The 144,179-nt window shown below is 41.9% G+C and overlaps 1 protein-coding gene across 1 annotated transcript; it reads right to left on the reverse strand.

Moving 5' to 3' along the window:
* Window positions 1–50,600: 50,600 nt before the first annotated feature.
* Window positions 50,601–91,510, reverse strand: LOC118842156 (sentrin-specific protease 5-like). The gene is made up of 3 exons (XM_036749777.1): window positions 91,357–91,510; window positions 91,208–91,268; window positions 50,601–52,365 (listed from the first exon to the last, which is right to left on the reverse strand). Exons 1-3 carry the CDS (start codon window positions 91,508–91,510, stop codon window positions 50,601–50,603), a joined length of 1,980 nt encoding a protein of 659 aa, XP_036605672.1.
* Window positions 91,511–144,179: the final 52,669 nt, after the last annotated feature.

Genomic DNA, 144,179 nt, shown 5'->3' on the forward strand with positions numbered 1-144,179 from the left:
CACTTCACTCTGTTTGCCTCAGTTTCCTCATCTGTAAAATGAGCTGGAGAAGGAAATGGCAAGCCACTCCAGTATCTTTGCCAAGAAAACCCCACAAAAGGTCACAGAATCAGACATGACTGAAAAATGACTAAAAACAACGAAAATGATAGATATTTATATAGCACTTACTATGGGCTAAGCACTTTATGATCATTATCTCACTTGACCCTCATAACCACCCTGGGAGGTAGATACTATTATTATCTTCATTTTATAAATAAGGAAACTGAGGCAAACAGAAGTTAAGTGATTTGCCCATAGTGTATGTCTGAATTTGTACTCCAAGCTTCCTGACCCTAGGCCTGGTGCTCTATCCACCGTACTGCCTCACTATCCCCAAAACAGATCTACTAGACAAAAGATATTGAAGATGCTGATGCATATATCCCCATGATCTCACAGTCACCTAGGCCTCACTGTGGTTTCTGGTTCTGAAAGCTCAAACAAGAAACACAATAGACCCAAACAACCACCCCTGTAGGACTATGCCGGTCTATGTCGAGTGGCCTTTGGCAGTTAGGGTCTACGAGGGTTTCACTGAGACAGACAAGGCAACCAAGGGCCTTTTATAAATGTAGCAATCCCGGATCAAGTGATCCCAACTGCCTTTGAAGACGTGAGTCATGAGTAGGTTCATTAAGGATAAGCACAAAAGTTGGTATGATTCCTTAGATGTGAGGGCCTGCATTCAGTAGGCTCATCAGTATTTCTAGCTATTTCTGCCTACGTCTTCCTCCGTCATCTCTCCAAGGAGAAAAGTCTTGGTTAAATCAGACTGAATCATTGTCTATCTCCCTACAAAGACGTAAGCTCCGTGTGGACGGAGGCTGTCCTCATGTAAACCTTGTTTCTCCCTCTGCCTATCCCAGCCACCCCCTCTTTTCAGCTCCCTTTTATTTTCTGTCTTTCCCTTTTCCCCTAACTCCCTGAGAGCAAGAACTAGGGGTGTACGGGAGCCAGCTCAACCTCTGCTCTAGAGAACTGAATGTTATGTTTTCAGTATGATCATTTATGCCTCTGAAATTGGCAAACAGGGGTTGATTTATTGTGTTGCTGTTGTTGTCTAGATTTAAGAAGTGATGGAGAAAATGTTAATGATGCAGTTTACACTTAAAATATAGATTGATGTGCCTTTTCTTTTTCTTTTGGAGAGTCAGTTGTTAAACATTTACCAGCCTTCAACTCTTAGGAACTGTCTTTCTGCTTATATTTGTGTCCCGGGAGCTTAGCACAGCATCAGGCACATGTTGTTCAGTCATGCCCAACTCTTCATGACCCTGTGGATCACACTTATCCATGGAGATCTTTTGGCAAAGATACTGGAATGGTTTGCCATTTCTTTCTCCAGTAGGTGAAGGTAAACAGAAGTTAAGTGACTTGCTCAGGGTCACACAGCTAATATCTGAGGCCAGATTTTCATTCGGGTCTTCCTTACTCAAGGCCCAATACTCTATCTACTGAGCCATCTAGCTGCCCCATCAGGCATATAGTAAGTGTTTAGAAAATACATCTTGAGTTTTTTAAACAAATTCCCTCCCTCCTTCTCTTCCTTCCTTTCTTTCTTCTTTGCTCTTTCTTTCCCTTCTTTCCTTAGTTTTTTTTAAATGCAAAGCTGTTTAATAAAACTTTGTTCAACAAATAAATTCATGTCTTCTCTACATACACTTCTCTGAATATGTTAGAGCTCACTGAGAAACCACTAAAGTAAAAAGAAAAAATTTTTAAATCAGTTTCCAAAGCCAAAAACCCTCGAATCCCTTGCCCAAAGAATGAGGGAAAAGAAGAAATATTCTCAAAGAAACATCCCCGTGTTGGGGGAAGGGAAAGGAGTTAGCTTTCTTTGGACGTCCACTGACATTCTGGATGCTAACACATCAAGGGATCAGAGGATCACATCTTCATTATTCAAAGTCATGCAAATAATAAGAGGCAGGGCAGGGAACTCCAAGCTCCAACAGAGAAAGTATTCATCACTGCCAGCATTTCCTCTTTGTCAGAGGCTCTGGAGCCAGTCCCAGAATCACAGCATTTCAGAGTTGGAAGGGACCTCAGCCGCCATCTAGTCCAACCAATACCCAATTAGGAATCCCCATTGTAACATATGTGACAAGTGGTCATCCTGTGTCTTCTTGGACATGTCCAGTGAAAGCAGATCTGCCACCTCCTGAGGAAGCCCATTCCATTTATGAATGGCACCAAAATTACAGAATTTAAAGCCAGGGAGGAGAGGGGGAACCCAGAAATAATTTAGTCCAATACTTTCATTTTATATGTCATCCCAGAGAATCAAGTAATAATAGTAGCTAACTTATATATGGTGCCCACTATTTGCCAGGCACAGTGCCAAGCATTTTACAAATATTATCTCACCTTGATCTTCATAATGACTTTGAAAAGTAGGTGGTATTATTACACCCATGTTACAGTTGAGGAAATTGAGACAGACAGAAGTTAAGTGACTTGCCCAGGGTCACAGAGTTACTAAGTAAGGGCAGACTTTAACTTAGGTCTTCCTGATTCCAGACCCAGCACTCTAACCACTGTAGCACCTAGCTACCTGTAGGCAATGACTTACTCAAGGTCACACAGCTAATAAGTAATAGGGAAAAATTTTGACCCAAGGTCATCTGGTTCCAAAACCAGTGCTCTTTCCCCTGTACCCTGTCTCTTAATTCTCTTGGGTTTCAAGGGGCTTTATAGGCCAGTCACAGGTGCCTGGGAAGGCAAATCTGGGAAAAGTCAAGCAATACTGGGTAACTTGAAGGAATTGTGGGAAGATGGCAGAATAAGGCAGAAAACTACCTGGCTCTCCCAAATCCCCCCACAAATAATTTAATAATGCCTCAAGATAAATTTTAGAAGGGGAGAAATAATTATAAGTCAGATGAAGCATTCATCTAGCCTAAGACAACTTGGGAGGATGTTAAGAAAGATCTGACCTCCCAGAGTGGTGGTCTGGCCTGATTGAAGTGTAGATACCTCCAGGCATATATGGCAGAGTCAACAAAGAGCAAGCCCTGGGGATGCAGCCTTTGTTTTTACCTCACAGACAATGTTGGGGTTGGGTGGCTGATCAAGGGAAGATCGTGGGGGCCCTCCACTGGTGCTGGACTTGGGTCCCAGGTGATGACCAGACAGTGTCCCATGCTGTGGCTGCTGGCAAGGAGGAACAAGTACATGCTGGTGAGTGTGGTCAAGGACAGGGGTACTGCTGGTTGTGATCACTCACAGGAGAGCAAAGAACCTGGTTTCAATTCCAGGACAGGGGTGAACTGATGATTGCAGCCACCTGAGGGAGCACAGGAAAGAAGAGTGTTTGCAGTGGCAATGGAGCTAGGGGCCCTGTTCATAGATCAGGGGCAGAGAGGAGTATTGAGGCCACTTACAGACCAAAGTGTGAGCCAGAGGAGTAGTGACCACACCTGGCCTTGGATTATTGAACATTGGAAGAACTAAGAGGTCAAAGGCTCTCAGAGCTCAGAAAACAGCAGCATGAAAAACCTGAAGTCTGAAACATCATCACCCACACCCTGGAAGCCGAGCCCAACTCTAACATAAAGTTAATAGCCAAGAGATAGGCTGTTAAAAATCAGTTTAAGAAAAACAGAGAAAGAACCTGACCATAGATAGCTACTATGGTGATAGAGAAGATCAGGGTTCTAACTTAGAAAAAGGCAAAATTGCTTCTTGGAAAGCTTCAAAATGTAGAAGGGTCACAAGCCCAAAGAGTTTTTGGAAGAGCTTAAAAGGGACTTTAAAAATAAGATAAGAGCTGTCAAGGGGGAAAAAATAGGAGTAACACAAGAAAAACCAGAAGAATTATGAAAAGAAAGTCAACCAATTAGAAAAAAAGTGATCCAGAAACTTACCAAAGAAAACAACTTCTTAAAATTGGAATTGGGCAAGGGGAAGTTAATGACTTCATAAGACACTAAGAAATCATAAAACAAAATCAAAAGAATGAAAAAATAGAAGAGAATGAGAAGCATCTCATTAGAAAAACAACTGGCCTGGAAAACAAATAGAGGAGAGATAATATAAGAATCATCCAACTACTTGAAAATTATGATCATTAAAAGTCTAGACACTGTACTTCAAGAAATTATTAAGGAAAATTGCCCTGAAGTTCTAGAACTAGAAAACAAAATAGAAATTGAAAAAATCCACCAATCATTGCCCGAATGAGACACCAAAATGAAAATTCAAAGGAACATATATCTAAGTCTCAAAGCTCCTAGGTCAAGGAGAAAATATTACAAGCAACTCAGAAAAAAATATTAAATACTGTGGAGCTACAGTCAGGATAACACAAGATTTACCAGCTTCTTCTTTAAAAGACCAAAAAGCATGGTGAAGAGCTGAGGAATTGGGCTGGCAACCAAAAATAACCTACCCCACAAAGCTGAATGTAATCCTGCAAGGGAAAAATAAATATTTAATGAAATAAAGGACTTTCAGGTTTTCTTAAGGAAAAAACCAAGACTAAACAGAACATTTTACTTATACGAATCAAGAGAAACATAAGAAGGTAAACATGAAAGACTAATTATAAGGGATTCAATAAGGTTAAACTGTTTACTTCTTATATGAAAAAATGATATTTGTAATTCTTAAGACTGTTATCATTACTAAAGAAGTTCAAATGAGTATACGTGAATAGAAGGTTTGGAGTTGAATTGATTATGATGGAATGATCTTAAAAAATAAAATTGGATAGGGAAAGGTAAAATGGAGCAAATTATTTAATATAAAGAGACATGAATATAGGAACTTTTACAGTAGAAGGGAGGATGGAGTGTATGATGGGCAGCCTGGCAACATCATTCTCATTGGGACTAGGTTAAAGAAAGAATGACATATACATTCAGAAGTATATAAAAGTCTTCTTAACTTAAAGAGAAATAGAAGAGCAAGGGGATAGGATAAGGGAGGACATTTAGAAGGGTGTGCAGATTAAGAGGCAGTGGGCAAAAGCAAATAGATTTCTGAGGTAGGATAGGGTAAAAAGAGAAAAAGAGAAGGATAAACATTGAGGAAAAATAGGAAGGAGGGAAATACATATCTAATAATTATAACTTTGAATGTGAATAGGATGAATTCACCCACAGAACAGAAAAGGATAACAGAATGGATCAAAAACCAGAATCCAACAATATATTGTTTACAAGAAACACATCTAAAAATGAGAGACACATATAGAGTAAAAATAAAGGGCTGGAGTAGAATTTATTATGCTTCAGCTGATGTAAAAAAAGCAGGGATAGCAATCACGATCTCAGACAAAATTAAAGCTAAAATAGATTTAATTAAAAGAGATAAGCATGGAAACTATATCATGTTCAAAGGTACCATAGAAAAAGAAATAATATCAATACTACACATATATACACCAAATGCCAAAGCATTCAAAGTTTTTAAGGAAAAGGTAAATGAATTACAGATGGAAATATATAGTAAAACTATAATAGTGGGGTTTTCAACCTTCCACCCTTGGAATTAAGTAAATCTAAACAAAAAAATAAGAATGAAGTCAAGGAGAACAATAGAATGTTAGGTAAACTAGTGATAGACATCTGGAGAGAATTGAATGGAAATAGAAAGGAATATACATTTCCTCAGAGGTATATGGTACCTTTACAAAAATGTACCATGTATTAGGCCATAAAAAAGTTTATATGCATCCTTTTCAAATCATAATGCAGCAAAAATCATATTTTATAAAGAACAATGCAAACACAGATTAAAAATTAATTGGAGACTAAATAAATTAATCTCAATGAGTGGGTTAAAAAAACAAGTCATAGATACAATAAATAATTTTGTTAGAGAATAATAATAATGAGACAACATATCAAAACTTATAAGATAGAGCAAAAGTGGCAATCAAAGGTAAATGTATATCTCTAAATGCTTGCATCAATAAAATAGAGAAAGAGCAGATCAATGAATTGGGTATACAATTTAAAAAATTAGAAAAAAAGCAAATTAAAAATCCCCAATTAAACACCAAATTAGAAATCCTGAAAATTAGAAGTGAGATCAATAAAATTGAATGTAAAGAAATTATGGAATTAATAAATAAAACTAGGAGTTGGTTTTATGAAAAAATTAATAAAATAGATAAACCATTGATTAATATGATTTTTAAAAGAGATAAAAAACCAAATCACTAGTATCAAAAATGAAAAGTATTACTATACCATGAATGAACATGAAATTATAGCAATTATTAGAAGTTATTTTGCCCAATTATATAACAATAAATTTAACAATTTAAGGGAAATGGAAGAATATTTACAAAAGCATAAACTGTCTAAATAAACAGAAGAGGAAATAGAATGTCTAAATGAAGTTATTTTAGGAAAGGACATTGAATAGGCCATAAATGAACTTCCTAAGAAAAAAGCATCAGAACCATATGGATTTAAAACTGAATTCTACCCAACATTTAAAGATCCACTTATTTCCGATATTAAATAAATTATTTTGAATAATAGGCAAAGAATGAGTCATACCAAACTACTTTTATGAAACAAATATGGTACTAATACCTAAACCAGGAAAGGCAATAGAAAAAGAAAATTATAGACCAATTTCGCTAATGAATATGGATGCAAAAATCCCAAATGAAATACTAATTAGGTGACTACCACAATATATCACAAAGATTATACATTTTAGCCAAGTGAGATTTATACCAGCAATGCAGAACTGGTTCAATATAAGGAAAACTAATAATATAATTGATTATATCATCAACAAAAGTAACAAAAAAGTGTGATCATATGAACAGATGCAGAAAGAACTTCTGACAAAATATAATACTCATTCCTATTCAAAAATACTTGAAAGTATAGGTATAAATGATGTTTCCTTAAAATGATAGGAAGTTTCTATATAAAAGCATCAACAAGCATTATCTGTAATAGGCATAAGCTAGTAGCCTTCCCAATAAGATTAGGAGTGAAAGAAGGATGCCCATTAACACCAATATTATTCAATGCTGTACTAGAAATGCTAGCAATAGCAATGAGAAGAAAAATAAATTGAAGGAATCTGAATGGGCAACGAGGTAATAAAACTATCTCTTTTTGCAGACAAAATGATGCAGACAATTGGGAAATCCTAGAGATTCAACTAAAAACTAGTTGAAACAATAATTTTAGCAAAGTAACAGGTTACAAAATAAGCCCAAATAAATCGTCAGCATTTCTATATATCACCAACAAAGCCTGCAAAAAGAAATAACAAAGAGATAGTTCATTTAAAATAACCATAGATAGTATAAAATATCTGGGAGCATTTCTGCCAAGACAATCCCAGGAACTGTGTGAACACAATTATGAAACACTTTTTATATAAATAAAGTCAGATTTAAATAGTTGGAGAAATATCAGTTGTCCATGGGTGGACAGAGTCAATATAATAAAGATGACAATTCTACCTAAATTAATCTAATTATTCAGTGCCATCCCAATTAAATTACCAAAAAAATCATTTTAAGGCACTAGAAAAAATAACAAAATTCATTTGGAAGAACAAAAAGTCAAGAATATCAAAGGAATTAATTTAAAAATATATAAAGGATGGAAGTCTAGCAGTGCCAGATCTTAAACTGTATTATAAAGTGATAATCAACAAAACTATCTGATGCTGGCTGAGAAATAGAATAATGAATCTGTGGGATGTAATAGAGATATAATACACCACAGTAAATTATTATAGTAACCTTATGTCTGAGAAATGTAAAGATTTAAGCTTTCAGGATAAGAATTCTGTGGTTTAAAAAAATGTTGGGAAAACTGGAAAGCAGTCTGGCAGAAACTAGGTACAGACAAATATCTTACATCACTTACCAGGATAAGGTCAAAATGCATACATGATCTAAACTTAAAGGGAGATATCATAAGTAACTTAAAAGGACATGGAACATATTCTCTACCAGATTTATGGATAGGAGAAAAATTTATGAAGAAACAAGAGATAGAGATAAATGGAAAATGAATAATTTTGATTACATTAAATTTAAAAGGGTATGCACAAATAAAACCAATGTAGAAAATTGGAAGGGGGCAGAATTTACAGAGAGTTTCTCAGATAAAAGCCTCATATCTCAAATATTTAGAAAACTGTCAAATTTATAAGAATATGAGTCGTTCCCCAATTGATAAATGGTCAAAGGATATGAACGCGCAGTTTTTGGAGGAAGAAATCAAAACTATGTATAGTCATATGAAAAAATGCTCAAAAACATCATCAGTATTATTATATAAATTGGAGAAATGCAAATTAAAACAACTTTGAGATACCATCTCATACCTATCAGATTGGCTAAAATGATAAAAGAGGAAAACAACAAATGTTGGAGATGCAGAAAAATTGGGGCACCAATACGCTGTTGGTGAAACTGTGAACTGATCCAACCATTTTGGAGAGTAATCTAGAATTGTGTCCAAAGAGTTATAAATGTGTGCACTCTTTGAAACAGCAATGCTATGGTTAGGTCTGTTTCCCAAGGTGATTAGGGAAAATGGAAAAGAACCTATAGGTTCTAAAATATTAACAGCAGCTCTCTCTATGGTGGCAAAGAATTGCAAATTGAAAGGGTGCTCATTAATTGGGGAATGGCTGAATCAGTTGTGGTATACGATTTTGATGGAATACTACTATGCTATAAGAAATGATAAGCAGGTTGGTTTTACAAAAACATGGAAAGACTTAGGTGATACAGGAGGACATGAGTTCAAAACCAGTCTCAGACCTTTGACACTTAGTAGCTGTGTAACCCTGGGCAAGTCACTTAACTCTGATTGCCTCAGGGGAAAAAACACAGAAATAATGAAGTGAAATGAGCAGAACCAAGAAAATATTGTATACAGTAACAGTAATATTATTCAAAGAGTAAATGTGAATCACTAAGATATTTTGAGTTATATGAATACTCAAATTGACTACAAAAGACCTATGATGGAAGATGCTATCACTGCCAGAGAAAAAACTGATATGTGGAACTATGTATTGTGTAGTTTTGTGTGTGTGTGTGTGTGTGTGTGTGTGTGTGTGTGTGTGTGTGTGTGAAATGTTGGCCTTCTCTAGTGCAGAGTTGGGAAGGAGGAAACAGCAAGAACCTTTTTCTTTTTTAAAATACTGAGTAACTTGAGCAGAACCAGGAGAACATTGTACACAGTAACAGCCACATTGTCCGATGATTGACTTTAATGGACTTATCTCATCTCAGCAATGCAAGGACCTAAAACAATTCCAAAAGACTCATGATGGAAAATGCTATCCACATCCAGACAAAGAATGATGGAGCCTGAATGTAGATGGAAGCATACTATTTGCTCTCTTTTTTTGTTCTGTTCTGTTTTGTTTTGTTTTGTTTTTTCTTTCTCATGTTTCCTCACATTCATTCTAATTCTTCTATACAACATGACTAATGTGAAAATATGTTTAATAGGAATGTATATGTAGAGCCTATAGATCAGATTGCACACCATCTTGGGGAGGGGGGAAGGAAGGGAGAGGGAGAAAATTTAAAACTTGTGGAAGTGAATGTTGAAAACTAAAAAGGGATTAATTTATGAAAAAAAATTACTGAGTAACTTGTGGCTTCCTCTATTTGAGGAGGCAACAAACGAGGCAAGTATCTGAAGGAAGGAGACATTCTTTGTCCTTTGTTACAAGTCAGAGTACATTGCCTGCTGCATCTGAATGAATGAATGGGCATTTTGTAAGTACTTATGGGATATGTGTCAGGCACAGTACTAAGCACTAGGGATCCAAATGCTAAATTGAGGCAGTTTCTGACCTCTAGAAACTTATTTTAGAAATGTACTCCAGAAACTCTTCTAACATTGGGAAACACTGAATATTGAGGAGTTAGCAATGGCCAGGGAAGGAGTTTTGATTTGGGAAGTCACCAGATTGGTAGGTAGAGGGATGGAGCAATTGATTGTCACACTCCTTCCAGATGATAGTAGCACTGATACTTTGAGGAGACTCTTGGAGGGACTGTAATATGCTACTACAATGGAGTAAGGTTAGTAAGAGGAGAAAGGGTGCCATCTTACTAACCAGGTGCTAAGCTCCATTGTTACTGCCTGCTGATAGAGTTCAAAGGACACCACTATCCTCTACATTTCTGTGCCCTGAGTAAAACAAATTATAGCTTTGAAGAAGAGGAATAAAAGGTAGGAGGAGAGACTAGAATGCCCTTCATTCTGGTCTCATCTCAATGGGCCAGCCACTCAATTTGGACAGCCCAAGGAAAGGAGAATGGAATAAGCATTTATAGTGCCTACTATGTGGCAGGCCCTGTGCTAAGCACTTAACAAATTGTATTGCATATAATCTTTATGACAACCCTATGAGGTAGGTACTGCTATGATCGCCATTTTACTGTTGAGGAAACTGAGGCAGACAGATATTAAGTGACTTGCCCAGGGTTACATGGTAAGTGTCTAAGGCTGGATTTGAACTCAGCTCTTCCTGACTCCAAGCTCAGCATTTTCTCTACTGTACCACCAGCTGTCTCTAGGAGGGGAAGGAAAGGCTTGTCACCTCCAAATTAGTAATAACAGTTACACGAGCACTGGTACTTCTTTAAAGGACTCTTACTGCCACACTATAGAGGAGGCAGAAATGGGTTACAGAGGGATGAGGGGCCTCAGCTTATTCATCTGCACTGTAGAATGGGAGTATGGCAGGCTAGATGATCTGTAGTTGCCCTTCCAGCTCTAATAGTCTATAGGAATATCACTATTTCAATTTATCTTCACAACACCTTGGTGCATTATCCTAATTTGGAAGGTGAATAAACTGAAACCAAGAGCAAGGAACAGGACTGGATTTGTTTTCGTTTACTTGTACCCTATCTCCCAGTAGATAAAATAGCTCACTTTTAGAAAGTCCTCTAAGCTTTCTCCCCACAACTCTACTCTATGGCAGTCAGTGAAACTTATCCCTATTTTACAGATGGGGAAACTGAGAAATTACATGACTTGCCCATGATCACTTAAATAAGCATCTGAGGCAAGATTTCATCCCAGGTTTCCTGACTCAAAGTCCAGCCCACTCTTTCAACTACCCATTCTGACTCAGCCTGGAAAGGCTCAGGCACCCAAACTTTGCAGAAGCTATGCTAGTCCTACTGTGTGACTGGAGATCTTGTTGATAGATTTAAAGGAGACTCAACCTAGAGGTTCTTCTAAATTTCAAGCCCCAAAGAAGGATTGAGGGTTTAAGGTCTATTTAGGTCAAACAAAATACAGACTCATGGTTCTAAGAAAAATACATTCAAAAAAGATTCCTTTGCCTCCTTTGGTATCAAGTATCTTTGTTTAAAATAGCATCTGGAAAAGTCACATTTGCAAAATGTCCATATTGAATTTCCCTTAGGAGGCCCAGCTTCTTCTCCAGGTTGACTCACATTTTCAGTTTTCCTCTGGGGAGCAAACGCCCTGCAGATGAAAGCCAATGGGAATAGTTTTCTTTATGTGCACCATGGTATTCCTCTGTGCCTACATGGAGAGCAGAGACCTAATTCAGGCCTTTGGAAAATGCCTTCACTCTTTCATATCCAGTTTGGCTTAAGTCATTACTGCAATACCTCCAATACATTGTTTCTGAGTACTTGTCATTTTAAAATAATGTTTTATATATAAACATAAATATATATGTATACAAATATATATATTTATTTGTATATTTATGTAAATACATATATAAATGTGTGTGTATATGTGTGTATACATACATATATACATACAGGCATACATGTGTGCATATATATACACACTAACATGTATATGCATATATATACACACACATACATATAAAACTTCTTCACTTATAAGCCTGAGCAATGTGCAAGAGGTCATACTACTACCCCAAATCAGATTCTGGTTAGATGGAAACATTTGTAGTGAACTTCATTGGAAGTTGAGTACAGACTTGTAGAAGAAATAAGAGGTGATAAGGTTCGAGGCAGGAGTTCCCAGAGCTAGGAAAAAGACAAAAATGTAGAGATAAGGGCTATCCTGAAGGTTTATCCTTTACCAGGGCTGGCAGACTTTGAAGCATCGTTGTACTCAGTCCTCATACTGTTGGTCATTGATGTGGTAGCGCTCTGGTGGCCTCCTGTGGCTTCCCCCACCCACCTATCCATCCATTCCTGGTAGCAGAGATATAGAATCCCCCTGTGCCAAGGGAAGACACGTTCCTGGACATGGAAGTGTAGAGCCATTATGCTCATCCACTGGCCAGGTCTTTAATTCTCCTTTCACTGCTCCCTCAGGTTGGGCACTGTACTGATTTAGATACACAGGATGAGCCAGAGTCTCAACCTTGTATCCTTAGAGGTTGAGAGAAGGTTTTTTTGGAAATAAGATGGTAAGAATGTCTGCCATTTGTCATAATCTTCTTCTTTTTTATCTTATTTTTCCATTTTAGGTAAATGTCCTTTGTATTACTCTAATCCCTATATGCATATGTATGCGTGAGCCTAAGTGTATGTAACTCTGGTTGATTGAAATTCAGAGGGAAAATAGGAACTCATCAATAATAGAATATGGAGCCAGACATATTTTAAATACCTGCAGGTAGTATTTAGGTGTACTGCCCACAATAAAGTGTCCCTTTGAGCACTACCTCCTTGTGGAGGGAAGGAGGGACTTCCAAAAGTGTCATTGACTGAGGGAAGCTTCCTGATAGTACTGGAGGTAAATGCTACTGCTCTTTCTCAGGAAAAAAAAAAGAAAGAAAAAGTCAGATGGAATGTAAATGATACCAAGAGCTCTCTGGAGTAGAAGGCTCTATTTGAATTACTGTGTCATCTCAGACTCACCTTTTGGGGAAAGAGATCTGATCCTCTGAAGCATGTACTGATCCTATGTGTTGGTAAGCAAAATGGGCTCTTAGCACTTAGTTGGCTTTTGTTTCCTTTGAGTAATTCAGTGTATTTTATTGAGCCTTACTAGGTGCTAAGCCCCAGGCCCAAATCCCTATTAGGTGTAAAACCTACGTGGGTGTGGATTGGTAATGAAGGTGGGGCCCAAGCTGGGGCTAACTCAGGGCTTAGTTTACACATGAGTTTGAGTGACAGGTTTGGGACATCAGAGGCTCTTAGACCACGTGAATTTAAGTCACCTCTTTGTGACGATTTTAGGTCACTTGGGTGAGTCGCATGTGTAACTCACCCCTGATGCTGAAAAAGATATAAAACCAGGGGTTGGCTTTCTCTTCTTTGGAACTCTTACCCACAGCAGTGGTGCCACGAGTGACTCTGGGCCAGCCCTTGTTCTGAGCTCCCGGGCTGAACCTAGATGTTGGTAACTATGAATTGTATCGGGTCTGTCTGTTGATGTTTGTACTTTGTATTTTGCTCTGAAGCTCAAGATGCTGGCTTTTTCCCCTGAACTAATTGAATGATATTTGTATGCTGAAATAAAGTAAGCTTGTCAACCCCTTAACATAGCTTTCCTTAGTTAAGCAGATCAAAAGAACCTGGGCTTTTGTAGCGTGCTGGTAGCGTTCTTGTTGTTGGGCTTGGGTTGGTCTTACACCCCCACAACAGCTGCTAGCGGGATTCTCAAAACATCCAATTATACACGATGATTTGGAGATTAAAGAAATGCACAGCACAGGCCAGTGGTCCCCTGCCTCTCCCCGTCTTCCAGGTGCCTCCCCAGTGAGTCAGCACCCACTGGGAGAGCACACAGAAAGGCCCACATAAGGGAACACCCTGTAGATCCCCAAGGTATGGCTGCTCCTGACTCTCTTTATCCTCAAAACCCTTATTTTAAAGTCTATTTTTTCTAAGTAGGTTTTGGCCAACATGGTGTCCACCAGCACCAGCTAAACTCCACCTCCCCAAAGGCACAGGATCATTACTTGTCTACTGAGACCCTACTTTTCTTCCCTAAATACAAGGTGGCAGTGAGGGACCAGAATGCTCCAAGGAGTAATGAAACCTCCTCCATTGGGAAGGGGCTGAGAGGAAATGAAAGGGCCGCCAATGGCATAACTACCTGATGGTCCCTTTTCATTGCTAGCAGCCATTCTCCCCCTCTGACTCCAGTGAATGGTTTCTTTTCAATGACTGCAGCTGCTCTCTGAGTATGTATATCTCTCCATCTAACATAAATCTCCATGGTCAGAGACCTTGAAATTCCTGTTCCCGCCAGCGTGGATCCATTTCCCTGGATGCATTATGCCATTGTTAGTTTTGGCTCCATGGGCAGCAGGGACATGGAGATTCTTAAATTAATAAATGCTCCAGCAGGTCAGAGTTGTTTTGCCTTTTTAGGTGGTACCCAGTACATCCCCCACACACACACACACTTGGACCTGTTTCCAGCCCCTCCACCTGGACACTTGTGGAAAGGGCAAATAGAAGGAGGCTGTCAGTTCCATCTCAGAAGACACAAAACAGCTCAGAAAACCTCATTCTTTAACCTGACTTTTCTTAATGGCTATGAAGATAAGAGATAACAAATATAGAGCTGAAAGGAAATTCAGAGGTCACTTCTAACCCCCTCATTTTACAGATGAGGAAATTGAGATCCAAGGAACTTAAGTGACTTGCCTCTAGACACACGGGTAGTGTCAGAAGCAGGACTTGAACCCATATCCTTTGTCTCAAGAACCCTTCCACTGTACGATTTTAGACAAGCTTATTCTAATTTCCTAAAAGGGAGGAATTATGAAAATAATCTGTTGAGCTCAGGAAAATCTTTCTGAGAGTTGTACAGAAGGGAAAAAACCATTTTGAGAATGAGAAGGCTTTATTTCCAAAGATCAACAAGTATTCATTAAGTATCTATTGTATGCAGGGTCTTTTGGTCAATACTAAGGATTCAAAGATGTTCTTTCCTTCAAGGAGTTTAACAATCTAGTGGTGGGAGAAGGAGAGAGAAATCATATTCTAATACAGATCAGATAATGATTACCCACAGGATTGATGAAAGGAAGTGACATGAGAAACTCATGGAAGGAGGGATCTTTTTAGTAGCATGGATCAGAAAATGTTTCATAGAGAGAACCACTTTACGTCTGTGAGATGCTGGTCATTATTTACCATCCTAGATTCCCCTAAGAATCATGGAGAAAGTAGCGCTTGAACTGGGTCTTGAACGGAGAAAAGGATTTCAACCTTAAAATTTATTTTTTTTATTTTTTATTTTATTTTCAAACTAAATTCAAACTAAAATTGTTTCCCTCCCATTTCCCTCACCCACCCCACCCCACAGCGAGAAAGCAAGAAAAACAAAACCCCTGTTGCAAATATATACGGTTAAACAAAACAAAATTTTTCATTGGCCATGTCCTAAAACACTCTGGGTCCATCACCTCTCTGTTAGGAAGTAAGCAGCATGTTACATCATGAGTCTTCAGAAATTATGGTTCATCATTCATTTCTAAGATTTCATATATAATATATATGTATACACACACATATGTACGTATATATGTATATATACACTGAGAGCACAAGAAAAACAATGTATTACAAAGAAGTTTTTGTTAGTTCAGTAGTTTTTCATTTCTGACTCTTCATGACCCTTTTTGGGGTTTTCTTGGCAAAGATTTTTGGCAGTTTGCCATTTCCTTCTCCAGCTCATTTTAGAGATGAAGAAACTGAGGCAAAGAGGGTTAGGTGACTTGCCCAGGGTCACACAGCTAGTAAGTGTCTGAGGCCAGATTTTAACTCAGGAAGAAGAGTTTTCTTAACTCCAGGCTTGGCAATCTCTCCACAGCACTACCTAGCTGCCCAAACAAACAAGCATAGTCATTTAAAACAAACTTCCACATTGACCATGTCTAAAAAAATTGTCTCATTCTACATTCCAAGTCATTTCAATTAGGAGGTGGGTAGCATTTTTTATTAGTTCTCTGGAATCTTGGCTGGTTGTACTGATAACAGTTTGGCACAATAGTATTCCATCACATTTATATACCGTAACTTATTCATCCATTTCCCAAGTTGACAAACACCCTCCTCAAATTTTCATTCTTTGCCCTTTCAAAAAGAGCTATAAATATTTTTTACATCCTTATATTTTGTTTTGCTTAGGACTAATCCCTCCTTTAGCATACCTTCCTTCTAATTCTCCCTCTCCTCTTTTTCCTCCTTAATTCTCTGTTGAGTGAAACGTATTTCTGTATTCAGCTTTATGTATGTGCAATTCTTCCTTATTTTGACTAGTTCAGATGACAGTTTTAAATGTCCACTACTCTCTCTACCATTCCATCCTCTTTGTTTGTAACACTATGTACTTGAACACCCTGATTATGTGAGATAATTTTCCCTAACTTTCCATTTCCTTCCCTCCCTCCCCCCATATTCCTGTTCCTCTCTCTTTCCATTCTTTTCCTAAGATTATCAAGACATAACGAACCATTCCCAGGCCTTGTCTAATTGGACTCTCTCTATGAACCCTGATAATATATATTCATGTATCATCTCCTCATATTAGAATGTAAGCAGTTGTATTGGGAATCAAGATGGGCTCTTAGCACCTATCCAACCAAGTGCCCTTGAAGAGTTTGGCCTTTATCTCCTTGATTAAATTAGGTAATTAAGGTGGGGCTCCAGGTGGGGCCCATGAAGGGAGGTCTGATTATATCTTCACTCCCAAGTAGACCCAAAACTCCTAGCTATTAAGTGCTAAGCCAATGTGGGCATGAAGCCCTCAGGGTCCTAGGGGGAGGTGCTAAGACCAAGGCCAATAGTAAGAGCTTAAGTTCTGGTGGCTCAGATGATGTTTGATGATGGCTAAAGAGTGCATAAAAAGGAAGACAGAGCTATTTGCTTAGGGCTTTCACTCTTGGTGGTGTGCCAATGTGGAGACTCTGGGCAGCTGTAGTTAAGAGCCCTCCAGCTTGTAAACCTGGATGTTCGTACTTTGTTAAACTCTGGTAACTATGAATTGAGATTTGAATCAGACAAGGTCTGTCTGTTGATGTTTGTAATTTGTTTGTATTTGCTCTGAAGCTCATGGTGCTGGTTTTTTCCCCTGAACTGAGTGAATGATATTTGTATGCTGGATTAAAGTAAGATTGTTAACCCCTTAATGTTGCTTTCCTTAGTAAAACAGATCCAAAGAACCTGGGCTTGGTGCATTCTGTGAGCTGGTTGTTGTTGGTTTTACACCCCCACAGCAGCTTCTAGCCGAATTGTTGAAACAGCAGTTTATCTTTATTTAGTCCTTTATCGTGGTTCATTCATTTTTATCATTTTGTATTTCTCTTCATTCTTGTTTTGGAACTCCACAGTTTCTCTGCAGCTCTGGTCTTTTCATCAGGAATTCTTGGAAGTTTTCTATTTCATTAAAGATCTACTTTTCCCTTATAGCGTTATACTCAGTTTTCCTGAGTAACTTAATCTTGGCTATTAACCCCTTTTTCTTTGCCTTCTGGAATATCATATTCCAAGTTCTCTGTTCCTTCAGAGTTGTAGCTGCTAAATCATGTGTGATACTGACTGTGGTTCCTTAGTACTTGAATTGTTTCTTTCTGGTGGCTTAAAGCATGTGACTTCATCACAATGGCCCCGTATCAATCTGGGAGTGCCCTGGTTATGGTCTGGGACTTCCTCTTGCCCTGGTGCACAACTTCTCCCTGGGTGTTGGAATGTGCAGGTGTATATTCCACAACCCAATCTCCCCCCAGCTAGGTGGTAGTGGGTAGAGTATTGCATCTGGAATCAGGAAGACCTGAGTTCAAATCTGGACTCAGACACTAACTGGGTGACCCTGGGTAAACTACTTAACTTCCATTTGACTCGGTTTCTTCAACTATAACAAGGGATTAATAGCAGGACCTAATGCCTAGGTGTGTTGGTAGAGATAGTGTTTGCAAAGCACTTAGCACAGTGACTAACACATAGTAGGTACTATATAAATACTTATTGTCATATATTATATTATTATATTACATATATTATATTATTCCCTATATAAATGCTTATTCCCTTCCCCTCGTTGTCTGCAGACCTCTCTATCTGTCTTCCTATGCTGAACTAGGCTGGACAAATTATTCACTGTAACATTTTCTGGATTTCCCCATCAGGATTCCATTTGGTACATTTTCTAGATCTATTTGGAGAAGTTCATAGAGAAGAGCTCATATGCACAGCTTCCTTTCACTCTGCCATCTTGAACCTCCCCCCACACACATACACATGCACATACACATACATACACCCATTTTAATATTTAAAAAGCAAAGGAATAAATCTTCTCCAAGCAAATGACATTTCCACCTGTCTCTCATGTTTCTTGCATTGTCATGTACAATTCAAGAACTAAATTGTAATTTCTTGGAGGAGAAGGACTAAGACTCATTTCATCTTACTACCTCCAATCCCAAGCACAGCACCTTGTATAGTGGGATTTTATAAGTCTGATTAAATGAATGGACGGATGGATGGATCGATGGATCAATGCATCGATGGATCAATAGTTGGATAGATGAATGAAGTTCCTCTGACTAGGGAAAAGCTTAGCGCCATCAAAGTCTAGAAACCCTGTCGGACTCAGAAACAGGGGAATGGGAGAGGCCAAGTGAGGACCAAGAAGTTCTGGGTTGGAGTTCTTTTCTGCATCTGCCTCTAAATTATCTGACTTCCTCCATTCATACCACCATTGACTTACACTTGTCTAAAAGAAAATTTATTTTCCCTCCTTGGAGGGCTTGTTGTGAAGATTAAAAGGCCTGTGATTTATTTTGAAGTCTTGAGTTAGGAAATGCCATTCATATGCATCACAACAGGAAGACTTATTACCTGTCTATACTGCTAGAGTCCCTTTAAGGATGAGCCTCTACTTGAATTTTCCTAAGAATTATTCAGCATGGAAAGCAGAGGGGAAAATAAGATCATAGGACTTAGAGCTAGAAAGACCCTTAGAACATAGAATTAATAGTATGTCAAAGCTAAGTGAATGTTTAGAACAGAGAACATCAGATACTGGGCAAGACAAAGACCAGGTATTGACTTTAGAACTTAGAATACTGGAGCTAAAAACTACCTTAGAACAGAGAATGTCAGAACTGAAAAAACTCTAGAATATAGAACAAAGGATGTTAGATTCAGAGAGAAACAAAGCATAGGAATTGACCTTACAACACAGAATGTCAGGGCTGAAAGAGACCTTGGAACAAAGGATAGACTGTTATGTAATACGAGAAGAGACCTAAAAGATCATCCAGTCTGGTGCTCTGATTTTACAGATTAAGAAACAGATCCAGAGAAGGTAAGTATGTAAGATCATATCTTTGGTGAAGTGACTAAGGAGCCAATATGAGTCATTCCCTAACTAGTTAAAAGCCTCAAAAGCAATAATCTGGGAAAATATGAAAAATTGAGGCAATTCTTGTATTTTGTAAATCATGCATCCATCCAGAGCCAGTGGGTGGGAAAGCCTTCCTTTGGCTCTGCACTGGGCAGCAAGAATATGAGCTGGGAAAGCACGCCTAGACCCAGCAGCCGGGAGCATTCTTTCCACTAACACTGCATTTTTTTTTTTGCCCTGAACAGCCATAAAGCAGGCTCATCTATAGAAATGGGATATTTCTGAATATAAAAGAAACACAAACTGCATTGAGTAGGTGTCCTCTGATTCTGGTTTAATTTCCTTTGTCTAATGTAAACTCACTGGGCTATGACTAACAGCTAACATATCATTTCTAATTGTATGGCATTATGTGGTGTTAGTACAAACACATCTCTGCAGCCAAGACCCAGAGAGCAGACTAAATTTCTTCTGTCTTGCTGGGAATTAGGGAGGGGAAAACACCATCAGCATCAAGCACATTGTCGAAGAAGGAGATTAGGAGCTCTCTTTAATGGGGAAATGTCTCCCCATCTTTCACCTTCTTCCTTGTTAGATATTAGATTCACATTATAAACCAAACAGAAAGCTTCTCATCTGTACATAGTCCTGACAGGAGAAGCTGAAGATTACAGATGACTGTCCCCTGAGTGTCTGTGGATTGTGAGGTCTTCCTCAGCCTGGGGGCCCTGAAGAGAAGCCCTCAACCACCTTGCCAAGTATTTGCTTTCGCCTTTTCCCTGATGTTATGAAAAGCTCACTGGATCTGAAGTAACAGGATCCTTACTATCAACAGTATTACCTCAGGCAAGCCCCTTCCCCTCCTTAGGCAAACTGAGGTCCACTTCGTAGAAACCAAGACCCAAATGTAAAATGAGGGTGATAGACTAGATGGTCTCTAAGGAAGCTTGTGATTCAGACCTATCAATCAATCAATCCATTGACAAGCATTTATTCTCTAACTCCTATTATCTTCTCTAAATCCTATGATCTCTGACTCTCTCTCTCTTTTCTAGGGAACAAACTCACTCCAGGATTCAGGGGCAGGAGGGAAGCCCAGTGGCAGAAAGACTCTTGGCAGCTACAGGAATCAAACCCGAGCTGATCATTTTCTTTCCTTTCCCCCAGCCTGGGTGGAAAGGAACACACATTTCCAACCCAGAGATTGCCATAATCAAAGCTGTCATATTCCATTCCACTTGGTTTCGTTGTGGAATGCCTCTCCATGATCCTTGGTCTGAAAACATAAAGGGAGAAAAGACTCAATTCAATTCCACAAACATTCGTTAAGCCATTCTTACGAGCAAGGCACCATGAGAGGTGCTAAGACTAAAAAGACAAAAAATGAAAACAGGTCATACCCTCAAGGAGTTTACCTTCTACTTCTACCTTTTACCTGTTATTAACGGATAAGTAGATAAGTCAAGACAAGGTAAGTTGAGAAGGGAGGGACCCCTAACAATGCAGGGCACTAGAAAAACTTCACTTAGAAGTTTGTACTTTGGAGTCTAAGAGGCAGAGATGAGGAAGGAGGGCATCCCAGGTATAGGGAATAATAGAGAGTTCTTGCATCACCAGCCTAGTACAACTGGACCCTGGTTGTTAATGACATGAAGAGCGTAGTGAAAAGAACGTTGAATTTAAAGTCAGGAGATCTGGCTTCAAAATTCAGCTCTGTGTGACTTTAGAGGAGTCATTCTTTCCTCATTCAGGGCCTCAGTTTCTACAAAGTAAAGGGGGTGGAGATCATCTCAAAGTCCCCCCTCCCTGTTCTAAATCTGATTATCCTCTTTCATATTCCTTTCCTTGGCTTCCTTTGGGCAAGAAAGATTTTCCCCTCTACTTAGAAAAGGTCTCAAATATGACCAGGACAAAGAGATAGGGAAGAATATGTTGAATCTTCCTAGTAAAATGTAAGCTCTTTGAGGGCCAGGATTTGTTTTTGTCTTTGTATTCCCAGCACTTAGTATGGTGCTATATGCATCAGGTGCTTTCTATATGTTGAATTGAACATGTACCCACAGTAAAAGGAGAGAATTAGAGTTACTGTGGCAAATGCCTTAGAAAATCAAATATCCATAGCTTTCTTATATTCTTTTATGAATTCAATCAGTCAACGAGGATTGACCTGGTTTGGTCAAACCAGGCCATCCTGAGACATAGATCCAAGAAGGCCAGGACCCAGAGTGCCCATAGAATGGCAACATTATGACCTCAAGTTCTTCATGGCTATAGATGCCCAAATTAAAAGTTAACAATGTCACAGGCAGGTCACTCAGAGCTGCCAAAGGCCATCCTCAATCAGCATGAGAAGCCAATGGAGAAAAAAGACTCTATGATTGGTCACTTGACCATTAACATTGACCATTTCAACCAGTGGGGGGCTTGCAATACACCTTCTACTGGCGAAACCAAATTTGTCCTGGTTATAACTTTGGTGCTATTGACAAGTCTTATTCTGATTTAAATTTCAAAGAGAGTGTGATTTTGAGACTTTCCCACCCCCTTCCCACCTCCTACCCCCAGCCCTGAAAGCAAACCATTATGGATTTTATAGGGCAAGGAGCCCTCAACTCACCCGCTCAATTTGCACAATCTTTGCATAAGCAAAAAGGCAGTCAATAGAAACCGAATTAATTTTAATTGACCATAATACGCTCACAGAAATGTCAAGGAGTTTTTGTTAGCAGATAAGCCACAAAATATCTGTTCAGTTATTTACATCTGTATGGGGAGAATAACAGGGTCACAGTTAATTACAGGGCTTTTGGGGACTGAGACATTCTGGAAGTTAGTTCATAAGAGAGAGCCAGCCTCCTTTATTCCTGAGATTCTGTTGGGTAGCAGAAAGAGCTGGAGATTTAGAATTAGAAGACCTGGGTTCAAGTCCTGACTCTGCTATTGACCAGTAGTGTGACTTTGGGCAGTTGATTTTTCCCTCTTAGATCCTCTGTTTCCTCATTTCTATAATTCTAATCTTCTGTGAGTTCCCTCGTACTAGGACCCAGCACAACAACATTGTGTGAAAAAAGTGAAAAAACACAGGTTTGGGAGTGACGGCACCTGGATTTAAAACCCTTCTCTGCATTTACTGGAGGTGTGACCTTAGACAATTTATTTAACCTCTCTATGCTTCCATTTCCTACCTATAAAATGAAGGAGATAGCTAGGGCAGGGGTGCTTAACTTTTGTGTGTTTATCATGGATACACAGACCTTTGGCAGGCTCATGAAACCTATGAACGTCTTCTCACTATAATGTTTTTAAATGCATAAAAATAAAATACATAGCGTTACAAAAGAAATCAATTACATTATGATAATTATCAAAATATATATTTTTAACTTCCTAGACACCTTCCCTTGAACTTTATTCAAGGATCCCCAAGTTTAAAAAACCTCTAGACTAGAGGATTTATAGGGTCTGTTGAAGCACTAATCCTATGATAACCCACTTACTCTGAGGTCCTCCCAGATACTAGAAGGTTAGGGAATGGGTTATTATTGAGAGTATCATTGCTAGTAACTGAGTGACCCTACCTGCCTGCTGGAAGGAAGGGGAATCTGAGCAAGGGTTAGGGGACAGGGATGGTAGGACCTGTTCAGAAAACTGGATAGAAGGGCACTCAGGTTGGTAGCACTGCCTGGAAACAAGTCATCTCAGTTCACTGGACCCAGAGACAAATTGATTTAATTGACTCAATGCTCTATGTCCCCAGAACCTATATTTGTCTGGCACTTCTTCTGTTCTACATGGTTTGTCAAAAGCTACAAGTATATTTGACTTCCCTTGGCCCCAGCTAGAAGATAAGATGGAATGGGGAGAAAGCTGTGACTGTTGAGATAATCCATGCTGGAGTGATTTGCCGATGTTTGGGGTCATAAAGACATGGCCTTAGGCAGCAAACGAAAAACAGCCTCATTCCCCGGTTAGGACAAATTGGCTTCGGAAAAAGAAGATAATCCCGGTCTTCTTTCTCACTTTTCCCTCCACATAATCTGTACTCCAGTCAAATCTATTGAACTATTTGTTCCTCACTCCTCATATATACCTTTCATTTCCAACTTTCATGCATTTCATCCGATTTCACGACATCATGCTGTTTTGGAGAGACTCTCCTACTTCCATCTCATACCATAATCTCTACCTGTCAAAGGTCTAGCTGTTTTCAAAATTCAGATCCAATGCCATTAGATGCTCTCAATGTATTATAAGATCCGAGTCATAGGATGTAGAACCGGAGGGGACCCCAAGAGCTCATTTTATAATGGGGGAACCTGAGTCTCAGTGCAGTCATGATTTGCCCAAAGACACAAAAGCAGCAAGTAACGGAGCTATGATTTACACCCAGATCTTTCCATCACACAACTCTGTCTCACTATGGAGCTTTGCCAGATCTCCCAACCAGAAACCCTTCCAAACTCCCACAGCCCTTTGCTTTGACCTCTTTTCACTTCAACAAATACATTTTAAAGTGGCTTATCCTTGAAGGGAATACAAAGTTTAACTATGCCACAGCCCCTGTCTTCAATAAACTTAAAGTCTAGTGTATACATTGCTGGTCTTGGAGAGACCACAAATAACCATTCTGCAAGGGAAAAGGTGACTTAGTGCAAGGGAGAGTGAACAAGTGAAATGAGCTCAGAGACGTGGGGTGGGAGGAAGGGATCTCTTCTAGCCACTAGAATATCTAACTGGTTATTTGTATACAAACCTAATTCCCCACGCTGGACTGTGAAGCCTGGGACCATATCCTTTATCTATGTATCTCCCCCAGCATTTGATGCAGGACCCTGTGCCTTATAGGTCATAGATTTAGAAGAATTATTGAGGAAGAACTCTATAAAATCATAAACTCAAAGTCAGAAGGAAATTGAGGTCAAATTACCTAGGAATTCTGAACCTACAGAGAAAGATAAATAAAGACATAAAGATATAGATTAACCTACACATATACATATTATTTTAAGATTATATAGTTATAGTGACTATATTTTAATACAATAGTTATATGGAATATATTTCAATATGATTGGTTTCTTTTATAATCTTATGTATTTTATTTTATGCATTTAAAAATATTCTAAGTAGGGATCCATAGGCTTTACCAGACTGCCAAAGGCACCCATGGCACAGAAAGGGTATAGAAGCCCTGACCTAAGTCAACTGCTTTATTTTAAAGATGAGAAAACTGAGACCAAGAGAGGTTAGATCATTTGTCAAAGGCACACAGGTGGCCTAGATTCAAATCCAAGTGTTCCTTGTCTGCAGATCCAGGACGCTTTTCCCTATCCCACACTGCCTCCTACTGTCTATTGAATGAATGAATGCTACACTTACTGCCGTCCCTCCCAGGTGGGTGAGCTGGAAGGGGTCAAGGTCCTTGAGGAAAGTAAGAGCTACTGCTTCATTTATTAAAAGTGAGTTTTCTGATGCCTGAGAGAAGATGGGGTACGAACCAAATCTCCGTATCAGAAGACCTGGCTGAGGACTGGAGGGTGAGAACCTCAAACAAACTTCACCCTTCTAACTATTCAGGCCTAGGAAGTCTATCTACTCTTGCCTTGATCATCAGGCTGAACTAGAGACTAGTCCTCTGTTTTTGTGCTACCTTGTAGCAACAGTACCCACCTGTCACTTCGCCTTTCCCCCTCACTCAGAGATTGATAATCAAACCAGTATTACCATTGCAACTGTGAAGGCCATGACAACCTTATGAGTCTTTATGGCTTGACTCAAAATTCTTAAGATTCTGAGTCATACACTGTCTAAATAAAAGCTTCCTTCTGTAACTACCACCATCACCTCCTATCTATCCATGTCACCCCCATCTGTCTTAATCCTAACCTACCCTCCCATCGTGCCCTCTGGAACACCTGTTCTATTGTTAACAAATTGCCTTTCATATTAAACCTATGCTCTCTCTCTGGAAATTACTTTTTATTTGCTTATAGGTATAAATGTTGTTTCCTTCAGTAGAATGTCAGGTCCTTTAAATCAGACTTTGTTTCAATGTTGTCACTGTATGTCCAGTTCCTAATTCAATGACTGGCTCATAGTAAGTTCTTAATAATTGTTTGCTGAATTACATCAAATGCCAACCGTATCCTGATGTTTTTTTTCATGACATAAAAACATAGAAACTCCACTAATTCCCATTACAGATGTAACTCACCTTCACCACAGTTGGTATTGACAGGGAGTAGATGATCAATACAGAACGTATTGGAAGCTCATTTACACAAGCTGATAAAAGTTCTGAACCAGGAGAGGCTAGTGGTTTTATAGAAAAGGTTAAATATTTACAATCTGTTGCTAATTTCTTTGGCTTTTTTTTCTTTCTGTTACCCAGATGTTGCCACCCACTCCAATGAACCTTTTTTCAAGACTTTAACAGAGTTAATTAAGTAGAATGTTGCCCAAAATTGCCATGTTACTTCTTAAGACTGGGCATCATATTGAGAAGTAAACCTGGGGGAGAAGTTGATGTCAGGAAAACTTCCTGGTCCCATTTGTCCCGATGCTGTCCTTTGTCCATAGACATTAAGACCCCAACGGTGGAAGTCCCTAGAGACAATATTCATGGGGTCCTTAAAACACAATGTTTTTCATAACCCCATTCTCCCATATATGTGCATGCATGGCTGTAATGGGAAGAGCACTAGATTTGGAATCAAGAGACAAGAGCTTGAATCCTAACTTTGGTACTTGTGAGTTATACAAATCTGGGCAAACTGCATTATCTCTCTGAATCCCAGTTTCTTCAATTGAAAAAAATTAGTTTATTCATATTTTTACTAACTACCTTTTAGATTGCTGATTTAGAAATGGACAGTAACCTAGAGACCATCTAATTCAACCTCTTATAGTACAGATGAAGAAATTTGGGCCCCTAGAGGTTAGCGACTTACCCCAGGTCATACAGGCAGTAAGTACTAGTGTCTGGATTTGAACTTAAGTCTCATAACTCCAAATTCATTGTTTTTTTCCACTATACCAATCTTTTCACACAGGGTTATTATGAAGAAAAGTACTTTGTATACTTTAAAGCAGTGCTGTCAAACTCAAATAGAAATGGATCCCTATAGGTAGCGTATTGACTTAGAAAACCGCAAATTAATATTATCTATGTTTATTGCATTTTTATTTATTTTCTTAAACATTTCCCAATTACATTTTAATCTAGTACAGTCCCTACTGGCCACTTGCAGCCAGCTGAGTTTGACATCTCTGCCTTAAAGCATTATATAAATTCGAGGACTTGTATGTGAATGTTTTTTTTTTTGTCTAGACTTCTGATTTCATTGATATAAGAATATTTCTGTGAAGAAACTCCCTCTACCAATGTATATCCAGCAACTATACTGAGACTTATAGTCTTAGAAAGTTGCCTGGAGGTTAAGTGACTTGCTCAGGATCAAACTATAACTATGTATTGTAGGCAGAGATTTATGTGTAGCAAGACTCCATGTGTGGAAAGGGCCTGTAGCATACAGGGTACCATGCGGCTCAGAAAGAGGCAGAATGGGCATCTCTAGTCTCTTCTTCCTCCACCTTCTCCAAAGAAGACTTTAATTCCTGCCAGGAGGGGAAGAAGGAGGTCAGGACTGCAGGCCAGAAGGCCACTCCATTCTCCTCAGAGAGAGGGGCTACCACACTAGAATTATATCTCTCTGCTCCTTTAAATGTTATTAGTCTGGGGGATTTGATCAAGTTCAATCTTACTTCTGATCACTGTTTCTCATTATTGGAGGAAAGGTGAATCCCAAACTCTATATCCAAGGCTTGACCCCTTTCCCACCAAATACCAGTTCCATAATGAACAAATGTGGCAAATAGCAAAGAAACCTATTTATCCAAATTGTAGCAATTCAGAGAATGTATAAGTAGGAGAGTATATGCCAGACATTATAGAGTGAAAGTAGCAAAGTAACTCAGCTCAACCAAGAAAGAGAATTCTAGATCTCACCCAAGAGAAAATTCTCCGACATCTCTAGGGTAGCAAGATGGGAATAGGGACATGATGGAGACTGCCAGGTTCTCTTGTGTCTTCCCAGAATCTTTTCCTTCAACAACCTGAAATGGACTTGGCTGTTTCCATCCTCCTTCTTAAAGCTAGAAGCCAGAAGTGCCCAATGTGACTTGAAGCTTGAATAGTTCTGAAGAAGACTGGATGAGAAATGACCTCTCTCATTCTCGCCAGCTCCACTCCACCCCTTATACAGGGAGGCACATTCATCACCACCAATAAAGACAGTCCCATACCAATAGGCTTAGGGACAAAAATTATAGTATAAGGAGCAGAAGGTGAACCCCGGTCTTCCTGATTCTAAGATCCACTCTCTCTACACTCACCCGGTTCTGTTTCTCAAATGTAAGTCCCTTGTATTACTATGCACGATATCATACAAATGTGAATGTCTATATGCTCCAGTGGCCCTCCCTTATGTCCCTTGTCCATATGAAGGACCCTGAAAGGCCTGGAACTTTGACAAACCCAGGTTCAAAAAAGTCTCCTTCAATCAAGCCAATCATTTGGGACTCGGTTTCCTCATCCATACAATGATCCTTTCTAGCTTATGATCTATGTTTTTGTTTTTCTTTGGGGGGAGATTTTTGAGGATGTCCTATTACACCATGAATTCATCTTGAGGATGCAGCCCACCAAAACCCTAGATATCTTTCACATGAACTTTTGTTGAACCATGCTTTCTCCATCCTGAACTTATGTCAACTCATTTTATTTATCCCAGATAGAGAACATCATACTTATTTCTGTCTGATTCCATATTTTTATTTTAAATAAACCCATTTGGGTATGAAAAAGGTCTCTGTCAAACTTAGGGTCCTCCTGCCTGAATTAAGCAGACCAACAAGAGTACTCACTCATGCCTACTCTCCTGGGAGCACAGTAAGACAGGATATGCATTTTTTTGTTCCTTATTTGGCAGAAAAGGACCTATTGAATTCACCTCCAGTCAGGCAGAAGTGTAGGTAAGTGGGGTTCAACTGGGTTTCCCAGAAAGGAGAGAGCAGGATGAGACCAGAATGAACAAATTAATGGGGAAAAAACAAATGTATTCAGCATCTGTGCCATGCATTGTCTATACAAGTGTAAAGAGTGGGTTACTAGTGACTCTGGAATCAGAAGACTTGGGTTCGAATTTTTCCTCTGATGCTATTTGTGTGACCCTGGGCAAGTCATTTGACTTTCTGAGGACTCAGTTTCCTCATCTGTAAAATGAGGGAATTGTATCCCTCTGGGGCCGTTTCTAGCTCTTGATCTATGATCCTACGAGAGCATCTTTTCATACCATCCATGAAAAATGTATGTTCAGTAGTCCTCTTTCCTCAAGGCCAAGTTCTGGTGTCACTTTCTCAATGAAGCCACAATGGTTTAAGCCAAAAGGACATACTTATTGGGGCCTAACTATCCCAAAATACAGTGGGGCTACTTTTTCCCTAGTCATAGGATGAAGTTTCAATCTGGAACAATTATTAGGTCATCAGATCATAGATCTGCAGCTGGAAGGGACCTCAGAACCCATCTAGTCCTACCCATGAACATATTTTGTACATGAAGAAACTAGGCCCAGAGAGCTTACATGACCAAGGTCATGGAGATAATATCTGAGGCAGGATTTGAACACAGGTCCTCTAACTTGAGAGTCAGAGCTCTTTCCACCATGCCATGCTGTTCTAGATGGAATCACTAGTCTGATCCCTTCATTTTGGAAATAAAGAAACTAAGACCCAGGTTTAAAAGGTAGTCACTGGCATAGCCAGGATTCCAACCCGGACCCTCTGACTCCAAATCCCTTGTTCTCTCTTCTAGACCACACTGCATCAAAGTTAAAATAGTAGCAAAATTCAAGGATTTCACCTTTGCCTTTCTAACGCTCCATACTCATTTACACATGTTTGAACCAAAGCAAATACTTAATAAATGCTTTTTCTCACTAATTAGTGCAGCTTCTTATCCTCTCTCTCTCTCTCTCTCTCTCTCTCTCTCTCTCTCTCTCTCTCTTTCTCAGCAATCAGGGTTAAGTGACTTCAGGGTCACACAGCTAGTGTCTGAGGTTGGATTTGAACTCAGGTCCTCTTGACTCTAGGGCCACTAGCCGCCCCCATCCCTTCTCTTAGAATGTAAACATGTTGAATTCGTTCACTAAAACATTCTTCTTTAAAACATTCCATAATTCAGATTCTTCACTCCTTAAGAAGACTATCACCCCTCACTGAGTCAGATATTCTTAGGTTACAGCTGCTAATCTATTCTCCCCTCTAGGTAAGATTGTACCTGGATTGGCAAAATGCTGAGGTGGAAGAGAAGGAGGAATGGAACACCTATGGCAGGAGAAATCACTACTACTTTACTGTTCACAGAGGGGAGAGTAGAGGAGTCATTCACTCACACTGTCTCACTATCACAGATGTGTCCTCTCTACAACATGGGAATTGGAAAGAAAAAGAATCTAAGAAGCAATTTTGTCTAGGGATAATTCCTGGCCTGAATACTTCACTTGGGGCAACTGCACATCTCTGTAACTTAGACCCATTGCACCAAATTGCGTTGAAATCCATTAAAGATGCCAAAAATCTTTGTGGCTACCATTTTGTTTCACAATGGTAGACTGAACCTCTAATCATAGAACCATTATGGATGGGACTATGGGAACCCTCAGGCCTCTTCCAATTCTGGGAGTCTGTCAATTTGAATGGCAGAGCTAGAAGAGACCTTAGAGATCATTTAGGCCTCTCCACACCTCCACTTTAAAGATTGGGAAGGTGAGATCCAGAGAATGGAGGTGATGTGATATTGAGCGTAAGGATGAGTATTGACACAGTTTCATCAAAATAGACAATTTTTTAAAAAATCAGAGCAGAGTGAGTACAATGTCTGGGACATACTTCCTCGTCCTCGTCGCCTTTTCAAATCCCCAGCTTCCTCCAAGGCTCAGTTCAAGTTTTGTTTCCTACATGAAACCTTTCCTGATTGTTAGTATACTCTCCCTATCTAATTTATTTTTAATTTAAAAAATAAGAAGCTTAATATTTATTTTCATTACTTCTCTGGATAAATGTCTTCTATAATAGAGTATGTCTCTTTGACATCAGAGTCTATTCTAGTGCTTGTGGTGTAGTAAAGGCTTCATGAATAGTTTTTTAATTTAATTGAAATGACATATACAAAGTGTTAAGCAAAAGTATTAAAAAGGTTGCCTAATTTCATTCAGACAACAGGAAGCTGATCCCCCCATCTTCCCTTCATATATGGTTGGTTGGTTATTGTCCTTCATTCTTGAAAAGGACCAAAATGACGTCACTATGTTAGAGTCAAGGTACATTGTGTCCCACTGTGGCTGATCAGACCAATACAAGCTCCGAAGACTTGACCACAGTTCAGGCACAAATAGTCCATATTCACATACACATACACATTCAGGGGATCATTCCTCCAGGGCCCAAGTTCCACAGAAAACAGACAATAGCTACAAAACTTTCTAAATATATGGATGGAAAAAAATACAGGACAAATAAAGTTACTATAAACTTGGGCAAAGAATTTTAAAATCCAAATAGTTTAGAATGTAAAGTTTTCTTTAGGATTTTATTCTTCCTTTAGATGGTATTTGAAATTTCTTATGTGATTTTTTTTTAATTAAGAGGCTTAGAAAACCAACACGATAAATAATTCAGGAATAATGAAAATGTTACACAAACTCAACACAATGACAGATCCTGCTGTAAAACAGAGGCACCTTTTTTAAACCATGCAAGAGTCTGATTATAGATCAAGGAAGAACTTTCGCACAGACAGCATTGCCAAATAACTGTTATTAACTTGTTTCCGTGTTCTCTGGCTCTTATCTAAAATTAAAGCAGTAGTAATAACAATATTTAGCATTTAGTAAGGCCTTTGTATTTTTTAGTTCCTTATGATCATTAATTAATATGCCCAACATCCCCGCATCTCAAAGAATTGGGTTGTTCCCCAACCATGAGGGAGCCCCGAATTCCCTATCTCAAGCCGTTGAGGCTCTATTGACACCCTGATGATCTCTGATCAATCGAAGGGGATGACTCGCTTTAGCTTCACCTCAGCTAGGTAAGATCTTCCCCACCTCCCTGAACCAGGACTTACCAAGATCACTAGAGGCCCCACACACTAGAGGTCTTCAAGTAAAGGCTGGGTATACTTAATAAATACTTGTTGACTGATCACCTGTCCGGCATGTTGCAGAGGGAACTCTTGTTTGAAAAGAATTAGGCTAAATAGCCTCTGAAATACCTTAAGGCATTCCATGGTCAGGCAATTGGAGCAACTGTCAAGCCCAGAACTGAAGGGTGGCCTCCTCCCCTTCCTGCATTGATTAGTTTTTACTTAATGACCCTAGCCCACAGTGATAACCCATTGCATAAGCCCTTTGCCATTCATTGTGTGCCTCCCCAGGGTTAGTGCCCATTGATTGGGTTTTACCTAATGACCCTAACCTACGGCGATCAACCTGTTCCATACTTTTTTTTCCCCATTTATTGTTTGCCCCACAGGGATAGCGCCTCACTATGCATCTATCCACTCTCAGCACTCAGACAGCTTTGAATATTTGTCTCTGAGTTCAGAGAACCTATTGTAGACCCCCAAAGTCTCTCTGGAAATACGGTCTCAATGGGCACGTTGACACATACCTATAATCCTTACTACTGTGAAGGCCGAGGCTGCCAGATCTCTTGAGCTCAGGAATTTTGAGCTGCAGAGGACTAAGTTGATTGGATGTCTACACTAAATTTGGCATTAATATGGTGAGCCTCTTGGAGTGAGGAGGCTGCCAGGTTGCCTGAGAGGGACCAACTAGCCTAGAGAACAGAGCAGGTCAAAGTTTGCCTGCCAATCAGTGGAGGGCCAGACCCATGAATAACAATAATATTAATATAATGAGGCTGGCCTTTGGAGCATAACCAGATGGTCTAACATGGAGGCAACCCTAGGAGATGTTGCCTGGGCAAGACCATTCCTAGACAGAATCTCAAATCACAGCTCTCTGGGACTCTCTATTACAATGAAAACAAAATTAAACCTTCCCATCAGTGATGCCTAATGATCCTAGTAAGATCTGGCATGTCCCCTCCCCTACCCAGACTTGGCCCGAAAGCAGTCACCAGGTACACTCCTTCATGGGCTCTTCAGCATCCTTCCAGCAGGCAGCTGACCTTCGACAGGGAACAAGAGGTCATGTTATGATGGCCCGGGGTGTGGGCTCTGTTCATCATGGGGCAGGCATGTCAAGGAAAGGGTTAATTTCTTTGGCTAAGGGAGAATGTAGAAGGAATTGAATGTCAGCACCTACATGCCTGCCCCAATCCAGAGTGCATGAAAAAGGGAAAAGAATGAATGGTAAGGGAAAGAGCTTCATTCCTTTCCACGTTCGGTTCCAATCAGATTTATTCACGAGCAAATTGAAATTTCACCCACGTTAACTACACATTCAATTAATCACAACTCCCAGATAACTGGCCTGGTCCACTATACCTCTGACAAGGCCTTCCTCTTAACCACATGCCTTCCACCCTGTAAGAAACCACAAGCATAGCTCAAATATGGAAAGAATTCAGAGTATGAAATCTAAAAGAGAGGAAATATGGCTCAAATATTAATAAAAATACCTTGAGAAAGGATACAGGTTTAAAATAGCTTAAGGGAGAAAATGAGGTTAGGCAGCTGTGTTTCCAGAAAAAAAAATCTCAATGCTTCTCAAATTTGTAACATCCCTATTTGCACCTCTCTACTGGCTTGATCCCCATGCCCCCTGCCTTGGTCATAAATGGTATAGTCAGTATATTAGGCTTGAAGAAGGTGCCATGTGCCACCCCTCCAAATCATCCTCACACTGGCATGCTTTGGTGCCCAAAATGCCACCAATAGAAATTCCTCCGTGTGGATTATGGTACTATATGGGGTGGGGGGGAAGCTGTATTATGTGGTCTGAATCTTTTATCTTAAATATATTGAAGTACAGGCCTAGAGAAGGGACAGAGGGAAAGAAAGAAAGAGAGAGAGAGAGGATGGTGCACTGGATAGAGCACCAGACCTGGAGTCAGAAAGACTCATCTTCCTAAGTTCAAATCTAGACTCAGACACTTACTAGCCATGTGACCCTGGTCCAATGGCCAGATATAGATCAGGACCATGACCGGACCTGTGATGTCTTCGGTATTAGAGAACTCCCAGATGAGGAAACAACACCTATCAATACATGTGGGCACCCTCCTTGTAATTCAGAATCTTAGGGAGCTGCTTTGGGAACTGAGAGGTTCAAGGGTTTGTCTAGAGTCATACATTCAGTGTGTATCAAAGGTAAGACTTAAATCCGGGTCTTCCTGGCTTTTTGTTACTTAACCCTGTTTGTCTAGTTTCCTCTGTAAAATGGGCTGGAGGAGGAAATGGAAAACCCCTCTAGTATTTTTTCAAAGAAAACTCTAAAGGGGGACATGAAGAGTCTGACATCACTGAAACAAATGAATAAAAATAGGACCGAAAAGCACAGTGACAGCAGAATGTCAAGTTTTACTTTAGGTCACAGCTCTTTCTTCAATCCAATCCATGGAGGTGTTTGTAATCAAAGCAAGCGATTTAAAAAAAAAAAAACATGATTTCCCTAAAGTCTTCCTGATGCCCCAATGAAACCTAGAGGTGACTTTGTCCTCTCAAAGACTATACCAAGGTACATCTGAGTTCTGATGGGAGTCCTACCAAGCTGGAAAGGTTTCTTGTACTATCCCATAAAGGACTATAGGTCTGCTGTCCAAAGACTAGCCTAGATAAAGTTTTGAGAAATTCATCATTCAGGTTGCCTGGGAAAGGACCAAGGCTTCTGCCCTGGCAATCCTCAGAGATGGCGTACTGAGTTTCTGAGAGACTAGACTGGGTGGAGTAAGGACCCACACCAACAAAAATCATAGCTCTTCAAGTTACTGAAATGTGAGCAGGTAAATCCAATGCCCAGTTCAGAGAAAAGATCTACTTTGGGCTCAATTATCTAGATTGCCTCTGCAAAGAAAATATCCTACCCGTGTGGGACAACTGCTGAAACATACAATTTGGCATTTGGGATACCATCTTACTGCAACCCTATCATTTCAAATACAGATTCTTCAGTCTGACAGTTGAAGGCCCACGCAAGCTGACTTCGGTCCCCTTTCCAGGCCAATATCACTTTACTCCCCCTCATACCCTCAGTGTTTCATCTGCTTGATGTTTTCTGTGCACAGGACTTAATTTCCTATTGTCATATCTTCACCCAGACTGTATCCTTGATCCAGAATGGTCTCCTTCCTCATTTTGGGGGCCTTACTTGCCCCCAATTTTTAGTGCTCCCCATTTTTTGAAATTACTTTGTATTTATTTGTCATATCAATGCCTTTCTATGACTTAGGGTGCAAGTCCTAACAGTTACCTGAGAATCATTGAGGTTATGTGATGCCAGTGAAACTCACAGGAGTCTCAGAGGTGGGCTTTGAACTCAGGTGTTTATCACCCCAAGTCCCTCCCTGAAACCCCTAGACCATCATGCCTTTCTATTAAATATAAATACATAAAGGAACCACTCTCTGTTACACAGCTATACTTGGCTAGCCTATATTTACAAGTCTCTATAGGATTGTCCTCATCTCCCTCATCAAATGCTTGCTGAAGACCTAATGCGTTCCGGGCTTTATGCTTGGCATCGAAGAAGATGAAGAAGTATAAGGCCTTGTCCAGTGACATCAAGGGTTTCACAGGTTGGTTTCTGATAAATAAATCACATCCAAAGACTATTATTGCTGTTGTTTCTAATTTATAAAATAATTTATTCACAACCTCCCTTAGTCAGTCAATAAGTATTTTTAAGCACCTACTATGTGCCAGGCATTGTGCCAGGCAGTGGGGATACAAAGAAAAAAAAACAGTCCCTGCCCTCGAGGAGATCACAATCTAATGGGAGAGACAACATGCAAACAGATACAAACAAGCTATATGGAGAATAAATAATTAACAGAGGGAAGGCATTAGAATTCAAAAGGTTTGGGAAAGGCTTATTTTACAGATGAGGAAACTGAGGCTTAAAGAAATGAAGAGACTTTCCTAAAGCTAGATAGTTAGAATAAGGAGATTGTACTCAGACCCAGGCTCCTGACTCCAAGTCCACTGCCTCTCCAGAAATCCAGTCTCCATACATGTACAGATAGTTAACAAACCAAGGTAGTCTGGACTCACTGCCAAACAAATGATACCGGCAGCAAGTGCCCTGATGAATTAGAACCACATGAAACATTATCTAAGCATCTATAATAATTACCAGAAAGATAGAAACCAGTTTCCACTCAGAGCTGCCAGACAAATAAGCTATTATCTCTGGGCTAACTCTCAAAATGTCCACAGGGTGATAGGACTAAATCTTGAAACCGAAACACAACCTGGACTGTTTCCGAATGGTCTTATCACACCTGTACTGGAAACCAGACCTCCAAACCCCACCCCCATCAGAGAAGGTACCAAGTATAACCATAACACACAAGCTGCCTGGACAAGGGCAAAAATTTATTCCTGTCCCCTCCCTTCCCAGGTTCCAACAGTCAGCACACCCAGGGAGGAAAGCACACCTTTGACTCACATTGGAGGAAACACAAAAAAAGCAACTTGTCCTTTCTGAATCTAGAGGCTCATTTGTGTCTAATTTGCCTTAAGGTGACAGGGTATTGGGAAGCCTAGTTGTCTGCCAGCAATAGCCACCATTTTTATAGATCTCCCTCTTGGCGTGTTGTCCCTCTGCTTGTATCACAGTGGTACACATGCAATGCCCCTGCTGGCATCTCCAATGGTTCCCCTACCAGGAGGGAGGAACCTGGAGCCTCAAGGCCACATGTGGCCCTGTAGGTCCTCAAGTGTGGCCCTTTGACCGAATCCAAACTGTTCTGTGAGGTTTGGATTCAATCAAAGGGCCACAGTTGAGGACCTAGTGGACTACGTGCGGCCTCGAGGCCACAGGTTCCCTACCTGTGTGGCCCAGGCATTGTCCTAGCAAAGAATACTCCAAGATAAACATCTTTCTGCAAACATCCCAGGTAAGTGAGCAAAAGGCAGAAGTGAAAAGAGATAACCCTCTAAGGGTATTGAGGGATAGGTTTGAGCCAGAAAAGAAATCAAAGGTTTATAGAACTGAATGACCAGCAAGAGAGTTAATAGGAATAGAAATGTGCCCTCTACACAACACTCCATCGCTTAGATGGCTCTTGACTGGAGAGGTCTTCATCCTCAACTCCACCTATTAGAATCCTTTGATCCACTTAAGCTTGGACTCAAAGACCACACCCTTCAAGAAACATTTTCTGATTTCCCCCCTCCCCAATTATTAACACGCCCATCAACCACAAATTATTTTGCTTTTATTTTTTCATGCTTTGTGTTGATTTTTCTAGGTGGATACCATTTCCCCTGGGCGGAATGTTAACTTCTTGAAAGGAGGGAGGTTTTAGTTTTCATCTTTGTATGCTTAGACCCTCATGCCATGCCTGGCACCTAGAATACACTTCATAAATATTTGAATTAAGCGATATGGCTTGAGAAATCACATCAAGCTGCTCAGGCCCAAAGCTTATCTTTCTACCTCGCAGATCAAGCATTTGCCATGTTTCCTCCTTCAACTCACAGTCAGGATTCACAGAAGTCTCATCTCTAAACTAGCCTACTCATTTCTTCCCTTCCTTTCTCCTCTTTCTTTCAGGTGGCCTCCCCAAAGTAGCCCTTCCCATAGTGACAAATGAAGCAGTAAGAGTGGCTGTAATTTAACTCCTTGCATCTACTTAAAAAACCACCCTAATTACTGGGTAATGGGTCCACTGAGGCAAGAGGCACTGGGTGAAATCTACCCTCAGGGCACTGCTATAGTTCATCTGTCCGCTCCCTAATAGCACTCTAAAGTTCACCCTTATAAACATGTCACCCAGTCTATAATTAAGTGACTGGTCATTAGGTAACATGTGTGGTACCTGTGGGTCACATATCAGTCAGCGGGTGATGGATCTTTAGCCGATATCTGGGCCAGCTCCATAGCTCTCTGTCGCCGAGAGCCTGACATTCCTCACAGACACTGCTGAATGGAGGGCGATCAGGCTTTCCGGTCAGGTAGGCTTTCTGAGCTATGACAAAACAGGCTAGCAAAAGAAGATGAGGACAGAGGCAGGTGGGGGGAGAGACACCCCAGCCCTCGTGTCGTGAGTGTGCTTCCCAAGGAGGCCTCCAGGATGTCTCTCCCACTGATGCCACCAACTAGACCAGCTCCCGGGGGCTCCAGATGAACCATCAACCAGCAGCAAGCAGGATAATCATCATTCATCCTTGTGTGGTGCTCGTGGGTTTATAGTTCTTTTCTCACAAGCTCCTCAGAGGTAGGGACTGCTTAATTATTGTGTTAATGTCCCCATAGTCTTGGTACTGGACCTGTGCTGACTGGCCTTGGAATCAGAAAGATCTGGGTTTGAGACTTGCCCCAGACACCTATGAGGTATTTGACAAACTAAGATTTAGTCACAAATCCATGGCTTGTCTGCATTGAGAGAGGAAGTTCCCACAAATAACTGAGGCCCACATTGATGAGAAATCACAAGCCTTGCACATAATAGGTCCCTAATAAATGTTTGTTGAGTTTGAGATAGATGCTATTACTCCATTCTATCAATGAGTAAACTGAGGCTCACCCAGCATCACACCAAAAGTATTGGAACCGGAATTTGAACCCTGTTCCCCTGACTCCAGATTTATCTCTCTGAGCTATACACAACAGATGAAGATGCCTCCCTCCCCCATTTCTTGGAGAGTTCGGTGCCTAGTCCATGATCATCCTCTCCTTCCCAATCCTTACCCTCATTCTGAGGGGCCTCAGTATACATGTGGATGTCCCCTCCCAGTTCATCAATGTCCTCAACTCCCACATCCTGCACCTTCACTTCCCCTGCACCATGCTGCCCTCAGAGGGCAAGGGAGAGACGTGGAGGGACATGGAATGGGGATCACTTCCTCCAGAAATCTGGTGAACAAAAGAAGGTGAGAAGACAATAGCTGGCAGGGGGCATGGGGAAAGGGGGACCGGTGGGAAAAGTGTTGGCTTTTTTTATTTAAAGAATTAGGGAGATGTGGGCATGTCTGTAGGTAATTGGAAGGAACCAGTGCCAAGGGGGAGACTTAAGACACATAAGGAAGAAGGCGCGAGTGAAGGATCGCTGCGGTACAGGAGAAAGTGCACTGCCTCTGGAGTCAGAGGACCTGGGTTCAAATCCTACCTTGGACACAACTAATGTAATCTTGAGCAAGTGACTTAACCTCCCAGATCTGTCTGTTTCCAGGATACAAAATGAAGTGGGTGTTTGGTGGTTTAAAGCTCTAAGAAACGATTAGCATAAGCATCATAAGGAACACTCACCGTTGTGCTGGGCTATCACATGGTGGATAGAAGGAGTGAGTGATGAGAGGCAGTGAGATGTAGCAAATAAGACAGCTGCCTCCAAGTCAGGAAAACCTAGATTCAAGTCCTGTCTCTGACACATAGCGGTTGTGTGATCCTGGACAAGTCACTTAACTTCTCAATGCTCTAGGACATTCTCCAAGACTCTTTCAGATTCAGATCTAACTTGGTTCAGAGAGTCCCTCAAGTGGGAAGTCCCCATGGTAATGAAATCACAGGGCTAGGGGCAGCTAGGTGGCACAGTGAATAGATCACCAGCCCCAGAGTCAGGAGGACCTGAGTTCAAATTTGGCCTCAGACACTTGACACACTTACTAGCTGTGTGACCTTGGGCAAGTCACTTAACCCTAACTGCCTTGCCTTGCCTTCCCCTCTCCAAAAAAAAAAAATCAGAGGGCTAGTCCCTCATTCTATATGAGTGAGGCAGACTCACCAGCTACCTCGATGAAAGCCCCTTCCCTCCCCCTTTGTCTTGGTGTTCTTTCATCTCCATCCAGCTCAGTGCAGCCCCTCCCAAGTTCCTCTCCAGTTTAGCTCTCCCTTCCTCCATCTGGAATCTCCACTCTGTCTTTAACAGACTCCCCCTCATCTTAGGCATCATCCTCTCACTCTCCTATCTTCTGGCATCCATGGAAACTAGACTTCTCTCAGAAGACACTGACTTTCATACCGCAGATATACCTTTATCTTATCTTCCTCCACCCCCATCCTAGACAGACTGAGTCAAGAGGAAGAATAAGCACACTCCATGCTTCCCGTCACCATTTTCAGACCCTTCCTCTGAACATTTTCTCCTAGACATTTTCTCTTTCTTTGAACTTTACTGCATCCAGATCCGATACTCTATCCAGATCCTGGCAGCAGGATTGCACATTTAGAGCAAGACTTAGAGACCACTGGGCCCATTACTCACATTTTACAGATGAGGAAACTTGCCCAGAGTCATATGCATATTGTCTGAGACAGGATTTTAGCCTCTATCTTCCTGACTCCCAAACCCAGTGTTCTATATAATACATCTCAATGCCTCCCTGCCTTCATTTCTTAAGGAGTAAAGTGCCTCGTCCACAACCTTCCTCTCCCTTACCAATACTTGTCCTTATTCTTAAGGATCTCTCTCTCTCTCTCTCTCTCTCCCCGCCCCCACCCACCCCGTGTGTCTGTGTGTCTGTGTCTGTGTGTCTGTGTCTGTGTCTCTCTATGTCTGTCTCTCTCTGTGCCTATCTCTCTCCGTGTCTCTGCCTCTCTCTCTGTCTCTCTCTCTCCATATACATATATATGTATATATATATATATATATATGTGTGTGTGTGTGTGTGTGTGTGTGTGTGTGTGTGTGTGTCCTCTCAAACACCTTAGCCTCCCAGTTCATCAATCTCCTTGATTCCCACGATCTATTCTTCACCTCACCTCAGCCAAATCTCCAGATGGACATCCTGTAGCCACCTCAAATCACAATGTCCAAAACAGAACTCATCATTTCCCCCCAAACCCTGCCCCTTTTCTGTTGAAGATTCCACCGTCCTCCCAGTCTCTCAGGCTGGCAAGCTCAGAGTCGTCTCTGACTCTTCCCTCTCCCTTAACCCCCATATCCAATCAGTTGCCAAGCCTTATCATTCTACTCCCATCATACTTCTCCCAACAGCCCCCTTCTCCCCACTCACACAGCCATTAGCCTGGCTCCAGGTCCTCATCACCCCTTACCTGAACTAGTTTAATAGCTTCCTAATAGATCTCCAAGCTCCCGATCTCTCTCCTGACCAGTGCATACACACAGCTACAAAGTGGATTGTTTTTAACACAGGCCTGACCATGCAGTTGCCTGCCCAAGAAGCTTCAGTAGCATCCTATTACTTCTGGGATAAAATAGGAACTCCTGTTTGGCATTTAAACTCCCTCCCGGTCTGGCTCCAAATGAACCTTCTAGACCAATTTCATATAATCCTGCATGCTATTGTCCTGATTTCTGCTGCTCTTGCACACCAGCCACCTCTGTAACTGGACCCAGGCTGTCTTTCATTCCTAGAATGCACCCACTTCTCTCTGTTGTCAATATTCCTCTCTCTAGCAGTCCTTCTTTCCTTTTCTAATCTGCTGCTTCAAATCTGTCATGGACTGAGAAACAAGGTCATCAAGCTTATTAGAATTGTGTGTAAAACAAAAGTAAATGAACTCTGAGTAAGAACCTGAGGAGCCTCTCCCCTGCCCATGATTCAAGTATATTAGCTGTACTGTGTAGCTTTTGTGATTCTATTTTGGCTGCTCAGAGCCTTTTCCCCTCTATTCCTTGTTCTTTCTTATTTTCTAAATAAGATAAAGAAATATATATATATATATACATATATATACATACATATATTATATATATACACATACATATATACCATATACATATATTGTGTGTATACATATATAGTGTGTGTAGATAGATAGATAGATATAGATATAGATATAGATATAGATATAGATATAGATATAGATATAGATATAGATATAGATATAGATATAGATATAGATAGATGGAGAATACTAGACTGGGATTTAGAAGATCTAATACCTCATCCCAACTGCACTATAAATAGCCATGTGACCTTGAACAGATCAATTGAAATTCCTTGGACTTTGGTTTCTTCATCTGTGAAGTGGGGATGATAATACCTGCTTTTGCCTTCCCAGGATGGTTTAGCTCAATAAACACTTATAGAGTTTCTTCTACATGCAAAAATCTTGTGCTAGGGGCTGAGGGAGATGCAAATACAATAGGGATGATTCCTTTAGGAATTTTCAAGTTAGCAACAGATATGACATGGACAGAGAGATAATAGAAAATAAAATATCAGAGAAATACAACCTAAGTGTTTTGAGAGATCACTTCTAATTGCAGCATGGAGGAGAGGGAGGAGAACTGCAGTGTGGCCCACTGCAAAGAGTCGTGGGTTTTGAACCTACAGACCCTGGTTCAAATCCTCTCTCTGTCACTTGCTACCTGTGTGATCTTAAACAAGTCATTTGGCCACTCTGGGCCCCAGTTTCCTCGTCTTAGCTCAAAATCTTCATTCCCACACTGGTGAAGGCTTCATAGGAAAAGGTGGCATCTGAACTGGGTGTTAAGGGACAGTTTGAACTACATTAAATAAGATAATATCTAGGAGAGCATTTTGGAAATGATAAAACATACAGATGTGACATAATATTATCAGAGAAGTACAACTCAAGACATTTCAGAAAAGTATGTAGATGTGCTATCATGGGAAAAATGATGGACTTAGAGTGGAAGGTCTTGGGTTCAAATTGCTGCCTTTTTACTAAAGTCCGACCCGGATAATATTGGGCGAGCCTCTTCCTTTTCATAGACCCCAGTGTTCCCCCTGTACAATCAGAAAGTTGACCAAAAAGGTCAAAGACAGAAGGAAAGCTCCTGTGAATGTCAAAATATTTATAGAAACACTTTTTATAGCATAAGATAACTGGAAATAAAACAGATAGCCATCACATAGGGCATGGTTAAAGAAATCACAGTGGTGGTTGTTCAGTCGTGACCCCATTTGGGGTTTTCTTGGCAGAGATACAGAAGCGGTTTGCCATTTCCTCCTCCAGCTCATTTTACAGAGGAGGAAACTGAGGCAAATAAGGTGAAGTGACTTGCTCGAGGTCATACAGCTAATAAGTGTCTGAAGCTGGATCTGGACTCGTGAAGATGAATCTTCCTGATCCTAAGTCCGGTACTCTACCCACCATGCCACCTAGCTGCCCCTTAACAAATTGTGGTACATGAATGTAATGAAAAATGACTGTGTTGTGAGAAATGTTGAATGTGAAGAAGACAGAGAAGCGTGAAAAGATTTCTCTGAACCCATGCAAAGCAGAACCAGGAGAACTCATACACAGTTACTACAGCAACATATATGGAAAGAATTAGCAAACACAACAAGGACAAAAAAAAAGCCTAAACATTTCATAATTATAATAGTCAAGCACAGCCCCAAAGAAAAGATGGAAAAATGCACTTCTTCATTCTTTGAAGAGGTGGGGGAGTGAAATGCAATATAGTACAGTATAAAGAGTATTGACTTTTGAGTCAGAGGATCTGGATTTGAATCCTGGTCCTATACTTCTTACTCGTGTGATCTTCAGCAAATCACTTAATCTTTATGGGCCTCAGAGAGCAAAGGGGAAAAGCATTTATTAGGTGCCTGTGTACTTTACAAATATTATTACATCTAAAGTAGCTGTTGTTATGGTCCCCATTTTACAGTTGAGGAAACTGAGGCAGACTGAGTTCAAATGACTTAACCAGGGTCATACCCCTAGTAAGTATCTGAGGGCAGATTTGAACTTACCTCTTCCTGACTCCAGGCCCAGCACTCTATTCATTGTTTCAACTAGCTCCTATTTTTATATAAGGGGGTTAGAGTAGATGTTTTCTGATGTCCTTTCCACCTCTAAATCTGTCATCTTGTCATCCTAAATCTGTCAATTTTCATTTATATGTTTGTTAGTTTTGCAGGGGGGAAAAAGAGCAATTGAACGAGACCATCCCCCCAAAGTCCCTTCTAGGACCAAGTCCTATGATCCAGTTCCATGAGATGTCACAGTAATAGGACAAGGAACCATTGGGTGAATTGACAATGGAGGGTGTCCAAGATGTGACTGTCCTCCAGCCACGCTCTAGCCAGGGGACAGGATAGTAGGGACTCATCTCCTACCTATTCCCTGCCTTTGCTTCTCCACCTTGGAAATGAGACACGGACACTTGCCAATTATGTCCCTCAGGGACAAGGCACAGAGAAGCAGGATCGTATCAGCTACGTGCTTTGAATGCTTGGCTGACAGCTGTATTAATGGTATAATGGAATTATCTTTTATATAAAAAACTCCACCGTTACCATGATAAATCAAGCTGCGGGTGACACACAATAAGACCTCTTTCTTTCCTTTCCTCCTCTCACTCACACACAAAATTACTGTAGGATGCGACTGTTAAGACAGGAGTATGATGTTCATCACAGAGCTGGGGTACAGACCATATAATTCTGTAAAGTGTGCTCTTTAAATTGGCCCGGCACTAATCATGCTGTGTTTGACAGCTCAAAGAGATGGGCTGTGATGGAGCTGACTTTCTGCCATTACCTTCATCCTTCAACCCCCTTCCCTCCAGAAAACTCAGGCTGCTCCAGAGAAGTTAGCAGAGCCCAGGGCCCACTCGGGGTGGGATATCAATCACCTATGATGGATGGGTATCCTATAACGGGGTCACTCGTACCTTGGCGGCATATCGAGCTGCACCGCTGGTCCTCATTGAAGGCTGACGGCTGATCCATATGGTTCAAGTCCAATCAGAGTGGTGATTTCTCAGTATTAAGGACCCTTTCAGTCTGGCGCGTCACACATACCCCTGGCTAGAGTCTGGGTGAAACCTTCTGGTCTCCAGTCTTCCTGTGAGATGTCCAACATCCTGAGCAGAGGATGGGGTCTGTCAGGGAATTTTCAAAAGCTTTTCATGTAGGGTAGTAAAAGGCTGTATATTTAAAACAGTCTCCAGCTTAGAAAAGACACCAATTGCCTGGTTCTACCAGCAATGGAAGTTTTTCTTGGGCTTACAGATAAAGCTGCCTCTCAAGGAGGCTTCAGGTCCCGTTCTCAATCATCATGCCCCCTCCATTCACTCTTGGCTAAAGCCAGGACTCTGGCCAGATGGGACCAGGAACTAAATGTATAGCAATACCAATGTCTAGCTGGAAGCATGCCCAAGCTCATGACGAAAGAGGCAAAACTAAGAATTCAATTCAACAAGCATTTATTAAGTGACTGCTGTGTGCCAGAGAACTCTAACAAATTATAATTCTATGCCTCTCCTCAACTCTCCTACCACAACCACTGTTTTTTCTGAAGTCTAGTGGAAATTCACCTTGGTGAAATTATACCAAGTTATAATATAATCATTAAAACATAGCATAATCACATAATTAAAATTTTCCTTTCCAGGACACAGACAAGCAGAGCAATTTGTTAATAATGTGTTAAATTTTATTTACATATATACACACACATATACATATCTATATTTGTATGTAAATGTATTCATATATAAGGAAATATATTCTCAAATTGTACATAACCAAAGTTCACAATTTCATATACAAGGCTCTTTTCTGTTCTCTGTATCCTAAATCATTCATGTTTGTTGATATTTGTTAAGTTCATAATCAAATGAAAATTTAGATTATAAATGATACCTTCTCTTACATCTTTTAGAGGATAACCAGGATTGTGAAATTAAATTATACTTTTGAGTCATAATTTCCTGAACCATGACCATAATTTTTAAGGTTTGTATATAGACATATCTATATATTCTATCTCTCTGTCTCTGTCTCTCTGTCTGCCCCCCTTACACACACACACACACACACACACACACACACAAAACACATTTTCTTATGCAGTTAAAAACACACAGGCATAGGCCTCACTACTTCCCTCTAGTAGAAGGATTGTTTGAAAGTTTTCTAGGCAAAAAAAAGTAAGAAAGAGAAAAGGAGAGAGACAGAGAGAGAAAAACTGAGGAGAGAGAGACAAGAGGAGGAGGGATAGAAAGACAGAAGAAAGAGAAAAGAGAAGAGAAAGAGACAGAGACAGAGAGACAAAGACAGAAAGACAGAAAGAGACAGAGAGAGAAAGAGAGAGAGAGAGAGAGAGAGAGAGAGAACATCACCCTCTAGAGGATGCAGTCTAAATGAGATGTGATCTCAAAGACAATCAAGAAAGAACTAAAGAAGGAAAAAAAGGGAGTGGGGATAAAAAGGAGAGAGGAAGAAGCAAGGAAAAGGGAAATACTGCAGAGTGAGACTTATAGTCAGACTCTATCCCTTTCCCCACTCCCCATGGGCCCAGCTGTGGGATCCTAGCTAAGGACCCCAGCCCAGACTAACAAACCGTGGCCTGCATACAGCTGCAGGACTCAATCAGAGCACCCAAGGCCCAACTACAGATGCCTTGGAGCTGAGCTTTAACTGGTGTTGGCAGAAAAGTGATTTGAACCCTGAGTTCTATGTTAGGGGTTTATTTATTTTTTTTTTGTTTTTTCCTGTTGGATACTGAGTGGCCATTCTAGTCTCTCCTCAGAATTAATCAGATAACTCCTTCCCATGCTTACCTAGCCATAATAGTAACCTCATTGTGTAAAGGTAGGGAAAGGGCAGGATAGGCCTTTTCTGAACTAAGACCATGCATGGTAGGACAGCTTAGAGCAGCAGGACTCAGGGCTAAACCTGACCCAACAGGGACATGGAGCTTCTGTTTCTGATGAGGTAAGTAAGGCATGGGCTGGGCCAGCCCAGCTGGACCTTGCTAGCCTGCAAATCCTTGGCCCTGCTCTCTGCCAACTTTGTGTCTTCCAGAAAGCAGCATAGCAAAAAAAAATCCTACAAAAGGAAAAAGATTCAGAGCATGAACGTGATGTGGACAAAAACATGCTGGATTCAAAACCAGAGACACTGAATTCAAATTGCAGCCCTGATGCTTTCTATCAACCTCAGGAAAGTCACTCTCTGGGCTTCAGTTTCCTCACCTGTAAAATAAGTAGGTGGAACTACATGACCTTCAAGATTCTTTACTGACTCTAAATCCCATGGTCCAAAAGTGTCCTGGTGTTTATGATGATTTTTAGACCCATTCCTGAGATTCTTGGCTTCTCAGTGAGGAAATCCCCTCGACCGATGCTGATCAGCAAATGCTCAGTAAACTCTTAAAGAGTTCCCCGGGGCCCTGAGAGGTTAAATAATTTATATAGAGTCATGCAGCCAGTATGGACCAGAGGCAGGATTTGAACCCAGATCTTCCTGAGTCTGAGGCCAACTCTCTATCCACTGTACCATGTTGCTTCTTATTTATATTATTAATATCTTAATATTAATTAATAATGTATAATAAAATATAATGTATTATATAATGATAACAATAATAATTGATATTTCTATAGTAAGCTCTGTACATTTCATTTGAAATACTCATCATAGCCCTGTTGAAGAGGTAGAGCAAAGTCACAAAAATTGACAAAGTTTGTCTTTTCGGGTGCTCAGCCGCCACTATCAATGACCTCTCCCTGTCCTACCCCCCCAACACCTAGAGGCCTCCACCCATGTCTAATCTCTTCCCCCTGCCCCACCGTTCCCCACCAAAAACTCAGGGCCTTTCTTTTCTTCCCCCATCAAAATGTCCCCTTCTATGTCTCCTAGTAGATGATAGAAGGTAATCTGACCAACTCTTAGGATCATCTCTTCTTATGTGTTCGTGGTTGATCAGAGCTTGGTAAGCCCTGGTGACATTAGTGCATCTTACTGGACGTCTTTGATGCCGTGCCGCAGCAGAGTGGGAACAGGGCATTCTGCACACAATAAGTACTTTTAAAAGGCTTGTTAAGTGAAAGGCCATATAGGATAGCAGAAAGGAGGCTTCGATCTGGAGTCAAAGGACTAGGTTTCAATCCTTGCTCGGCTTCTGTCTCTCTTTGTGATCTTAGGTCAATCATTTCATTTCTCTGAACCTCACTGGATACTAAGATCCATGGAGGCTCTAAAACCTAGAATCTTCAGAAGTGAAGTGAATATGGAAATTCAGTGAATATGGCAGTATAGAAGAGGGGATATTTGGAAGAAAGAGCTTAGTTTCCATAAAAGCAATCCATCCTATACAATAATTTGGGAAAGCAATTGGGAATTATGCAAATAGTGACTAAAATGTTTGTCCTTTGAACCAGAGACTATTATTTGTTTTGTACCCCAGGAGAACCATTAATAAGAAAAAAGTCCCAATATACTCCAAAATATTTATAGCAGTACTTTTGTGATAGCTAAGAATTGAAAATGAAGTAGATGTCCATCAGTTGAGGAATGGATAAACATATTGTGATACATGAACGTAGTAGAATATTTATGTGCTGTAAGGAATGATATGTGTGATGAATACAGAGAAATGTGGAAAGATCTACATGAACTGATGCAAAATGAAGCAGAGCCAAGAAAAAAATTCAGAGTAACTATAATGATGAATGGAAAGAGCAACCACACACCAAAAAATTCAAAAGTAAATATAACAAAACTATAAAGGTCAGGTATGACTCAAATGAAGAGAGATGAAAAGAGATCGACAATCTGCCTCTTCGTGGAGGTGGGAAGTCCACACATTGCACATGTTTGGGGACTTTTTCAGTGAATGGATCAGTTTTGCTGACTTTTTTCCTCTTTAAAAAATATTATTTGTAATATGGCATGGCTCTCTGGGAAAGCAGAAGGAGGAACACTTGGAATAACCATGGTGACGTAAGAAAAAGAAAATAACAATAAAAACTTTTTTAAATGATCCATTCCCCAGATTCACAAGAAGACTGCTCCATTCAGGTTTGCCATTCCCCCAAAATGTCTGGCCAGAATGGTTTGAACTCATTAGAACAAGGACCCTTGTTCTAAGCCTTTTCACACAAGCAAGCTCTTCTCTAAACAGAGAGACGCTCTAACACCTTATGGAATAAATGTTGCTGCAAAGCAAATTTCTGTAGCTGGAAGCCTATTGTATGAGTGACTTTCATTATGAAGCTGCGTTGCTCTGAAAAAAAGATTTTGACCTAAAGAAATAATGAAGTCATAACTATGACTGTAGCAAATATTTTAATAATCATTCATTCATTCATTGAATGAACATTTGAGTCTTGGTTCTATGAATAAAAAGAAGGAAGCAAGGGAGTGAGAAATGGAGGGAGGGAAGGAAGGAAGGAAGGAAGGAAGGAAGGAAGGAAGGAAGGAAGGAAGGAAGGAAAAAAAGGAAGGAAGGAAAGTATTTATCTAATGTTCCAGGCATTGTGCTAGGTGTAAGGATACATATATAAAGATGAGGTAGTACCTTCATTCAAAGCACTGAAATTTTGGTGGAGGAGACAATATACACAAGAGAGTGGTAGCCAGGGAAAAGAGCTCTGGTCTAGAACAAGGCTGTCCAAAATATGACAGTGCGATTTCATGCAGCCCGCCTGTGGGTTTTAATTTTCAAGAGAGAAAAAATAAAATAATTTGCACGGAATGTGTATTAGATTTTTTAGTTCTATCACATCATTGATGTTAATTTCTTTGGCGTTTATAAGTAGTATTGTGGATGGAACATATCTCATGGAATTTTCAATTGATCTGTGGGATGTGTTCTATCTATACGATGCAGACTAGTCAGTATGTATCTATCTTTATACTGTGGTGTTGTTGCTTTGTTGTTTTGTGTTTGCTTTTGTGCTTCACACCTTTGCCTGTCGTATTGATGATGCATGATGCGTGTCTCCCCACTTTCTATTAGTGTACTTTATTTTTTATTCTGGGTGCAGCCCTCGAATAATTATTTTATTTTAATGCGTCCCTAAGATAGCCTAAGGTTGGACAGCCCTGATCTAGGAAGTTACAGATATTATGAGTGGAGCCATAGGGCAATTCAGTACCATGCACTTTACCTTGTGCTAGGAGTCATCAGGATATATCCAACACAATCCAACAAGCATTTATTAAAAGCCAACTGTATGCAAGGTACAATGCTTACCATTGAGGATACCAAAAACAAGAAGAAAAAAAAAAGCCCAAGACATCATTGTATACAGTGACAGCAATGTTGTTTTAAGAACAAATGTGAATGAAAAAGTCATTTTGACTAATACCCAAATTAACTACAAAGGACCTATGAAGGAAGATACTCTCTGCATCCAGAGAAAGAACTCAAAAATAGAAGTATTTATAGAATGATTTTATATATGTATGTGTATATATATACATATATATATATATATATACATATACATATACATATTTGTGTCTAAAGGTAGCCATCTCTAGGGCGACGGATGGGGAAAGAAAAGAAAAGGAAAAAAAGTTACACGATAACTTTATAAAACATTTAAAAGGAATAGCAAGTTGTACATAATAGATTTGCAGTTTCAGGTAACAATCATCTTTTGTTAAAATTCTCCTATGTTATAGAAATGCTTGTTTTATTTCATAAATTAAAAATAAAATAAATAAAAATTTTAAAAGAACAGTCCCTAACTTCAAGAAGCTCATGTTCTACTGGGAAATGCAACATACAAACAGGTAAGTATTGAGCTGATCATTTGAAGGGAAACAGAAAGAACAACTAAGTAGATCAGGAAAGATAACCTGTGAGAGTTGGTTCTTGGACTGAGCCTTGAGGAATGAGTGCCTTCTAAGCAGAGGCACATGGAGGCAGGATATGGGGCGCTACATGTAAGAAACAAAGAAGTCACTACGTCATTTGTGGACAACTAGTTTCAGCATATCCAAACTTATGGAGTGCAGTAGGCCCCCATAGCCTAAGGCTTTGCCTTGCTCTAAAACCTAGTTCCAAACTCAGTGCTTTTTAACTCTTTTTTTTGGTTTGTTTGTTTTTGTTTTTAATATTCTGTACCTCATGCTTGGTCTATGTGCATGCGCTCATATAATAAATATTAAATACAAGAAAGAAATACACAAAATTAGAAAGGAACAAAACTGGACATTAAGAAATATTACATGGTAGCTGAAGAAACAAGTCAGGGAGAAAAATCAAGTTGAGGTAAGCCGAGTGGTGGGATGCCACTGGTCAGAGACATCTGGGAGTATGAGGGAGCGGTCAGAGGTCCAGAGAACATGGTGGCCTCCTTCAGCTGGGCCTGGCCGGCCATGGCGGCTGCCCTAAGTCAGTCCAAGAGCTGGCGCTCGCACAGCTCCCTGTAAATCCTTCTCCGAACATGAGGCATGTCTTCTTGGGAGAACTGGAAGGGCCGCTCAAAGGCCAGACACTTGCAGTACTGGAGCACAAAGACTCCACAGTCACTGTCATTTTTCTGTTGTGGAATGCACTTCATAACAGCTGTCTGCCAACCCTGAAGAAATTCAGGTCGATTTTTTTCTCTTGCTTCAGTCAGCAAATACTTTCTTATATTCTCTACACAAAACTTAAAATGAGTGCCTTGGGAGTCATAAAAGGAAACAATTCGATTTGAGAGGGTCACAGTAACGAGAGACCAATGGACCTCCAGGTGAATTGGAATCAAGAGAAGGCTCTTTTTGAACAAATCCACCTTTTTAGTCCATCTTTTTACACCATCGTATCCTTTGGTTACCAGCTGTCTATGGAAAAAGCTGTTGAAGAAGTGAACCTTGTCCGGAACAGCATCCATTATCAGCTCACCATACATATTGATTACCTGGTCATTCAGCCAGTTCTGACCATCCAGCGTCGCCAGGTCATCCATGTCCAGCATGTGCCTGTTGTAGAACACCCGGAAGTTGCAACTGGAAGATTTGGGATGCCTGGCCCGGTAGTTTATAATTTCCCGATTGATAAATGGCTTTCTATTGGAAAAGTCTTCGTTAAACACCTCCTTCAGCCTCCCAAGAACGTCTTTTTCACAAAGGGGAACCAAGCTGCCATATTTCTTCATCACCTCATCCAGGAATCCACAGATGCAGGAGGACAGCTCTTCATCCTTCACAGGTGACACTTTCTGACCACTCTTTCCACTTCCTATTTGCTGGCCCACTTTGAGTCTGGTTTGCCGGGAGGGGGCCTCCAGGGGGTTTTTACGGTAGGGATGGTGCAGTAACTTGGCACTAAAGATGTTCCGGGGGCGGGGAGCCTCAGCCTCCATGTGGCGGGGGCTCCCCACAGCCTGCACAGTCTTTGTGAATACAGGCTCTTCCCCCGGAGCCTCGTTACCACTTGCTGCCTGGTCAGGCAGGGGCAACTTTAGCTTGTCATCCCCAACGTCCCTTGCCTGATCGTCCTGTCCCACAGTTATGGTTTCCAGTTCAGTTTCTGATATGAAAAGGTCCTTGGAGTGTTGCTTTGGCGAGAGGATCTCACTGGTCAGTCCGGTGAAGTGGGATGGGTCCCAACCATTAACATTGCCGTTCTGCTGGCTGGAGAGGGTCTCCCCCCAACAAGGCTCTGGGCCTGACCCAGGGTTTTCTCTGGCCGGGCCACTGGGTATCCTTGAGTTCTTTCTCTTTGCGGTGGGCCCTGGGGTTCTGCAGTCCATATCTGCGAAGGAAGCCTGAGGGAGGTGAGAGGGGCTGTTACGTCCTGAGTGAGAGAATGAGCTACAAGCACCCAGCTCGCAGCCTTCCAGGCGCTTCTCCCGATGGTCCGTGGCGACCTTCTGCACCCAGCTCCGCTGCTGGCCTTTCCGAAGCTTACAGGTTCTGCTCCTTGATTTAAACCGTGGAGATCTCAGGATCTGGTACCAAAACATAATCATAGACACTTTCTTATACACCCGAAACAGTAATATTCTTTTCCCCCTATGCTGGCTGAGCTGAGGCCTTCCCGGGATTAGGGATGGCTTCTCCGGCTCCATTCTGTTTGGGTCCAGTCCTTGGCAGCAGCTACAGTAACAACCATTTCCCTTATGGTTCCTCAAGGTGACTAAGGTGGGGCTGCTCTCCACTTGGCCCTCCCCACTGGCCACCGGTGCGCTCTGAGTGCCGCTTTCTAACTCTTACACTAGCTGCTAATGAGTGTGGGTCATGCTAAGTAGGACTATCATAAAATATCTTTCTCTAAAAAGCTGGTTTTTCCCTGTTGCAGTCCAGCCTCCCCCTGGCCCCATACAAGGAACTAGGATATTGCAGGCCACTGTTAGCACCCCAAACCAAGGACTTTGGCTGGGCCACAGAGCTTCAAAGGCCAAGCTCAGCTCGGAGTCACTTCTCCACATCTCTCAACATTCAGGGAAATGCCTATGCTGGGAGCCAGCAGGTGGCTCCGAAATGCCAAATGTAATTAAAAACTTCATTTTCATTTATGATTTCTGGTCTGCATGGCAAGGAGAGCCGCTTTTCTGGAATAAGTTATCCCCGTGCTGCAGATGTCTTCAAAGGATAGTAATCCAAAACTGCTCTCAGAGACCCTGGCTTTCCAGGGGCCGCTCATCCGCACACAGAGTTCCATCCTTTGTGGGCACAGATGGGCTTTTGCATATGTAAGTGCACTGCTGATACAGCACAAAATTCCAGGAATCCCAGCCAGAGGCAGCATTCCCTCCTCTCCCTCCCGGTAGAGTTTTTATCTTAGAAGATTGATTCACACTCCCACTCCCAAAGGCATGTGGGGAGAACTAAGGCTCCTGGGATCTCTAGCCGGTCAGATTAACTAGCCCAATTCCCCTACTTTACAGCTAAGGAAACTGAGGCCCAGGGATAGGAAGGTTCTTGCCTCGGGGTCACGTAAGAACACGAAGGAGCAGAGTCAGGATTTTAACCCAGTACCTCATAGTTCAAATTCAGCATTCCTTTCACCACGCCACAACGTGGCTGAAGGCCAAACAGTAAATATCCTGTTATTAATCAGCCAGGAAAAAAGACCCGGAGGATTCCTGGGGTTAAATAAAGGCATCGTTGCCACAACTGAGGTTTATTAAAGATACCATCCATAAGAAAGAATAATAATTCAGATTTCTGTGATTCTTTAAAGTCTACAAAGCATTTTCCTTCCAAAATCCTTATGAAGTAAGTAGTTTGTTGTACTCCAATTTTATAGATGAGGAAATGGAGGATGAGCAAGGTAAAATAAGTCTAAAAGTTCCTATCTCTGAACCCATAATAGACCACCTCCAGGAGATCAGCAATAAGCATTTCTATAAGCCTAAGACATTTACTAACTGTGTGACCCTGGGCAAGTCATTTAACTCTGTTTGCCTGAGCTCCTCATCTATAAAATGAGCAGGGGAAGGAAATGGCCATCCAAGAAAACCCCAAATGGGGTCATGAAGAGTTGGACATGACTGACAAGTGACGCAGCAAGAATAGACTTCAAGCACGTAGGTCTCCCTGTAAGCAAGATGCGTCCTCCCCATAGCACATATCAGCTTTTTGTGTTCGGGTACTCATAAGTCTACAGTGGCTATGCATTCAATGATTTCCTCTTTGCCAATGAGATAAATAGCCTCTCTCTTAATCTCCTTGCCTTAAAAAGAGATTTCCCCTGAGTCCTAGCTCTACCAATAGTCATAGCAGAGAAGAAGCATTACCAAAATCAAATAATTATGTTTCTATGTAAACTTCAGTTTTCAAAGTGAATTGTTGATTTAAACCACGAGATCTGCCTAGATTTATGCCTTTTGTACATGAAAATATATTTTTATCTCACAAACAGACTTGATTTTCACAAACTGTGATCTGCTACTTATGAAGGGAAAAATACGCTTAAAGTCTCAAATAAGTAGCCTTGACAATGGATGTATAAATAGAATCATAATTCATGAATCTGCTTATTATATTCCTTTCTATGATCATAACACATATTTAGTTTTTAGTAAGACCACCTATATGCTAATCAGTTGAAATACCACAATTCTATCCCCTCTGTAACTGTTACTCAAGCCCATCCACTGCCATAGAATGAGCATTGATCTTAGAGTCAGAAAGTCTGTGTTTGAGTCTCAATTCTGGCATTTAGTAGCTGTATAATCCTAGATAAGTCACTTAGCCTCATTGAGCCTCAATTTTCTCAACTGCAATATGGAGATATAACACTAGCATGATCAGTTCACAAGATTGTTCTGAAGAAAGTAATTGGAAAAATTTAAAATGCCATAAAATATTAGGTTATCGTTATTATAGCTACGAAATAGCATGATTGGCTGGGAGAGGGAAGAGTCTTGACTGCTGGGGAAAATAAAAACCATCGTCTTCTGGCAAATCCTTAAGCTCCACACTCTCCATCCATGGACGGGGCTCAGCAAATTGAACCTTGTGAGGAGCATGGCATATTCAGTACAGCTGAAAAAGAACGGGATTTCAGACTCAGAGGATTCAGATTTGAGTCCCAGCTCTACTACTTAGTATCTGTGTGGCCTTATTCAAGTGGCTTCCCCTCTCCACCTTCATTTCTTTCTCTTTAAAAAAAAGTGTTTTTTTTTCTTTTGGCCCAGAATGCAAAAGCATTTATTAAGTACTTCCTATGTGCCAGTCCCTGTGCTAAGAACTGGGAACTTCCGTGGAAGAAAATTCCCTCCATCATCACAGATTGGGAACTCCTCTGCAACTTACAGTCCCAAAGAGTCACCTGGGGCCCTTAGGTTGGATTACTTGCCCAGGCTCACATAGACACTATGCATCGGAAAGTGAAACGTGAACCCAAGTTTTCCTGACTTTGAGGTCAGCTTTCTGATCCAAGTTGCCTCTCTAAAGAGTTGGACTAGATGGCCTGTGGGAGCATTTCCAGTTCTAGACCTTATCATCCTAATGCTTTTATCTCTGGGGTCCCAGTAAAGGAGGGCTCAAACATGGTCACACCTCCAGAATCTCCTACTATGGAAATTCTGAACCTGAGATCCATGAGCTATTTTTTTGTTTGTTTGGGGGTTTTTTCCTTACATATTTTGATACCTGGATTTCAGTAGAATTGTTTTCCTTTGTAATCCTATGTGCTTGATTTTATTCATTTAAAAATATTGTTCTGCGAAAGGACCCATAAGCTTCCTGGGACAGCCAAGGGGTTCAGGACACCAAAAAAAAGTTAAGAACCTCTATTCTGAAGGATCAATTCCACTCAATTCAACAAACATTCAATAAATACCTTCTGTGTTCAGAGCCCTGTTCAGGAGCCAGAGGAGACACAAAGTTTAGATGTGCCTTGTATGGCAGAAACCAATAAAAAAAAAAGCAAACAAGGTAGGTAGATTCTATCTACTCTGTTCCTTGTGGTGTCTCATGCCTTTACACTGGCCATTCTCCATTGCCTGGAATTCACTCCCTCTCCACTTCCACCCCAAAGCATCCATCTCTTCCTTTAAGACACAGCATAAACACCACCTTCAACAAAAGCCATTCCTGACTCTCCTCCTGCTAGTTTCCATCTTCCCTAAAAACCCTGAATTTATTTTGTATTTATTCTCTAGATTTATTACATATCTACATGTACATATATAAGGGAGGTGGTTCTCCTCCCCATCTCAACTGGCGTGATCACAGAAGGGCCAGAATATAATCACAAAATATTAAAGGAAGTGTTGGATTTATTCTAAAAGATGCTTCTAAGCCCTGATCCCTTTATAAAATATGAAGACCTCTCTGATTAGGTCAAAGAAGGGAGAAAGCAAATGCTTACTAAGCACCTATTTTCTCCTGGGCACAGCCTTTATAAATATTATCTCATCTGATCTTCACAATAACCCTGGGGGGGAGATGCTATCATTGTCTTCATTTTATAGATGAGAGAAGTGAGACAGACAAAGGTGACACAACATGCCCAGAGTCACACAGCTAGTAATTATCTAAGCCCAGATCTGAACTCAGGTCTTCCTGACTCCAGGCCCAGCATTTGTTGCAACTATTCGGCTAGCAGCTGTTGTGGGGTGTAAGACCCAACAAGACCAGCAACAAGAGCTGCCAGCACAGGTTCTTCTGATCTGCTTTACTAAGGAAAGCAATGTTAAAGGGTTAACAATCTTACTTTAATCCAACATATAAATATCATTCACTTAGTTCAGGAGGAAAAGCCAGCAACCTGAACTTCAGAGCAAATACAAACAAATTACAAACATACACAATATAAATAGACCAAATCACAATTCATAGTTACCAGGAAAGCATCAACAGAGGGTTGACAAGCCAGGAGGCTGTTGGAGCCCAGAGTCCCACGTTACTCTTCCAGTGGCTGAGATCCCCAGACAGAATGCCAACCTTTGAGCTTTTCAGGGCTCAAAGGATTCACACCTGATCAGCAAAAGAGTGTGAACCTGGGGTTTAGCACCTACTTAGCAAAAGGGTATGGGCTTGGGGCTTTGCACCTAGTAAGACTTAAGCTAAGACAATTGATTTAACATTCTAAAACAGTAAAAAAAGAAGTCCCACCTTAATTACTAATACAGCCTTCTATACATTTTGCCATCTAGTTGCCTCAAGAAGGGAATAGTGAAGTTGGCTGAAGCCCAGAGATAGTAGAGCAAACAGAGAGGCAGTCTCTGACTTCACAGACACAACCAAAGACACACATGGATGCAGAGAGACAGACACCTGAGCGATGCAGCAGCTTTATGAAGTGGGACCTCTGACAACCAGTAGTTAAGGGAGAGGAGAGGAGCAAAGTCTAGGAACCAGCTGAGGAAAACTCCAGGCAGAGACTCTGCACCCAAGGGGAGCCACATGAAGACTTTTGCCTCTACAAAGGGAAGAAGGACTTTCAGTCCCTTTAGTTCTATGAGTTTTGAGTTGCTTTGGCCAAATATGTATGCTACTACATATTGCATCTTACTAGCACTGTATTCTGTTGGAAGTTCGAACTCATTATTCCTATGGACACTGGCTATATTTATAGAAGAGTGAACTCCAGGTTTATGGGAGGTGTGTATTACAACTACCGTTCTCACTATTAAATGAATAATGACCTTTACTAAGACATAATTGTGTCTTCTGGATGATCATAAAGGGGAAGCATATCAGTGGGGGCTCATGAGCTATAGTAGTAGCAGTACAGACACAGTTACTTACCTCTAGAATCTAAAGTAGCATTTCCTCTCTAGAGATCAAATCTTGAAGTCCTCCTCCTCCTCCTCCTCCTCCTCCTCCTCCTCCTCCTCCTCCTCCTCCCACTACTAAGCCTACTCCTAGTATTACTTCTGCTGCTACCAACAACAACAACAAGAACAACTAACATTTATATAGAGCTTACTATGTGCCAAGAAATCTGCTAAGAGTTTTACAATTTTTATCTAAGTTAAGACCACAGGTTGGAGGAGTAGCCTACAGGGGGGCGCTATAATTATATCTATTTAGGTTGTCTCCATCAATAGATAATGAGTAACTTGAAATCAAGGATTCCTTCATTTTTTTGCATCTGTATCCTCAGCACCTAGCATAGGGTCTGGCATAGAGTAGGCATTTAATAGATACTTTCTGATGGATTGAATTACCTTAACATGATACTAAAAATAAAATTTCCTCAATAATGAAAGTAAGAACTGACTTTCTGCTTTAGAAGAAAGTATAATGATCCTGATGGTTTATAGTTAGTTTAATCCATAGACTAATCGCAATTTTTAATATTTTGTAGGATTTATATATCAAAATTATGGTAGATTCTTCAAAAGCATCTTAAATGCCGTATCACAAGTTTTTTTCTTCCACCTCCTCATGGCATGATGGTGACCCTAGGCTCTCAAAGATTACGCCAATGGTCCACAAGCTCGGGCTGGGCCTCTCAGACCAGAAAGGCTTTAAGTACAGGGTATAGGACCAGGCTAGCTGAGTGTCGAGAGACTCGCCATCAAATTTGTCACAGTATGATGGAATTTTCAGTCACTCCAACTCTCAAAGACCATTGACTTAAGCTTGGAGGGTCTGTGTTCCAACAGCTGCAATATATGCACATAGATGAAATCTGAGACCTTTGCTTTTGTGTATGTGGATTCACATCTGAACCTAATGCAGAATTCCAGTTGTATGGTCAAGCTTCATGGCTTCCAGGAAAGAGCAGGCAGCTATCGGGAGCAGGAGCTGTGGGGCATTTGCCAAAGTTGCCCAGTTTCAATCTTGACACTAGAAAACTTGTGGGGTTCAGGAAGCTGTGGTCTTTTTTATCACTTTACAGTCTGGGACCTCTCTAGCTTTCCATAATTTTATGTAGCACAGTGGTAAGAACACTGGGCCTGGAGTCAGGAAGACCTGAATTCAAATCTGGCCTCACATACTTACTAACTGTGAACCTGGTCAAGTCACTTTCCTTAACTATAAAATCGGGATAATGACAGCACCTATCTTCCAGGGTAACTGTGAGGATCAAATGAGATAGTATTTGTAAAGCACTTAGCACCTAGTGCCTGGCACATACCAGCATTATATAAATGCTTATTCCACCCATTCCCTCCCCATACCTATTTTATAGTTGTGTGTAAATGGCTTCACTTTGTGACAGCAATAGCCATGTGAGGGCTTCCACTAACAATAAGCTGATTCCAAACATCTGTTGATCAGGAATAACCAGATAGAACTATAGACTCACCTTTATTAGTTCTCCATCATCCAAGTGTTAGACTTCATGATACACACAGGTATTCAATGGCTCTTTTATTGTGTTTTTAATTCTGTGGCTTTAAAGTATGGATATTACCCCAGGGAAGGAGCTGTTGCTAAGATAAAGCCTAATTACTCCTCAAAAACGAGCAAAGACTTTCACAGAGACCTAGCAGCTAGAGATGCTGTTAGTGATTCCTCCTCAGTGTGGTACAGGCTTCTTGAAGTTGTAAGAACCGTAGGAAGACCAGTTAAAAAAAGGAAAAAACTGCTAACAACTTCTATGAAAAAAATTCTTGTCATAGCTGAGACAATTACAAAGACCAGAAAAATGAAGATTGGGAAAAAATTGGGGAAAAGTCATTTTTACTGGTAAAATTCATTCTTTCATTAATTATATCAAAATCATGGTCAGAAGTCCAGAGGAGCATCTGGACATCTTCATCAAACTGTAAAACAGCCACCCAAAAATGTTCAGCATTTTTTTTCACTTACATTGTACCCAAAAGAGTGGTCCCTGTTGAGGAAAGGATGAATTCTAATAAATATCTTGATAGAATGAAAAGCAAGATTCTTTTAGAATTATAGAAATTCCCAGATGGAGATGTAATACTACGACAAGATCTTGCACTGTATCATAAATGCATAAACTTGCATCATAAAATGGATAAGGAATGTATCTAAAGGGTAGAGGTAATGATAAGTCAATGGCCTGAAAATGGTCTGATTTACACTCCCATAGAAAATCTCTGAATTATTATCAAAACCAAACTTGGAAGACTAAACTGTTCACCAAAAGTGCATTTAACATCCAATACGATAAATGTGATTTCATGATGAATAATTAAAGAATGTGCATCATAATCTTGTGAATTCAACGTCACGTTGTGTAAAGCAAGTGATGGCAACAAAAAGGAAATAATGCGTACTAAAAGTTTTTTTAAAAGATGAAAAGAATTGTTAGGTTTAAAATTAGTCATTTTACTTTGCCCAAATTTTATGCCCCTGTATATTATTTCCCTTCATATTCTCACTGTTCCAGTTAAAAAGACTTAACTATTATTTCCTCAGTTTCCCCAATTTCCCCAATGACTTTGTACACTCTTTCTCCCACAAATACAATGTATTCGTCTTCCCCTGAGAACCATCACATCTCTTCAAGTCTCAGCTCAGGTATCATAATTTCTCAGAAGCCTTTCATACTTCACACTCTTTGTTAATTCTGCCTTTTCAAATTCTCTCATATTTACTTAGCTCTGTACATGTTGTATTCCCCAGTAGAATGTAAGCCACCCGAGAACAGTTTTGCATGTTTCCTCAGGGCCCAGAAGTAGTGAAACATAATATACAGAGGGCTCTGCTTAAAACACCTGATCAGCGTGGTGGCATACACTCGCAATCCCTGCTACTGGGGAAGCTGAGGCTGGTGGATCTCTTGAGCTCAGGACTTCTGGAGTATAGTGGGCTAAAGATAGTCAGGTTTCCACACTATGAACCAACTGTGGTGAGTCCTCTGGAGTGGGAGAGCACAAAGCTACCTAAGGAGGGGTGAATTGACCCAGGCTGGAACCAGAGCAGGTCAAAGTTCCATGCCAGTTAATAGTGGGATTGGCCCATGAGTAGCAGCTGTATTTCTAGCCTGGGTAAAATTGGGACACCAAGTCTTTTTTAATTTTTATTTATTTTATTTTAATTTACGAAATAAAACAAGAATTTCCATAACATAATAGAATTTTTTTTAAAAAAAGATGATTGTACATGAAACTGCAAATCTATTATGTACAACTTGCTATTCATTTTATATAATAAAGTTATCATGTAGATTTCTTCTTTTTTCTTCTTCCCCTCCCCCACCCTAGGGATGGCAATTATTAGGCACAAACATGTATATGTGTGTGTGTCTATATATATATAAAATCATTCTATACATACTTCTATTTATCAATTCTTTCTCTGCATGCAGATAGTATCTCTTCCTTCATAAGTCCTTTGTAGTTAATTTGGGTATTTATAATAGTCTTTAAAAAAAAACCTGGATTCACATCTTGCCTCTGACACTTATTAGCTGTGTAACATCGGACAAGTCACTTAACCCCTCCAGGCTACTTGAGATACCTACCTACTACATCATAGGGTATCATATGTACTAGTAAAGGACGTTCCCATGAAGGAGTTTCCTACCTCCAGGTATTTACATCTCTACAATGCCTTACATGTTACAAGATTTTAGTAAGTGTTGGTTGAATGAAAGAATTTCCTCCTTCAAAAAAAAAGAATTTAAAAATCAAAATGTCCAAGAAAGCACAAATATGCACACCCCTAACTGTATGTTTGCTCTTGTTCACTGCCCAGCTCAGCATTGCATGGACATGCAAGAAGGAAACAGCAGCTCCTGCACTAGTCTTACCTGGGAACCCAGAGGCCCACCAACGCCTCTGCAGGCTTTCCCTTCAACAGCACCATTTTGACATTTTAAAGAGCATTTCAGCATTTTGATGCAATGCGTATTTTTTTTATATTTTTTCCTCCAGCTCACATCATTGAATAAATCAGAAGCCCCCTTTTTCTGCTGAATGTTGCATTTCCTGGCAACCTTCAGGGTCAAAAGAAGGGTAGAGAAAGAAGAGCATAAATTATAAATAAATAAACAGATGTATGTATGTATGGATGGATGGATGGGTGAATGGATAAATAAGTCAATAAATAAATAAATTAAAAAGGAAACCACCTAATAGGAAGTTTCTAAATTTTCATCACTAACTCTCATGAAAATGTTAAATGCCATGTAATGGGAGGACCTTTCCCCAAAAGATGGTGGCTGCTTCCAGGAGCCTCCCTTTAGAGCTGACTAGTCTCTTGGAGGTCACTTAGCACAACCATCTTGTTTCAGAGACACAGGCTGACAAGGGGACTTATGCAATCCTACATACTCAGGCACTGGCAAAGTTAGGTCTCAAACCCAAGTCTTCTCACCCCAAATCCTGTGTTCATTCCACTTCAAGACACTGTTTCCCACTGGCTGTAGAGATGCCACAAATGCAGGGTCTCTGTGCCAGGGAAAGAAAAAAAGAGCCTCAGGAGGAATTGGACCAAGGCCCCTGGGCACAGGTGACAGTTATGGAGCAAGACCAACATCAGGAAATCCATTTGGAGTCTAGGAAAGAAGACTGACGCTATGACCAAGAAACCTGGGTTTAAATACCGGCCCTGACACTTATTAGCTGTGACTATAAGAAAGTTCCTTAATCTTTCTACAATTGTCTTCACCTCTAAAATGGGGATGATATTCTTTCTACTACCTGCCTCTGTGGGTGGTTGTGGAGCAGGAGCCCTGGAAAACGTAGCGTGCTAGAGAAATAGGAGTTGACTGGTCACTAGGAAATTCAGTTGTTTTCCAAGCACTCCCTTAGAGCTTGTCCCCCAAGAAGAACAACAGAATGAGACCTCCCCTACTCCTTTGCCAAGAGGGAGATAGTGGGAATACTCAATTGTGAAACATAGCATATATTGGTAGATATTTTTCAATAAATTGATCACCTTTACTGATTTTTCCCCTTCTTTCTCTTTTTTTCTTTTAAAAATTCTTTATCACAAAGAATGGTTCTCCGAGAGGAGATATGGGGGAAATTTGGGTGATGTAAAAACAAAATGGAACAGCTAAGTGATACTTGGAGTCAGGAAGACCTAAATTCAAATCCAACCTCAGAAACTTACTAGCTGTGAGACCCTGGGCAAGTCATCTAACTCTGTCTCAGTTTCCTCATCTGTAAAAATAAGCTGGAGGCAGAAATAGCAAACCACTCCAGGGTCTTTGCCAAGAAAACCCCAAATGGGGTCACAAAGAATCAGACACGACAGAATAACAATTGTGGTCCCTTCCAGCACTAGCTCTCTGATGCTACAGACCAGTGAGCTTCCATCTCTTGCATAACCACAGATTGAACCATAAACCTTGGTGAAACCTCATTAATGCATGGAACTGGACAAGAATGGACACAAATCAGGGTATTTCATAACCCCTGGGGAGAAAAACTAGAAGCCTCTGTCCTGCTGAAGGCAGTACAGAATCCTGGTCTTTATATAGGAGGAAAAGCCCCTTACAATTATGTGAGGGACTTAATTGAGCCTATCCAGCAAGAGGTCAGTAGTTCCCCATTTCTCCGGTCTACCAGACCCTCCACCCCTCTGCCATGCCCACAGCGCTGTACAATAAGTTTCCTGATGGAAATGTCTGCATTAAATAAAACATCTTTATTGGGAGAAAAAATATTTTGCCAGCGCCGAAGACTTCAAGAAGTCCGTAAAAGCTTAAATGCAGGGAATTATACATGCCACGTACAGTTATCCCTCTAGTGTTTTTGTTCTCTAGGCCCCCTGTTCTCAATGTGTAGTCAAGCGATCCATGGCTCCAACACCCTTTCTGGGGGGTCCACGAGGTCAAAACTATTTTCATAATAATACTACAGCATTTTAGTTTCCAAAAAATAAATACAGTAGACATGACCCATGTAAATAAAAGCTCTCTCTTTTGCGGGGGAGGGGAGTCCTCGATAATTTTTAAGAGTGTAAAAGGGACCTTCAGAACAAAAAGTTTGAGAATTGCTGCTCTAGGCCGTCGGGGGAACACTGACTGGTTAGATGAGTGACTTGTAGACACACATGTCTATCTATATGTAAACCCATTTAGTGAAGGCATTGGAGCTCATTTCTTCAGGTTTCAGCTCTAACGAACCAATATGAAGGCAACCGCTAGGGAGCAGGGACGACAGAGGAAACTGATTCCTTCTCACCAGTGGTTTTCGTAGAATTTTTTCTCATAGTTACACTATGCTGCCCCAAGAGAATTGGCTTCAGATCCCTCCTCTTACGCTTAATGAGGACAGGAGAGTGTTTATCAAGCATCTGCTGTGATCCAGGCACCGTTCCAAGCACTTTATTGTCTCATTTGGTCCTCACAACGACCCTAGGACATGGGTGCTGTTGTTATCCCCACTTTACAGTTGAGGAAACTGAGTCAGAAAAAGATTAAGTGACTTGCCCAGGATCACACAGCTAGTAAGTGTCTGAGGCCAGATTTGAACTCAAGTCTTCTCGACTCCAGGTGCAGAGCCCTCTCCATCATGACACCTATTAGCTGTTTGAGGGCGACAAATCACTTTAACACTCTGAGGCTCAGTTTTCTCATCTATAAAGTCCAGATGTGATACTTAACCTTTCTGCTTCACAAGGTTGTGAAGAGGAAAATGCTCTGTAAATTTTAAAGTGTCATAATAACTACGAACTCCTGTGATGCCCATGCAGTCCTCCTAAAGGCCTTAGGGGTTAGTGGCATAGAGGGTAGGCCCAGAAGACAGAAAGATCTAGGTTCAAATCCCGCCTCTACTACATACTGGCTAAGTTACCCTGAGTAAGTTACCTAACCATTCAGGGCTCTACACAATCTCTGATCTGTCTCAGAGTTTCAGAACAGGGCTCAAACTGAATTGGGAGGGGGACCTTGTTCCCAAGAATTCCCTATATCAATGGTAATTATTCTAGAACCAAACAGGAAAGAAGATGTTCAAAGCACTGTGGATATAAAATTAATCTCTATCCTCCAAGAGCTTCCATTCTATGGGGTGGCTGAGAGGGGGATCCCAACCCAGAGAAGTCTCGCACATCCCTGAAGGTGAAGAGCAACTTTCTGGTGTTGAATCTTATTGTTCTTGTTCAATCATGTCCAGCTTTTCATGATCCCATTTGGGGTTTTCTTGGCAAAGATATTGCAGTGCTTTGCCACTTCCTTCTCCAGCTCATTTTACAGATGAGGAAACTGAGGCAAACAGGGTTAAATGATTTGCCCAGGGTCACAGTTAGTAAGTGTCTGAAGTTGGATTTGAACTCAAGTCTTCCTGACTCCAGGCCCGGCACTCTATCCACTGTGCCACATAGTGGCCTCCAAAGCAAGGTTAAATAAGAGTTAACTAGTAAGTGTCTAAAGCCAGATTTGAATTCAGGAAGATGAGTCTTCCTGACTCTAGGTCTGGCGCTCTACCCACAGTGCCACCTAGTTGAGTTTTAAGGTCCCTTCTAATTCTAAAATTCTGTGGTCTAAGTTTCCTTCCAGATATAAAATCTGATGCCTTCTTTGTTTCCAAATTGTCCCAGACAAGGAGTAGTGGGTCAGTGTGATGTTCTCTGCAGTGTAGGACAGCTAGCTCTCTCACAATTCTTCAGGCAATTCCAAGGGTCCATTCCCACCCCCATGCCTTTTTTAACATGAGAAAGCCTGGAAAAGCTACTGGACTTGCTGTCAGGAAAGCACTAGATTCCATCTCTAGTTCTGAGACTCACAACCATAGGAAAATGACCCTAGGTACCTCACAGAGCCCCCATTTTTCATCGACAAAATAGGGATAAGTAATGTCTGTGATAAACAATGTGGTACAGTAGATAGACAGACTAGTTCAAAAGGGGGGAGGGGGCACCAAATAAATGCTCACTGTTGGATATGTCACTGAATGTTCCAAATTACACTAATAAGAACATAAGAGCTGTTCATTCCTTCCTTGAGTGCACCAACAGAAACAGGAAACAAGACCCAGTGCTTTCAGTAACCCTGGACCACTCCCCTCAACATCTTCCCTGGAGAGTCAGTTATTATTCAAAGTATATTTAAATTGATTTGATTTTTGAGGGAAAGGACATAGGACTGAATCCCAGCTCTATTGTGGGACTATAAGATGAAGCCATTTGCTACAAGGGGAAAAGCTCCATCCTAAAAGCCAGGCTATGTGGATTCTAGTCTTATTCTGTCACAAGGTTGCTGCGTAAACTTGGGTGAATCATGCAGTGCCTCTGCTTTCAGTCTCCCCATAAGCAAAATGAGGCATTTGAACTAAAGTCATTAAATTCTCTCCCAAAGCTCTATCACCCTCCCCAACTAGACTGTGAGCTCATTGAGAGAAGAGACTGTTTCTTTTTGCCTTTCTTTATATCCCCAGCACTTAGTTCCCGGCGCATAGTAGGTACTTAATAAGTGCTAGGTAATTGACTGCCTGACTGGCCTAGCTCTGACATTCCATGGTGTAAGGTCCCTTCAATCTCTGATATTCTAGGTTCTAAGGTCTCTTCTAGCTCTGACATTCCATGATCTAAATTCCCTTTGATCTCTGATATTCTGTGTTCTAAGATCCCTTCCAACTCTGACATCCTATGTTCTAAGAGCTCTTGCAGCCCTGACATTTCTTCCTTGTTTTAATGGCCCTTTCAGCTCTAAATACTATGATTACTTTCTTTGTCTCCAAAAGTCTAGAGATGAGAATTGATGAAGCAGCACTGTGGCCTTGTGGAGATTGTATTATCCCTGATTGGCCATGGACAAATCTTTGGCATTTCCAATTCCTTATCTACAAGCCAAACTATGTGGGGAGAAATGGAGAGAGACTAAAGATACCTACTCTCCTTGTAGGTACTCTTCTGGGCTTCAAATGTGTTAAAGACCCATTATAGTCCTTTACTTTTGTAAGTGGCTGGTTCTCTGTAAAGCACTTCATGGAGAATTTGATTTCCTGAAAGATGCTGTTAAGTGAGGGGTAATTAAATAGAGTTAAGGTTTCAGCAGTTAAGGTCTAACACTGTGAGGGCACCATTAAAGAGGCAAAATTGAAGACCAATCCCATCAGGGAAGGAGTAACTGCCGGGGAATGTCTCCGGCTGAAGAGTGGTAAAGGAAGCAGCCTTCTCAGAGGTCTGTCCCCTCTTTCCTCCACTACAGGAAAAGGAAGAGCATCAGACCAGGGGTCCCAAGAGAAATCATTTAGAGGAGATTCTCTGGAAATGGGATCACAGTTCCTTCTGCTGAGAAGGCCAAGAATGAATGAATGAATCGTTTAGTAAATGCTTACTGTATGCGGAGCACTGTGCTAAACCCTGGGGATACAAATGGAAAAGGGAAACAGTCCCTCCTCTCAAGGTGCTAATGGAGATGACACATATGGAAGGTTTCAGGTGAGAGCCAAATGGAGAAGTCCCATGGTCTTTAGGGGGCTGCAGCAAAGCAGATGGTAATGCCTCTTCTGTAATGTCATTTCCACTGATAAACTCATACACATTTCTGAAGTAGAGTAATTGGATAGCGTCAAGGACTTTGATGACAAAAGCTTTCTTTTCTGGGTCTTCAGAAACTGCAGGTCATCCACTGCATCCTGAGCCATCACCAGCCATCTTGACATTCATCATGCCACTGGACTTCAATGGCTCTGGAGGAAAGAGTGAGGCCAATGACTTTGCACAGCTCTGCCTCACTTAAATCTGATTCACCCACAAATCAAGACATCACCCTAGTGATGCCATTGGTCCTCTTCAAGAAGGAAGGATGCACGACAACAACAAGTAACTGTGACTGTAGCCTCTGTAGGAGCAATCATCAGGCTCCATCTAGCTCCACAAGGCTTGCTCCCTACGATGGTGATTGAGGGTCTTAGGCTGGAAGCATTACTATTCCCAAGTCTCTTAGGTTCAATGTCTTGGACTGTCTACATCAGGATCTGGGGAACATAGGTTTTATTTGCCTGACATATGCCACCGTGCTTTCCTCAAGGGAGGTAGTATTCTCAACTGGCCAATTCTACCATTAAAACATGCTTTCTGGGTTCACTTTTCTATAAGAAAAGTATGGCTTATTTTTTTCGAATGGGTTATAGGATCATAGGATTTATTAAAGAAGGAAATTTAGAGATCATCTCTTCTTACTCCCTGATTTTTCAGATGAGGAAACAGAACCCTGGAGAGATTAAGCTAATAAGTAGCAGATTGAACACTGAAATCCAGGTCCTCTCATTCCAAATAGAGGAGGCCTTCTGCACCTCTCTTTTTTCCCACATTGAAATTCATCTGCTGCTTTCAGTCACTTGGAGTTTCACCAATTAGAATTCCTTGGTGTCATCTGCAGAGAAAAATATACTGGACTTGGGATCAAACAACCTGAATTTGAGTCCCAGATTAATTATTCCCTGACTATATGCCTATGGATATGACTTCCTCTCTCTGAGCCTCATTTCCCTCATCTGTAAAATGGGGGTGATAATACTTGAATTGACAACCTGATAAAGCTGATAAGAGGAAAACACTTTGTAAGCTGAGACAGCTAGGTGGCCTAGTGGATAGAGCACTGGACCTGGGATCAGGAAAACTTCAGTCTTGTTGCTGATACTTGATGCTGGGTACATCATTGAATGTCTTTCAGCCAAAGTTTGCTCATCTGGAAAATGGGGACCCTGACAGCACAATATTTGTAAAGTGATCTGTTCACCTTAAAATATTATATAAATACTAGTTTTCTGTTGTTGCTATAAGTCATAAAGCACCATAGCAATGGGAACCATTATTTTCCTCTGAAAGTATGCCACATAGCTAAGCCAGAGAATGGTCACTGACTCCTAGAAGCTCAGGAAGTCATTCATAGTTTAATACATATGTGAAACAGAAATCTTCTCTTAACCAATTCTTTTCCCCAAGACTATTAGGATCATAGGATTTACAGCCAGAAGGGAATTCAGAGATCATCTGATCCAACCCTAATGTGCCCAATGAGTTAAAGGGATTTGCCTTTAGTCACACAAGTAGGAAGCAGCACAGCTGGATTTTGAATGCAGGTTCTCTGATTCCATATTAAATATTCCTTCCATTACACCACTCTGACAAATACTAGAGATGTTATACTGGCCAGAATATAAGTACAGGTCTCCTACATGGCAAATGAGAATTCTACTACTGACCCACCTGTGCCTGGTGTATCTCTACGCTTCTTTCCTTCTGTTGCTCTTCCATGTGGGAGATGCCTAGGTCTGGCACACCTAACTCAGAAGGCCTGGAAGGTTGGGAAGCTGAAGATTGAATAAGAATGATTCCAGTTGGAGATGACCTTCTGCACTGATTGACTTTCGTGAGATGTAAATGACGAACAGTAAATCAGGCAGCATTCTGCCTCCGTGAATCATCCCATTCCCTTCCAGCTCATCAAGACAGAGACACATAAATCCCCCAGTGCAGGCCACTGCTCCTGCCGTCCTTCAGATTTCCAATTAAAGATGTCCTGTCCTTTGCCCCTGATCAGTGGGGAGGCTGCACATTAATATGGTAATTAGTAGCCAAGGCGGTGGTCATGAGAGCTTCATTCCCTTCCTCCACCATATCAGTCAGTCTGTCTGTCCATTTGTCTGTCTGCCTGGGCTGTCAGTAGGTCAGCATAGGTCAGGGAGGTTGGTTTGGGAAAAATGAAAGAAGGCAATGAAGTTTAGAGGAAAGAGCACAAGATTTTCCCTTCTTCTTCCCATGTCCTCTATTCCAATCGATGTCCTTATACCATTCACCTTCCTAATAGACCCCATAACCACCACATACCAACAATAGCTCGGGCACTGAGGGTTAATCAGTTTCCCTCCAAAACTCAAAATTCCTTGCAATGTCTCATTTTATCCCATCTGCCAAACTGCCAGATTTTTTTCTCCTATGGCTGACAGATGAAAATCTTAGCTAATCATTTCTCACCCCCTCCCCAACCTGGGATGGATATTTCAAATACCATACTCCTAAGGGAGAAAGAATTTTAGCCACAATCCATAGAAATGCTTTAGACAATGAATTGCCCTCACCCCTGCCTCATATGGTGAGAGGCAGAATGTTAAAATTCCCCTGGGGCTCTTTGTATAATAATCTTTCATCCTTTCCCCCAGGAAAGGGACCAAGAAGTTGAAGTTAATGTCTGGAGGTTACTTTGACTGCAGTTAAGTTTTTTTTTTAATCCCTCTGTCCCTTTTAAACAAGTGGCCCAAAAGACCTTTCCCTTGCGGAGTAAGGGCCAAAGCTAAGGCTTAGCATTGTAACATTCAGATCTGGAAGGGGTCTTAGGAAGCATCTGTCCAGTTATACGCCTTTATCTTACAAGAGGGGGAAGCAGCGTCTGAGAGATGAATTAATTCGCCCAAAGACACAGATGAAGTAGGAAGGGCAAGATTCCACCTCAGATGCTCTTACTCCAAATCCAATTCTGTATAATGCACACTTTCCACCACACCACACTGTCTCTTGAATTTCATTTCTCTGCTAGATAGTTTGAGTCTCTGATCACTAAGCTTTTATTTATGAACTGGAAGAAATGAGCCCTCCCCGCCCTCCCCCAGTGGACGGTTTAGAAATTGCTTGAGATTTGAAGGAAAGGACCTGAGTTTAAATCCTGTCTCTGCCACTATTGGACTCATGTAGGTTTCTTCAGGAAGCCTTTCCCATTCCCTCTTAATTCTAAAGCCTTCCTTCTGTTATTTACCTCTTTTTTATCTGGTCTATAGCGTGTTGGCAATAATTGTCTGCTTGTTGTCCCCTCCATTAGCTGGTGAGTTCCTCAAGGGTGGGGACTGTTTCCTGATTCTTTTTGTGTCCCTAACACAGTGCCTGGCACATAGTAGTTACTTAATGAGTGTTTGTTGACTGACTGTGTGACTTTGAACAAGTTCTTTACCCTCTCTGGGTCTCAGTTTCCTCTTGAATAAAATTAAGGGGTTAGACCAGATAGTTATTAAGGTCCCTTCCAGCTCTGCACCTATGGTCTTATGATCCCTGCTGAGTTCCAGGTGACTCCCAATGCCCAGTATTTCCCAGGCATTGAATTTTCTTCTCCCAGATCTGCCTCTGAAAGAATTCTTCTCTCTCTCTCTCTCTCTCTCTCTCTCTCTCTCTCACACACACACACACACACACACACACACACACACACACACACACACACCCCAAACACTAGACTGAGAGGCTATAAATCCCAAAGCTCTTCTCCCTTCACCCAACCCACAACTCCCCACTCTTCCCTCCCACAGGCCCCTATGTTATTTTTACATCTCATTTCCTCACATTATGGAAATTTACATACTTAAGCAGAGCACATCCGTGTCCAAAACACAAGCAAAGTGCAATAATACATCAGAAAGAGCTTTATTAAAAAAAAAAAAACGATGTGCAGGATATTTCGGAAATCAGTTGCTAAGGCAAGTGGTTCCCTGTGTGGGAAGCAAGAGAATTCTCTGCCACACTCCACAATAAGCAGACGTGATGAGGGCTGAGCAGCCCAATCGTTCCGGTGGGATTGCACATTGAGAGCCGCATTCATCCCCGGGAGCCCATCAGGCCCCACATTGTTAACATGAATACTGAGAGAATTGCAAAGAAGAGCCGGTGCTCCATTACCAAGTGCTTCCGATTTCTCTAGCCTTCTCTAGTCCCACCATCTGTGTCCTTGGGAAACTGAGAAGTGGCAAAGGTCCGAACTGGGAGAATGGGGGTGATCCAGGAATAAAGGTGGTAGCCTTTAGTGGGGGGAAAGGGAGACCTCCACTGTCCCCTGATGGAGGAAGACAAATGTGTGATAAATGAGTGCTGGACTGAATTGAACTGAGGGACGAAAGGACTGATTGACAAAAGAATCTGATTTAAGAGATGTATTGGAAGAAGAAGCTCGTAATCTCCTGGTACTCTGCCTTTGCCAGACCTTATTTACAGGATCAAGTTTAGCTCTGGATGCTACAATTAAGGCATGTTCATATGCTGGAAAGCATCCAAAGGAAGGCAGTCAGGATGGGGAAGGGCTTTGAGTCCTTGTCATAGGAGCCTAGTAAAATAGGGACATTTAGCCTGAAGAAGAAAAGAGTCATGGAGGCCATGATAGCGATCTTCAAGTATCTGAAGGCCTGTCACACAGAAAAAAGATTAGACTCATTTTGTTTGGCCCCACAAGGCAGAATTAAGAGCAAATGAGCAAATTAAGAGCAGCTCGGTGGCACAGTGGATAGAGCACCAACCCTGGAGTCAGGAGGACCTGAGTTCAAATGTGGCCTCAGACACTTACTAGCTATGTGACCCTGGTTGGTGACCCCAATTGACTAAAAAAAGGCGGGGGGCAAATGAGTAGGAGTTGAAGAGGTATATTTAGGCTTGATGTCAGCAAAACTTTGTAACAATTAGAACTGTCCAAATGAGGATTAGACTGTCCTGGGGATATAGTCAGTTCACCCTCGTTACAGACTACTTGCCACATATGGCAAGGCAGAAATTCATCTTCTTGTATGGGTTGAACTAGATAGCCACAAAATTCTCAAATTTAATAGTTTTATAAAATGGTGACCTTGCATCATCTGCCTTTATTGCAGAAATTGGATCTCAGTTTTACAATCAGAGACAGAGTTGAGAGCCCTGGCATACCTGTAAATCCCATATCCCCAAACATACACCCAACAAAGGCTGGCTAGTGACTGTACCAGGAAGAACAGTGAACCAGTTTGCATATTTTCCTTCTGTTTATGCTTTCATTCTCGAAGCTAATTGCTGGTTTTTGTTTGGGGTTGCCTTTGGTTTGGTTTGGTTTTTAGTTAATCATTACCTCCACTAAAATTGCCCTCTGCTGCCTCATTGTCAGGTCCGACCCTGAGCTCTCAAAGGCTTTATCAGTGGAACAGAATGCTGGCAGATCCAACCAAACTGGAAAGATTATGTCTGTCATCTGAGGTCCAGCCAAGCAAAGTTCTGGGACGCTAGTTCCCTGGCAGTTGGCCAAAACAAAATGTATTTTTTTCCACCACAGCAATTCTGAAAGACCATCTACTAAGTTTAGAGAGACTGAAATCTCCTTTGGTAGAGGAAGGAAGCATCTCTACCAGTAAAAGTATGGATCTTTTCAAATTCTGAGATATTTATCCTTAATAAATGAAATGTGTTCACAAATATTTTTGCACTTTATACATTTTCAATTTTATATGCAAACATTTCTGATGAACACACACACAAGGCTCTGCTTGAGCTTTAGGAATAGAAGTCTATAACTAGGCTAACCCTTAAATATGTTGCTCCTTCCTGTTGTAAACGATATATGTAAGCCAAAACTTGGAGAGATCATCTGGTACCTGTCTCTCTAGTGAGAGTCCACAAAGATTCCCCTCTCCTTCCCTATGGCATTTTACGTTGTATGTTATCAGCGGCCCAAATGAATGATACAGACATGAAATCATAAGATCTCAGAGTTATAAGTAACCTCAGTGTCTGTCTAGTCCAACTTGGTCCTGGAAAAGAATCCTCCCCTACAATATACTAGAAAAGTGGGCCCTAGCCTTTGCTGGAAGATCTCCAGGGAGGGGAACCCACCCCCACCCATTCCACTTACACATAGCTCTAAAGCAAGGCCGCTTTTCCTTGCGTTGAGACTAACACATGTCTCTTGTCAAGGGTCCAGCAGGACAAGTCTAATCCCTCCCCCTCCATGATATCCCTTCAGTACCTGGAGACAGCTAGCATGTCCTCCCATAGTGCAACAATTCTTCTCCTGGTTAAACATCTCTAATACTTTCAACTGATGCTCATGAACTCAAGGCCCTTCACCAGCCCATTTGACCGCCTCTATATATTCCCTAGACAGCATGGCATAGGGGACAGAGCACAGGACTTGGAGTCAGTGCTTAAATAATAGGAAGAATAAGGCTCAGACACTAACTAGTTCTGTGACGCAGACTTCTCTAAGCCTCAGTTTCCTCATCTGTAAAATGAGATAAAAACTGCGCCAATTTTACACAAGTTATTGTGAGGGACAAATGAGATCATATCTATAAAGTGCTTATACTTTAAATATATGGTGTGTGTTCTTATCAATCCCGAACTGAGCACAATAACCCAGAAGTAGTCATGGGATCATAAACCAAGCTGGAAGGGACTTTCAAGGCCATACTGTCTGACCTCCTTATTCATAAGAAAACTGAGACTGAGGTAAGTGAGCTGTACAAAGTCACACAAGAGACAGAGTCTGCTGGCATAGTGAAGAGAGCACTGGGCCTGGAATCAGAAAGACTCATCTTCCTATGTATAAATCTGGCCTCAGATACTTACTAGCTGTGTGACCCTGGACAAGTCACTCAACCCTGTTTGCCTCGTTTGCACATCTGTAAAATGAACGGGAGAAGGAAATGGCAAACCCTCTCTAGTGTCTCTGCCAAGAAAACCCCAAATGGGTCGTGAAAAGTCAGACAGGACTGCACAACAACCTCTACCTCCAAAACTAGACTTTTCCCATTACACTAAAGGCAGAGTAGAACAGTATTCTCATTTTATAGAAATTCTAAGGTAGGGAAAGTGATGCAGTCTATAAAACTTTGGGCAAAACTTTAGAGAAAAAGTGAGACTTTGATTGCCTGTGCCTAAGGGCAGTGTTTTTGTCTGGGAAGAAGAACGATAGGTGAGAAACCTTACAACCAAATGATCACTCTGAAAGGGAAAATCTGTGTTCATTTTAAGGAAGCATCTGCTGAAAATGTCATTCCATGTTCCCCACAGTTTAGAAATTGATTCCTTGCTGTTCTTTATCATTCTCTAATATCCTTAGTTGCATCCATCTTAGCATCATGGCCTTTAAACATCTGAGGCTAAGAATAGGTCCTTTCCTTGCCCCTTGCTCTGAAGATCTCTAGCACAGGGCTGAGCACACTATTAGTCCTCTGAAAAGAATTATTGATAGATGATTTCATCTCTGGCCTTGCCCAGTCCTGATTGAGCATGGCCAACAAGAGAACATTGTAACTGGAAATATTGGGGAAAAGAAAGTTTGGGGGAACTATCTTGGTGTTTCTCTCATGTGGCTGGTGTCAGGGTGTCCTCCCCTATCATTAATTTGAGGGCATGTTTAATGTTGCTTATCTTGCTAGTTATAGCTAATTATACCTCTATTGTTGCTTGTCCAGTTCTACTTGTCAGTTGTTGAGCTCCGTATTGGAAAACGACATCATGACTTACCCTAGACAGCTTTCAGAAAATAATAGCTGTCCCCTTTTTTTCTTTTTTTTTTAATAATAGCTATCTTTTTATTGTGCTTTAGTTCATTTGATCCCCACAATAACTTTGGGAGGTGGGTACTATGATCATCCCCATTTTACAGATGAAGAAAGCAAAGCTGAGATACGCTGAGTGATTGACCCAGAGTCACACAGTTAGTAATTAATTGTCTAAGGCAGGAATTGAACTCATGTTTTCTTGACTCCAAGGCTAGGTATTTATCCACTAAACCACCTAGTTGCCCCTAAATAAGAAAAGGCCAAGTCAACGTGAGACTGTCTAAAAGGAGTATGTGGGGCCATATAAGGTAGGGTCTTCCCAGTGAGAAGAGGGCCCAGTTGGGGATGGAATCACGTTCTGAGCCTTCTGTCTCAGGAATAAGAGAACACACCCTCCAGACACAGGAAGCCGAACAATATCCACTGAAAATATAGTCTTCCCTTTCTGGCAAATGATTTGAGTCTAATCAATACGTTTAATAAATAATATTCCAGCCGATTTCATTACTGACGATACACAAATCAATAGAAGGTTATTGCATAACTTTCCATTGATATTGTAATCCTCCTGATTTAATAAATGTTGCTTTTTCAGAGGATTGCTGTTTGTATTAGGAATTGGGAGAATGTGGACAAAAATAATTCCATTGCAAAACCCAGACTACAACGAAATTTTAAAAATGTACAAAAATGAGCCAGGGTGTTTCCGGGGACTTTCCAAAGTGTGCTCAGGTCAGGCTGCTGGGAAACAGTTCTCTGCTTCTCTCTTAGGCCACAAACATTTCACACCTCCTTCAGGACATTCCCAAAACAGAGAGAAGAGACTTGGAAAAGAAAGAGACTTGGAAACTTGGGCAATATTAAGGTAGCAAGATGTAAATGGTGTTTTGGGTTTTTTTTTGGGGGGGGGCATGGTTTACCCTTGTGTAGATAAGCAAAAGCAACCCAAAATAGACACATTTCTGCTCATGGCCAAACTTCCCTTTCAGTCAGGTAGTAGACCTGGATGGCCTAGGATAGGGCCTAGGATGTCTAAGTCTCTGTCCTAGATTTAGAACCTCTCAGCAGATCATAGAATCATAGAATGGCAGAGTTAGATGGGACCTGGAAAAATAGAACCTCAGCCCTTGTGTCAATGGGCTCCTTCCTGATAAGAAAAGCCCAGTTATATCTTGAGTAGGGGAAGAGAAAGAGGAAATTCTCAACTTCTGTCTGGTTCATCTGCTCTAGGAGTATTCAGATTTGTCTCATCTGCTCCCACCTTTTTTTCCCCAAAAGGTGGTGCCAGCTACAAGCAAAGCCACTGATTTGTAGAGCTCTTCAGAAAGCTGCAGTTCTTCAGCATGAAACAGCCAGGACTAAAATTCCTCATTGTTGCTGAAGTTTTCACTCTTTTAGGCAGATCCAGGGTCCAAATATCTCTGGGCCTTTTAAGACTTTCTACTCTTTCATGTGGGTCCCACAATTCAGTTTTCCATACAAAGGGTCTTGGTCCCAAAGGAGCCTGCTGTATCACCCTGAGCAACCAAAAGCTTCAGGTTCCCACTCCTCACTAAGTTAAATTGCACTGGTCGATTGCTCCCCTGCCTTTCCCCAGTGCCCTAGCAGTGTTCCTCTTGATGGATTTTCATCTCCTACTGAGTCCTTTTTCAGATTCAGAATGGTGCTCCAACTCCCACTTCCCCTGCATTTCCACTGCCCACCTTCCTCTTGGGCAAGATCATGCAAATTACCCTGGGGCTTCTTTCTGTCTCCTAAAAGCACTGGAAATAGAGTAGGGGAGGAGTGGCTGATCCCTAAGCAAGTGCCTGTCACATACCAGAAGGAATAGAGAGCTTGGGCAGGAGGGATGCCTCTGCCACATATCCATGTCCATCATACAGACCATGAGACACCTCATGTGAAAGGATAAAGCATTTTACTTATACCATCTCATGAAATTTCTACAAGGGTTTTGTTGTTTAGTCATTTTTTCATTCATGTCTGACTCTTTGTGACCCCATTTGGGATTTTCTTGGCAAAGATACTGGAGTGGTTTGCCATTTCCTTCTCTAGCTCATTCCACAGGTGAGGAAACTGAGACAAACAGGGTTAAGTGACTTGCCCAGGATCACACAGCTAGTGTCTGAGGTTTGATTTGAACTCAGGAAGATGGGTCTTCCTGACTTCAGGCTGGGCACTCTATCCACTGCACCACCTAGCTGCCCTTCTACAAAGTAGAAGCATAGATTAAGAACTGAGGGCGACCTTAGAGGCCATCTAATCCAACCCCATCGTTTTACAGAAGAAACTGAGAAAAACAAAGTTAAATGACTTGCCACACAAGTATTAAGTGATAGAAGTGAGATTTGAACTCAGATCTTCCAACTCTAAAGCCAGTGTTATTTTCACTGTGCCATACTGTCCTAGGTAGAATAAGTGCTATCATCCTTATTTACAGAAAAAGTTCAGAGAGATTGTGTCTTCCTGGGCCAAGGTCTTCTCTCAGTCTGATACTCCTCCCATTGTGTTTCAAGGCCTTGCCCAAGTGAGTCACATCCAAACTCCCTTATTAGTCAGGAAAAAACCTCTATAGCCAAGAGTGAGAGGAACACAGACAGCAGTATGGGAAAGTGATAGGATCGTACATTCATTCGGTCATGTGAGTTGGATCCTTGGGAGTAACCATGTAAAGACTAAGGTACCCAAAGCTAAACGAGATCATTTGTAATGCTCCACAAAGGTCAGTTCTCCTCAAAGAGCTCTGGGTAATAAACTGCAGTCTTGAGCAGGTTTCAGTAATACTCTGAGCAAATCACTTCCTGTCCCTGAAACTCAGTTTCCTTACTGGTAAAATAAAGGGATCGCAATGTCCATTCCAGAGCTAACATCCTACGCTCTCTGTTCTAAAGATGCTCCCTGTTCTGCCATTCTAAGATGCCACGATCTTTCCAGGAACAACACCTGTGTGCCGCTCCTGGGCTATGCCCCAGCATGTGAGCACACAGGTTCTTGGCTGTCATGGCGGGAGGAATGGGTAATAGGCCTGATTTATGATGAGCAGCATGGGACCTGGCTCAGAGCTCAATCACTGTGGCTCCCCACGGTGGGGTTCATGCGCTGTAACGGGTCTTGAAATTGGAGAGGAATTTACCCCCTGCTGCCGAACATTACATAACAATCAAGAGAAAGCAAGCGTTGGCAGGCAGGGGGTCCCCATCGTTAGCCTGCACAGTCATGTTAATGCAGATGGGACAGAAAGTCATCTGTCTGTGCCTATTAGGACCCTTACCAGCCTGCAGGAGGGAGCACAGAGAAGCAGATCCCAGGGAGAGAGCTCAGAGAGTGGAGGCAGAGGTATGATCTTGGCAAGGTGGGTGGGAGGGGCTCACACTCAGAGGGGACACCTGAGATGTGGTTTATATGCATTTCAGCAGCAGCTATAATTCATTTGTAGCACCTGAGATCTAAAGCGGAAAGAGACCTCAAAAATCCTAAGATCCCAGATCCAGAAATGAAAGGACTCAGAAGTCATCTTAGTCAGTCAATCAATCAAACATTTATTAATCACCTACTATATTCCAGGCACTGTGCCTAACTTACCACAGAGGAGGAAACAGGTTCAGAGAGTGGAAAAGTCTTGCCCACGCTCTCACAAATGTTAAGTGGCAGAGCTAGAGTTTTAACTCAAATCTTCTGCCTCCAAATCCAGACGCCTTTTAACTAAACAATTCTACCAACTCCTAGGCTAGAATTCCCAGCCTTTCCTCCATTGGCACTCCACTCATTTGGAGTTTGGAATAAGTTCCCAGTCACCCCAATGTGAATAACTGAAATTAAGGGCCAAGCTCAGACACCCTTTTGTCTATACAGGAAAAGAAAAGGATGCTGAAAATTATACTATAGGAAGATGGGAGAGGAAGCATGTTCCATCTTTTTCAATGAATACAATTCATGTTTATTTGCATACAATAATTCAATTCGATAAGGATTTATTTAACCCCTGCTGTATGATGTGCAAGGCACTGTGATAGATACTGAGGATAAAAAGACACACAAGAAATATTCCCTAGCCTCAAGGATTTGATATTATGAGATGGTGGTGATGGTGTTGGTGATAGTGATGGCAATGATGGTGGTGGTGGTGGTGGTGGTGGTAATGGTGGATGTGATGGTGATGGTGGTAGTAGTGGTGGTGGTGACAATGACTATGATAACAACAAAACAGCAACAGCTGACATTTGTATAGTGTTTTACAATTAGGAAACATTTTCTATACACTATTTGGCCTTTGTCAAAAATATTCTGGCCTTGAATTCCTAATACCCCTGTTTCAATCTTTCCACAATAGTATGACCTTGGCCAGCTCCCTTTTTCTGGGACTCAGATTCCTCAGGGGTTAAATTAAAGGGTTGGGCTAGATTGTGTCTGAGTTCTCTTCCAGCTCTAACAATCTAAAGCCAAGAGTCTATGATTCTATGGTTCACATACCACAAACCAAAGAAATGGAGGCCAATAGAGAGGAATTAGCATGACAAAACTCTTTTGATCCTGATAAGAGCCCTATGAGGCATATTGTACAAGTACTGTTATCCTCATTTTACAAGTGAAGAAACTGAGGTGCCAAGCAGTAAAGTGATTAGCCTCAGTTACACAGCATGAAAGTGGTAGATTCAGTATTTGGACCCAATGTTCTTTCTACCGCACCACACTTCCCCTGCAATTATTACGCTTCTCTATCTTTTCATTAAAGTAGGCCAAGTAGGCTCGGACTTGAAAACACTTTGTTAGCCCTTAGTTTGTGTGACTATATTCACTACAAAATGATAAACCTTTAGAATACTAGAGTTGGGAGGGACCATAACCAAACAGGTCCAGCTCCACCTCCCTGGGTCCATCAAGAACTGATCATCTTTGTCAAAATGCTGAGTTGGCAACAAAGCCAAGATAGCCGGCATGGCTTCTATCCTCAATTTCCTTACATTAGCCCCCTATTTGAAAAACCTACCTGCATCCCTGGCTATGCAGCCATGAGGATAAGGTAAACCAGCTACTTTAAAGCCAAAAGGTCAGTGGGGAACTAACATATGCTGAGCAACACATAGTATTAGGGTACCAGCCAGCACCCTCGATTTCTTTGGCTTTGACCTTTGCTCTTTCAAAAACCCTCTGCTTTCTCTACACAAACACACACACACACACACACACACACACACACAGTCACCAACTCAGGCCTCCATCACCTCTCCCCAAGACTATTGTAAATAGCCTCTGCCTCAAATCTCTCTCCCCTTGCTAATCTATCCTCCACACAGCCACCAAAGTGACAATGCTAAAGTACAGGTCTGCCCATGTCTCTCTCCTGGTCCCCATCCAGTGGTAGGATGGTTGGCAAGGCCATAGTGTTCTTCAGATGCATTGACAAGTCACATACTTATGTAACTATATAATCTGTGCCACCCAGGGGAGAGCCATCCCACTCCCCAACACTCTAAGCATGTCATACGCTCTAACCACTTTCGCTTAAGATGTTAACATTATCCTGTCTGCCTCTTCAGGAAGCAATATCAATAACAGGTTTCTGATGCTGCTGATAGTGTTCGTGGTAATATTCCCTGAAAAGTTTGGGACAATATTGATCCCATTGGTTCCCACAGTAGGGGGAGTGGGAGCAGAGAGTTAAATAAGTAGACAAGTAGACAAGACCTTTATGTGGGCCCAGAGAACCTAAATGACTTACCCAAAGTCACAACGCTAATCAATGGGAGAGCCAAAACTAGAAACCCAGGCTCCCGGCATCTTGTCCAAAACCTTTTCAACTTTCTTTTTTCAACCTTTTCCTTATAAAAACTAGTTCACTGGGTTCCAGCATAGGGGCTACATATTTCACTTCCAAGTACGATCTCACTTGAAGTTTCTTTTTCTTGACACACTCGGAACAAGATAATATCTGGGTCAGAATTTGAATCAAATGAATATGAATGTGCATGCCTGAGTTCCTATACTACTATTGGAATCAACCAAGAACCTCAAGAACTAAACAGAAAGGATAGCTAGGTTTTGCTAATCCTTCATTTTAAAGAGTTTTCTATGATTAGCTTACATCTACATGGGCAGAAGAAAAAGGAAACTGGATAAATTAACCACTGGATTTGGGCAGATTTATAGTCCTTGCAGATAAGTCAGGCATCCAAGTGAATTTTTTTTCCTAAATAATACAGTTTGGACTCCAGTGCATTAGTTGGCCTGTGTTTCTCTTTCTGGCCCTCCCAGTTCTCTAGCTAGGCACACATTCAAGAAGTGAATTGAAACCATCGTGAACAGAGTCCAAATCACAGCTTCCAAAATCAAAGAGTTGAAAAGGACCTTAGAGCTCATCTAGCCCAACCATCTCATTTTACAGATGAGGAAACTGAAGCCCCAAAAGGGAGACATGGTTTGCACAAATTCCCGCCAAGATTGGGAGCCAGATGACTGCACATCAAAAATTATTTTAACCTAAAAGATCCAGAAGACCTGGGCAAACAAGAAATTTGGGGTATGACTTATCCAGATAATTAATTGCTTTGATTATTCCTTTTGATTGGTTGATTCAGACCCAGCCTCTGTCACATGATTTGTTCCTTCAACACTGCACTAGATCTAGGATTTCACTAATATGAGTATTACCTGCATTAGCACAGCTCACAACCCATCTGTACCTCCTCATTCCTTGGAAATTGTATCCATATTCTTCCATGGATCCCCCGTAGAGAACCAACCCAATTGTCTGGAATTCTTCCTCCATATTCGATGATATGTGACTTTCTTGAGATATTCTAACTATTCATCTGGTATCCTTCACTCCTACTATATGATTATCCCAATCCTGTCTCCAATCATGTATCACCTCAATGATATTTATGGAATTTAAGGCTCAATGACTCTAATCCAAAGTCCTGGATTCATCATTGCTTGTGGTACAATAATATTCCATTACATTCATGTACCACAGGTTTTTTTAGTCATTCTCTAAATGATGATCCTCTACTTTGCTAAAAGTGATACTATAATTTTTTTTTATTTATAGGACCTTTTGTTCTACCCTTGACCTCTTTGAGGTACCTGTCTAGCAGCGGGGAATCTCTGGGCCAAAGGGTATGGATATTTGTAACAACAATGTTGCTAGCAGCAGCTGTGGAGGTGAAAGACCAACAACAAGAACACACAGGGGGACTGCTAGCACAGGTCCTTTGACCTTTGACCTTTCCTGAGGAAAGCAACTTTAAGGGGTTAACAATCTTAGTTTAATTAAATATACATATACCATTCACTTAGTTCAGGGGGAAAAGTCAGCTCCCTGAACTTCAGAGCAAATACAAACAGAAATTACAAACAGATCAACAGACAGGCTTTTATCTGTCTGACCAAATCACAATACATACATAGTTACCAGAGAGAAATGCCAACATCTGGGTTTTCAAAGCCAGGGCAGCTGCTTCAACAGCTACCCAGAGTCTCACAACCAACACTCTTTCAATGAGTGTGCCCCCAAAACAAAATGCCAACCGCAGATCTTATATACACACCTCAGGGCCCTGAGGCACTTGATTAAGTCAGTGCTGAGATACAGTCCAAAACAAAAGACAAAAGGGTCCCACTTTCCCTGCGCCATTCAAACAAAGGTAAGATTCATTAAAGGTACTTGATGGCCTTAGCATTGCAAAAGATAAGAACAGCAAAAAAGTCCCACCCTAATTACCACAACCATATTTTAGTCACTTTCTTAATATAATTCCAAATTGCTTTCAAGAATGATTGGACCAATGCACAGATCCACAGCCCTTCCACCACTGTTTTAGCATGCCTGTCTTCCTAATTCTGTCTCCCTAAGTACTAGCTCAGCTTCCTTGTGTATCGAATATGGGACTAAAATATTAAGGTCCAAATTTGTTGGTTCCCCTGTCACTGATGATGAAAAATAGATCTTTGCAGAAAGTTTGTTCCATCTACTGCCTGTAAAAAGAAGAAAGAGAGGATTTTTTCCCTGACATCCTCTCAAAAAAAAGTATGCAATCACCCAAAATAGGGGGCAGGTAATAGAGATATTAGCATGCTTTTGTTGTTGTTGTTCAATCATTTTCAGTCATATCTGACTTTTCATGAGCCCATTTGGGGTTTTCTTGGCCAACATACTGGAGTGGTTTAACAATTTCTTTCTCCAGATCCTTTTACAGATGAGGAAACTGAGGAAGATAGTGGTTAAGTGACTTGCCTAGAGTCACACAGTAAGTGTCTGAGGCCAGATTTGAACTCAGAAAGATGAGCTTTTCCTGACACTCTTATACACTCCACCACCTAGCTGCCCCATTAGCATGCTAACTAAAGTACAAAGATGTGTCTATTCTGTTATCCATTTATGAATTGTGAAGAATTTTTCTAATTGGATTCAAATGGGAGCTCCTTGGGAGATGCCCATCTCCCTGCCATATGAGTAGTAGAGGCATGGAACTGGAGGAGAGGGGGCCATAAGAAACAATGTGGAACTAGGAGGGAAAAAGCATGGTTAGAAGCAGTAACCAAAGCACAAAGATTCCAGAAATGAGGGTCTGGGGGCTCATCTAAGAGAAAAGGGTCAAGATAGATGATATATCACTGAAACTACCCCAGCTTACCAATGTAGACTTCAAGGCAATAATTTTATATTTCTTTTCTCCCCCAGGACACTCATTGGATTTTAAAGGCTTTCCTCTTGTCAAAGGGAAAGTCTATGTGTTATAAGATGTTATAAATGTTTAGGTTGTCTTTTAAACTGGCAGTTGTGAATCACAAACATTGTTTATCTGGGTGTACTTAGCAGAAATGTGCCTGGGAGGATGCAGTTAAGTAGAATATCCCAGCAGAGTAGAGATAGATTTAAAATAGTGGTATTTTGCCAGGGTTCTATCTCTAGATGGGCACTTGGAGCAAAAAAAGATTTTTTTTTAATTTAAAGGAAGAAGAGAATTGTAGATTCCTTTTTACAACTTCTCAGAGCAAAGAGAGGTTGTTAATGCTAGGAAATCCACTTAGGTAATGAAGGAGTCATTAGCAGGATGGGGGTGAATAAGAATGAATGAATTATATCATCACATGAACCCACCATTGCTACACATTTATTTGTTGCCCTCCTGCCAGTTTCATCTTTGAAAGCCCTTGAAATGATGGGCCATTTCAGTCTTTTGCCAAATTTCTGCAGATTTGTTTGCATTTCCATTACTTTTATGAAGCAGTATCGTTCGTAATCTTACAGAATTCTCCTTCACTGTGTTTTACAAATGGGTTTATGTTCCAAACTAGTGTTAACTGTTGGCTGCCATGTCTCTTCACTTTTCAAGAAGAGCAAATGTTTTCAAGCTAAAGTAGTTTCTAGGTTGTTTGACTTTCTCATTGTGGCAATTGACTTTCAGTGGTTAAATTTTTATATGAAATGATGATAACCACAGTCAAGTCTTTGCCTTTTTTCCATTTCTCATTTTTTCAGCCTTGAAGGTTGATTTGAAAAGGTCTAGCTAAAAGCTGTTACAATTGGTCTCACCATCTTCACCTCATCTTTAGCCTCTTTTCTAATTTGATGTTGATTTTGACCTTTGCTGAGTACCCATAGCATTTTCTGGTTCTGACATGACCCCACACAGAAGTAATTGATCATTTCCCATCTGTTCTGATACAATCAGTTTGGGGTTTTGTGATCTTATATGGCAATCCTCATGTAAAGTGCATTCAAATTCTCTACTGAAATAAAGTACTCATGATGCGGAAGCTACGAGGTTTCTGAGTAACTTTTTGGGCCTTTATCTCTTTAGTTCTCAAACCTAAACCATATTTTCCAACGCATTTTTCTCCATCTTTCCTTGTCCCAACCTTCTTAGTGAAGCTGCTGAGCTTGTATACATTGGCTTGATTTGTAATATCTTTTCAGGATAACAGAGGAAGACAGGAGAACCCCATTTTATGGGGAGACAAATGTGTAGATACAGTGGGTTCTCCAGTAACTCCGTCCATCAAAGCTAAAAATGACAAAGCTAAAAATGTGGTAGAAGCCACTTAAGTAGCATAGCAAGAGGAAAAGTTGTGCTCCAGGGAGGTGTAATGTATATATTTTTAATTGATTTATGGATTGATATTTTTACCAAATTGATAAATTAGGAGGGCCTACTACAGAACAAGGTTGTCATGAAGAAAGCATTTTGTAAAATTAAAGTAGTATATAAAATGTGTTATAACCATTGTTATTATTAGTAGTAATAATAATGATATTCAACAAACATTTATTAAATGCTTACTGTATGCCAAGCATTGTGTTAGGTCACTGTAATACAAAACAAAAATTAAACAAGTACTGCCCACAAAGTGCTTACACTTTATTATAGGATACATCATGTATACAAGTAAATAATATAAATAATATAAAATGAAGTAATACCAAGTGATTATTAGATAAAGAAGAGACTCGGAGTTTGAGATACAATAGTAAACTGAAAGGAAACAGTCTACCTCTTTAAAGGTTCTACATCCTGACATAGCAGTAACCCTGGGTGATTAAAGGCTATGCTGGGCACAGACTCCATCAGATTCCATCTAATCAAAAAGACCAAAGTCCCAGCAATAGATGGTGTTTCCTACATGAAGACCAGCCCTGGTAAGTACAGAGTAGTCTTTCATCAACAGGCTAACCAATGGGTGATGAATTTTTTGTCCATAGCGACCCTAAACAGATTGAAAATACAAAATAGTCCACAGTGCTATGTGCACAAGCTCTCCTACTTTCTGTTCCACAGAAACAATGAGAAAGTGGTAGAAAAGGGAGCAGAGAGTGCTAAGCATCGCACAGTTTTTTGACCATCTACAAACACTACTTTAACAGTTACTTTAACAGAGATCTTTGTCAGATCGCAAGAGATTTGATAACACTACTGGAAGAATTCAATCAACGCCATATTAACATTCTTGCTACATAGCAATCCAGAATAGAAAATTGTAGCTAGATGGAAGGGTGACCCATAGGTATTGTCCTGCACCCAGGGCAATAATAAGTATCATTTCATGAACATAGGGTCCTCTCACCTTGCATGTTCATTACAAGTATGGTCAAAGTGACCACCATGCAGATAGACTGTGTATCCACATCTATCACATAGGATAAAGAAATACAAAAATTCTGTAAATAATTTGACAAAATCCTCTATATTAAATCACATATACTTTGATATTTAATAACTTCAAAGGTAAAGATGGGTACAGGAGAGAAAGGCAAAATAATATGTTAGAAATTATGGTTCAGGATTAAGGAGTGAAAGATCCTGTAGGCTTGTAAACTATTCTTAAGTTTTATACTTCTGACTTTAAGAAGAGAGTTGAAAAATGTTGTCCCAGAGTGTCAAGTACTGGAGTTCCAGGAAACACCACAAAAAAGTGAAATTGGGTATATATCAACAGATAAGACTATTTACCAAAGTGGAAGCAACTTCAGATCTCTCTTTGCAGTCAGATCAATAATTTATTAGAGAAAGGATGAAAATTAGTATCAAACTAAAGGGGAGGAAGGATAAAATCAAGAAAGCCTTGGCTACAATAGCAACAGCTCCAACCTAACCTATTTAAGTCAACTGTTGCCTCCAAAAAATCAGAAATGGATAAAAGAAAAGACATTAATTTGTTTTCATTACTTAGAGAAGTTTATCCAATGTATGAACAATCACCACAATGAGGAGGTCAAAAGAGTCCAGAAACTGTGCTCACCAGTGAATACTTGGTATTCTTGGCAAACAGAGGGAACTAACTGCCAAAGATAGCTTCCATTTAGAATAGAATCTCAGATGTGAATTACTACAGAGAAAAATGAAATATTTATGAGAATCATCAAATCAAAAAGTATTGAGAAGCAATAAAAGTGCAGCAGAGGGTGGGGAGAGAGGGGAGAGAATCTTGCAGAAAGCATGACATAACACCAAGGGTGCGTTGGAGCCAGCTCCTACCAGCTCACAAGAGTCAGTTGTTAAATTTTTCAGTGTGAACATTTACACCTCAGAAATCAGCAAACACTACAAAACAGGGTTTAGTCTATTGTATTTCTTACTCTAGACTTGTTGCTATTGTTTGTCCTTCATTCTCAAAGAAGACCATGACATCAGGAAGGTGTTGCCATGACATGCAAGTGAATTGGATTTAAGTGAGGGAGAGCTGTGCAGTCACCAGCCTCACTTTCTCCAAATGCTGTACTCCTAAAGGATGTTGGCTCTCTTTGCTTGTTCCTAACATAAAATGTTAGCCCCAATATTTGGAAGTCACTTGGACCAATTTATAATTCTTGCAAAGCTGAAGAACTCCTGGTTGAACCTCCTATATGCTGTAGCTTGATCTAAATGAGGACAAAAAGATACCAAGTGACTAGATCATTTCCCCATGTGCAGGGTCTCTTTCTTTTGAATTCGAAACATTCTAGAACAACGTTGAACCACCATTTCATTACTATGCAACCTTTATGAGACCGTTCTTTGTACACATTGCCATCTACCATAAGAATGTGAAGAGGCAGACTTTTAAAAATGATCTCTATAGCAGACTACTTCTTTACAGTCACACGATTGACAGAGCTGTGGAGAATACAAGATCCCACTTTGTTTATTGCCTTCTGATTACAACAAAAACACTTGATTAGGCAGAGCAAAATTCCTCCTTTGAGGTTCTCCACCAACATTCCATGCATCTATTAAGATCAATCAATCAATTAGTAAGCATTTTGCTATGTGACAGGCACAGTATTAGGTGTGATGGATGCAAACTGTAAAAAATAAAATAAAGTAAAATGGTCCCTGACCTCAAAAAGGTGGCATTCTGTTAGGAAAATATACAAAATGATAAGAGTTTTAAGATGATACAACTTTTTGGACAACTTTGCTCAATGATCATATAATCAACATTATCAGACTTCTATGATGATGGAGTACCTGTACAAATTCTAAACAGAAGAAAAATTCTCCATAGATGGTGAGGTCCTCCTGTTTGTGAACAGCAATATCACCTCCATCAAATCTTAGAACACTTCAGGGCCTCCTCAGGGAAATCCACAGCCTAGACTATGACATGCGGTTGGATGGGCAGCCAACTGGGTTCATCTATCAGCACATGCTCCTTAGACAGGAACTGCAAAGAAACAATGAGCAGTGGCCAAAATTGAATAGGAGACAGAAAAGGGGATAGATCACATCTGGGTAATTACATAGAGCTTTCAATGACCCCAAATGGCTCTCTGCCCCCTAAAGCCCATCTTTTTCAGGCTAATATTCTCCTAGTGACATTTTATGGTTGCAAATCAAAGTGTACCACAACCTCAGAAGAATCAAAAGTGCAAGTGACCCAAAGGACAATGGCAAGACATACGGCAAGTGTAAGGAAGCTCCAGCCTATTATCTATCATAAACTCTATTATTTATCATAATATTATCTATCATAAATTGTACACAAAAATGGCATAAACAACACCTGGCGTGTATGACCAGAAAAGCACGTGAGCTGACTGCAAGAATGAAAGATAGCTGATACATGAATCTAGTGCTACACAGGTAACCATGAAATAGTAAATACGCCTAGGAGGTCCTCCAGGACAGTGGATAGATCTATGGAGTATTCATGGAAGAATCACATCCCACTAAGACCACTATCACCAACTATTCAGTTCTCTAGGCCTGAGACTAAGAGGATTCAAACACAACTGTGCCACTCTCTCAATACAACCCAGGTTTTCTTTTTTAGCAGAGGCTATTGGTACTTTTCCTGCCTAATTTATTTAGTGTAAAATAAGTTCAGTAACATATTTATAGACTAACTGGTTCATTTAAACAGTGTTTTAAGATGATAGATCATAAAAATTAGGATGTCAAAGGGGAAAGATAACTTAGACAACATGTAGCTCAAATCTGCTCGTTTTACTGATCAGGACACTGAAGTCTATTGAAAGGCAAAGAAAGAAGACCAAGAAGGAGCTGAAGTTGTAAAATGCTAAGTCACTTGAAGGATAAAAAGATCAATCAATCAAAAGTATTTATTAATCCAGATACAAAGAAAGACAAGAATAATCCCTGGGCCCAAGGAGCTTACATTCCAGTGAAAGAGACAACATATAAACAAAAAGGTACATATCAAGAATGAAGAAGGGAATCTTAGAAGAGAAAGCCCAAGTGGCTGGAGGTCCAGGCATTGGGAATGTCCCCCTGCAGAAGTTAACTTTTGAAGAGTTTGGAACAAAATCAGGGAAACTAAGAAACAGAAATGAGAAGGAATATTATTCCAGGCAGAAGAGATAGCCATTACAAATGAGAGATGCTGTATGATATGAGAGAAACAGCAAGAAGGCAAAGTATAGATGATTTTATATTTGATTCTAAAAGTAATGGTGAGCCATTAGAGTTCATTGCGGATGGGGTGTTAGATGGCAAGACCTATGCTTTGGGAAAATCATTTTATCTGCCACGTGGACATGGATTGGAGTGGGGAGAGACCTGAGGCAAAAACACTAATGGAAGAGCCTTGCCAGGGTCCCACAAGAAGTGATGAAGGCCATCACCAAGGTGGCCACTGTGTGAGTGCAAAGAAAGAGACACATGTCATAAAGGTAGAAATGACAAGGTTTGGTCATAGATTGCATATATGGGGTGAGAGATATCGGGGAGCCAAGACACTGAAATTGTGAGCCGGGGCGAATGGGAGGATGGATAATGGAGCTCTTGATGGAAATATGGAACTTCTTCCAGCTGTAAATCAGCACTCCTTCCACTGTATCCCACCACCCTTACACATAATAACATAAGTAAATTTGTAAGAAATCTAAATCCAAGTGTTACATGAGATCCCAGGGAGAAGACCAGTAGAGACTGGAGGGAATCACAGAAGGCTCCATAGAGGAAGCAGCATTTGATTGGACTTCAAAGAACAGATATAGAGGCAGAAGGGGCATTTCAAGTATAAGGAACAGTATGAGCAAAAATACAGAAGCAGAAAACACCAGGGTATATCCTGGGGACAAAGAGCATTTTTTTCACTCATCCATTCTTTCGATAAACATGTACTGAGTATCTACTGTGCACAGAGCACTTTGCTCAGTATTAGAGAAAATACGAAGATTAACTAAGACGTAGTCCCAACCTTCATGTAGACCTATACCCTGGTAAGGGGTAAAAAATGCAGATACAAAAATTCAGTAGAGATGTGCAAAAATCTATGTGAGGGGCAGCTAGTTGGAGCAGTGAGCAGAGCACCAGTCCCGGAGTCAGGAGGACCTGAGTTCAAATCTGGCCTCAGACACTTGACACACTTACTAGTTATGTGACCTTGAACATGTCACTTAACCTCAATTGCCCTGCCTTCCCCTCTCCAAAAAAAAAAATCTATGTGAGGTCTGAGTTGGAAAGTCATTGGAGGGTCAGGGAAAACTTCCTCGAAGAAGGGGCATCTTTAAACAGTAGGTAAAAATTGAAGAAAAAAAGGAGGGTTTAGTGGGCAAAGGAACAGAGGTGGGAAAGGATTGATCACATCATCAACAAACATTTATTAGGCACTTACTCTTTGTTAGTCATTACACTAGGCACTGGGGATACAAATACAAAAATTAAACAGCCCTGTCCTCTGGTGCTTACATTCTGGGGTATGTTTGCAGGGGTAGAAAGTAGTTGAGTTTAGCTGGGAGACAGAGTTCATAAATAATTTGAGTTAAAACTAGCAAGGCAATAAGTTGTAGAGAGGTCTTAGAAGCCAGACTGAGGAGTTTGGATTTTGTTCAATAAGCTATGGGGAGAAGACTTTGGGGCAGAAGAATAACATGACCATATATATGCATAAGAAAGATTTCACAGCCAGCAGTATGAGGATAAATGAGAGCAGGGAGAGAGGTAAGTAGACCTTTTAGAAGGCTATTGCAAGAATCTGGATAGAGCATAGAAGAGTGTGGACTAGGGTGGTGACTGGTGGGAAGGGAGAGAAAAGGAAGGATTCCAGAGATGCTGCAGAAATTAAAACACTTTCTTCTATCATGATCAGCTCTACGTACAAGGATATTAACTTGCTCGGAGGCAGAGGACTAGCCCAGATGACCCTAAACAGATAACCTCTCAATATCCCTCCTTCCTTCTATGATTCTCTCTTGTTTAAAGGATGGCAGAAGGTCTGTGACCTGACTCTAACCAGAAACAAATAAATAAATAAATAAAAATCAATGAATCCCTTGCTAATAAAGGTTCTGTGAGGGAAATGTACTTGCGAGGAAGTTGGATCCAATAGGTCTTTTTTATTTTTTTGGCCTCATGCCCCAGAGTGATTTACTCTGAGGTAACATGATGGAGCCTCCACCATAGAAAGGAATTAAATAAAAACGCAATAAAGGAGGACAAAATCAATCTGCTTACAGTTTTGTTTAATAAAAATTCATGACGGATGGGCGGGTAGGCCCATAAGAAACGCACCCGTTCAATGGGAGCTCGCAGTCATTAGTGCAGTGTGGCGTGGGGCAGGCAGGACGGCTGCCTGAGCAGGGGTCAGACTGCGTGAGGAGGTGTTGGATCAGTCACTTTGCCCCATTATTCCAGGCTCTGTCATTGCCACCAGTCAATACAGCATTCATCACAGGGAATAATAGCAAACCGGAGCCCAGGAGCCGGGGCAATGACCTTCACCAGGAGCCTGACCCCAGAGCGCTCAGCCGCGGGGGAGAGCCTGACCATCCAAGCCTGCCGAGCAACAAGGGGGACTCTTGTCATGCAGCACATTCCGTTCCTGTGATGCTGGTGGACACCGGGGCTGACGAATATTTCAGAAAGAATTAACCCTTGCGCTCAGGCACGGGGACTAGCAGAAGAGCCGGGAGAGTCGGGTGAAAAAAGACTGGATGTAGAATCAAAAGATTGGGGTTCAAGTCCCAGCTTCGACACCTACTATTTGCGTAATTTTGAATAAGTCTCTTCACCATTCCAAGGGGAGGGGAAAGCAAGTCTCAACTTCCTCCTCTGTAAGAAAAAGAAAGTGAATTAGATTATGTTCTAATGTCCCATCTAGCCCAGCTCTAAGGTTTTGTTCAAAGGCCCTCTCCAGCTCTGACATTCTACATTCTATGGTCCCTCCCAATTCTAACTTTCTGTGATTTCTTAAGTTCTTGAGTTAATTTCTTGAATTCTGTAATTTCCCAATGTGGGAGCCAGTCCTGGACATTGAACTGTTCAAATGTCCGCACAATAAAATAAATACTTCCATCAAAAAGATCACGACTGTCTACAGCCCATAAGCTACCTCAGCTTCCCATCTACACTTCTCATCACCTCACCATTTCAGTCAGTCAACAAGCATTTACTTTATGTGAAGGACATTTCGCTAGATGCTTTGGGGACACAAAGATAAACAGGCAAGACTTCATTGTCTTTTCAGAAATCTCCGTCTCAGTAGGGATAATAAAACAGAGATACAAATAACTACAATATCAAGACAGTGTGTCTAAAAGAATTGCCATGAGAGCCACCCAAAGGCTATGGATTTTCTGAGCAGGGAAGGATCACTTCCAACACAAGGATCAAGGAAGGTTTCACGAAAGAGGTGACGGTTGATAAAGTAAAGCATCAAAACAAAAGCAAGGACATGAACAAGGCTCAGACAGGAAATTAAAATGTCAGGAGAAAGGTGAATAGACTAATTTGGCTACAGTGTTGGGCTCACATAGGGTTGCAGTGGGCTTTAACGGTAAAATGAAACCAAATCACGGAAGCATTAAATGCCAGAGTGAGCATAAAGTTGATTCTCTAGATAACGGAAAGCGACCAAGTTGGCAGTTGTCGCACTGAGCCTAGGACAATCACAGACCCATTCTCACTGCTGACCTGGCCAAAACTTGATTGGCTTCCTCTCCCTCAGGCCATAGGGTTGTTGTCGATGAGTCATTTTAGCTGCGTTTGACTCTTCAGGACCCCATTTGGGGTTTTCTTGGCAAAGATCCTAGAGTGGTTTGCCATTTCCTTCTCCAGCTCATTTTACAGATCAGTAAACTGAGGCAACCAGGGTTAAGTGACTTGCCCCACAGTCACACAGCTAGTAAGTATCTGAGGCTGGATTTGAACTCAGGAAAAGGAGACTTCCTGACTTTGGGTCAGCCACTTTATCCACTGTGCCACCAGGATAGGTGCTAATAGTTATAGTGGAATTCCTACCCACCCTTTAATGCCCACCTCAAATGTGAATCTCCTCCAGGAAGCCTTCAGTGATCCCTCCCCAAATTGTAACTTTAGATAGTACCCCACTTATCATGAAAAAATGTGTATTATAATTGTATGTGTTTTCCTCTTGCCCTTAAATTAGACTGTGAGGTCCATGAGGGCAAAAGCCACTTTTCATTTATATTTTATATCTCCCCTCACACCCCAGCATTGAGCATAGGGCTTGACGCACAGTAGGCACTTAATGGTTCAATTGACTCAAATTATGTTCCTGATAGCCAGTCAACAAGTATTTCCTGAGGTAGATTATAGACCTAACCCTACTTAGTAGGCACCTGCAGAAATTTTCAAAACTACCTTGAAAAATATCTCATCTGGAAAAAAAAAATAAAGGTCAGGAAGTAGGTGGGCTGTGGCTGGTGAAGGGAGGGGGGTGGGTAATTGTCCTTTATTATTCTCATCCAGGTATTGTCCTTTTAATCATTGATTAAGCACCTACTATGTGCCATGCACAGTGGTAGGTACTGGGGATACAAAGACTCAAGTGAATCAGACCCTGCCCTCAAAGAGCTGACATTCTGCCAAGGGAAATAATATGTACATAGATAAATATGTCCAAAGTACAAGATAATTTGGGGGCAGGGGCAGCACTATGAGCTGGAGAGATCATGTAGGAGATGGCTCTTGAGTTAGCTTTGAAGGAATCTAGTCCTTAACCTTATGAGTAACAAACAGGGGCTGAGAGCCCTAGCAACAGGGGCGTGCTGGTAAATATTTAACAACCAGCTCTCTGAAAAGGTTTGATCTTCATTTTTAACATTTCCTCTATCCTTTTCTTATGTCTAGACAATCAATAAAATAAGAATCAAGCCCTGGTTTTAGGTTTGCTGATTTCTGAGGCATAAATGTTCCCATTTTCCACTTGGCTATGTTTCTTAGGACTTCTCCATTATGTCCCCAGGAAGCTCATCGTCCTCAAGACCTCATCAGGACCCTCCCGTCCCTCTTACTAGTGGGCTGAGCAAGGAGCTCCTCCTTTTAAAAAGAGCACCCAGGTCAGCCATCGGCCTTTATTTTCCACCCAGCTACTGAGTACCTTTCTCCTCCCTCCCCTCTAGCCCTCTTCAGCTTCCTTTTGTGTGTTGTCCCCCTTTGTTAGGGGAAGCTTGGTGGTATAGTGGATAAAGTATAGGGCCTAGAGTCAGGAAGACTCATCTTGTTAAGTTCAAATCTGGCCTCAGGCACTTACTAGCTGTGTGACCCTGGGCAAGTCACTTCATCCTGTTTGCCTCAGTTTCCTCATCTATGAAATGAACTGAAGAAGGAAATGGCAAACAACTCTAGTATCTTTGCCAATAAAGCCCCAAACGAGGTCATGAAGACATGACTGTAACAACGGAATAACACTTCTTCCATTGAACTGTAAGCTACTTGAGGGCAGGGACTGTCTTTCTTTTTCAAATTTGTATCCCAAGTACTTGGCACAGTCTCTGGCACGTAGTAGACCCTTAATATTTCTCAATTAACGGACATTTGTCTGTTGACTAACATAGGAAATTTAACAATGAACTGGAACTGGGTTTGACATGGCTTCAGAACACCTACTAGCATAATGCTGGTGTCCGTAACAGTACCCCATAATCCTACTCTCTCATTACTCTGCCAATCATCCCACCTGTCCTAACCCCATCCCTCACCTCGTCATTCTCCTCCAGCACAACTTTGAAGTCAAAAGACCAGAGGAGTTTCATTCTCAGCTCTCTAACTTGCTACCTCTGGGAGGGAGACTCATCTTTGTAAGTACAAATCTGGCCTCAGACACTTACTAGTTATATGACCCTAGGCAAGTCACTTAACTCTCTTTGCCTCAGTTTCCTCATTAGAAAAATGAGCTGGGGGGGGCGGAGCCAATATGGCGGCTGGTAAGCACGGACTAGAGTGAGCTCCGTACCCAAGTCCCTCCAAAAACCTATAAAAATGGCTCTGAACCAATTCTAGAACGGCAGAACCCACAGAACAGCAGAGGGAAGCAGGGCTCCAGCCCAGGACAGCCCGGATGGTCTCTGGGTGAGCTCTATTCCACACGGAGCTGGGAGCTGGGAGCTGGGAGCTGGGAACGGAGTGGAGCAGAGCCCAGCCTGAGCGGCGTGGACGATCCAGACCGGAAGCCGGGCGGAGGGGGCCCTAGCGCCCTGAATATGTGAGCTGCGGCAGTTACCAGACCCCTCGACCCACAAACACCAAAGACTGTGGAGAAGGTTAGTGGGAAAAGCTGCGGGAGTGGAAGGAGTTCGCGGTTCGGCTTCCAGCCCCGGGGGCAGCGGAGGTGGGGCAGCTACAGCTGTTGTTACTTCCGGCTCCAGGCCCACCTGGTGGGAGGAATTAAGTGGCGGATCACAGCAGGGGTGCACAGCCTGCCGAAGATCTGAGCCCAGTCTGGACTGGGGGTCCTTGGGGAAGGAGGAGTGCGGCTCTGACAGAGCTGGCACCTCCCCCCCAAACGTAGAACATAGAACTCTGTAATCTACAAGCAGTCATACCCCACTGAAAAACTCAAGGGTCAAGTTAGTTAGTTGGGAATATGGCCAGGCAGCGAAAACGCGCCCAGATTCAGTCTCAGACTTTGGATTCTTTCTTTGGTGACAAAGAAGACCAAAACATACAGCCTAAAGAAGACAACAAAGTCATAGAGCCTACAACCAAAGCCTCCAAGAAAAACATGAACTGGCCCCAGACCATAGAAGAACTCAAAAAGGATTTGGAAAAGCAAGTTAGAGAAGTAGAGGAAAAATTGGGAAGAGAAATAAGAAGGATGCGAGAAAACCATGAAAAACAAGTCAATGACTTGCTAAAGGAGACCCAAAAAAATACTGAAAATACACTGAAGAAAACAACACCTTACAAAATAGACTAACTCAAATGGCAAAAGAACTCCAAAAAGCCAATGAGGAGAAGAATTCCTTGAAAGGCAGAATTAGCCAAATGGAAAAGGAGGTCCAAAAGACCACTGAAGAAAATACTACTTTAAAAATTAGATTGGAGCAAGTGGAAGCTAGTGACTTTATGAGAAATCAGGATATTATAAAACAGAACCAGAGGAATGAAAAAATGGAAGACAATGTGAAATATCTCCTTGGAAAAACCACTGACCTGGAAAATAGATCCAGGAGAGATAATTTAAAAATTATTGGACTACCTGAAAGCCATGATCAAAAAAAGAGCCTAGATACCATCTTTCAGGAAATTATCAAGGAGAACTGCCCTGATATTCTAGAGCCACAGGGCAAAATAGAAATTGAAAGAATCCATCGATCGCCTCTGCAAATAGATCCCAAAAAGAAATCTCCTAGGAATATTGTTGCCAAATTCCAGAGCTCCCAGATCAAGGAGAAAATACTGCAAGCAGCCAGAAAGAAACAATTTGAGTATTGTGGAAACCCAATCAGAATAACCCAAGATCTGGCAGCTTCTACATTAAGAGATCGAAGGACTTGGAATGCGATATTCCGGAGGTCAATGGAGCTAGGATTAAAACCTAGAATCACCTACCCAGCAAAACTGAGTATCATGTTCCAAGGCAAAATATGGACTTTCAATAAAATAGAGGACTTTCAAGCTTTCTCAGTGAAAAGACCAGAACTGAATAGAAAATTTGACTTTCAAACACAAGAATCAAGAGAAGCATGAAAAGGTAATCAAGAAACGGAAATTGCAAGGGACTTACTAAAGTTGAACTGTTTTGTTTACATTCCTACATGGAAAGATGATGAGTATGATTCATGAGACCTCAGTATTAGGGTAGTTGAAGGGAATATGCATATATATATATGCATATATATATATATATATATGTTTAAGTATATATATAAGTGAATGTGTATGTATGTATGTATCTATGTGTATATGTATGTATGTGTATGTATGTGTATATATATATATGTAAAAGAGAGAGAGCAGACACAGGGTGAGTTGAGGATGAAGGGAAGATATCTAAAAGAAATAAAATGAAATTAGGGGATGAGAGAGTAACATACTGAGAGAGGGAGATAGGGAGAGATAGAATGGGGTGGATTATCTCGCATAAAGGTGGCAAGAGGAAGCAGTTCTATGGGAGGAGGGGAGAGGGCAGGTGAGGGGGGAATGAGTGAACCTTGCTCTCATCAGATTTGGCCTGAGGGGGAATACCATACATACTCAGTTGGGTATCTTACCCCACAGGAAAGAAGAGGGAGGAAGATAAAAAAAAAATAAAAGGTGGGGGGATGATGGAGTTGAGGACAGATGGGGGTGGAGGTAATCAAAACAAACACTTTGGAAAGGGGACAGGGTCAAGGGAGAAAATTCAATAAAGCGGGATGGGTTGGGAAGGAGCAAAATGTAGTTAGCCTTTCACAACATGAGTATTGTGGAAGGGTTATACATAATAATACATGTGTGGCCTAGGTTGAATTGCTCAACTTCTTAGGGAGGGTGGGTGGGAAGGGAAGAGGGAAGGGAATTTGGAACTCAAAGTTTTAAAATCAGATGTTCAAAAACAAAAAAAGTTTTTGTATGCAACTAAAAAATAAGATACACAGGCAATGGGGCGTAGAAATTTATCTTGCCCTACAAGAAAGGAAGAGAAAGGGGATGAGAGGGGAGGGGGGTGATAGAGGGGAGGGCTGACTGGGGAACAGGGCAACCAGAATATACGCCATCTTGGAGTGGGGGGGGAGGGCAGAAATGGGGAGAAAATTTGTAATTCAAACTGTTGTGAAAATCAATGCTGAAAACCAAATATGTTAAAGAAATAAATTGCATTTAAAAAAAAAAAAAAAAAAAAAAAAAAAAGAAAAATGAGCTGGAGAAGGCAACTGCAAACCACTCCAGTATCTTTGCCAAGAAAACCCCAAAAGGAGTCACAAAGAGTCTTAAATGACTGAAAACAAGTAAACAATAAAGGATGAGGATCCACACCCTTCCCCCCTCAGTTAACAAGGTGTTCCCTTTATGAGCTGAGAAGATGCTCTGAGATACGAAGATACAAGGTAGATCCCTTTGTGGTCCCTTCAGGCACCAGGATCCTCTGACCTGCTGATTCTAATCTGACCTCGGAAAGATGGCACAGTTAGAGCAGAAAATCAGAGAGGGTTTCAGAGAGGAACAGGGTGAACAAAGACCTAGAGGTGGAAAACACACACTGTGCCTGGGAACAGGGAAGAAGCTAGTCTGGATGGAGTGAAGGCCGCCTGCCAGGGAGGAAGGAGAGATGAGGCTGGATGGGAAGGTGGTTTGTCGACCTTTTAAAGGTTAATGAAAGAAAGGAGGGGACGAGACAGAAGGACAGCTTTGGTGGTTCAGAGGGAATGGTGCTGGAGCTAGACTGAACTTAGCAGGGCTTGGTGATTTGGTTTCTATTATGCCTCAGCCACACTTAGTGGGTTCTTTTGATTTCTCTAAACACAAAAGTCCACAATCCGATTCTCTTTACCAGTGGTAAGTTGCTGGAAAGAGACCCTCAAGTCAAGAATCTGTCAAACAGTTGTTTTATTTCCTGCAGTGTTGGCTGACTGTCCAAAACCCTATAAAATTTAAATAAATAAATAAATCTGGTGCAAAAGTACGTTAGCATGTCAAGGTTTTGTGGGGTGTTTTCTCTTCTTTTTGGAGCAAAAAAAAAAAAAACAAGAAATGATTTTCTTCCAGCCATAGACCTGTATTGTTTATGGGATTCTTTTACTCCACCCCTTGGGTTTTTTCCCCCTCTGGTCCCTTTTGGCCATAGTACTCCATTGCTTCCCAAATATCCACTAGAGCCTAGTGTGTTGGTGAGACCCTATACAGCACAGCCAGCCTCATTCTATAATTTACCCAATGTCTCTAGCCCAGTACCCAGGAGTATGCGAAGTGAGGCCAAGTCCTATCACCTGCCCTGCACATGTGCATCCTCTAGGCCCACGCCTGCCTGAGCCACACTCAAAGTCTAATTCTGACCTTATTTCCCTGCCCTTTCCTCCTCCTCCTTCTCTTCCTCCTCCTCCTCCTTCTCCTCTCCTCCTCCTTCCTTCCTTCCTTCCTTCAGGAGCCTGAGCCAGCTCATGAGAGGGTTTGTTAGCACAGGACATATCCCTGCTGTCTAGCTCCAAACCCAATGAAATGGGCAGGGTGGCCACAAGACCGGGTTTCCAATTTCATCTCAAACCACAGTGCTGAGCACAAAATAGGTTCCAGGATTTAGAACTGGAAGGGGCCTTGGAAATTATCTAGCAACCCCCTTATTTGGCAGAGGGATAAACTAGAGCCCAGAAGGACAAACTTTCCCAAGGATACAATCAGTAAATAACAGAGCCAGGACTTGAATCTTGGGCCCTCTGAGTCCAAATGACAGATTCTTTCTATTCTACCATGTTGTAAACATGGTACCACTTTATAAACAAATACTTGAATAAATTGATTGATGCTGGGATTCCAAGGCAAACAGGAAACTGTGGAATGACTCCCATAGCCAAACCCAGGGCCATACTCCGTGGTATTAAGTCAATGGGAAGCTCATGTAGTCAGTGGTATAATAAATAAAAGTACGTTCACTTGGGGTCAGAAAGACATGAGTTTGACACCTGGCCCTGCCACTTACTAGCCAGGTTACCCTAGACTGGTCACTTAATCTCTCTAAGCCAGTTTCCCCATTTATAAATTTAATTTTCTTCTGTCCAGACCTATAAATTTAGTAGAGCAGGGGAACTCCCCAAGTGAAACTCCCTCCAAAAAAAGCAATACATCTGTAATTTAAGAATATTATAGAGCTGCCTGGATCACTGAAATGTTGGGTGACTTACCCAGGGTCACACAACCAGTATATGTCAAAGGCAAGCATTCCTGACTCCGTAGTGTATTCCCTGGCCCCCAATACTTCTCTACCTCTAACTGGGGGTGGGGAAATGTAATAATACCTGAACTACCTTCCTCATGACTATAGTGAGGATCAAATGAGATAACTTATGTAAAGTACTTGGTAAAATGATCATAGAAATGCTATGTCAAATTAATCCTGGGAACCACTGTGTTCTGGTAGAATTCTCAAACATAGCCAAAAACTTCAAAGAGAAGTCTCAGCATCCTCATCTCTAAAATGGGGATTATAATGCTTATACCACCTACCTCATAAGGATATTATAAGGAAAATGTTTTGTAAATTTTACAGCCCTATGTAAATGAGGTGCCTCTCATGAGCTTGCTCAGGTTCCTGAAGGGAGGCAGGCAGGCAGGAAGGAGGGAAGGAAGGAAGGAAGGAAGGAAGGAAGGAAGGAAGGAGGGAGAGAGGGAAGAAAGGAAGGAAGAAGGGAAGAAAGGAAGGAAGAAAGGAAGGAAGCAAGGAAGGAAAGAAGGAAGGAGGGAGAGAGGGAGGGAAGGGAGGGAGGGAGGGAGGGAAGGAGGAAGAGAAAGAGAAGGAGGAAGAAATAGCAGGAAAATAAGGTCAGAATCAGACTTTGACTGCAGCCAACACTGTCATTAAATACGGTGCCCCAAACTGAAAATAGTCCCCAAGATATGGTCTGATCAGGGCAGATACAGTGCCCTGGATCTTCATTCTGGATATGTTTCTCCTCATGAAGCCTAAGATGGCGTTAGCTTTTTGGTTACCACAGCACACTTATACTCATACTGAGGCAGCAATCCAATAACCCCACCAGGTCTTCTTCATAGCAACAGTGAACTAGCAATGCCTCGCTACTCTGTACTCGTCAAGCTAACTTTTCATACCCAACTGCAGAACTTTGAATTCATTGCTATTAAGTTTTATCTCATTCCATTCTGCCCATCATCATAACCTGCCTAAATCATTTTGGATTTTAACTGTGTCATTCAGTGTTTTACGTATCCTTCTAACTTTATGTGATCTGAAAATCTGATAGCCATACTAGTTTTGTGCTCAGCACTGTGGTTTGAGATTAACTTGGAAAGCCGGTCTTGTGGCCACCCTGCCCATTTCACTGGGTCTGGTGCTAGACAGCAGGGATACCTGCTGGACCAACTTATCCTGAGAAAAAAGTTAGGCCATTGTATCCTATGATATCTTTTTTTGTATTGTATCCTCTTTGAATTACCTAAAATCTGCTCTCCCAAATCCAAGGGTTTCCATCAGCAATTTTGAAAAATGTTAAATAACATAAGGTCACAGACAGACTCCTGATACATCCCAGTGAAGGCCTCCCTCCAAAGTGACTTTGAGCCTTTAATGACAATTCTTTAGGTACAGTCACTCATCCAGTCCTGAATCAGGTTACCTAACTCACTATCATCCAACCTGTGTCTTTCCATCTTGACCATGAGGATAGAATAAAAGATTTTGTCAAACGCTTTATAAAAATCTAATTCTTCTGTGACTACCACATTCCTCTGGTCTACTTGGCAAATTTTATCCTTGTCGAAAAAGAAAATAACAGTAGCCTGTTCTTGATGAAGCAATGTAGCTTTTAGTAATCACTTTTTCCCTTCCTAAGTGCTCATAAACCATCCCTTTAATAATGTCTTTGAGAATTTTGCCAGCAGTAGAAACCGAGGTCACTGACAAAGTTTTCAGTCTTCACCCTCTTCCCTTTGTGAAAAAATTGAGGCATTTTCCCTTCTCTAATCCGGTGGCAACTCTCCCAGCCTCTAAGCTCTTTCAAACATCACCAGCAGCAGCTCAGTAATCGCATCTTACAGTTCTTTGACTCTCCAGGGATGTAGTTTGAGAAGGTCAGTTTTAGTTGAATGCATTGAAGTCTTCTGCATATTGCCTTAACATTCCCTCATTTTTCCTGGGTTTCCACTGCCAGCCAACCATTTTTGTTATAGCCTTCTCAGGCTAGAGATCATTTTCATTGGAAAAGGAAACAGAAGCAAAATGGGATTTGAGTAGTTCAGCCTTCTCTTTGTCATCCACTAATCACTATCACACTTACCCTAACCTTTACCTTCTTTGATATTCTTATTTGCCTTTAAAACATTTTTTAATTTAATATATTTAGCATTAATAGACATACTCATCTCATTCTGGCTTTTTTTGGCATTCCTAACATTTTTATTGGACTATACAACTCTTTTGTATTCACCCTCAGTTTTTTGCCCATGCTTTCTTCTTCTGCATATATCCTTCAAAACTCTGAACTGGTCAGTGAAGCTCTCTCTGCAGACATATTGGTTGTTTTAGGGAACCACCAATTTTTCTTTTCATCAGAACAAATTTAGCTTTTATTTTAAGGATTTTGTTCTTGAAACCATACCTGTTGGACCAACTTATCCTGAGAAAAAAAATAGGCCATTGTATCCTATGATATCTTTTTTTGTATTGTATCCTCTTTGAATTCCCTAAAATCTGCTCTCCCAAATCCAAGGGTTTATGTCAGTGACTTTTCCAGCAGCCAATAAAAGAATTGCTTCATCATCTCCAAAGTTTCTGAGTCCTTCAAGAGAGGACTGAAACCAAGGGGAAAGTTCTGCCCATATTGCATGACCCTTGTTACACATGGAAGAATGGAACAACAACCTGCACAGCCTCAGACACATCACCACACCTCTCTGGGCCTCAGCTCTGCAAAAAAAAAAAAAAAGAGAGAGAGTTGAATTAAATGATCTCTTCCAGCTTAAAATCCTATTAATTATTCCGACAGATGAGTGAGAGTGAAGGAGACTGAGTAAGAGTGGTTGAAGGCTTTTATCCCCACAGATCTGGGGTAACTCAGTTGACCTAGGTTCTTAATGAATTGACTTGTTAAAGAGTCTTTGTCTACCAGTGCTTGGCTCCTTCAAGTCAATAAGCATCATCAAGCACCTGCTATGTGCAAAGCACTGTCTGGACTAGAAGAGCCATAAATATAAGATAAGATAGTGTCTCTGCCTTGCAGGGACCCACAGCTTAGTTCCCCTGGGACTGGGAAATCATCCTCATCTTCTCAAGGACTTTTGGCATCTACATCAGATGAGAGGACCACACTTTAGGGTGTGAGTTGGCACTCTGCAAGGGAGTTTGTTTCCATACAAGTTAGGAGCAGCTAGTCAAGGGCAGTATCTACTTCATCAGATAGCTGACGTTTCCTCAGAGGGCCCCCTCTCTTCTAGGATAAAAAATGAGATTGGCTCCAGACCTTGGGGCCTGACACCCCAGGAAACCTTATCTTAGATCTCTGTTCCTCTCTCACACTTAAATGGTACACATGGATCTTTTTTTGAATTTTTTGGGGGGGTAGGGTGGAAGTAGATGGCAAGGACTGGGCTTAGGACATACAATTTCCTTCAAGCCTAAGCTCAAGTGAGTCATTTCCTGGTCCCTCCAGCTGCTAGTGCCTTTCTCTCTTTTCTTCTGCCAGGGGTACCACTCCTGAAAGCTGCTTCCTCCCTTTCTACAGCTGTGTCTGTCTGAAGAATATGTGCCTCGACTCTCTTGAACTGACTCTTTAACTGCTGGTTGAGGTATCTCCTCAATGCTAGACTCCATGGCTAATGGAGGGGAGAGATGTCAAGGGAGGAAAAAGAAATACCCTGCTCCCCCCAACACAGAGCAATTACTTCTTAGCAGACAGGTTCTTCCTTGACTCTCCCCCATTGCCTACTCCACCAAAACTGCCTTATTCTGGAACCATATATCTTAGATATCATTTGGGGAGGAGGAGTAGGAAGGGAAATCCAATCATTGTTTGTCCAATGGCATTGCACCCTTCTGATTCAATTAGAAAAAGGTCTTCATTCTTAGTGAAGAGATAGCAGAGATTTCCCCTCCCCATGACAGTGTGGAGGATCCTGGAACCCCTGCTCCAAGAACTCTGACCCTCTGGCCCTCTCCCCCATTCTCAGTGATGATGGGCCTGGGCCTCTCCAGCTCCTTGACTATGGGGCAGAGGTGGCCTCTCACATTACATAAGCATGGAATCACCAACTATGATGTTAGCATCTTTGTTATCATTGCGCTCTGCAGACCCCCAGTCAACTGTCTGCTCTGCCAGTGTACTCTAAGGACCTGCTGGTTTTGATGTCCCACCCTGACACTCTGCTCCTAACCCTTTCATCTTTCCCACAGCTCAGTCCTCCTAAAGGTGTTGTCCTCCTGACTAAATAAAACTTTAATGTATCTGTGATTTCATCCTGCAAATACATGTGCTAAACTGGGAAGAGTTTGGAACAGGGGACAGGGAACCAAATAAGAGAGAAAGAGAGAGAGAGAGAGGAGAGAGAGAGAGAGAGAGAGAGAGAGAGAGAGAATAGGAGAGGAGAGGGAAGGGGAGGAGAGGGGAGAGGGGGAGAGGGCAGGAGAGGAAAGGAGAAAAAGAGAAGAGAGAAAAAGAGAGAGAGAGAGAGGGAGAAAGAGGAGAGAGAAAAAGAGAAACAGAAGAGAAAGGGGAAGGAGAGGAAAAGAGGGAATGAGGAGAGAGAGGAGAGAGAAAAAAGGGAAAGAAAAGGATAAAGAAAGTGGAGAGAGAGGAAAGTAAAAGAGAAAGAGAGAGAAGGAGAGAGAAGAGAAGAAAAGAGAAGAGAGAAAGAGAAGAGAGAAAAAAGAGAGGAGAGCAAGAGAGAAAAAAAGAGAGATGGAAGAGAGAGAAGAAAGAGGGAGAAGAAAGAAAAAGGGAAAAGAAAAAGAAAGACACAGGCAAGAGAAAAAAGGGAAAGAAAAGGAGAAAGAGAAGAAAGAAAGGAAAGGAAAGAGAAGGAGAGAGAGAGAGACTTTTTGTTGTCTTCTTCATTAAACTATGTGCTCCTTGATGGCAGGAATTCTCCTGGTTTTTTCTCTGTATCCCCAGTGCCTACCACAGCGCTTGACATTTATAGGGGTAAATAGTAAAAACTTGACTGATGGATGGATAATGACCTAAGTAGTAGCCTTGCTGCTCTTCTCTCAGTTCTCTTCTCTCCTCTCTTAATTTCTCCTCTCTTCCCCTCCCCCCTCCCCTGTGCCCTTGTCTTCTCTCTACCCCTCAATGGAACTGCAGTTTCTGAGGCTGGCTTTGGCCTCCAGGATTCTCAGAATAAGGCAGTAGGGATTTTTTTCCTTTCATAGTTTAATAATTTCTAGAGACCTATAATTAAAGAGGTGAGGGAAGAGCCACTAATCAAAGCTAGCATTTCCTAGTTGAACACCGTGATTCTTGAAACATGAGTCTCACAATATGAGCAGGTAAAGGGGTTGCAGGAGCCCAGGGGTAATTTCGGTGTTAACAGCTCCGTTTTACCTCAAAGGCAGCTCAATGTATCTGAGTGAAGAAAATCACTCAATCCTAGACATGAGAACAGGAACTTTGGGTTTGAATAGGAAAGGGTATCCATCCTCGCAAGGTTATGATCAGAGCATCCAGAAGAAATTAAGGGCTGGGGGGTTTCTTCTTGGCATCTATATCTTCTGTAATTTTTTCAGTCTTTGTTCAAGGTTGGAATTTCATCGTTCTGAGCCAGAATCATCCCAATGCCCAACGACGTTGCAAAATGCAAATCCAAGCGAAACTGGATCATTTCAATGGTAAGGGCCTGAAGCAAGGGCTGGGGAGAGTAGCAATCCCTATTCCTCCAACTAAGGAGAGGAAGGGGGGAGCAGAGGAAATGGGAGAAAGCTACTACCACCGGCTAACGTTTCCATAGCATTTTAAGGATGAATGAATGCTATACAATAAAATCATTCTTGCCCTCCAGCACTATAGTGAGCTTTGTAAATTTAAAGCACCACAGAAATGGGAGCTGTTGTAAGACCTGTAGAGGTTCATAGATGTGGAGCCATCAAATTCAACCCTCTTCTTTTACTTCGGAGGGAGCTGTGGACCAGAGTGGGCAGAAGTGACCTGCCCAAGGTCACATAAGTAGTGAATTGCAGGTGAGGGATTTGAATCCAGTTCTACAGATTTCTTTCCCAGTGATCTTTCCAGAACATGTTCCTGGGGATATGTATGTCATCTCATCAAGAAGCCTGCGAAGCTGGGGGTAAAGGAATGATTACGCCCCACTTCTCCTCCAATAAAATGAAAACTTCATGAAGCAAAAAAAAAAAAAAAAAAAAAACCAGAAAGGAAATCAGCTCCTTCCAAACTCAACGAGCAAGGCACAGTCACAGACAGCCCTCAGATAACCCCGGCCGGCGTGAGGCCCAAAGGGCCAAGGCAACCAGAGACATTGGGAAGGGGGGAGGCGGGGCAAGGAATGCTGATGATCTAGAGAGGTCTGGCTGAGGCATAAAAAGAGGCCGATCATTTTTAACTTGATTAATAATGCAGCGAAGAGGGGCCCAAAGGAAGGAGCAGGGCTGGGGCCCCGGGCTCGCTCCAGCGCTCCGCAGCCGAGAGGAGCAGGAAAGACTGCCCGCCGAGGGCTAGGAAGCAGTTATCACTGGCGGGTGATTAAGTTACTAATCCTTCAGGGAGAAGACATTTAGAGGCCCATATTAAAGCAGAGCGAGGCAAAATTACATTCCGTTTCAATTTAGTTTAGCAATTCCAGTGATTTAGTTAAATGAAAAGCAATTGTTTCAATTAATAGTATTGAATGTTATTCATCAAAAGTGTCAAAACAGCTGTGTCGGTGCATTAGTAACCTATTCTCTTGTCAGAGATATGGATAATTCCCCAGGATTGAATGGGGGGGATGGCAGCAGTTTGGGGGCTTGGGGAGGAAAGGGGGAGGCACTTGTGTGGGTGTTGCCTGCGCTCGGATATGGGTCTGGGCTTTTGTGCTCATGTGTGTCTGGGTTATGCACGTGTCCAAGGGCGTGCATTTACATGCAGGAGTATGTGCGTGTCTTCACGTGTACATCTGTGCCCGGGTGCAATGCACCTCTGTGGAGTTGCTATAGGGCTTTAAGATTTTGTACCCATGGCTTTGTGTGTACACGTGTGCACCTCTGTTGTGTAATGTCTGTATGTGTATGTGAATGTGTCAATATCTTTGCATGTATGTGTATGCCTGACTGCATGTCCATCCCTATACCATACACGTACATATAGGTGTGCATACGTATGTGTGAGTATACATGCATGCCTTTGTGCATGTGTGTCTGTGTGTATACATGCCTGTAATTCTGAGTTACGTATTTCTGTCTAGGCAATGGTATTGATCTGTGGTTGAAGCACCTGGTTCAAATCTCAGCACCTTTGCTTACTCACCGGGCGACCTTGGGAAAGTCAATTACCCACTTTGGGCTTTGGTTTCTTCAAATGTCAGACTATAAGGTTGGATAGATTCAGGGACTCTTAACCTGAGGTCAATGAACTTGTTTTTAAAATACCTTTATAACTGTATTCCAATATAATTGGTTTCTTTTGTAATCTTATGTATTTCATTTTATGCTGTTTAAAAACATTATTGTGAGAAAGGGTCCATAGCCTTCACCAGACTGCCAGAAGAATCCAGGACACAAAAAAGGTTAAAAACCTCTGATCTAGACAAACTTTAAGATCTCCTCAAGCTCCAAATCTACGGTGCCACATTTGTAGGCATATGTGTGCATGTTATGTTATACTCACATTTCTGCGTCTAGAAGTGTGTACACGTATATTATCATTTGCTCTGGTGCTGGCAAACCAGTCCTAAAAATATATCATGGGGAGGACAGCTGCCAAGACAGAGAGGTAACTGTCTGTCCTGTTATATAGATGTTCAAACCCTGGATTACACAATAACTCAGTTCCTGTGCCTAAGGAACCAATACCCTCACTCTCAAAGCAGCATGGGACACTGGAAAGACTTGACTGAAGGCCTAGTTAAGACCCAGCTCTGCCATTCATTATTTCTAGGTATATTCTCCCCCTCCTCCATCTCTCTCCCTGTCTTCATCTCTCTTCTCTTTCTCTCTCTCTCCATCTCTCTGTCTCTCTCTTCATCTTTCTCTCTCCATCTCTCTCTATATATATAAACACAAACATATATGTGTGTACATATATATTATGTATATATATATATACACAGATATATATATAGTATGTACATATATGCATACATGTGTGGGTAAAATCTCTAAGTATGTTCTGTTTCCTGAGCTTCAGTTTCCTCATCTCTAAAATGAGGATATTGGACTCATGACCTCCAAGATTCCTAGCTGTTTTAGGATTCTGTACCTGTTGGGTCTGGAAGCTTCCCTCGGATGGGGCTTGAGGGGACTGGCCGATGCCCAGAGCTGGATAAGGTGTAGCCAATAGAACACAGACAAAACGAGGCTTTCAGAAAGGAGACCATTTGTCGTGGATGTGTGCTTCTGACGCATGCCACTGCATACCCGGTGCCAGAGTAAATGGCCTTTCCTGGTATTACAAATAAATGGCCTTTGTTGTATTGACAGGATCCCCTTGCTGTTTGAACATGCCCTAGGCTGACAGCTTCTCCTGACCTGCAAAGTAATTATATCCGTTTGGATGTCACTAACCCCAGTAGAAATTCTAAGTGTGACTGGGGTGGAGACCAGCGTGTCCCATTAGAACACCTCCTTTGGACTGGATCCTCCTCTGGAACTTCACATAGATTGGTTCTTAAAAGTACAGGGCTTCTGGAGCCAAAGCAGAAAACAAAGATAAAAGCCTTCATCTCTATTCCAGGAGGCCACGGACCTGCCTGACTCTAGCTTCCTTTCCCCTTCACCAGACAATTTTTTTTTAAATGAGGAATAGAGAGGAGACAGCATGGCATGGAGCAAATAGTCCTTACGTTGGAGTCTGCCTGCCTCACAAGGTTGGAATAGGTAGCATGTTTTGTAAAGGTTAAGGTCCTATATCACTATGACTTGTTATGATTTAAGGTCATAGACTTTGGAGGGAAAGACACCTAGAAATCATCTCATCCAGGGTCCTTATTTTACAGATAAGGAAATGAACCCAGAAAGGGAGCCACTTGCCCACAGGAAGTACAGAGAAGGGCCAAGATTCAAACACAAGTCCCCCAACTCCAAATTCAGGCATCCAGATGCCATGTCTTGCTGCCATCCACCCGGGGAGGAACGGATGGTAATTTGCATATATAGCTCGGCTCTTCTTCCCTCTCTCCCAGGAGATGGAGGAGAAAGGAAGAGACTGAAGAAAGCCAGGGCTGTGTTGGACAGCCAAATGCCCCTGACAGAAGTGTCCTCCTATGAGGCCCTACCTCCATTTGGCTGTACCAGCACTGACTGCCCCTTGGGAAATTGGGGGTTGGGCTGTGTGCAGAGATTAGAGTTTTAGGTTTAGAGACAGAAAGGATCTTAGAGGTCATCTCACCATCCATCCTACCTCCACATTCAATTCAATAAACATTTATCAAATGACTACTTCATGCAAGCCACTACACTAGGCTTTGGGGCAACAAATAAAAAAATGAAAAAATATTCCTGCCTTCAAGGAGTTTACATTCTACTGTCAGAATTTTACAGGGGAAGAAATCAAAGTCCATCCAGATGGTGAAGTTATTTGCCCAGGCAGTTAGTAGCAGAGCCAAGATTCAAATCCATGTCTTCTGTCTCCAAATCCAGGGTTCTCCCAAAGCACCAATGCACCAGTTCTGGCTTAGGCACCCTATGGCCAGAACTAGGAGGGGCATTCCCTGGAGCCTGGACAAAACACATCCATTCCCTCCCTCCTCCCTTCAGCCTCCTAGAATCCCTGACTTCCTTCAAAGCTTGCTACCTCCAAGATGAGGCTTTTTCTGATCCCTCTGAGGCACAAATATCCCCCCTCCGCACAATGACCTTTTATTTATTTTGCATATAATTATGTGCATGTATTCTCTCCCACTAAAGAATGTAAGTTTCTCAAGGGCAGGGACTGTTTCACTTATGTCTTTTTATCTCTGGCACCTAGCACAGTGCCTGGCACATAGTAAGCGCTTAATAAATGCCTCCCTAATCAATCAGTTGGTTGATTGTATTTCATTGAAGCAGCCCGAAGCAGCCCAGGCCCTCTCTTTCCCTGCTCAGTTTCTCAGACATTAGCCAGGACAAGCGGTAGTAGCCACTGTCGGGGTTGCTGGGACAGTGCCCATCAGGACAGTGATTAAGCAGTGAGGAGGAAACCTTAGGATGTGATCCCTAAATACAAAGGGCTAATAAACACAATGCCTGGGAATGAGGCTTGGGCACAAGGAGTCCTTTTGCTATTTTGGGAGGCCCCAGTGGAGTCTGGACAAGGCTGAGGGCATCCTGGAGCTCATTAATCTGTGTGGGAATGACAGAGACAGGATAAAAGGTCTGGGAAGGCTTTCCGCCAGCCTTTTCCTCACCAGTGGGAGCCCCTCTGACTGCCACTGCCCTCTCCCCTCAATGAGCCTTCAAGCTGGGCCTCCTGAGACCCATCACAGCAGCTCGAGGCAGCCAAGACTATCGTCTTCCTTTCCTTTCCAATTTCTGTGGCCTTTTTTTATGAGACATGAGAGAGTAGGAGCCACTATCCTTTCCCCATCCAGGGTTTGTTTTCTCCCTGAGCCAATCAAAAGAAGCCAAAAAAAGGGAGAAAAAAACTGCAGGAAGACCCATCTGAACTAAAGGAGCAGAAAGGAGAGAGTTTTCCCCAAATATCCTGCTCAGTTCAGTTCCCACGACATCCCCCCATTGGAGTATGTGCATGGGAAAAGGTTAATTACCAGGAATATGGCTGGATTGACCAGTGAACAGCGGTATCCTCCCCGGTCTGAAGGCTCAGACAGGACTCTCAGCAGCAGGGAAGCTAGATTGGAAAGGTCAGGTGGGCAGGGTTAGGTTGGGGGAAGCTGCCTACGACTGGGCCATAATGAATCCCCAGACAATGGCTGCCTGACCTGTTCAGCCCACTCTGTAGTATCAACCCAGGGATGCCCTACAAAGACCCTGGGAAGGAGAATGTTGCAATGGCAGGGTTAAGAGACACAAAACAAATGACACCAGGGGACAAACACAGGGTCATATTCAACATAGATTCTGGCCTCCCAGACAGACCAAAATGTGGCCACTTCACTCCATGTGGGGGGATCAGGGTCAGGGTTAGACACTTTTAGCTTTATTTAAAAGCTCATGCTGATTGAGATATGCATTTTCAGACATGGCTAATGTGTTGATTTGTTTTGCTGGCACATATACATATATATATTACAAGGAAGGGCTTCTACTATGGGAGGGAGAGAGGAGTGGTAGGTTAATAGGTAATAACAGATATGCCAAAAAAGAATCAATAAAACACTTTTAAATACACAAAAGAAAATGGAAGGGGGTGGGGCTAATGAAACAATTTTGTTTCTACCCCATCCAATTTAATATATATGTAATAGGGAGAAGGAGGGTAAACTATATTATATCCTCAGAGAAGCCCAAGTAAAATTGCTTAAAGCTTAAGTTTGGGGTAACATCTGTGATCTCCTCAAAAGGGGGCAGTAAAAAGTACTCAATGTACAATATAAATCAGTTATGAGATGGGTATTTCTTTCATATACACGCACATGTACACAAATGCACATACACATACATATAAATGGAAAACCACAAAACAAATATGAAAGCCTCAGTACACAGGTGGTCAGGGCAATTCAGCTCATATTTGATGGGATGGTCCCTACAGGTCCATTCCATACATGTTCTTCAGGACACATTTCAATTCAATACCTCCTCATACATGTATACACATATGCACATGAATATATATGTATATGTACATGCATACATACTTCTTAAAAATCAAACTGTATATAACACAAAGGCAGCTAGGTGGTGCAGTGGGTAGAGTGCCAGCCCTGGAGTCAGAAGAATCATCTCTCTAAATTCAAATCTGGCATCAGATACTTACTAGCTGTTTGACTTTAAGCAAGCCACTTAACCCTGTTTGCCTCAGTTTCTTCATCTGTAAAATGAGTTGGAGAAGGAAATGGCAAACCACTGCAGTATCTTTGCCAAGAAAACCCCAAATGGGGTCACAAAGAATCAGACATAAGTGAAAAATGACTGAATGACAAAAAACATAACAGAAGTTCAGTTTCTTATATAATCCTGGTTCTTGTTTGATTATTGAAATATTCATGTTTGTTGGTGATCATTAAGTTCACAATAAAAAAGAAAATTTTTGGAAAAAGATGATTGTTAGGGATATATTGAAAATATGTAGGAAGACAAAACTGGTTTAAAGGACTTTAGAGCACATGAGAAGCAGCCATTAGGATCATACAATTTAGAGTCAGATAGGACCTTGGAGATGATCTCGTTAAACCTCTGCATTTTAAAAGTAATGAACCAGTTACCCATATACATACAAAGAGCTACTATGCTAACTGATCCAAGTCGCTCTGTGCATGGCAGGAGCAGGCCTCTGTTTATTAAAACCAACTCTCTAAGATCTGCCACTAAGATATCACACTTCATAAATCTAGCACTGGTCTCTACACACTTGGAAGTAATGCAGCAGTCGATTGTGCCAAACAGACAAGGAGGTTAATAACAGGAGACTGAGAACAAACAAGGAAACAGAGATAATGAGATAAAAGAGGGAAAGGAAAGAATAGAGAGGAGGCTCAGTGGGGTTTCTCTAGAGAACAAAACCTTCATGGCAAGGGCACTCTCAATACCCTCTCTCTGGATCTCCTCCTCAGCTCCTCAGGGCTGCAGATGCCCCCCCATCCCGCAGGGCCTTGAAAGAGGAGACCTCCCAGAAAGATGCAAGTCAATAGAAAAGTGGTCAGGAAAAACTGGGAAGACCAATGCCAAGGCCCCCCAAAACTGATGATGTCTATCGAACTTAGAAACCCAGATGTTAGAGCCAGAAGGGACCTTGCAGAATTATCTAATCAGGGTCAATGGATCAGAGCTGGCAGGGACATCAGAATTCAAATCTCAAGATTTTATAAAGGGAGAAACTGAGGCCCCCAAAGGGGAAGTAACTTGCCCTAAGTCACACAAAATTTAGTTACAGAGCAGGTACTTGAGTCCTCCACATCTGGCTCCCCAGGTAGGTCTCTCTACATTATGCCAGCCTGCCTCACCAAGTATGCCAAGAACAAAGGGGTTAAGGAAAGCACTGGGAACCTGCATACTTTTATTACATTATCGAGATGTTATTGCATTATAAATAATGCCACAGGATGCATTATTTATACATTTAATATCAGGCTTGCTTATAAGTCAGATCTCTTCACTTTTAAAGAAATGCTCTGTCTCTGACACATCTCCCGAAGCTGTGTACAAAGAGGGCTGGAGCAGGACAGTGTCCCCGCCCTCCTGAAACAGCAGAGTCGGGGCGCATTGAGAGAATGTAAATACCCCATCCTATGAGGGTGAGGAGAAGCAGGGAGTGTCTTCACAGAGGCTTACAACTGGCTTTTCTCAGACATCTTGCTCTCGAGTTTCCCAGTTCCCTTAGGACTCATGAGACAGGATGCAGAAAGAGTTTATGTCTTGTTACCATTTCCACACACAATCAGAAAGCTGAAGAAGGCAGGGAAGCCTACAGGAGTGAGTATGACAGAAGGGGCATTTATGTGCCAGGCATTGGGCTAAGTGCTTTCCAAACATTATCTTGTTTGTACCTCCCAGCAACCCTCCTAGGCAGAGGTTATAATTATCACCATTCACAGAGCCTAGCACTTCATTCGACAGTCAGGGGTGGGGAGCCTGCAAACTCCAGGCCACATGCGCATGCGACCCTCTAGGTCCTCAAGGGCGGCCCTTTGACTGAATCCAAACTTCACAGATGTTCACAGATGTTTAGATCACTGGTCTATCCACCATAACACTCTATCTCTCCCACAGAGGAAGTGAGACTTCTCCTTGGAGGCTAAGTAGTAGAGAGACCTAGCAGTACCAGATTTCAAACTATACTATAAAGCAGTAAACATCCAAAAAAATCTGTAGTAAATAAGAAATAAAGTTGTCAATCATGGAATAGATTAGGTAAACAATTGGTTGATTGGTTGTCCTTCGTTCTCGAAGAGGACCAAAATGACATTACTATGCTAGAGTCAAGTTTCAATGTGTCCGGCTATGGCTGATCAGACTAATATGAGCTCGGAATGCTCTACCACAGGTCGGGCACAGACGGTCCATGTGAACGTTTGGGGTGGATATTCTAAATTTGCGCATCCTGCGTTTCCTTTGAGCTGTTTCAATTCTGTTTTGCTCATAGAGCACAGCGCCTTCTCTGATGTGGGCATGCCATGCTGAGTGGTCCTGTACCAGTGTCTCCCATGTCACACAATCAATTCCAAAGTTCTTAAGAGAGACCCTGAGAGTGTCCTTGTATGGTTTCTTCTGACCACCGTGTGAACACTTGCCCTGTGGGAGTTCTCCATAAAATAGTTTTTTTGGCAAAAGTACATTTTGCATTCAAACAACAAGGCCAGCTCATCGTAGTTGTGTTCTCTGAAGTTGCTTGGCAGTTTAGTTCGAGTAAGGACCTCAGTACCTGGTACCTTATCCTGCCAGGTGATCTTCAGAATCTTCCTAAGACAATTCAAATGGAAGCGATTCAGTTTCCTGGCATGACGCTGGTAGGCTGTCCAGGTCTCACAGGCATATAACAATGAGGTCAGCACAATGGCTCTGTAGACCTCCAGTTTGGTAGTCAATCTAATACCTCTTCTCTCCCATACTTTCCTTCAGAGCCTCCCAAACACTGAGTTAGCTCTGGTGATCTATGAGTCAACCTCATTATCAATGTGTACATCCCTGGAAAGTACACTACCAAGGTAAGTGAACTTATCTGAGGCATTCAGAACTTCTCCATTTGCTGTAACTGATGATTCCACATATTGATGGTGTGGTAGTGGCTGATGGAGCACCTATGTTTTCTTGGAGTTAATTATTAGGACAAAATTAGCACAAGCAGGAGACCACAGTAATCTAGTATCTGATAAACTCAAAGATCCAATATTTGGGAGCAAGAAGTCACTATTTAACAAAAACTGCTGGGAAAACTGGAAAGTAGTCCAGCAGAAACTAGGTATAGATGAACATCTCACACCACATACCAAAATAAGGTCAAAATGGGTATATGGTTTAGAAATTAAGGGTAACATCATAAACAAATTAGGGGAATGTAGAAAAAAAATTACCTGTCAGACCTCTAGATAAGGGAAGAGTTTATGACCAAACAAGAGTCAGAGAAGAATATAGGAGATAAAATGGATAGTTTTGATTACATTAAATTAAAATAATTTGCCTAAACAAAATCAATGTAGCCAAAATTAGAAAGAAAGAAACTGGGGGGTGGGGACAAATTTAGAGCTTTCATTAATAAAGGTCTCATTTCTCAAACATACAAGGAACGGAGTCAAATTTAAAAAAAATAAGAGTCATTCTCCAACTGATAAATGATCAACGGATATGTACAAGCAGTTTTCAGAGGAAGAAATCAAAGCTATCAATAGTCATATGAAAACAGGCTCCAAATCACCAATACTCAGAGCAATGTAAATTAAAATAACTCACACCTATCAGATTGACTACAATGAGAGAAAAGGAAAATGACAAATGCTGTAGGGTATGTGGAAAAATAGGGACACTAACATACTGCTGGAGGAGTTGTGAACTGGTCTGACCATTCTGCGGAACAATTTGGAACTAGGCCCAAAGGGCCATAAAACTATGCACACCCTTTGACCCTATAATATTGCTACTTGATCTATATTCCAAAGAGATCAAAGAAAAAGGAAAAGGAACCAGATGTACAAAAATATTTATAAGCAAGTATTTTTATGGTGGCAAGGAAATGGAAATTGAGGGGATGCCCATCAACTAGGGAATGGCTGAACAAGTTGTGGTATATGTTTGTGATGGAATACTATTGTGCTACATGAAATGATGTGAAGGATGGTTTCAGAAAAGTCTGGGAAGACTTCTGTGAACTGATGCAAAATGAAGTGAGCAGAACCAGGAAAACATTATACAAAATAACAGCAATATTATAACAATGATCAATTGTCAGCTATTCTAATCTAAACAATGATCTATTATAATTCCAAAGGACTGATAATGAAAAATTCTAATCACCTCCAGAGAGAGAACTGACAAACTCTGAGTGGAAATTGAAATATATTTTTTTCTACTTTATTTTTCTTGGGGCTTTTTGGCAACATGTTTAATATGGAAATATTTTTTTGCATGGCTCCACAAGCATAATGGGTATTACATTGCCTACCTTCTCAATGAGTGATGGAAGGGCTGAAGGGCGCGAATTTGAAACTCAAATTTTTCAAATGTTTTTAAAAATTTAAGAGTAATATGGAGAAGCAGAGAGGAGAGAGGAATAGCATTCCAGGGAGGAAGCATGAAAGAACATGAGCAAATAAGTCTCTGTATTCTATTAAACTCATTTTATGGCTCACCTGAGAGGTCTGCGATGGCGCAATCCTTGCTATTCACTCCCTGTTGTCTTGTTAATTCAGTCAAACTGTCAGGAGAAAAGCATCTGGAAGCTCATTCTATGTTATGCCAGAAACATTCATATTGTTAACAGCCACTCTTATCATAAGGCAACTCTGCCCATCTGTGGGACCCATAAGCCTTACCTAATCTAAATCATAAGTGATTGCCATAAACCACCAGGGTTTTATGGAGTCACATATATTATTTTATATTAAGAATCCTTCTGAACTTATAAATTTCACCCAGTCATCCTTAAAAGGAATAGAAGGAAAAGAAGGAGTATGGGAAAACATAACCCTAACTCCTAACTTAATCTTATTTCTCCTAATCCCTTTTCCAATCACCTAACAGCACTATCACTCTGGACTGATCACAAGGTTCTGGTGAAGCCACTCTCTGCAATAATATCTTTATTGGTGAATCCAACCACCTTCTCTTAATGGTTCTCTGTAGCACCTGACATCACTGACCGGCTCTTTGTTCTAAATATTTCCTCCTCCGTAGGTTTTCATGACATTGCTCTCTCTTTGATCTCCTCAACCTGGCTGACCAATCCACTTCAGTCTCTTTTGCAGGGATATTATCAATGTCCTAACTCCAAATATAGGTATACAAATCTTTTCTCTCTCATTCTCTCTCTCTCTCTCCATATATATATGTATATAATATGTATGTATGTGTGTGTATATACATATATACACATATTCACATACATATATGTATGCCATCTCATTAATTAAGTCATCTCATTAATTCCTGTGGACTCAACTTTCATATCTATGGAAATGATTCCCAAGTTTATATAGCCAACCCTCATTGGCCTCTTGAGACCAAGTCCTGTAACTGCCAGCTCATCTGTCTCTCCCTAAAAGCCCCCATAGACATCTCAAATTCAACATGTCCAAAATCAAACTCATCTCTCCTCCAAACCCCTCCCCTATTTCCCTGTTTCTATCAAGAAAATCATCATTCTTCCAGTCATCTAGGTTCCCAGTCCCAGAACTATCCTCAGCTTTTCCTTCTCACTCAGCCTCTATATCCAACCAGTTGCTAAATATTGTTAATTCTACCTCTACAATCTTTTGCATTTTCCTCCTTCTTTAGTCCCCCATGACCACCACCCCAGTTCGGTTCCTCATCACCATTTGCTGGGAATAGCACAGTAGCCTCTGTTAACAGAAGACCCCCAGGCCCATAAAGGGACCTGGAATGAAACAGAGTCTGATCACAAATTACAAAGCGTTTATTGTCTGAGAAAAAGTTACAGGGGAGAGAAGATCCTGCAAGGAAGGAAAGAGAGACAGAGACAGACAGAGACAGAGAAAGAGAGATAGACAGACAGAGACAGATACAGACAGAGAGAGAGAGAGAGAGAGAGAGAGAGAGAGGGAGGGAGGGAGGGAGGGAGAGAAAGAGAGAAGGAGGAGGGAGAGAGGAGGGAGGTAGGGAGGGAGAGGGAGAGACACACAGAGACAGACAAAGATAGACAGAGACAAAGACATAGATAGTAGAGAGAGAGACAGAGAGAGAGAGTTCTCAGCTGCTCCAGAGGGAGTGGGAAAAGGGTAAAATAATACAGAATTGGGTGGGGAGCAGGAGACTAGGGGAGAAGACATCTATAGACACAATAAGCCAGGCAGCAGGATGTTTAGAAACTGCCAAGCAAGGCCTTGAGTCTGCAGCTTCTGCTCCAGGTGGCCCTTGAGCTGATCAAGGCTGGTTCTGCGGTTTCTGGCAGAACACAGGAATCTCCCAATTCAACTGGAGTTCACTCACTGTGGAGGATCACTGTTATGTCAAGCAGCTCTGAGCCTCAGAAATCCTTCTAATTGGCTGGTTGTTGTGTAACTCCATTGTCCTGCTCTCCTGTGAAGAAGGGAAGTTCTAACACATAGAACAGTCATTACAGAGCCCATGCTCACACCTCCTAACTAGTCTCCCTGATTGAAGTCTCTCTTCTCTCCAACCCTCTTCCTTAAGCTTCCAAATGGATATTTTTGAAACATAGATCCGGCCATGTCACTCCCCTGCTCCAGATGCTTCAGTGGCTCCCTATTGCTTCTAAGATAAAATGCAACTCCTCATTAAAATCCTTCACAACCTAATTCTAACCAATCTTTCCATATTTATTTCAAATTACTATCACTCTCTTTCTGTTCCAGCCAAAGTAGCCTACTTATTAAACCCTTTTCATGGCATATCATCTTTCATCTCTGCTTTATATAGGACGTCCCCCATGCCTGGAATACTTTCCTTTCCCACTTCTTGGAGCCTCTATCTCCCTTCCAGGTTCAGATAAAACACCACCCCTTTCAAGTAGACTTTCCTGGTTCCCCTCATCTTAACCCAGCCCTAAAATTACATTGCATATAATTTGTGTACATTTTGTCTTTACTTAGCTTTATCTTCAAAGGGTACTCTAAGGATTTTGAGGATAGGGCTATTTTCTTTTGATCTTTGTATCCCCAGCACCTAATACAGTACCTGCTACATAATGGGCATTAAATAAATGTGTGTTGACACACCTTGACTAGGACAGGTTATAAAACAATCCACAATATATTTGGTAAATTGTCCTCAAATATCTGAAAGGATGTCCTCAAATACCTGAAATGGGCAGCTAGGTGGCTCAGTGGATAGAGTGCTGGGGCCTGAAGTCAAGAAAACTCACTTCCTGAGTTCAAATCTGGCCTCGGGCATTTACTAGCTCTGTGACCCTGGGCAAGTCACTTAATCCTGTTTGCCTCAGTTTCCTCATCTGTAAAAATGAGCTGGAGAAGAAAATGGCAAAACTCCAGTATCTTTGTCAAGAAAACCCCAAATGGGGTCACAAATGACTCAACAACAACACATGGAAGAAGGAACGTGGTCAATAATGGTTTTTCTGAATGAGAATTCTGACCCACAAAGTATCTAGAATCTGGAGCATCTTTCTGAGGACCCAGGAGTTTGTGTGTCTGTGGAGAGGGGAGCAGAGGGGATACAATGAAAAGCAAAAAAAAAACAGTCCCAGCTCTCAAGGAGCTCACATCCTAATGGAGGGGACAATATGCAAACAACTATGGACAAACAAGTTGTATACAGGTAAATTGGAGATAATCAATAGAAGAAAGGTTATACAATCCACCTCTTGACGGAGAGGTTTAAGGTGCAGAATGAGACATAAAAGTTTTTTCAGACAATGAGGCAACTTGCTTTGCTCGACTATATATATATATTTGTTATAAGGAAATTGTTTTTCCTTTATCTCCTTTTTCCCAATGGGGTGAGAGGTGGGAGGAAGAGATCACTATATTTTTAGTTTTACTGATTTGTTTGTGATATAAAAACAATACATCAATAAATTTTTAATTATTATTTATCATTTGTAAAATATTAATAGATAAGAAAGTGTGGGCTTTAGCTATAGGATCATAGATTTAGAGCTGGAAGGGACTTCAGAGATCATCTAGTTAAGGGGTGGGGAACCTGTGACCTTCTAGGTCCTTGGGTGCAGCCTTTTGACTGAGTCCAAGTTTTACAGAATAAATCCTTATATTAAAGGGATTTGTTCTGTGAAGCTTGGATTCAGTCAAAGGGCCACACTTGAGGACCTAGAAGGCCACATGTGGCCTCGAGACCACAGATTCCCCACCACTGAATTTTCTAGTCCAACCTCTTTATTTTACAGATTAGGAAACTGAGACCCAGGGGAGCAAAATGACTAATCTGAGGTCACCTGGCTAGTGATGGCAGAGCCAGTTTTCAAACCCAGGTCCAAATCCGGTGATCTTTCTACTGGGTGTATTTGTAGAATGGATTAACCAATTTGAAAAAAGAAAAGAAAAAAATTTAGAAAAATTATATCATGGAATAGCTTAAGTGTAGCCTGGAGAGCCACTGAATGGTAATATATATATATATATATATATATATACACATATATATACATATATATATATATATTATCATAGGTGCGTCATGGAAGAAAGCCTAGCTCAAAGCAAAAGTAGCCTATAAAGTGTCATTCCTTCAGATGACTTGGAGAGAGCATCTTTGGGGGAAAAAAACCGGGAGAAGATTGAATTGACTGGTAGGTAGATATAGAGAGGACATTTTGGATTCAGAATGGAAGGGTGGGGCCTAGCAAAGACGGACTGGGTAACCCAAAGCAAGGCTAAGAGAGAGTTGGTCAGACCAGGAAATAGCCAAATTAGACCTATATGTTTCTATTAATGGAGCCTGAGGTCAGGCTTGCTTTTTTGCTGACCATTTCTGATTCACTGAGCTTGCAGCTCACTTTTCACATTAATCAATATTCAGACAGACATTCTTCATCTTTTACTGGTTCATTTGATGTTTTTAACCTAACTGTAACACTTGATATTTCTCCCTTTTAAATACCATCTTCTTAGATTCGGCTCGTAGTTCTAGCCTGTTGAGTTCACTTCCGAATGACGATTTTGTCATTCAGTTCCTTACCTTTCCCTCCCAGCCGAATATCTTCAAAAACCTGACAAACAGGTTATCAGCATTTTCATCTAGGTCCTTGATAAAAATATTGGACACAAGGTCAAGACAGAGCCATTAGATACTTCCTTCCAAGCTTATATCAAGCCATGAATGACTATTCTTTGGGTTCGGTCATCCAACCGGCATTCTTCTAATCCACCAATCTAGAAAGGAGGAAATGAGTTATTGTCTGTGATCTTTGCAATCTGTAGAATTGAAGAGGACCTGAAGGACTGGAGAAGTCCAGTTTTGTCCCAATTTTTAAAAAAGGCAAAGGAATGACTTCTGCATGCAAGAGGCCAGTGATCTCAACTTCAATTTCTGGCTAATTTCTAGGTGTTGCTAAAGAAATGATTAGTGACGATCTACAAAAGGAAGTGGTGACCACAAAGAGCCCAGGAGCCAAGATTGCAGAGTGGTGGGAAGCAGTGGACTGATCCCTGATGGGAAAATCCAAAAGAAAAAGTCACAGCGAGTCCTTTGTCCAGCCCAACCAGGCATAGAGAAACTGACTGGGAGGTCTGTTGGCACTGAGGATGGGATCCAGCCAGGAGCACCCAGGAAAGGGCTGTGCACCAGGGCAAGAAGAGGTCCCAGACTCAGACAAGGCCAAACCCAAATGATACTGGGACACTGTGATGGAAACAGGTAAGAACTGGTAGCTTTGTTCCCTGCTACCAGTTTCAGGTCACAAATCCATGGAGGAGTGAGAAAAGGCCCTGCCCTGATGAGTGATATTCCTGGGTAGAGAGGTCCTGGGCAGTGTACTGAGTAAGGAAGAAGGTCAGAAGCCAGCAGTAGCAGTGATGTGGCTCAGAGTCCAGATTCAGAGCAGGGTCTCCCTTCTAGCACCTAGCCCAGCCCGCAAAGGCATAATCAAGGTGACAATCCAGGACTAAAAGGAAGCCTACAATTCTGCCACTCTGAGCCAACAAAGCTTTCCAGCTGGCTGTTTTGGGGGGAATCCGGCAGTCTGGTTGCTGCTGTTGTCACCATCATCATCATCATCATCATCATCATCATTCAGTCATCTCAGTCATGTCTGACTCTTAGTGGCCCCATTTGAGGCTTTCTTGGCAGAGATGCTGGAGTGGTTTGCCATTTTCTTCTCCAGCTCATTACACAGATGAGGAAACTGAGGCAAACAAGGTTAAGTGACTTGGCCAGGGTCACATAGCTAAAGCTAAATGTAAAGTCTTGTACTTTGGTTCAAAAAATCAACTTCGTGAGTATAAGGTGAGAAAAGAGTAGGCTGGACAATAGTTCATCGCAAAAGGATCCGGTAATTTTCACCAGTGGTGTGGAAATGGAGAAAGCTGGCATAATAATAGACTAAAAGGCCCAGTGTCCGGGACCAGGGAGGTGACAGTTCTGCTGCACCTTGCCCTGGTCAGATCGCATCTGAAATATTACATCCGGCTCTAGGCTCTACAGCTTAGGAAGGATGCTAATGAACAGTAGTGCGTATGGTAGGGGAGGGGCAGGGGGGGCCGGGTAGGGGGCAGGGAACAGCAACAAAGATGGTGATGAATGTTGTGCTATCTAAGTATCAATTGATAAGATTTGGGATGTTTCACCTGTAGAAGAGAAGGCTTAGGGAATGACAGCCATTTTCAAGTCTTTGAAGGAATGTCACATGGAAGAGGGTTTAGATTTATTCTGCCTGGCCCCAAAGGGAAGAGCTAGAAGCAACAGATAGAGGTTTCAGTTGTTGTTCAGTCATATTTCAGTCATACCTGATTCTTTATGAACCATTTAGGGTTTTCTTGGCAAAGATACTCGAATGGTTTGCCATTTCCCTCTCCAGCTCATTTTACAATGAGAAAACTGAGGCAAGTAGGGTAAGCGACTTGCCCAGGGTCACACAGCTAGTAAGTGTCTGAGGCTGGATTCAAACTCAAGATGAGCCTTTCTGACTCTAGGCCCAGCCCTCTGTGCACTGCAATCACCTAGTTGCCCAGATAGGAGTTGCAAAGAGGTTCAAAAGTGGAATGAGCCCCCTGGTCAGATAGCACGTCCCCCCTCACTGAAGGCCTCCAAGCAAAGGTTGGATGGCCATTTGGCAGATGTGGCGTAGAGGGAGATATTGTTCAGGTATTGGCTAGATGAGCACCGAGGTGCCTTCCAATTGTGAGACTGGGTGATTCCGTGAAATGAGATTAGTCCGGCAGGACTTATTCCTAATGAAATCCTGCTGGCTCCTAGTGATTGCCTCTTCCCTAAGTGCTCACAAAGTATCCCTTTAATAATCCATCCCAGCATTTTGCCAGGAATTGCCATTAAACTTGCCAGCTAATATTGAGAAGAATGCATTTTCTACCTCTTTGGGAAAATAAAGACAGTGTGTGCTCATCGTAAGCTCCACAGCCCAGTCCTAAGGCTATAGTAGGGAGAAAAAAACTGCGCCCATAATTAATGAAAAGATCATTGGTTTTGGAGGCAAAGCACCTGAGTTCAAATCCTGCCTTTGTTACTACCTGTGTGACCTGGGGTAAGTCCCTTAACTTCTCTGGGCCTGAGTTTCCTCATCTGAAAACAGAAGGGATTGAATTAGATGGCCTCTGAGCTCCCTTCACATTCTAGGTCCATGAACCTACATCTAGCCTAATGGGCCAAGGGGCTGAAAACGCTTTAAAAGGGGTCCAAGAAGCAAAGTCTGATAGAAAGAAGCAGACAGAAAGGAGCATATCGCCAAGATAAAATGGACAGAAATAGACTCAGAGGTGGAAAAGTAGATTCTGAAGCAGAAAGACAGACTAGAGATGCCAGTGAAATTAGAACTGGAATGTGTATAGGCAGAGAGCCCTTAACTAACTCCCTGGGCCTCAGTTTCCTGAAATATGAAATAAAAGCATTGCACTAGACGACCTCTGAAAGTCCCTACTAGCTCTAAACCTACAATACTATACCCCTATTATCTCAATTCAAATCCCTACTTAGGCAGTGTGGTGGATAGAGCATTGGAGTTGGAGTCAGGAAGACCTGAGTTCGAATCTGCACCACTTACCAGCTGCATCACCTTGGGCAAGTCATTTTAACTTACTCGTAAATTGCTTAGCACAGTGCCTGGCACATAGTAAGTGTTACATAAATATGAGCTATTATTATTGTTAGCATCATCATTCATTATTGTTGTTACATCTATATAGTCATCACTCAATTTCTCCAGCCCTCAGTTTCTTCAGTTGTCAAATGAGAACATTGGGCTAAATGATCCCCACGTTTCCACCCACCACCTCTCTATCTATAATGAAGGGGAAAGGTCAAGGATTCCAAGTGGGAAGGGCCCTTAGAAATACCTAAGTCCTTGAGAATGGCAATAGAGGGTTAGCAAGGAGCAGGGGCTTTCTTCTGGGGCAGCTGTGCATCCCGACACCCGGCCCTGCCAGGCCCAGAGCCCTCCTCAGAAGGGCACATCGCCAGCCACAGTCCTGGCCCTTCTCCCCCAGCCGCCCAGGACCAGAGCTCCCTGAGGCGAGCTGCAACTTCTAACAGGTTGTTAAAGAGGCCTGCATTCAGAACATAAAAGATAAATCCCCGGGTGCTAGGTCTCCAAAATCTACTGATGGGAATTAGAGCCGGAATCTAATCGGGAGAGACAGAGACACAATCCCTCCACGACTCCCAAGAGAGGGTTGGGAGGGGGGGCCGAGACTCTCTAAGAGATGGCACTTTATCTCTCCGGGTTCCCCGCAGCCCCATAATCCCAGCATTCATTCAGCAAATAGTAATAATAAATATAGTCAGAAGCAACTCCAGCTACTTCAGCCTTAATAAATGGCTTGAAATAATGGCAAATTCAGACAGAGAGAGCATCTTTTCAATAAAAGCTGATAGGGTTATTAATAACGGTAATGTAGTACCTAGCGAGTCAGACCTTTTCAGTTAAGACCTCTCCCTGGCTCTCTCCCCCACCCCCACCCCCACTGAAGCAAGCAATCTGTAGCTGGAGGACGAGCAGAACCTGATACAAGAAAACCTGACCCTCTTCCAACCAGTGACAGTGAGATTCTCACTACCCAGACAATGAAGCTTCCCAGAGAAGCTCAGCCACCAGCCCAGGGGACCCTTCCTCTCCATCGCTGGTGGAGGACATTGGCCACAGCCAGAGGCCACGACTTTCCCAGGGGAGGACTTTTGGAGGCTCTTAGTAGGAACCACCTCCTTCTCAGGGCCTTCCCTATAGGGTCAATGGCCTTTTTTGAGCTAGAAGGGACCCCAGAGGTTCTGGTACAGGGGCACATGCGCTGACTATGGAATGAGAAGACCAGGCTGCAAACCTCACCCCTGATGCTCACTACCTGAAAAACCTTAATCTCCCTAGACCTCATCAGAAGAGAAAGGGACCAGATGACTAAGTTCCTTTCCAGATCTAGTTATAGTACTAAAATCCTCTAGTCCAATCCCACTCATTTTACAGATGAAACTGAGGGCTGGAAGAATTTAGTGGTTTTTCCAAGGTGACACAGCTTACATCGCAGGTTAGGATCACAAGGGCTATCTAACCTCAAAGTTGTTGAGTCGTTTTTTGGTCATGTCCAACTCTCTGTGACACCATTTGAGCTTTTCTTGACAAAGATACTTTGCCATTTCCTTCTCCAGCCCATTTTACAGATGAGAAAACAGAGGCAAACAGGGTTAAATGACTTGCCCGGGGTCACACAGCTAGTAAGTGTCTGAGGCCAGATTTGAACTCAGTAAGATGAGTCTGCCTGACTCCAGGCCCTGCACTCTATCCACTGCACCACCTAACTACCCTAACCTTAGTGAGGAAGACCAAAATCTCTCTGTACCGCCCATGACCTTTGAACCTTTCTACAATCTAATTCAATAAATTCAATTCCATTCCAAAACCTATACACACTAAGGACCTACTGTGTGCAGATCTGTTATGTGTACTGTATTAGGTACTGGGGAATATAAAGATGAAAAATGATATGGTGCCTACCTACAAGGACCTTATACTCTTCATGGTAGTATCCTGGGCCAATCCTGATTCAGGCTCAAGCTTGGGACTGGAGCAAAATGAGACACTCATTGACTGTATAACATTTAACCAGAGAAGTTTAACAGATATTCAGCAAATATAGAAGTGATAGAGCTGGGATGCCTTTCCAATCTCCTCTGCATTGCCTCTGTATGTGCAGTGAAAAGAATGTCGGACTCCCTCAACAGTAGGATGTTCATTAAGCCTCAGGGAGGCAGATTGCTTTTAACTGGAGTATTTTACGCCTTAGGCTACTAGAAAACTACCTCAAGGATGAGTTTTAGTCTCCTTGGACCAACTGAGTCTCCAGGATGGTGTGCTTGCCTCTTAAGAAGAAAATCAGTCTATATGGCAGGACCCTTTCAATCTTACTACCATGGGTCTCCATTGGATTAGTAAATGTTTGCTTCTACCCCAGGAGGTATTCAGAATGTATACAAATAAATATAATGCAAGGTATTATACTTGTTAGGAGAAAAGTGGAGAGTCAGACTACATGTTCCAGAGAAATAGGGAGAAAGAAAATTCATTTTCAGCTGAGAGGTTCTGGGAGAACTTTACAAAGGAGGTAGCGTGTGGGCAGAACTTTGAAGGAAAAGAAGCATTTCATCAAGCAAAGACAAGAAAGTCCCCATGGTGCTATATACACTTGAGCTATCCAGGGACCTTCAGTTTCCTTCATTTTGCTCCCATAAGGCATTGGGACGTCTTAAGAAAATTACGCAAATTACTCATGATAGGTCCAAGAGGGGATACACCCCACCTCTGTTGATCTTTCTTATTCCTGGAAAAGAAGACCCTAAGGTCCTCTACTCAGTTAGGGTGGGTATATATTGAGCTGAAATTCCTACTCCACCTAACAGGGCTCAAATGTATCCTACAAAAAGTAGAGAATGCTGGAATAATCAGAAAAATGAAATGTTTGAACAAAAAAAATCTCCTTAACTTGCAGCCTTTGGGCATCACCTGCCATCGTTCTGAATGGATCACATAGTCAGGGAGGCCAAGTTCTCTGTCACTTTCCATAAACTCCCACAGTCCATCACAGTCTCTGCATGGACTCACAGGAGGAGTTGCTAAGGATCACAAGAACAATGCACTGAACAAGGTGGTATCCAGGAACCTAGAGGCAGAATGTCCTCTAACAAGGATGAAACATAACTGAACTGATTCTAAATGACCCCAGAAATGATGAATCAAGGATAAATGCCACACCAAGAGGGATAGTGAAGAGAAAATAAAACATCTGAATTCTACTAAAGGGACAAAAATGTGACTTGGACAGAATGATCCCATAGTAACAGAGGCATTCCTCACTTCAAACAGTGGTCCACCAAAAGAAGGCTAATTCAGATTCAAAGTATTCTACAGTTTGCATCCACTAAGGGAAAAAAAAAACAACTCATGAGCCCCCATCAATGTGTTTACCTTTACTAGTAAGCCAGAGGATACACTTAGTTGAAAGAAAAGGCATTTAGTGAAATAGTATGGTAAGAAAAGTAACAAAAATATTTCCCCAATTAATTTGGGAAATGTTCTCTCCCCAACATATACATTATCAGTGAGAGGAATGGAAATGATGGAAACATACAGGAAATTTATGTGGAGGGAACATTTGTCCAAGAAATATATATAGAAGGGAAAATCACCACGGAAGCTATGGGGCTGCAGAACCATCAACATCCACTGGTGATGTCATCATTCTTCTTCTCCTGTGCCTGCTTTGTGTTTCATATGGCATGTAGTTTATGCCAGACATGTGGTCTCTCCTAAGTATATGATCATGGCACACAATCTCTGCCAAGTGTTGTTCCTTCCTGGTCTCATGCATCTGCCACTGGTACTCTGCTCCACCAAGTACAAAGTTGTGAGATGTCTCTCTGTTTCTAGCTACTTGAAGTGGCCCCTGACACAAAAAAGGTGAAGAACTCTCTGATTTTCAAGAAATTACTCTTCCAACAAACTACCAAGAATTCTCAGGGGTCCAAGTGCCCCAGTTTCTCCAACCAAAGCTCTTTTTCTCTTCCATGGAAATGAGTGGGAGCAGGCAAAAGTACAGGAACAAAAACCAAGCCCAGAGGTCAATGTCATTGTTTTTCCACAATGTAACTACATTTCTGGGCTTTTACATGTATGCGTGGCTGGCAAACTATTTCAGGCTTTGAGCCTATTTTACATTATGTGAAATACATATTATATAAATGTAAGAAGAATAATATGAACTATTGTTATAATTATGATCTATGTCAATGGAGGCATTTTTAAATCAGAGATCCTACAAGGATTGGAGTAGCATAATAATGCCAATAATAAGGTTACTTCATGTATGCGTACAGCATTCTAAGATTTACCAAGTGTTTCCTTCACAATTCCAGTTTTCTATTCTCTGACTCTTCTTATCTTGGCATTCAAGGCTCCCCACAATTTAAGCCCGACCTCCCTTTCAGCCTTATCTACCACTGCTGTTATTAGATGTGCCCTCACAGAGCAGCCAAAGAGAATATTTAACTTTCCACTGAGATGTTACACATTTTCCTATATACTTGTCTTGGGCCATACTGTTCTCTTTGCTTAGAATGTCCCCCTGCCAACTCTGACTATGAAATTCCTACCCCAGGACCCAGCTCAGATGTCGCTTCTTTTATGCAGCCCTCCCTGCTGCCCCCAATTAGAACTGATTTCTCTCTTCATGAACCCCCAAAACCCTGTGCTCGTACCTTTCTTATTGTACTTAGCATAGCTTACTTCTACATTATAGTTGCAATGGGAGTGCCCAGGCATTGACCTCAGTCCTTCTTACCCACCTGAGGTAGCCTTTTGTTCTGATATCGACACAGTCTCCTTGACAAAGTATGAACTTGCCAGGCTCTGTTGACACCATATCAATGATGACTGATTGGTGATTGATGGTTAATTGCTAATCCATGTACCTTAGCAACAACCTTGGGCTTCACCTTTAAAATGCCTCTACACAAACTCAAGAGGCTGAGGAAAAGCAAAACCGAGAGATGCTACAAGAACCCAAAATTCAGTTCCCTGGACAACCGTAAGTCTTCTCCAGAGATGCCTATGCACAGACAAGCTGGCACCACATGAAGTGGGCCATGTTCCTGGACCAAGCAGGAGTCAGACGCAAGAAGTAGCAAGGGACAGGGCTCCACTATAGAGGGAAACACCTTGCCTTTCTTTTCTATCTTATTTTAACTTAGTGAACAAAACAAGCATTTCCACAAAACAGTACAATAAAAAGATGATTTCACATGAAACTGCAAATTTACCAAAAATACCAACTTGCTATTCCCTCCAAATATCCAACAAAGTTATCATGTAAATGTCTTTATTTTTTTCCTTTTTTTCTTCCCTACCCACCTTAGACACGGCTGCCTTTAGACACAAATAGGTATACATACATATATATATATATATATATATATATATATGTACATGTGCGTGTGCGTGTGCGTGTGTGTGTGTATACATGTATATTCACAAGACCTAGCAGCTTCTCCTCTAGTAACCTAAGTCACAAGTGTCAGAGGCAGGATTTGAACCTAGTTGCTTTGATTCCAGAGCCAAGGTGCTTTGTAAGGCTTCATGGGTCCCCAGGAAGTAGAGACCCACTGGGGAAGAAAAGAGTTCTTAATTATTTATGAGCCCCTGTACAATCCTTAGGATTTTTCATTGCATTAAATAAAGCTTGTTCCATATTCCATGTCCTGTTACTTTGAGTGCAGACATGAGAGAAAAGGGTCCTTTTCATTTTTTTTTAGAGATCTGGGCATGAGTTAAATTGTGTTCCCAAGGGAATGTCCCTAGGTAAGGCAAGGCACCATTTCGTTTCTGAATCTCCAGCACTTTGCATATGGTAGGCATTTATAATAAATGTATGTTGAATTGTGGTTTAACTGAATGATGGTGGCAGAGGTGACATAGCTATTTGTGTTTTTATCTTCTTGTCTGCATTTTAAGTTCCTTAAGAAAGTTAACTGTCTAATTTATCTTGTATTCCCCACAGTTCCTATCACAGGAATCTACACACAAATAGATATTCAATGAACATTTTAGGAAAACTGTTTATGTCCCTGGGAAGGTTGGGGGTCACCTGAAGGAAGACGCACTTTACTTTCAATCAATCTAAATCTTTTTCCCTTGTGAGGCAGACCACCCAGGGTCCTGGGACTGAAAGGATGGATATAGTCAAGTAACCCAGGGTATGCGACAAAGCATATGACTAGTGAACTTTTTTTTTTTTTTTGGCAGAGGAAGGCATTTTATTACACGGGTGTAGTGCTCACAGGAACACTCACCTAGTGAACTTTTTAAAAAGTACTGAACTTGGGGTCAAAAGATTAGAGTTTGAACCCTATTTTGCTCATTACTAGCTATGTGACTTTGGCAAGTCATTTATCCCTTAGGATTCTCAGTTTGTTCATCTGTGTAATGGGGATAAAAATGCTTATACTACCCACTTCACAGGGTTGTTGTGAGGAAAGTGCTTAGAAAACTTTAATATACTGGAGAAATGTAAACAACTACCACTTAACAATTAAGGAATGATGTGTAATGAGTTTATTCCACAAGAGGAAGCTGGCATGTATCTCCTGAGTGTGTGTGTGTATATACATATATATATATATATATATACACACATATATATATGTATATGTATATATATACACATACACACATACACATACATACACACACACACACATAATAAGGTATTCCTGATAAGGCTTGGAAACTTGACAGTCAAGTGGGAGAGTGAAAGGACCTGATGGTACCAGAAATTTCACCATCGGAGTCACTCCTTGATGTTAAAGCATTTTCCCAAAAGCCCTGGCTAAAATATCCATACAATGGGTAAAACAGCAGCTCCTCATAAAACAGTAAATAGCAGTGGAGAGAATAAGAAGTTTACATAAATTTTGGCAATTTATGGCAATTAAGCCATATTATACCAAGAGCATTTAGATGGTAAGTATGATGCCGGACAGACAACAGTTGAGAAGTGGAAAAGATCAGACGTGGTTCCCATAACAATCTGATCTTTCTATCTATGGAGGACAACCATTGGAGCCCAACTTCACAGTCCAAAATGAGTTACATGAAGAAATAGATATGATGCTATAGAAAACCCAAATAGGAAAAGCAGTAGGAGACCAAGTCTGCCAAGAAGAGGTCTGTGCTAGAGGCCATAGTTCTGAGGGGAATGAAGGATAGACTCCATAGATATAGGCAGTCACACAATAAACTGGAAGGTATAGAGCAGGGGTGGGGAACCTGCAGCCTCAAGGCCACATGTGGCCCTCTAGGTCCTCAAGTGCAGCCCTTTGACTGAATCCAAACTTCACAGGACAAACCCCCTTAATAAAAGGATTTGTTCTGTAAAACATGGACTCAGTCAAAAGGCTGCACCCAAGGACCTAGAAGGACACGTGGCCTTGAGGCCGAACCCCTAGTATAGAGAATGCAAGTCCTTATTTTTCATTGACTGTTTGATTTAGCAAAACAAAATGACACCTTAGATGCTTTGGTCAAACAAGGCACCTCCCAAGCGCATGTCTAAGAACATACAAGATTCCTTAAAAGGGGGTGAGCAACTTTGTTCAACAGCCTTCTGATTATTAATATTAAACATGGAGACATACATACTTGCCACTGTAGGGTCTAAACAACAGAGGAATCCCCTAAGGATGGGGAGGTCCTCCAAATGCTCCTGACCCTGTGTTAAGTCTCATCAAGCCCTGGAAGATTACAAAACCTTCTAGGCAAGATGTATAATCTCTCCTCCCAAAACTGACCTAACTATCCAGAGAGGAAAAACCAAGTGGTTGAAGAATACTTAATGTCTGAACTATGATAATCACTTGATTAAATGGCTGGGCCACAGAGCTGGTTCACCAGTACATATCTCTTGGACAGTGAACTGAGTCCCAAACTGAAAATGAGAGAGAGCTGAATTCTGCTTGGGAGATAATTGTACCCTGCCTTCAGTGACTCCAAGGTTTTCCCTGAAACAAAGGCTTGTCTTTTTAATACTAATAATCTTCTTGTGGTGCTGTAAGGCGACAGGCCTAGGGGATCTGTGTGGGATCTATGATATCACCAACAATGAATCGTACAAGACAAGTGCACAAAAAGATAGCAGAGAAATGTATGATAAAAAAAGCAGATGGTCTGGTCCTGTAGTGAGGGCTAACTAATGGATAATCTCTCTGCCCCTCTTGGATCCATCCAATGCCATGAGATCCAGAGGGAGGCACCCACAATGTTGGGTGGACCCCCTTGAGAGGATTTTTTGGAGACTGGGCAAGAGTTGCACAGGATAAGAGAGGATGGATAGGATGGGTTCTACACTATTGGAAACAGTACCCGTATTAACGAGATCATAGATCCATCAAAGGACCAAAATTCGTTGAGAAGAGCCCTCCAACACAGCAGCTCAGAGCACTGGCGCAAAGGGCAGCTAGATGGCACAGTGAGTAGAGCACTGGACCCAGAGCCAAGAAGCCCTGAATTCAAATCCAGCCTCAGACACTTATTAGCTGTTTGACCCTGGGAAAGTCACTTAGCCCTTACTATCTCAGTTTCTTCAACTACAAAATAGGGATAAAAGAGCACCTGCCTCCCAAGGTTTTGGTAAGAACCAAATGAGATATTTGTAAAAAAAATTAGCACAGTGCCTTCAAAATCTTGTGGAAATGAATGTTGAAAACTAAAAATATTAAATAGAAAAAAATCAAAAAAATAGCTAACATTATTTCATTTGATCCTCAAACAACCTTGGGAGGTAGGTGCTATTACTATCTTCTTTTTAGACATGAGGGAAATCGAGGGGGAGAGAGGTTAACATGCGCATTGCAGCTAACAGTATGAGTGAACCAGCCATGCCACATTTCCATGAAGGCTGATAAAGACAGGAGAGGCTTAAAGACTTCCCCAGCTGATGGAAATTTGGACAGATTTGTAGAATGGGGAAGCCCCAATGACCACCGGACTTAAAATCCACAGGCATTCATAAAGCTTTTAAGTATGACAAATTACATTGACATGCGTCCTCTAGCTTGACCTCACATCTATCTCCTGGGTCTGGCTCTTACAGCCTGTAACACAAACTTCCCCAGCATAAGGAGTCACCCTGGAGGACCTCTGTGTTCCCACAATGCTCTAGGAACAAGATAACCATGTCCATTGGCCAAGATGGTTTCCAGGTCTCAGTAGGTTCTAGACTATGTACTCTATAACGTGGTATGTAGGCTTGGCAGCCTCTGACGTTTGAAAAAGAAAGATCCTAAAAAGTTTCATGAAGTGAAGCTGACAAAATATGGGGAAATTAAAACAAGAGGAGATGGAGAGAGAGTGAAAGAAAAAGAGAAGGGAGAGAAGAAAATGGGCACAGAGATAAGGAGGGTGAGTTACAGCTGCATCTAACTCCTGCTGCTATAACAGGAGGTCTTCCCCGCACCTTTGCTTCTCGTAACAAGAGTCTTCCAGCCCTTCTGGCCCCAGGAATAGACCTGGGCGTAGATGCAACAGCATTTTGCAGAACCTGCCTTCCTTCCAATGCCATCTTCTCACTTTCCTTAAAGTTAGAGGGCCTGCATTCGAATCCTTACTCTGCTACTTACTATCCATGTGACCTTAAGAAAGTCAATTCTTAGGATCTCCTTTTCCTCATCTGTAAAAAGAGAGGTTGGACCAGATAATAGCTCTGAGGTCCCACCCAGCTCCAGATCTATGACCCTATGATCCAGACACTGAGGCTTTAGCATTTGTCCGCTGGAAAAAAAGTTACATCTTTCACCTCCCTACTCAAAACTCTGTGCCAAAAAGCTAGGACAGGACTGGGGGCCTGTGGACTTGTACCCATCCGAGCGGGGAGAGACATCACAGGATCTAACTAGTAATGAGACTCCTATTTGCTTAAAATATCCTTCTGTTGTTTAAGTAAATGTTCACACACACACACACACACACACACACACACACACACGCACGCACGCACGCGTGCACATACACAAGCCAGTTCCTGAGATCAACATGTTCCTTAATTCTCTAATACCCCACCCCAACCACACTGGGAGTCCCCTGGTACCCTTCTCTCCCAAGCGCCCAGAGAAGGAGAAGCTTAAGACATGCCATGAACCCTATCTAGCCACAAGGTCCTTAAGGAACCCAGTCCAGTGCCCCACCCCTGAGGGTCTAGATCCTTGTCATAGACCAGTCTGTCCTTCACCAGAACAGAATGGGGGCATTGTGGAGGAGGAGGGCATCCCATAGCCAGGACCCTCCCCAACATCTCCCTCTTCTCCTAGAGAAGCCAGTCTCTTCTGATTTCTGTTTTCAGCGGGGCCAATCCCCATGCAGTCCGGTGAGTGCCCACGGCCTGCCCCCCCAGCCAGTGCCCCCGCTGTGACCTACACCGGGCCAGTGACTCCCCCACAGCCCTCGGCCTGACCTCCCGTAATGAAGGGAATTAATATGGCCAAGCCTCCAGCCCGGCTGCTCAGCTTCCCAGCAGCACAGAGCCTCGGCCTCTAATTGATTAGGCCATAAAAATCTGGGCCCTAAATTGAAAGGCGCTGCACTAATTCTCTTTTATGTTAAATTTCTGTCTTTCTCCTTTATCGAATCGTCCGTCCAGCATCCCTTTGGCTCCCTATGGTGGGCTTGCTGGGGGCCTGTTTTTCTCTTGCTCAGATTAAGTACCTAATCAAAACCTTGTCTCCCTTAATGGCATAAAATTGAAAGATAGATATTGCACTTTACACAGCTGATTAAACTCTAGAATGTGGCTTAAATGCTTTACAGGGCTTGTTACATTAACTAACTTTGTCATCTGCCAGCCATCTTATAATTGCATATGCGCACGTTGCTCCTGGAGATGCCCAGGCAGGATTTCTTTTCTCTCCATTACTTCTTCCCACCCCCAGCCACCACCCACCACCCCAGGGCCTCCCCCTGAGCTGAGGAGCAGGGGCCTCCCTCAGACAACTGAGGAAAACTAGGGCTAGGCAGCGCATCCCTGAGATTTTGTTCCAGATTCAAAGGACAGGGGCCTATTCTTCCCTAGGTCACCTCCAGCCTGTGAGGCCAATGACATTCTGACTGATTTTAGATGCACGAGTCCCATCCCCAGAGCACCCTGGCGAGCTGCAGCCCCACAGAATGTTAGAGCCGGCTAGGTACGTAGAGGTCATCTAGTGCAAACTCCCAGCCTCAAATTCAAGATGATGGAACTGAAGGTCAGAGAAAGGAAGTGACCAAGGTCATGCAACAGAGCTGGCATTGAAAGCAGGGCTCAGGGTTATTCCTGCTTATAGCACACAGCCTTCTACGTACCTCTTCCCAGGATAGAGGCAGTTCTCCACCCTACTACCAAGGTATTTATTAAAATGCCTCGTCATCTAGAAGGTAGCCTTCACGAAGTCGAGTAGTGGGCTGATTTCCATTTATTCTCCTCCCTGTTCTGGACCTCAAACTCTACAACCACTGCTCTCTGCATCTGATGTAAAATGAATATTTCATAGGGTCATAGGATTTAGGAGGGAAAGGGAGCCACCCCAGAGACCACTGAGCTCAACTTCCTAATTTTCAGAGGAGGAAACCAAGGCACATGGAAGGACAATGACTTGCTCAAGGTCAAACAGTTACTACATAAAATGGTATTCACTCTGGACCTGACCCTTGCTCTGTGAGAAGGCTCTTCTGTTGGGGGTGGGGGGTGGGAGAGGTGGGATCCAATCAGAGCAGTTGCAGAGCTTTTGAAGGCAGAACTAAGTGCTCTTCGAGAAACCAGCCAAACTTGGAGACGACTTCACTGCTAAATAAGTTGTGCCAACTTAACACCAGAAGCCACCTGACAGGCTGCAACATGGGATGTTTTTCCCCTTGTAACAGTGTGTTCTAAAGGGGGGTTGGTTTTATGGTGCCAACACAGAACCATGAAATGTGTTAGGCACTTACTGCGCACAGAGCATGGGGGAAATGCATAGTTTAGATAAGACAAGATCTCTGCCCTCAAGGAGCTTAGGGAAGTGGCTCCAAGTGGGAGAGCCGTAACACAATACCATAGTGACTAGCGGGTGACGTCTGAGCTCAGGACGGGGAAGTTCATTACTGACTGGAGAATCCAGGGAAGAAGAGGCCACAAACACGTCACACATCACACTAACGCTTCTGTGGTCTCACCACTGTGGGGACACACACGTGCTCCAGGGGCGCGGATGCGACTCACGATGGTGATGGCAAGCCCCAGCAGGAGCAGCTAGCATTTCTATAGCACTCACTACGTGCCGGGCACATTACAATTACTATTTCATTCGATCCTTGCAACCACCCCAGGAGGTAGATGCTCTTAGTATCCCCATTTTACAAGTAAGGAAACTGAGGCAAACGGACTCTTTTTTTAACTGCCTCACCCAGGGTCACATAGCTAAGAAGTGTCTGAGGTCCGATTTGAACTCGGGTCTTCCTGATCCCGGGTCCTCTATCCACTGTGCCACCTAACTGATGATAATGATATTAATGATAATAGCAACTAGGTGGTGTCATGGTAAAGTGCAGGTCCTAGAGTCGGGAAGATCTGAGTTCAAATCCAGGCTCATACCATTCCTAGTTTTATGACCCTGGGCGAGTCTCAGTTTCTTCATATGTAACACGGGAAAAATAACAGCACCAGCCTCCCAGAGTTGTGAGGAATAAATGGAATAATAACTGTAAGGCACTTCGCACAGTGCCCGGCACACGGTAAGTGCTACAGAAATGGAGTCATTATTGGTATATAGCACATTAAGGTTGGCAAAGTGCTCTGCATATTTTAGCTCATTTGCCCTTCATAATGGGTGGTTGCTGTCCTTCATGCCAAAGTGGCATCACCATGTCAGGGCCAACGTGCAGTGCGTCTGACCAACATGAGCTCAGAAGACTCTACCGCAGGCCGACCATCACAGTAACCCTGGGAGACAGGTGTCATTATGATCCCCTCTGTTATCACCCCCACAGATGAGAAAACTGACACACAGAGAAGACAGGTGATTTATCAGTGTGTGAGGCAGGATTCAAATTCGGGTCTTCCTTACTCCAAGTCCAGTCCTCTACCCGTCGTAGCAGCTCGATGCCATCCCTGCTTCTCATCCTTTGTTAGGCCTTCCTCTGGTTCTTTTAGTATTTCATGGATACCCATTCAAGACTGGAGCTGCCCATCTATCATCCCTCAGTCTTGCTCCACAGACAATCCTCTTTTCCTTTTCTGGTAAAGAAAAAAGTAAAACATAACAAATGATTCAAGGACGGAGCAAAATAGAGGGTCTCCTGCACTTTTGTAAAGACTATATGTTGTCCTTAGATAACAGACACCTGCACCTCAACCCTCCTGTCTTTGGTCAAATGGACCGCTTTAACAATTGTAAAAGCATTTGGTCACTTCCTCTTCAGCTAAATGGTGCAGGGGATTCTGAAGCTAGAGTCAGGAAAACCTTAGTTCAAATGCTGCCTCACACACTTGCTGTATGACCCTGGAAAGGTCATTTGATTCTTTTTGCCTCAGTTTCCTCAGCTGTCAAAATAGGGAAAATAATAGCACCCTACCTCTCAAAATTATTCTGACGTTTGTTCATAACCTCACTCACAAGGTTTGTTCACACTACCATGTTATGGGGGTTATTCTCAAATGCGAGTATTTGTAAAACACTTTGCAAACCGTAAAGCATTATGGAAATACTACTACTACTACTATTATTATTATTATAGTAAATCCTGCCAGCTGCATGGCAAAAATTCCCCCAGAAATCCCTCTTTTTCCCTTGAATGATTCCTCCTTTCTCCTTAGCTTATCTAAACTGCTGCAGAATGTTTCTGGTTGGCTATGCACTCCAAGTGGGCCTAAAAAGTTGTAAAAAGTAAATCTGTACCTGAAGAAGCTAAAGCTGATATATACACATATATACATCTGTACATATATATGTGTGTGTGTATCTGTGTATGTGTGTGTACATATATAAAGTTTGTTAAGCAAGGAGCCTTCCTTTGCACATGTATGTGTGACAGTGTGATTGAAGAGAAGGAGAGAGATACAAAAGACAATGAAGAGGCAGAATTGATGAGATTTGTCAACTGATTTGATGGGGTAGGGGTGGGGAGTGGAAGGGGGACTCAGGGGATGCTGGTACCTTCAACAGAAATAGGGAAGTTTGGAAGAGCATTGAGCTCAGGAGGAAAGGCTTTGGGCATGGTCTTTGGATTCCCAGATACCTTCTTTCTGAATACCCCCCTCCCCCAGCAAGCCCTGAGATCAGAACCACCTTTTCCATTCCTGTCCACAACGGAACTGTGATGAAATCCTCTCAACTTTTCTTTTTTCCCATTTAAACTGTTTTAAATTAACAGTGCCCTGAACCAGCCCCTGCAGTCCTGGCAGCAATGAATGACCCAATCTCAAGCTGGTCCCCTCCCAGGGGCCTCCCCCCCACCCACATCCGTCCTTCTCTGCTTTGCTCTCTGGCTGCCGAAAACCTTCCCCCTGGAAGGAGTTCATCATATTACTGCTCGTGTTTTCTACAAGCTCAATAGAGATGATTATGAACTCTTTACTAAGTGCCTGTTATTAAAGATTCATAAAGGCACAATATATATTTTAATAAGGCAGGTTGTAAGATATGAAATTCAACCCTGAGCAAAATACTTCTAATGCGAGCTGAGAAAGAGTGTTCTCTGACAGGCAGGCTCCAGATTTCTATAAGCAAAGCTCTTTTGCCGTTTTGTGATTCTTCTCTCCCTATTCCCCTCTAAAACAAGCTTAAAAAGCCCACGTATGCCACCACACATGAACATGCTATACAAAAGCTTGTACACATACACACCCCAACCACAACACACACACACACACATACACACACACACACACACACACACACCTAACCACAACATCTAATTTAATCATAAATTCACAGGATCATAGATTTAGAATTGGCAGGACTTTGGTTGTCATAGAGTCTAAGCCCTTCATTTTACAGTTAAGAAAATTGAGGTCTACAGAGGTTAAGTGACTTGCCCAAGGTCACATGGGTATTAAATGGCAGAACCAGGATTTGAACCTAGATCCTCTAATTCTAAACCCAGAATTTTTTTTCCATTTTCACTCTTGCTCTGCTTAAGCTCTGCACCTACATACACACAAAATATATGCTCTCTGTCTACAAATCTGACTTACAAATGCACACAAATACACATTATCCAGGCCTAAATGTGTACCTGAGCACACACTCACACACACACACACACACACACACACACACACACACACTGTCCACAAGCCTAGATACACATGCATGTGTGCGAATGCACAGGCTTATATTCACACACACGTGGAATTTAGGGACTCTGCTTTTGGTTGCTGCCCCAAGAAAGGGAAGGATATTTTCATTCCTCTTTAAGCTCCAGAATTCCAGGCTTCGTTGAACTGGTTGACTCAGCAAGTCCAGGTGACCCTCTGTCCTCTTTCTCTTTAGGAGTTTCCCCAATCCCAACCTTTTTTTCCCTTTGGATCTAAAGACTTCCAGTTTGCCAAGGGGATCTGTGAGACTGCCTTTCAAGGGAGTCTGAGCCTTCAGTCCCAAATTTACAGACAGCACACACGGATGATGGGGATTGTGCTAGCAAAGCTTTCCCTACTCCTACTGCCAGACAGGGAATGGACTCTCTCCACCTGCCCATTTACTCCCCAGGAATCAGTCGTCATTGGACATTTCTCAGGCAGGTCTACAGGGCCTCATACTCAGTCTTTTCACCTCTGGACATAGCCCAGAGCATGAATTCACTGTCTGAGACAGGAACTAGACCAGTCAGGCCCTTGCCTCCCCTGCAACTACTGTGATGCTCCCTAAAGTAAGGGGCTACCCTAAAGTTGGGGGCTTCTTGGTACAGAAAGAACATTCCACTTCATCAGTCAAGTCCCAGAGGGAGGAAGCAGGGTAGCCTAGTAAAGACAGCACCTAGGTTCAAGGCTAACTATAAGCCCAGGCACCATGACACTGATAAGCAAGGAGCTATAATCGAGGAAGTCACCTTCTCTAGGGCAAATTTCCTCTTCTTTTAAATGAAAAGGTCAGATTAGATGACTCCTAAGGTCCCTTCCAGCTCTGACACCCCATGAACAAAATAACCAGAGGATCTAAGTGTGGTAATTGAGGAGAGAGAGGGAAGGGAAAGAGAAAGAGAGGGAGAGAGAGGAGAGGAGAGAGAAGGAGAAAGAGAAAGGAGAAAGAGAAGGAGAAAGAGAAAGGAGAGTGAGGAGAGACAGAAAGGAGAGACAGAAAGAAAGAGAAGAGAGAGAAAGAGAGAGGAAAGAAGAGAGAACGAGGGAGGGAGAGAGACAGACAGACACAGACAGACTTCCTTCTCACCTCTACCTCTTGGTTTCCTTTATGACTCCACTCAGATCCTACCTTCTACAGGAGGCCTTTCCCAGTCCACCCAGTAACTCGTCCTTCCCTCTGGCATTGCCTTCTAGTTTACATTGTATGTACCTTGTATGTTCCCAGCTGTTTACATGTTACATGTCATCCCCATAATAATGAGAGCTTCTTGAGAATGGGCACCTTTTCTTTGCCTTTCTTTCTATCTGGAGTGCTTGGCACAATTGCTGACACATATTGAGTACTTAATATATGTTTGTTGATTGACTGGACTCTCTTCTGCTTGATGACTTTCAGGAACAGGAAACTCACTCCCTCTCCTTGAAGTCTATTCAACCTTTGGAAAGGTCAAATTCTTAGAAGTTTTTCTTATATTGAAAAATACAATCCAGCTTCCTACAACTTCTTTTCACACGTCGAAAAATGCCTAATCCCTCTTCCACATGACAGCCTTTCATGCTGACAGAGACTCATCCAAAACGAATTGATAAACAGAACACCAAGTCATCCATTTATAACAAGAAATGGCTAGGCCGCTCAGGACCAAGACGTTCATGTGGACTAGTCAGCACATTCTCTTTCCGGTAGGAAAGTAAACTTGAGAAACCAAAGGAGGAGCAGAAGGGGTAGGGTGACCAGTGAGTTAGAGCACAGAGAACTAGACAAGCTTAATCAACTGGTCAAACAACCAGCACTTATTAAGCACCTACTATGTACTAGGCCCATCTTAAGGAATAGTGTCATTTGGTCATCGAGATGCTCACTTCCTCCATAGGGATATCACCAGTGGACAGACTGTGTAGTCCTTGTATCATTTGTCCAAGGCCACCTCTCCCCATTTCAGAACTAGAGAAATACTGAGCAATTTTTTTCTCTTTGCCCCTGCTCAAGAAGATTAATGTTCTGATATGACATTACCCAGATTCATCTGTAAAATGAGGGGGCCAGACTATATGCTCTGACTTTCTATGACTATAATATGACATGTTGTAATTAATTAGCTTGTCTTATTTGTTCCCCAACCAAACTGGCCTATTTTCTCTCCTCAACTGTGTCCCCCACTCTCTTGCTTACCCACCTTTGTTCATGCTGTTCCTCCTGCCTAGAATGCCCTCCCTCTCACTCAGTGTGGTGAATTTCTGTGTGTCTTTTAAAGTCCAACTCAGAAGCCATCGCCTCCAGGAAGCCTGCCTATGGAGACTTCATGCAACCCTCTATTTTTCACTTCTCTAATGCATTTGCCGATCTTTCCTGTGTATTATAGTTATCCAGTCAATCAATCAAGTCATCTGATAAGTGTTTAGTGTGGGCCAGGCACCGCGTTAAGCTCTGAGGATACAAAGAAAGCAAGAGCCCGGTCCCTGCCCTCAAGAAGCTTACTTTCTGATGGGGAGAGGGGAATAACATGCAAATAAGTTGTGTGTGTATATGTGTGTGTGTGTGTGTATGTACCTGTGTATACATGTAAACATATACATATATTGAGAAAAAGGAGAAACAGTGAAAGGGAGGGGGGAGAGAGAGACAGACAGACAGACAAACCGACAGACAGACAGACAAAGACAGAGAGACAGAGACAGAGAGGCAGAGAGAGAAAGCAGTTAGGAAATAATCTCAAAAGGGATATTGTTAGCAGCTGAGAGGTTGGAAAAAAATATCCTGCAGAATGTGGTCCTTGAGCCGAGTCTAGAAGTAAGCCACTAGTCTTATCAGCTAACTATTTACAAACCATCTATTAGAAATAACAGGAAGGAAATTTCTGTAACTAGTTGAATTCCTCCACCTCTATGCTGTTTCTTAATGATTGCCTTTGCTCCTAGTTTTAAGAACCCTGTGTTCGGGATACACTGACCACACTACTCAAGGTCCAAACTCAAGTTTCTCTCCTTATATCTGCCCTTCCCTTAACCTACCCCCACCCCAGCCACCTCAGCATCCAACAGGACCTGCATCCTTTCCTGAGCCTTCACCTGATAGGCCCCAAACATCTAGAAGTTTTCATTTAACAAGGGGAGGAATCTTGGGAAATGAAGACAGGAAGAGCCAGCTTAATGAAAGAAAAACACAGAGCAAACATTAACCAGAGCCAAAGTTTATCCAAATGGCCCTGAGAAAGTGAGGGGAGGGAATCTTGTGTCCCCAGAGCCTGTAAAGGTCACAGAACCCAGCACTTGGAGCCTGAAACAGTGTGGGGAGCTCATTGTCCAGAATCTAGCCAAACAGGACCCCTTGGTTACCTCAGTACACAGCCCTCCATAGCTCAGCTCTTACTATCAACTTTAGCCTCTGCACAGCCAAACCTCCTTCTGGGCCAATGAACCTCGTACCCATGGGCGTAGGAAAGTCAATATCAGCTGATCATAGAATGAGAAGGGACCTTAGAGAACAACTAATCCATCCCCACTCCGAAACTTTATAGGTGAGGAAACTGAGGCCCAGAGAGGCTAAGTGACCGGCCCAAAGTCACATATATAGTAAGTAGCAAAGTTGGGATTTGAACCCAGTCCTCTGACTCCAAACTTGGCATTCTTTCTATTGCACGCAGCGGAGAGGGGAAAACCCTTTGTGGAATCTGGCCAGGTCACAAAGGGAATGAATTAGTTGTTAACAGTGGATTCCTCCCTGAGGGGACCAGCTGTTGAACCAGAAATGAGGGAGAAAAGTGTCTCTTCTCATTTAAACTCTATTAAATTAGCAGTGACCTGAATAAGACCTGAGGTCACAGCATAATTAATAATCAACAAATCATTATCCTTATCTAAATAGAACTCCCATCTCCTTCCAATCTCCCAGCTCTCCTTCTTCCCATTTTTATATGAAATGGATTTTATGGCAGAAGGCAAAAAAAAGAGAGGAAAGGAAAAAACTCCACTACTCAAATGAATCTGTGAGCTCACCAATGCAGGTAGCGATTCATCCTTCCTTGCCCTATGCTGTGTGATTCTTATCCACGTTCCCCCATAAATTCACCACAGATGATCCACCCTCATGTTCTACTGGTCTTACTTCCCTTCTCTTGACATTTCAAGGGTACCAACAGAGCACAGGGGCTGTCCAGTGGTCATTCCTGATTCCTGCCAGGGCCAGACCATCTTCTCTTCCCTTCATCCATTCAGGCTCTGGAGAAAAGGTGACAGACAAATCATCCTAATGCCCTGGGTTTCTGGCTTGGATGTCAGATATGTGTGAAAATAGGCACCAGGCTCCTCCTCCTGGGTGATTTCCTTTCTCTTCCACCTTATCATCTTATCTTTGAAAGGCACCTAGAGTAAAATGCAGACAGTCACTTAATTAACATTTATTAAGCACCCCACTGTGTGCCAGGCAGAGTGCTGAGCAATGGGAGTAACCATGAAGGAAGAAAGGAAACAATTCCTACTCTTGTGGAGCTTACAGTCTAATCCAGAAGACAACATGCAAACAACTGGATACAAACAGGAGATGAACAAGATATAACATGTTAATATATTATATATTGAACTAATGTTAAAATAGCATAGTACATTATTATATTATATATAAATATATTTATAGAAAACATAATATTAAATATATTGATATAATATTATATATTGGGGATATGTAATATTCCTTCTTATAATAGGGGATAATATCAGAAGGAAGGCACTAACATTAGAGAGAATTGGGAAAGACTTTTTGAAGAAGGTGAAACTTTAACTGAGACTTGAAGGAAGCCAGGGAAGCGAGGGGGTGGAGATAAGGAGGGAGCGCATTCCATGGATGGGAGACCACCAGAGAAAATACACACAGCAAGAAGGATGGGTCAGGAGAAGACGAGCACAGGGCTAAAGATTTCTGGAAGCTCCCTAGCATAGGATGGTGTCTGGTCAAGAATGGACAAACATTTATTAAGCACTTGCTGTATGCCCGGTACTGTGCTAAGTGCTAGGGATACAAAAATAGGCAATAACAGTCCATGGCCTCAAGGAGCTCCTATCTACTGAGGGAGGCAACAAGCAAGCAACTATATGCATATATGTTGGTCCACCCCTGTAGCCCAGGGTCCTGCACAGAGTAGGCATGGAATAAATTTTTGCTGGTTTCTTCAATACC

This window comes from Trichosurus vulpecula, chromosome 3, assembly GCF_011100635.1.
Source record: "Trichosurus vulpecula isolate mTriVul1 chromosome 3, mTriVul1.pri, whole genome shotgun sequence".
NCBI classification, from domain to species: Eukaryota; Metazoa; Chordata; class Mammalia; order Diprotodontia; family Phalangeridae; genus Trichosurus; species Trichosurus vulpecula.

Coding starts and splice junctions, on each gene's coding strand:
- LOC118842156 (XM_036749777.1), bottom strand. CDS start 91,510: ATGTGCTGCATGACAAGAGTCCCCCTTGTTGCTCGGCAGGCTTGGATG. Junction 91,269..91,356: donor TATTCCCTGTGATGAATGCT/GTATTGACTGGT, acceptor ACCCCTGCTCAG/GCAGCCGTCCTGCCTGCCCC. Junction 52,366..91,207: donor TGCGAGCTCCCATTGAACGG/GTGCGTTTCTTA, acceptor ACCGGTGGCCAG/TGGGGAGGGCCAAGTGGAGA.